The sequence below is a fragment of the Trichomycterus rosablanca genome, chromosome 7 (genome assembly GCF_030014385.1).
Source record: "Trichomycterus rosablanca isolate fTriRos1 chromosome 7, fTriRos1.hap1, whole genome shotgun sequence".
In the NCBI taxonomy this organism is placed as follows: domain Eukaryota; kingdom Metazoa; phylum Chordata; class Actinopteri; order Siluriformes; family Trichomycteridae; genus Trichomycterus; species Trichomycterus rosablanca.
In genome coordinates, this window is record NC_085994.1 from 570,001 (window position 1) to 692,500 (window position 122,500).

At 42.7% G+C, this 122,500-nt stretch overlaps 7 protein-coding genes and 2 long non-coding RNA genes across 12 annotated transcripts in view; 4 read left to right on the plus strand and 5 right to left on the minus strand.

Annotated features, from left to right (window-relative positions):
• nfic (nuclear factor I/C) overlaps nt 1–20,591 on the plus strand; it is a 161,249-nt gene extending 140,658 nt beyond the window's left edge. For both annotated transcript variants that reach the window (XM_062998785.1, XM_062998786.1), the window contains one exon: nt 7,434–20,591. In XM_062998785.1, coding sequence (XP_062854855.1) covers nt 7,434–7,454 — 21 coding nt within the window. In that variant the 3' untranslated portion in view covers nt 7,455–20,591. The remainder of the gene's footprint in view (nt 1–7,433) is intronic.
• Nucleotides 20,592–26,880: 6,289 nt separating this feature from the next.
• smim24 (small integral membrane protein 24) lies at nt 26,881–30,652 on the minus strand. 2 transcript variants are annotated; one of them, XR_010013249.1, is made up of 4 exons: nt 30,577–30,652; nt 29,011–29,143; nt 27,141–27,376; nt 26,881–27,045 (listed from the first exon to the last, which is right to left on the minus strand). XR_010013249.1 is itself a non-coding variant. In XM_062998221.1 (3 exons), exons 1-3 carry the CDS (start codon nt 30,644–30,646, stop codon nt 27,277–27,279), a joined length of 303 nt encoding a protein of 100 aa, XP_062854291.1. In that variant the 5' UTR covers nt 30,647–30,652; the 3' UTR covers nt 26,881–27,276. The 2 variants fall into 2 exon arrangements, 1 of the variants encoding a protein (XP_062854291.1); XM_062998221.1 differs by having other exon boundaries at nt 26,881–27,376.
• Nucleotides 30,653–31,454: 802 nt separating this feature from the next.
• LOC134317523 (uncharacterized) lies at nt 31,455–36,314 on the minus strand. Its single transcript, XR_010013250.1, has 2 exons — nt 36,196–36,314; nt 31,455–31,894 (listed from the first exon to the last, which is right to left on the minus strand). It is a non-coding gene; the product is annotated as an uncharacterized LOC134317523 (long non-coding RNA).
• A 3,895-nt stretch (nt 36,315–40,209) lies between these two features.
• Nucleotides 40,210–44,611, minus strand: dohh (deoxyhypusine hydroxylase/monooxygenase). The gene is made up of 5 exons (XM_062998222.1): nt 44,526–44,611; nt 43,039–43,363; nt 42,359–42,435; nt 41,976–42,231; nt 40,210–40,636 (listed from the first exon to the last, which is right to left on the minus strand). Exons 2-5 carry the CDS (start codon nt 43,310–43,312, stop codon nt 40,320–40,322), a joined length of 924 nt encoding a protein of 307 aa, XP_062854292.1. The 5' UTR covers nt 43,313–43,363; nt 44,526–44,611; the 3' UTR covers nt 40,210–40,319.
• Nucleotides 44,612–48,993: 4,382 nt separating this feature from the next.
• fzr1a (fizzy/cell division cycle 20 related 1a) lies at nt 48,994–70,521 on the plus strand. The gene is made up of 14 exons (XM_062998791.1): nt 48,994–49,142; nt 53,820–53,937; nt 57,047–57,175; nt 57,702–57,765; nt 57,916–58,046; nt 60,279–60,361; nt 60,552–60,735; nt 62,854–62,919; nt 64,027–64,129; nt 64,746–64,930; nt 65,045–65,278; nt 67,611–67,715; nt 68,204–68,296; nt 70,047–70,521. The coding sequence occupies exons 2-14, from the start codon at nt 53,869–53,871 to the stop codon at nt 70,086–70,088; spliced, it is 1,488 nt and encodes a 495-aa protein (XP_062854861.1). The 5' UTR covers nt 48,994–49,142; nt 53,820–53,868; the 3' UTR covers nt 70,089–70,521.
• An 11-nt stretch (nt 70,522–70,532) lies between these two features.
• Nucleotides 70,533–88,868, minus strand: haus5 (HAUS augmin-like complex, subunit 5). The gene is made up of 19 exons (XM_062998792.1): nt 88,658–88,868; nt 88,517–88,579; nt 87,395–87,427; nt 87,243–87,267; nt 85,321–85,453; nt 84,570–84,729; nt 82,077–82,146; nt 81,257–81,339; nt 80,506–80,560; nt 77,935–78,062; nt 77,393–77,477; nt 76,615–76,760; nt 76,352–76,514; nt 75,532–75,612; nt 75,270–75,415; nt 74,247–74,340; nt 74,035–74,173; nt 72,851–72,983; nt 70,533–70,726 (listed from the first exon to the last, which is right to left on the minus strand). Exons 1-19 carry the CDS (start codon nt 88,747–88,749, stop codon nt 70,624–70,626), a joined length of 1,932 nt encoding a protein of 643 aa, XP_062854862.1. The 5' UTR covers nt 88,750–88,868; the 3' UTR covers nt 70,533–70,623.
• A 1,746-nt stretch (nt 88,869–90,614) lies between these two features.
• wdr13 (WD repeat domain 13) lies at nt 90,615–101,683 on the minus strand. Of its 2 annotated transcripts, none has more exons than XM_062998794.1 (10): nt 101,619–101,683; nt 100,813–100,874; nt 97,676–97,907; nt 96,554–96,663; nt 95,818–95,948; nt 94,579–94,886; nt 93,817–93,997; nt 91,905–92,046; nt 91,624–91,742; nt 90,615–91,153 (listed from the first exon to the last, which is right to left on the minus strand). In XM_062998794.1, the coding sequence occupies exons 2-10, from the start codon at nt 100,851–100,853 to the stop codon at nt 90,969–90,971; spliced, it is 1,449 nt and encodes a 482-aa protein (XP_062854864.1). In that variant the 5' UTR covers nt 100,854–100,874; nt 101,619–101,683; the 3' UTR covers nt 90,615–90,968. The 2 variants fall into 2 exon arrangements, with proteins under 2 accessions (XP_062854864.1, XP_062854863.1); XM_062998793.1 differs by lacking the exon at nt 101,619–101,683 and adding an exon at nt 101,262–101,280.
• Nucleotides 92,466–93,657, plus strand: LOC134318053 (uncharacterized). Its single transcript, XR_010013328.1, has 3 exons — nt 92,466–92,603; nt 92,701–92,848; nt 93,354–93,657. It is a non-coding gene; the product is annotated as an uncharacterized LOC134318053 (long non-coding RNA).
• A 5,504-nt stretch (nt 101,684–107,187) lies between the features above and the next one.
• The window catches only part of asic1a (acid-sensing (proton-gated) ion channel 1a), a 31,148-nt gene continuing 15,835 nt past the window's right edge, over nt 107,188–122,500 (plus strand). Inside the window, exons 1-4 of the mRNA XM_062998795.1 lie at nt 107,188–107,240; nt 107,335–107,425; nt 111,831–112,352; nt 115,070–115,265. Coding sequence (XP_062854865.1) covers nt 111,913–112,352; nt 115,070–115,265 — 636 coding nt within the window. The 5' untranslated portion in view covers nt 107,188–107,240; nt 107,335–107,425; nt 111,831–111,912. The remainder of the gene's footprint in view (nt 107,241–107,334; nt 107,426–111,830; nt 112,353–115,069; nt 115,266–122,500) is intronic.

A 122,500-nucleotide genomic window follows, 5' to 3' on the forward strand; every position in this document is an offset into this window, starting at 1 on the left:
TGAGGACGCGGGAGGACGCGGGGGCGTGAGGACGCGGGGGCGTGAGGACGCGGGGGGACGGGAGGACGCGGGAGGATGCGGGACGGGAGGACGCGGGGACGGGAGGATGCGGGGCGTGAGGACGCGGGGGCGTGAGGACGCGTGGACGGGAGGACGCGGGGACGGGAGGATGTGGGGCGGGACGACGCGGGGGCGTGAGGACGCGGGAGGACGCGTGGACGGGAGGACGCGGGGGCGTGAGGACGCGGGAGGACGCGTGGACATGACGACGCGGGGCGTGAGGACGTGGGAGAACACGGGGGCGTGAGGACGCTGGAGCGGGAGGACGCGGGAGGACGCGTGGACAGTAGGACGCGGGAGGATGCGGGACGAGAGGGCGTGAGGACGCGGGGACGGGAGGATGCGGGGCGTGAGGACGCGGGGACGTGAGGACGCGGGAGGATGCGGGGCGTGAGGACACGGGGACGTGAGGACGCGTGAGGACGCGGGGGCGTGAGGACGCGGGAGGACGCGTGGACGGGAGGACGCGGGGACGGGACGACGCGGGACGGGACGACACGAGGGAGGTCGCGGGGGGACGTGAGGACGCGGGAGGATGCGGGGCGTGAGGACGCGGGGACGCGGGGGGACGTGAGGACGCGGGAGGATGCGGGGCGTGAGGACGCGGGGACGTGAGGACGCGTGAGGACGCGGGGGCGGGAGGACGCGTGGACGGGAGGACGCGGGGGCGGGACGACGCGAGGCGTGAGGACGTGGGAGAACAGGGGGGCGTGAGGACGCGTGGGCGTGAGGACGCGGGAGGACGCGGGGGGACGTGAGGACGCGGGAGGACGCGGGGGCGTGAGGACGCGGGGGCGTGAGGACGCGGGGGGACGTGAGGACGCGTGAGGACGCGGGAGGACGCGGGGCGTGAGGACGCGGGGGCGTGAGGACGCGGGGGGACGGGAGGACGTGGGAGGATGCGGGACGGGGGGGACGGGAGGATGCGGGGCGTGAGGACGCGGGAGGACGCGGGGGGACGTGAGGACGCGGGGGCGTGAGGACGCGGGGGCGTGAGGACGCGGGAGGATGCGGGACGGGAGGACGCGGGGACGGGAGGATGCGGGGCGTGAGGACGCGGGGGGACGTGAGGACGCGGGAGGACGCGGGGGCGTGAGGACGCGGGGGCGTGAGGACGCGGGGGGACGTGAGGACGCGGGAGGATGCGGGGCGTGAGGACGCGGGAGGACGCGGGGGCGTGAGGACGCGGGGGGACGGGAGGATGCGGGACGGGAGGACGCGGGGACGGGAGGATGCGGGGCGTGAGGACGCGGGGGCGTGAGGACGCGGGAGGACGCGGGAGGATGCGGGGCGGGAGGACGCGGGGCGTGGGGGGTCGGTGTTCACAAAAGTAACATTTCCTAATAATTTAGGTTGTGCAGTGTTCCAGTGTCCACGTAATAATGCACCAACAACCAGGAGGTCAGGAGTGAAGACCTGGAACCTGCCGATGTTCCCGGTGGCTTTTCCCGGTTCTTCCTGACATTCCTAGTGGCTCTTCCTGGTTCTTCCCAATGTTCCTAAGGAATTTTCCCGGTTCTGCCCGACATTCCTGGAGGATTTTCCCAGTTCTGCCTAATGTTCCTGGTGGCTCTTCCCGGTTCCTCTCGATGTTCCTCTTCCCGGTTCTTCAAAATGTTCCTGGTGGCTCTTCCCGGTTCTGCCTGATGTTCCTGGTGGCTTACCTCGGTGGTGCCTGATGTTCCTAGTGGCTCTTCCTGGTTCTTCCCAATGTTTCTGATGGCTTTTCTGGTTCTACCCGACATTCTTAGTGGCTCTTCCTGGTTCTGTCCGACGTTCCTGGTGGTGCCTGATTTTCCTGGTGGCTCTTCCCGGTTCTTCCCAATGTTCCTGATGACTTTTCCGGTTCTTCCCAATGTTACTGGTGGCTCTTTCCGGTTCTGCCCGACGTTCCTGGTGGCTTTTCCCAGTGGGGTCTGATGTTTATGGTGGCTCTTCCTGATTCTGGCTGACATTCTTGGTGGCACTTCCCGGTGGTGCCTGATGTTCCTGGTGGCTCTTCCCGGTTCTTCTTGATGTTCCTGGTGGCTCTTCCTGGTTCTTCCCGATGTTCCTAGTGGCTCTTCCCAGTTCTGCCTGATGTTCCTGGTGGCTCTTCCCGGTTCTTCTTGATGTTCCTGGTGGCTCTTCCTGGTTCTTCTTGATGTTCCTGGTGGCTCTTCCCGGTTCTGCCAGACGTTCCTGGTGACTTTTCTCGGTTCTGTCCAATGTTCATGGTGGCTCTTCCTGGTGGTGCCTGATGTTCCTAGATGATCTTCCCAGTTCTGCCTGATGTTCCTGGTGGCTCTTCCTGGTTCTTCTTGATGTTCCTAGTGGCTCTTCCCGGTTCTTCTTGATGTTCCTGGTGGCTCTTCCCGGTTCTGCCAGACGTTCCTGGTGACTTTTCTCGGTTCTGTCCAATGTTCATGGTGGCTCTTCCCGGTGGTGCCTGATGTTCCTAGATGATCTTCCCGGTTCTTCCTGATGTTCCTGGTGGCTCTTCCCGGTTCTTCTCGACCAATGTTCCTGGTGGCTGTTCTCTGTGGTGCCCAATGTTCCTTAAATCAGCATTGAATTCACTGCTGAGTGCTGTTACTCCCTCTGCTGGCTGATGGATGGTGCTGCACAGAGACGGGGGATAATGGAGATCAGTGCGCGACTCTCTGTGCCTGATAACACCTCTGTGTAAACCCTGCTGCAGGTGAAAAGAAGCGGTTGGTACTGCACACGTGTCGGACTGTCTTCGGTCAGGAGTGGAGGTCTGCAGCAGTAGAGGGGAATTGGATACGACTAAATTGGGAGGAAAATGCATTATAAAAAAGTAAATAAATAAAACTTAACCCAGGAAAACACACCTAACATAATGAAACACACACACACACACACACACACTGTTCTAAAGATTCAATCAAAGATAAACAGGTGCAGTAATTAATGTGGTTAATTAAAACCCTAAAATTAAAAAGTCAGAATTATGATCGATTTCCCAGCACGTGTGTTTATCCAGTAGCCAATCAGAACACAGCAGGAGTTTTGAAAGATGCACGTTCATAAACGCATTTGCTCAGAGCTTCAGCGCCCCCTGCTGGACTCATGCGGGAGTTCATCTACAGTCATGTACATGCAGATTTCTACACAACAAACTCATCATAATTCTAAACACTGAGGTGTTATAGCTGACTGGTTCCCAAATATTCCCACCCCTGCATTTATAAACCACATTTCCAGAAAAGTTGGGACGTTTAGTGAAAGTCAGTAAAAAGAGGAATGTGTGACGTGTTTCATTCTCTTCAGTCTTTACTTAATTTCTAATGTTTCACTGATCAACTTCATTGTAATTTGATGCTGTAACAGACAAAAAGTTGGGACAGAGGCAGAATAAGAGTGTAAAGTTGATGGAATGTTGAAGTTCCAGTGTTTGGAGGGTTCCACAGTGAGCAGGTGAGTTGGTACCAGGTGGATCAGGATCAGTCTGTACAAGCAATGATGGGGCGTGGCTCACCACCGTGTTCCAAACTTCATCAGAGAATCAATCAGTTCAAAAAGAACATTTCTCACTGCAGGATTAAAAATAATTTAGTCTTTTACCATCTACTGTCCATAATATTGTGAACAGATTCAGGACATATGGAAGGATTGAAAACCACTACTGAATGTTCTCTCAGACGGCGCTGCATGAGAAACCGTCATGCTACTGTGATAAATATAAATGCAGCCTCATGGGTTCAGGAGTGCTTCAGAAAACCGTTGTCACTTAATACAGTCCACCGCTGCATCAAGAAATGTAACCTGAAACTCTATTACACACAGAGACATCTGTACATAAATTCTTTACATAAACACCTCAGAGTTCTCTGGGCCCGAGCTCATCTCTGATGGACCGAAAGACATTGGACACGTGTCTATGCTTCAGCTTGTCGAGTTCTTCATGACAAAGACAAAAAGAACCATCCGGACTGTTATCAGCAAGATGATGCCGCACCTTATTTTGTACACACTGTAAACACAGAGTGTGTGTGCTTGACCAGCCTGCCTGCAGTCCAGATCTGTCTCCATGAAGAGGAGAATCAGACGACGGCGAGCACGGACTGTTGAGCAGCTGAAGTCTCGTATGGTCTCGGGTCCGGGGTGTACTGGAGCACGGCCTCCTGGGTTTTAACACCCCGAATAATTTCCCCCTTTTGTATTTACTGAATGAGAGCAGTCGGGTGGAGTCGGAGACGTCTGTTTGGTAAATTACTCGGCGCTCGGTGGAACGTGGTGACCTCTGAGCCGCCGCTGCTGTTTTTACAGGCTCAGTCACATTTTTAAAAAAAACACGTCAGCAGCGCTCGAGCCAAAACTGTATTATGTTTTTTAAGAGGTCTGGGTTTGGTCCCGCCGGGCTCCCTCGCGCTGGCGCCCCTCAGCTCTTTAGCTAGCATTACGTTTAATAGCCGCGCGGCGCTCCAGACTTTGACGGCTATCCGAGTTCGGAGCCCACTGGGGCAGGACAGGCTGGCTGCCGAGCGCCTGGAAAAAGTGCAAGTCATTAGCATGCGTTCTGGCGGCGGGAGCGCTGCGGTTTCGCATTATTCCGAGCCGTAATTTCCATCCAGCCGCTCTTCATCAGCGCCTCATGATCGTCTGTAGTGCTTTATTTACGGATTGGTGCAGACAGGAAGTGAGAGAGCTGAAGATTACCGGGCGAATGAAGAAATTCCTGAGCAATTGCTGGCTGAAACTGAGAATACTAGCAGATCTGGAGGGGTCAGAACCGTCCCTGGGGCCCAACTGGGGCTTCTTAGAAATATAAACAGAAGCATCAGGGTTTTTTTCTAGTTTATTTTTTTCTGCCTAGAGGAAGCTTTTCAGGATTCCACTGTTGTTAGTGCACATTTGTACACTAGGCGGCGCTGTTACACTAATCATTCTATCACTTTTTTTAAACCTGGATTTCACGATGCTTGAAATAGGTGGCCTAACAGTGGCAACCTGGCTGAGGTGGGGCTTGAACCAGCGGCCTTTCAGTTACTAGTCCAGTACCTTAACCACTTGGCTACACCTGTCCTTATATTGTGTTCGTCCCCCTTTTTGCTGCCAAAACAGCCCTGACCCGTTGAGGCATGGAGTCTGACACCTTTCTATCAGAACCAGCATGAACTTCTTCAGCAGTTTGAGCTACAGGAGCTCGTCTGTTGGATCGAACCACACGGGCATCGATGACCCTGTCGCCGGTTTATCATTGTTCCTTCCGATACTGACCACAGCAGACCGGGACACACCCCACAAGAGCTGCAGTTTTGGAGATGCTCTGACCCGGTCGTCTAGCCATCACACTTTGGTCCTCGTCAGACTCGCTCAGATCCTCACGCTCGCCCATTTTTCCTGCTTCTAACATCAACTTTGAGGATAAAATGTTCACCTGCTGCCTAATATACCCCCCCCCCCCACCCCCACCCCCACACACACACACACACACACACACACACACACACACACTAACAGGTGCCGTGATGAAGAGATAATCAGTGTTATTCACTTCACCTCTCAGTGCTCAGAATGTTCTACCTGCTCGGGGTATATTGTACCTGCATGTGGATTTGGTTGTTGAGGTTTGAATCCGGTGTTGTGTTAGTGTACATGTTTATGTTGTGTTAGTGTACATGTTTATGTTGTGTTATTGTACATGTTTATGTTGTGTTATTGTACATGTTTATGTTGTGTTAGTGTACATGTTTATGTTGTGTTAGTGTACATGTTTATGTTGTGTTATTGTACATGTTTATGTTGTGTTATTGTACATGTTTATGTTGTGTTATTGTACATGTTTATGTTGTGTTAGTGTACATGTTTATGTTGTGTTAGTGTACATGTTTATGTTGTGTTATTGTACATGTTTATGTTGTGTTATTGTACATGTTTATGTTGTGTTATTGTACATGTTTATGTTGTGTGTTATTGTACATGTTTATGTTGTGTTATTGTACATGTTTATGTTGTGTTAGTGTACATGTTTATGTTGTGTTAGTGTACATGTTTATGTTGTGTTATTGTACATGTTTATGTTGTGTTAGTGTACATGTTTATGTTGTGTTAGTGTACATGTTTATGTTGTGTTATTGTACATGTTTATGTTGTGTTAGTGTACATGTTTATGTTGTGTTAGTGTACATGTTTATGTTGTGTTATTGTACATGTTTATGTTGTGTTATTGTACATGTTTATGTTGTGTTATTGTACATGTTTATGTTGTGTGTTATTGTACATGTTTATGTTGTGTTATTGTACATGTTTATGTTGTGTTATTGTACATGTTTATGTTGTGTTAGTGTACATGTTTATGTTGTGTTAGTGTACATGTTTATGTTGTGTTATTGTACATGTTTATGTTGTGTTAGTGTACATGTTTATGTTGTGTTAGTGTACATGTTTATGTTGTGTTATTGTACATGTTTATGTTGTGTTATTGTACATGTTTATGTTGTGTTATTGTACATGTTTATGTTGTGTTATTGTACATGTTTATGTTGTGTGTTATTGTACATGTTTATGTTGTGTTATTGTACATGTTTATGTTGTGTTAGTGTACATGTTTATGTTGTGTTAGTGTACATGTTTATGTTGTGTTATTGTACATGTTTATGTTGTGTTAGTGTACATGTTTATGTTGTGTTAGTGTACATGTTTATGTTGTGTTATTGTACATGTTTATGTTGTGTTAGTGTACATGTTTATGTTGTGTTATTGTACATGTTTATGTTGTGTTATTGTACATGTTTATGTTGTGTGTTATTGTACATGTTTATGTTGTGTTATTGTACATGTTTATGTTGTGTTATTGTACATGTTTATGTTGTGTGTTATTGTACATGTTTATGTTGTGTTATTGTACATGTTTATGTTGTGTTAGTGTACATGTTTATGTTGTGTTATTGTACATGTTTATGTTGTGTGTTATTGTACATGTTTATGTTGTGTTATTGTACATGTTTATGTTGTGTGTTATTGTACATGTTTATGTTGTGTTATTGTACATGTTTATGTTGTGTTATTGTACATGTTTATGTTGTGTTAGTGTACATGTTTATGTTGTGTTATTGTACATGTTTATGTTGTGTTAGTGTACATGTTTATGTTGTGTTATTGTACATGTTTATGTTGTGTTAGTGTACATGTTTATGTTGTGTTATTGTACATGTTTATGTTGTGTTATTGTACATGTTTATGTTGTGTTAGTGTACATGTTTATGTTGTGTTATTGTACATGTTTATGTTGTGTTATTGTACATGTTTATGTTGTGTTAGTGTACATGTTTATGTTGTGTTAGTGTACATGTTTATGTTGTGTTATTGTACGTGTTACAGAAGTCGTGTTATTAATTTGAAATCGTTTTGCTCTCTGTATGTTGCAGTCCTGGTATCTGGGGAACTGAGCGTGACGGCGGGAGCACCTGAGGCGAGCGGACGCGGATCTGAGATTCGACCTTTTTTTTCTTTCTTTCTTTTTTTGTGGAATAATGACGAGAAGATGCAAGAGGGAACGCGACATATATGCAGTATTTGTACATATACAGTACATGTGTGTACGTACGGACACGCGTGCACACGTACACACGTACACACACACGTATCTGAAAAGCCTGGGTGAACGTGGAGAGGACGAGCTTGAACAGACTTGAATGTGGATGCATGAGAAGAGGAGACGACTGGACTGTGTGGGGGGTGCGGAGGGGCAGCCTAACCGAACTGACCTGAATTGAAGCGCAGCCCTCCCCAACGTACCCGCCGGCCCCCGGAGCGCCCCCTCCTGGCCTCCCTTCGCTACAGGTGCTGCTTCCTTATATATGCAAAATGACCCGGCTTCGATTTCTCAGCAGGGACGAGGAGCCCTGACGACGGGACGATGGGAATTAAGCGCTCGGAAACCCTCCCGAAACGTCCCTTTTAATCCTCGTTAAATATTTTGAATGTTGGCCGACGGTTTCGGGGCGACATGAAGGGTCGGGACTTCAACACGACTTCACGCTAGGTTCCTTTACGCCGCTCACACAGGACGGCTGATTTTATTGAGTTTTATCGACAATCATGGTATTAGTTTTCCTGATCTTTTCTATCTCGCGTTCTCCGCCGTTTGTAAAGGAATCCCGCTTTTCGATACGTGGCTTTTTTACTTTGAGGAACGTTGTGGTACCACGTATACACACGGCACGTAAACACACACACACACATACATGTACATGCCCACACACCCAGTCTTCAGCATTCAACTGGCGTGTACTGTTAACCGATACGCTAAACGTTGGGCCGACGACTTTGCACGATAGTTTGAGGTGATTGAGCACCTTCCTCTTTTTATTTTGTGTGTGTGTTTGTGTACTCGTGACTGTGTGTGTGTTTCCGATTGCGTTCGGGTCATTCAAACACACACGGAGATCCGTAACCGTTCTGATTCACGTAGATGAAACGTTTTCCGAGATCATGACAGTATTGGCTGTTAAAACAGAACCTTTTCCTTATTTTTCTCTTCTTTACTTCATAATATTTCGATTTGCGTTGGAAATTCCTGCTGTTGCACTACGACGATGTTCTGACTTTGTTTTATTGATGTAAATGCTGCAAGCCTGACTTCTCAGACCAGGACGTTTCATGGGAACGTGTTTTAGTTCCAGCGTTTTGTTACGTAGCACGATTAGGAGACGTCGAATCTGATCGGGATGATCCAACACGACCTTCTACGCTTGACTCGTGCGTCCTGACGTAGAAGCTTCGGAGTTTATGTGAAAACCTTTGAAGGAATTGAAATCCATTTGCTTTTCCGTTATTTTCTGGATCCCGCATTTAACACCAGGCTTACACTGGACAGTTTCTGCACTATTGTACCATAGCTGATGCATTACTTGCAAATTTGATGCATTTGTGGCTCCGATTTTGATCTCTAGAACCTTCTTGATTGGCTGGTGACACCATGTGATTTTGAATAAATCCGGGTTCGAATCTCGGCTGTGCTATCATCCGGCCGGGTCTCTATGCAGAAATGATTGGCTGAATATCTGAAGCCCTGTGATGATTTGTCGCCCTGTGCAAGTAAATAATAATAATAATAAACATGACTTGCATATCGTACCAGCTACGTTCATAAACTATAAACACTTAAGCAATACAAAAGCTAAATGGTGCTTTCACTCATCTCAAAGGGTGCAGAAAGTGCATCAAACCTCCTTACATTTACATTTCCAGCATTTAGCAGATGCTTTTATCCAAAGTGACTTACAATTATGACTGAATACAACTTGAGCAATTGAGGGTTCAGGGCCTTGCTCAGGGGCCCAACAGTGACAACTTGGCAGTGGTGGGGTTTGAACCAGCAACTTTCTAATTACTAGTTCAGCACCTTATCCACTAAGCTACCACTGTCCCTGCTTCTCCTGTTAATTATAACTGCTGCAGTTACGCCCTCTGCTGGCTGATCGATAGTGCTGCACAGAGACGGGGGATAATGGAGATCAGTGTGTGCCTCTCCGTGTGTGATTCAGATCTCCATATTAACCCATCTGGTGCAGGTGAAAAGAAGCAATCGGTACTGCACACATGTCGGAGGGGGTGTGTGTTAGTCACAACCCTACTCGGTCAGCAGTGGAGGTCTGCAGCAGTAGAGGGGAAATACCATCGAGGAATTAAATACGACTAAATTAGGAGAAAAAATCATTTTGTATCTCGACGGCACAGCTGATGTCTTTTATGGTTGTGCTTTTGATTATTTACGAAGGCAAGGTTTGTACTTATTATTGTACGTGTAGGACATGATGCTTCCCCTATATCGATTTCAGGAAGCTGAATTACTTTTAAGAAGCAGTTAAAAGCTACAGAAATTCCCAAACTTGGGAATAATTTTAAGGTTATTCCCAAGATGACCACGCCCGCTTCATAAAAACGTTTTTGATGAAACTGAATAGATTATTTAGCTTGTAATGTGACTTTAATCAGACCTGTGTTTTGGTTATGGGATCTTACATCGGCCTTTTTAAGACTCGCGCCTCCAACCTGTTCCCCAAAATTTCCTGACAAAATTTGCTGCATGTCTAAAAATTTAATCACCTCGTTTAGTAGTTGCTGACAAAAACTTTTAGTCGTCCGGTGTAAGCCTGGTTTTAAAGCGCTTTCTTTAAAACACACACACACACACACATCTAGATATATATACACAAACACACACACTGACACACGTTCTGCAATACTATTATTTTGCTTTTATTTTTATAAATTTGCCATTCGCCTCTCGGTTTACCCAAAATTCTTTGGGTAATAAGCGGTAAGTGGTTAGCGTCTGTATTGTTTTTAAGGAAGCGTGCGTGTTTGCTGTGTGGTGTAAATATTAGAACATCAGGGCTTCAGAATCTGCTACCAAACCCAAATAATCCCAGAGCCATAAAAAGTGCCTACAACGCGAGTCATAGTTCATTTCATTCAGGGTTTTACGCCCTTCTCGGCATAATTATTATGAAATTATTATTACTTTGCTATAGTGAAGCCCGAGAGGGCGACAGAAGGCGATAAAACACTTTGCTATCCGTTCTAACGTGACGAGTTCATCGTATACAGTATAAAGCAGAATAGATCGTGTTCCTCACTTCCCCAATCCTTTCTGGTTACGCCGCTAGCCTTTAACGAAGCTTTGCACACCCGTCCCGTTCAGTACGAGACCCGAAATGCGTACGTGATTGTGTTCAAGGTGCTGACATGAGAATCTCTATATATATCGATAATATATATAACTGCATGGTGCTTATTAAGGAAAAATAAATGCTCCAAAGGCCACCGTATTGTTGACATGGGCGCATGGCAGATAATCTTAGGAGAAGCTAAACTGAATCTAAAGCTACACTTTTAATCCCTAAACTATTTAAACCCTAACCTCCCCAGGACCGAGAGCGCGGCGTAGGACACAGACACGGGTTTGACCTTTGTGCGTCATTGGTTTTTGAATTTTTCCCCTCCCTGACATCCCTCTTTGGACTTTGCACGACGTTTTATATACACATTATGTGCCTTGCCTTTAGTTATCGATAATACATGATTGAAAATTGTAAAGGATTTTTTATGTAACCAGTCTTCGCTGAGAAACGATGTACAAACGATGCTGCATGTTTGCTTGTGATAGCGGACGAGGACTAGTAGTGTACAGCCGACCGAGACGGGCGACAATGGCTTCCTTTCTCCCCTTGATGAGCCTGGTGGTTGTTTTTTCTAATGCATGGGATTCGTTTCTTTATTGGTTTTATATCTTTACACTTGGAGTTTTATTAATGTGGTTCATTAACTTTTCAACCTGCTTTCAGTGCACTGGAATGACTGGTACGATGATTTAGCTAGACGGCTTACATTGAGGGATAAAATACGATGATTTATTCCTGGCATGGCAACCCGTTTTCTCTATAGCATTGTTAGCCTCTTTTCAATCGAATAATTATCGTATTTGTGCTCAGAATTTTCGAAATTTGGCTTCTGGAGTAGTTTGAAATTAACTTTTAAATACATTTGGCGATTTATTTTACTTAAAAAAACACACTTTAATGCCGCACTGTTAGGAATTATTTCTGAGGAGATGTTACATGTCGCTTGCAGTTACACATTTCTGCCTGAGGGGTCTCCAAATCTCACGCTGCAGCTTTGAGGCAGTAGTTTTACATCCTCTCATTAATCGCATTTCTTTTATTAATCATTAAAATATATAAAATAAATCAGCCACGTTTTTGTAGTTAATAGAATTAAAGATAAAAGTATAAACAGCACACATGCTTGTTTTTAACTGGACTGCATTTTCAGTTAAAATTGCAAATTTACTCAAAGTTCTAGTTGAGGATGAAACAAAACCCACAAGAACCACCAGTCCTCGTATTTTGAAGTAAAACGCTTTTTAATAAACACAAAAATGTAAGCTAAACCCATATAAAACCTCATGTGGGTTTCGTTTGGATTTATTTTCAGCCCACGCTGCCCACAGTTAGCTTGTAGTTGCCCATTATCTTCTAAATACCTGGCTATGAACGCTGGCTAACATAAAGTCGTCATCTTTTCTATACTTATTTACACATTTTGCTTTTACTCTTTTAGTTGAATGATCGGTGCACTCTTTAGATTAGCCATTAGCCAATAACTAAGTTAACAATAAGTTAAATGCCAAGATTTTATAGATTTTATATCGAAGTGCTTTTTAATAGCATGCCATTGCTAGCATTCTTTAAGTACTTCAGCTTTTCTAATGAGCCATTACTAGATAACAAACATAAAAACGTATCACCGAGACTAAATAGAACAAACTAAACCCCAAACCTTTACACTTTCTGCTCAACAGTTCATTTTAGCCTTTAGTAGTGGTTAGCATAGTTAGCATCTTTAAATGAATTATTTCTTTAAAGACACAACAGTTATTAATTTAATTGAGTAGTAATTCATTCAAAACTAATATTGTGCTTGAATATTGTCCTTTTTCGAACACTCTGAGTTTGTATTCTTTTTCACGCTACTAACTACTGTAGTTGTGAATAGGTGATTAGCATGTTCCCTGTGTAAAATGCTAACCGGCTAATTTAAAGAGTTAATCTGATAAAGCAATAACAAACAGACTTGGGTAAGATCAGACTGTTTAGCTTTGTTAGACAAACTACTCAACTCATTTTTTTAGATTTGCCGTGGCTAAATAGTTAGCATGTGTGTTTTCCGTCATGCTAGCTTACTAAAATGAAGTCTGAATATGATTCATTTGTTCTGTTGTGTGATAGCAACACGTTTCTGTCACTGGTTCAGTTCTATTTTCATTGCTTATTTGTTTATTTAGAAAATAATTAAGGCTAGTATTGCACAGATCTTAATGCAAATGAAATATAGTTAGTAGTCTGTATCAATCACTTTTGCACAACCCAAACTTTTCAGGTTAGCCATGATAACGTAGCTAGTGTTGATATCAAAACCAAGTTTGATTAGAATCTGTTAGTTTTATGATCCCAGTTTTTCTGATCCCAGTTTTCAGTAGCAGGTTCATTATACATCATCATCATGCTAACTGACCATTTTAGCAACTTAGCAGTTTAGCAATTTAATCCCTAGTTATAAGAGTTGCTCTTGATTATGTCTCGCGTATGTCTGTACACTCCAGTGTTTAAGATTCCTTTCAATAATCTTTATTTGCTGTAGATTAGCCATTAGCTGGCAGTTAGCCCGTTAGCACTGCTTGAATGATTAGCCTATGCATAGATAAGGAGTGTCATATTATTTACATTTCTTTTCCTTTTGTCTAGCGTGTAGATTTTACTTGTGGACTGACTGAAGTGGTAAAAGCGATAATGTGGTGTGTGTGTGTACACTACGACTCTGATAGGTGTTAGCCACGTTCGGCTAACCGTCTTCCTGAACTATCGCTCGAACGCCCGTCGATTGAGTCACGTTTTAGAAGGGTTTCTTCATTCGCTTGGAGCGAAGCGGTTCAGATTAGCACCTTGACAGACCAGGAACCCCTACTTGACATTTTAAAGAATGTTTTATTTAATTTAGTTTGGTTTTTATCAGCTTAGCAGCTAGTTAGCAGCTTAGAATAGATAATTGAGTTATGTACTGCGTAGTGTAAGTGAGGTGTGTTGAATAAGGAAAAAGATTGTGTTGGGGTTTTTTGGGGTGTTTTATCTGGCACAGGGTCAGTAATGGTCATGTTTGGTGTACGTGTAGTTTGGGATGAGGTGTAAAGGAATGTTTTTGCGATGCACATTGCCGATTCGGTAGCTTTTTAGATAGCTGGTAGCTAGTTGATGAAATAAAATAAGAAAAAATAAATAAACAGGTTGAATCTGCAGAACAAAAAGCTTTTGTTTACATAGTGCACGTGGGGTTAAGATCTTAGCTGTGATGGGTTCGAGGCTCGGACCGCGCCCTGGCTGGAGAGCAGCGCTATAACTGGACTCATTCCGTTACACACAATTGAACAAAAACAAACATAGCAAAGATGCTGTCAGTATTCAGCGAGAAACCTTCTTTTATTTAACAGAGCAGGTGATGGGACGAAGCTTAATAAATAATAATAAAGTTAATAAGATATGCATTATTTTCCTATTATTTTAATCCATCATGGCTTGGATAGCATGCGTAACAGTGCGTTAATCCTAGCTTTAAAGTTTTAGTCAGTCGTTTCTATAGATTTTAATCTCAAAATCCAAACTAATTTGCGTTGCCTAGACTAGAGGGGCAAAATGTTAATATATCAATCAACCAACAACACACTGAATTCTTTTACTGTTACCTTGTTGGAAGCACCTAAAAATCCAAGATTTATGCAGTTTTGTCCTTGTTGCCTAGACCAGCGGTTCTCAACCTTCAAAAAATATTCTAGGACCCCCCCTTGACACAGGTTATGATCTTCTTCTGCTCTTTGCAAGGATAACAAAAGCTTTTGTGTTCTAGCTCATGAGAAATTTGATGAATCCATGATGAATAAATTTTCTGACTTTGCTTGATGTCGCGTGGCCTGTTACCATTTTAGAAACGGCTCGCAAAGTATTTTAGAAAGTTGTGCCGAACTGTTTGACCTCTGGGTGGCGCTCTCACATAAAACCAATCTAAAACTCTCCCCGTCTTCTCTTCCCCGACTCAAAACATTAACGTCACACCTACATTAACGTTCCCCAGTTTTTGGATAAACGCGGTGGCTCCAGAGAAACGAAAACTAGATGCAGAACGCAGAAGATTTCAGACGTGCTGGGAGTTCAGAGGGAAGTGGGTATGTTTAATTTAAGAATTATAATGTGAGTGAAATCACCACACTGGACGATAGATCATGAATCATGATCATGAAGTGGAATTGTTAGTAATCAGGACCTCTTTTATAGTTTTATTTCTTTTATTACTGAAGAGTCTGTGGCCCCGTGGTTGTGTATTTTTTACTTCACCTGGCCCCCAACAAGAAAGGTTTGGGCACCCCTGATGTAGTGGGTGTGTCGACCTTTGCACTTTTGAGGTGGGTGAATCAAATTCTTGTCCATTCTCAAAGACCCAACGTGGACTATCAGTAGTTTAAAATATTATGACATCACAAAAGATATGATCTGCATATGCTAATTCCTTATGCCTGTCATGATTTACTGTTCTTAATTAAATGCCATGCTCGCCGAGGCCCCCTAGTGGGTGACGGCCCCCTGGTTGAGAACCACTCGCCTGGACCACTTGAATACTAGTTCTACTAGTGTATATCTAAAATGATTTAATTGGTTGATTGGTGTTGTCTATAATCATTTGTTTTTGTTTTGTTTAACCACAATTTTGTTCGAGCATATTTTTATTTATACCTTAAAGAACTGACTGCACCTTTAATGAAGCTTTTCCCTCGTCTAAATGATCTGTCTGGAAGCAAACGTTACCCATCACCTGTCCTGTGAAGATTTGCACTGTTCCACAATCACCTACCAAGTCTCCAGCCAGGCGGTAAAAATCCGAAACGAAACGAAGGAGCGTGTCGAGGGTCCCGGGCGAACGTCGTACGCTTCTTTTTCTTTTTGTACTTCTTTTCTGATCTGAGTGGACGATAGTGGATAGTTAAAGCTCACGATACCAAGTCGATCATGTATTATCCTTTTGCTGCATGTTTATGTCGAGACCCTTCACTAATATTCTTACGGGACAGAATGATTGAACCGTTCTGCATTTTGGAAACATTATCTCGCGTATGAAAGCTTGGCGTATATATCTATAACAATAAGGAATGAGGCTAAATGTACAGATTTTTTTTGTATAAGAAACTACGTGTGTGTGTGTGGGTGGGTTTAGTTTTCATAAGCTGGTGGCAAAGCCACAGATGAAAAAAAAGATAAAAAGAATGAAAGAAAGCGTTCCTTTTAAAGGATCTGCCCTTGACCGTGCGTGCTTGGCACCATGATAATCCTATAAGGGTACCTGGTTTAGGCGTTCGGCCTGTCATGAAGCTGCGCCTCTGCTCAGACGGATGCGATTCGCAAAAATTCCATCGTCTGTTTCGTCTCCACAGTTGATTACGGTCGTTCTGCACTTCTGTCATGATTCTGTTTTCATGCCGCAGTGAAACACTTTTTTAGTTTCTTTCCTTTTTTCCCTTTGAGAAATTGCACTAGATTATCTGCTTTTAATATTTTTTTATCTTGTTTAAAGTTTGTTTCTCTAGAAATATATCAGCCTGGCTGGTGAATGTCAGTACAGCAGTGTATTAGGGCCACTTTAAAGTTTTGATTTGGAGATTAAAGTGGGAATATTATGACCACAGTGACCTCCTGGTGTTAGATGTTCATGATCTGGTAAAGTTATACTTTCATATCGTTTTCACAAATAAAGAAACCCTCGATCTCCTGCACATCAGCACCAGCATGTTATTAGTGTAAGGACGCTGAAATGGCTTTGCGATAAACTGGGTTTATTTAGAAGAACGTGCACTCGGCGTCTGCGTCGTCGCCGGTACTTCATCCGAGGCCCCAATGCCTTATGGACTCGTACGATAAACTAAAGCCATACAGCATCACTATAAACGGTTGCATTGACGGGTTTAGTCGTCATGTCATGTGGATGGAAGCGAATAATACAATCAACCACCCAAAAATCACGGGTTACTGGATAACCACAGTAACACACAGTGGAGGCCGATCGAGGTACTGAGACCCGAGCTTCTCTGAACTGACAAACCTACGACATCTGCTCACTCCATAATACTTCCACTTTATTCTCATAATCATTTTGACTTTATTCTCGAAATCAAAGCTTAAAAATATTTTTTACAGTGGCCCTGATACACTGTCGTACGTTAGTGATTGTTGTTGGTTGTAGAAACGTATTGTGAAAGAGAGAGAGATTTAATAGCTGTTTTATCGGCACCGTTTGTTTTTATGCGAGCTTAGATGTGCACAGTCTTACAGCAAGAAGGGGTTCGTTTCTCTGTACTGAGTAATACATAAAACGAATTACCGCTTCAATAAAATTAATTTAATGTAGTTTTATTTAACTGTATAATATCAGAGCAGCCCAATAAATGGGACATTCGTTATTATAGATGCAAAGCACACTGAACTCTACATGAATTCATTATTCTACAAGTGAATTACAAGCCCAATAAACTCGATGTAGGTGGAATTACACCCTGGATAGGAGTCCTAATTCATCTCAGAGACACCTAGGGACAATTTTAGTCCCTGTCTTGCCACTTCCGGTCAGATTTTGGGATGTTTGACCGGGGAAACCCACATGAAAACGACCAGCACAAGTAGAACAACATTTTGCTCATTAAGACGTGTGGCATGAATGTTGACTGTTTGTAAAGCTTAAAATTAATGAAAGCTGCCTTAATTCATTTAAAATTTAGTTTGTAGAGAATTAAGTTGCAGAAATAACTCTGCACTGTCTGTGAACCACGCCCTCTTGTTTATTTATGATTACTTATACCTGCATGGGAAGCATCAGATGAAATTCGGTGTTCAAAACCCAAACCAAGCTGATCCATGAACAGCCGGTCGGGTGCCTAGACAGACAACAATTGGCCGGGATTCCTCATAACTGCTGCAGTTACGCCCTCTGCTGGCTGGTCGAAGGTGCTGCATAGAGAGGATCATCTAAGGATGTGAGGATACATTGAAAGTATAAACAATATGTAAGTCTGGTATTTACGTTTCTGTACGGGCGGACGGGGATTCGCTCTCTCAGCCTGTCGCTCAGTATTGAATGTTGATGACTGTCTGGATGTGGGACGGATGTACGAGGGTTCGACGCTGCGTGTGTTATCCGATGGGTAACGTGTCAGTATATGAAGCGTAACATCAGTTCTGTATTATATTAATACAGTACGCAGAATTATGCACAGTGGTTGTGGGGGGGTCAGAAGTGTTGGCACTTTTAAAGTTTTGTGGTAAAAGCATGCTAGGTGTTTTAGCCATTGATTACCACGTGTGTGTGATAGTATTTCCTGGATAGATTGGTTCTTGGCAGCACGGTTGAAGGCGCTGAGTCCCGGCTGTAACTTCTGCGCTCTTCGTTTTACTTTGCTTCCTCTCCTCATCTGTAAGGGCTGGACATTTTATTCAGGACAGAACCTCCTTCTGCAGTTTGGTCTCTACTTTTCTTTCTGTTTTGGTTTGGTTTTTCTCCACCATGATTTGACGGCTGTGTTCCAAATGCCATTCAGACAATTTATAGTGTGTACTGCGTTCTACCCTTCATACATTATATGGACAGAAGTATCAGGACGCCCCTTCAAATGTATGAATTTATGTGTTTCAGCTACAACATTTGCAAACAGGTGTAATAAATCAGCAACATTTTAGGGAAGGTCCTTTCCAGTTGCAGCATGAGCGAGCTCTATAAAGACTTGATTTAAAAGCTCCAGCGTCCTGCACAGAACCCTGAGCTTAACCCCACCATTCAACAGCTCTGGGATGAACCGGAACATCGACTGACGCTTTCTTGACCAACATGGGCACAAATTCCCATACACAGACACACTTCAAAGTCTTGTGAGAAGCTTCTCAGAAGAGCGGCTGCTGTTCTGGCTGAAAAGATTTTTGAAACGGGACGTCCAACAAGCTCATGGTGGGGTGTCCGAATACTTTTGGCCATATAATGTATATATATTTATACAATGCTGTTTTGCATGTAGCCTCACACAGCTCCTCTCAGCTCTATTTGTGGATCATTTCTGCCTAAGAGAACCTGTTTAAACTAAGTGTTTATTAGAAGTCATTTTTTAGTGGAGCTTCAGTAAAATGAAATCCTTTTTTAAAGTGTAGATCCTAATAATGCCACAAACATCCGTGACTGAGAATTAATGAGAGCATAATTGGCATGGAAAACCTTTCTCTGTTTCCTTTTGATCAATGAAATTTCATTTTGGACATTTATGAGCTTATTATTTGCATAAAAGTAAAAAAAAAATTAGAAATGAGTTGCAGTATGAATTATTTTATTAAGGAACTTGATAAAACGGCCGGCTGAGCACCTACATGCGGGAACAGTTGGCTAACGCGTGCTGGGTGGAAGTGCCAGATTGATTGTGCATAACTGCTGCAGTTACGACCTCTGCTGGTTGATCGATGAAACTGCATGGAAATGGTGAATAATAGAGATTGGTGTGTGACTCTCTGAATATGATACAGTGCAGGTAGAAAGAAGGGTGGAGGTCTACAGCAGTAGAGGTGAAATACCATCAGGGAATCGGATATGATTATTTCTTCAGGATCCAGTTGAGATAAGGTACTATCATTTAAAGCAGGTCAAGTAACCGTTTTTATCTGCAGACGTTTCCGAACCGGTTTTATTTTGTACGATCTGTTTCTTTTTCCTTCTCGATATGTTTGTTAAGAAACCAGCAGCTTTACGCAAAAGTCTTTATGTGAATAAAAGTAGATACCAAAAATAGAACACAGGAACATCCTCAACAAGCAGTGCCTGATCGATACCCGCTCCGATTTGCCCCTTTTACGTTTCCGCAGGGCTTCATTACGTACTCGCTTAGGTTCATTCCTGCGCTGCAACAGTGCGGGATTTACTCAAGCCTCTAACAACACAGCGGCTGGTGCAATACTCAGACCTCGACCAGTCATGAATGTGTTTTTGGATGTTTGTCTTCTTCTTCTTCTTCTTGTAATTCTTCTTGCCAATGCGTTATGTGTTGGAAAGGGCTGCAGGCTGGCGTAAGCCTGGCATTCGAGGGGCTTTCGGGTGCCTGTTTGTCATCGTCTCCGTTCAAAGGGGTGAAAGCCATGCAAACGCTTTGCAAAATATGCAATCTTTTTTTTAATAGTAATAATAACAATAAGAATAGTGTCGATTCTGAAATGCCAAAACGCTCTGAAGTGCCGTCGCTCAGAGAAACTTCAACACATCGGTAGAAAACACATGCCGCCGGTTCATCGTACCTGCGCCCAGTGGTTTTGGTTCCTTTTTTTCTTGTTGTTTATTATCAGTTATTGTGTACTGGGATTCGTTTCCTGTGTATAACGGATTTTCTTGACGTTAGAGCGCGCTGTTCCTCTCTGTTCGGAGGTTTACCGGACGGCGAGGCGGAGATGAAATGTTTCTCAGAGAACATTCTAATGCAGTGTTAAATTTTAAGGGTTTTTATTAGTTGTTTTCGTTTTTTTTTGCTCGTTACTCTTTAGCAAATATTACCATGCTAGTTACGCATTAAACGCTTGCTTGCTGCACAGACACACACCTCACACCAGGCGACCAGCATGAGGACGCTGAGCTTCACGCCACCGCCGTTAAACCACACACGATACGATTTATTTGGTGCGTGTTCTTGTTTTGTGGTAAAATTGGGTTATTATTATTTTACTGGATGATTTCCTAAAATGTGTTTTCGTGCACAGGAACAGACTAGCTTCATCTCCCATGCTTTGGAAACTGGTGTGAGGGGGATTTTACAGCTTTTTGACAATATTTCATTATACTTGTATTCCGCCATCGCTGTTTGCAAAAAAATCGCTCATGAATACAGTACTGGAAGTGATTATGTTTCTCTATGCAAAAAAAATATATAAAAATGAATAAACAAAGCTATGCTACGACTCAGACAACCCAAGTCTCTCTGCTTTTCTTCATCTCTTGTGTCTTTTATTAAAAAAAAAATTTCCACTTACTGTTTTATTTGTCACGTGAGCGGCCAAAATGCTGTGATCCGAACCTTCTCGTCCAGCGGCAGTGTCTGAAATTACAGATGCTCTGATGACTGAACAAGGAACACGTTCTGGAGTTTGGGGGCAACAGATCTGAAAGATTTGCAATCCAGTCTGGCTGCAGAGATCCTGAACTTACTACAGTTTCAATTTTGTTAAGGGTTATGAAAGCATTATTGCTTATGAAAGCAATATTATAAAGGTTCACGGTGGTAAAGTATGCTAGCCCACTACTGCTAAGATCTGGGGATTCAGGGTTCAAATATCAGACACGATCTGGTAATGTCTAGGATACAATAAGAAGGGTTGCATCAGAAAGGAAGAAAATTATGATCTCCATACATCCAAAGTTCTGTGTCAGGTAGGTGGAAGATTGTTTATCGTAAGCTCGACCTGTGTATTGTCTGTGTGTCTGTTGGGGCTCAAAATTCTGAGACCTGCAGTGAAAATGAATTCATTAAATGATTTTTCATAGTAAATCATATCATTAGCAAAACAATCCTTTGTATGAAAGGTCAGATGTCCTTGATTCTGACCCTTTTATTTACAGCAAAGCTCAGAATTCGATCGACGCATCAAAAGCTTGTTTAAGCGAATACATTTGTGGACATTGTTCAACTATTATAAATATAAATAGTCATTCCAAACACTAGAAATTCTGAAGTTCATGCAAAGTTCACACAAATTAAAATGCTAAGTACTGGATTTTTAATATAAAAACATCGTATTAAATTTGGCAATAAAAATGGCAAAATAGAAGCATTTCACTAGTGGTCACAGACTTTTGGCCCCTTCAATAAGTGATACTAAAGACTATTTATAGGAATTATGGCCCCAAATGTGAGCATGTTTATAATAATCAGTAAGAACATTGGGTGAGTATGTAGTAAGTATATTGGATAAAATTTAAAGACAAGAAATAAGCCGCTAGCAGGCATTCAGGTGGTGCAGCGGTAAAACACTCTGGGCAGTTTTACAACTTTTGCTGTTGTTGCATTATGTCTAACTTTAATTCGGTCTCAGACAGCATACATATGAACCTTTTATATCGTGTTTATAATTTGAGAAACCGGCTAAAGAAGGAGAAAGTGTTTAGATGTTTAGACTTTGGCTGCAGAATGGAACGCACATGACCTGGTGGGATCCAACAACCTACAGATACAGTACGCTGGAGGTTATAATTAATAACTATAATTAATGCATTTCTTTAGTAAGAAAATAAAGTGTTGTTTCATTTTAAGCATTTTTCATTTGTTTTTCACATGGCATGCGTGAACGAGCGTTTTCCTTAAACTGTGACACCTCAGACTTTCAGCTGGATATTTTTCCTAGACCTGGCAACCCTGCTTTCCTAATATGGTCAAAGTTTCCTGCTTCATACTTTCTGTGGTAGGTAATTAGTCGCGATTATCGATCATTATCAGTATTGTGGCCTAGTTTTTAGTTTACTTTGATATTCTAAGCAGCTTTTTTGTGTTTTGTCTGTATTTTTTACCGTTACCGACCAGCTACAGCAGTTAAGCTAACCGTATTTAAACGCGCGGGCTCAAATTTAAGGGGTATTACGGTAGTGCGTATAAAATGCGTTTGCCAAGCATTACCGTAATACTCATAAAACATGAGCCTGCGCATCAGTGGATCCATGTGTGATCATCTAAACACAGAACAGTAAAGAAGGTAAGAAAGTGATTACAATGTTTTATTAATGTCAACTTTTAAAGCTTATAAATGAACTGTAAATAAATGTATAATTATGTGCTGTAATGGCAATCACATTACAATTACAATGAGAAATTGGGCTTTGAGACGAGAAGCTGAGAAATGAGAAGTTGCTTTGAGACAAAGTCTATTGTACAAAGCGCTATATAAATAAAGTTGACTTGACTTGAAACAACAAGCAAACATGTTCATGTTGGTGTTTACAATCATTTTAGTTTGCTGATGTTTGGTAAGTTAAAGGAATAATAGTTAGGTCAGGTAGTTTGCTGTATGTTTTTTTTTTCCAAATGTTTATTGCTATATGTTAGTTGGGATATTTCATTAAAAAAGTGTTTTTGTTGTCAAAATGATTGATTGCGTTAGGTTGCTCACAGAGGAGAGCAATATAGCCACAATTCTTTATCATGCTGTGTGTCATTTTATATTGTTGTGCTGTATGTTACAATATAAGACTTATAGTACTACTATAAACTACATTCATGTTCAGCTGGAGTCATGCTGTATCAGTAGCTTAAATAGAAATTGCTTACATAGAATTGCATAGATTTTGTATTCTATAAAAGGTATAAAAGCAAAATGTCTGTAGATTTCCAATGTTTCACTGATCAACCGTATTGTAGTTTGTAAATAGAAACACATTTAGAATTTGATGCTCTAACAGACTCCAAAAAAGTTGGGACGGAGGCAGAATAAGAGTGAAAAGTTGATGGAATGTTGGAGTTCCAGTGCTTGAAAGGTTTCACAGTTGGTATCAGGTGAGGGCATCATGATCGGGTATAAAAGGATCCACCAATGATCAGGATCAGTCTGTACAAGCAATGATGGCGTGTGGCTCACCACTGTGTTCCAAACTTCATGTATAAAAAAAAATAATAATAATTCTCAATGCGAGATTGCAAACATTCTCCACCATCTACTGTACATAATATTGTGAAAAGATTGAGGGACTCTGGAGAGATCTCAGTCTGTGTAGGTCATAGCTGGAAACCACTGCTGAATGTGCACTTCATGAGAAACCGTCATGCTACTGTGATAAATAAAGCTACATAAGCTTGGGAGTACTTCAGAAAATCGTTGGCGTTTAACACAGTCCACCTCTGCATCAAAAAATGCAACCTGAACCTCGAAGAGAAAGTGAAACATGGTGGTGTATGTGTGGTGCATTTGCAGCAATCATGCCATTAGTGCACCTTGAACCTTGTATGTTTGTAAACTTTAGCTGTATGGTTGTGGTAGGCAGTAGGAACATCCACAGGTGTCCAGTAAGTGTAGTTTATTATGGTGGTGTTTATGGACAGGATTTCACGCCCAAAAAACACTAATTGTCCACAGATTAGATTTTATAGCTCTGTGTTAGTACTACACTGAGTTTTACTGTGTAGCTGCATGTGGATTTGATCCCAATAAAAGTCTGAAGCAGAACTCCCTGGGGAAAAAGTGTGGCTTCACTGAGTTCAATTCACATTTCTGATTCGATTCCAGGTGGAATTAGAATAAAAACTCCAAATGTACAGCCTGTAGTTCATCATCTGTAGTGAGTTTACTCAGCGAGAGCAGCTCGTGGTTCATCTCAACCCCGATTTAGACGTTTAGGCTTCAGAAGGTTCAAAGAGACTTTATTATTACTCGCTTTCTCCTCCAGGTGCTCGGTTGGTTGCTGCTTTATGAATTTAATATCTGAGTTTATTGAAAGCGATGGAAACGTCTTGTAAAAACACACGGCATTAACACGTCTTGGACGTCTTAACCAAGGACTGCAATCCCCCAGGCACTCTTATACACCTCCCATCAGAACACACAGCCATACACAGCCTGGTGATCTCACCATTCCAACCAGTTCATCCAGTGAGCCTAACGTAACCTGGACACACTGGGATGCAGAGCAGAAGTGAACCTGGACAGAGAACTAGTCCATCAAAGAATAATGCACAATTAGCTATTCACTTACTTACTTACTTTCACCTAGTGGCAAGTTAAAGCAGCAAATCCACCTTCTGTACGTTTTTGGAAGGTGGGAAGAAACCGGAGTACCAAGGTGCAACCCATGTACACAGAGGGCAAAATGCAAAAGCCATCAAAGACAATGACTGTAGGTTAGGGAGGAACGTAGGAACCCAGGAAGCACGTGTCTGCCCAAAGCCTGGCTCACAATGTTTCAGTTAATCCTAAAGATCTACAGGTCGTGTCCAGTACATGATTGTAATTGTCCACTACAGCAGAGCCGCTGCCCTGACCAAAGAGAGTCACTGGTGGACTCTTAATCCTCAACTGCTCTAACTGTATTAGACTCCAAAAAGGAGGAACATCAGAACCCAGACTTTTGGGGTCTGTTTGCCCTTCTGTTTGGCATCTGATGTTCCTCCATTTTTATGGTCTGATGTTCCTCCCCTTTGGAGTTTGATGTTCCTCCTTTTTTGGGGTCTGATGTTCTTCTTTTTGGGGTCTGATGTTCCTCCTTTTGGGAGTCTGATGTTCCTCCTTTTGGGAGTCTGATGTTCCTCCTTTTTGGGGTCTGATGTTCCTCCTTTTGGGGTCTGATGTCCTCCTTTTTGGGGTCTGATGTTCCTCCTTTTGGGGTCTGATGTTCCTTTTTTGGGGGGTCTGATGTTCTCCTTTTGGGGTCTGATGTTCCTTTTTTTGGGGTCTGATGTTCTTCTTTTTGGGGTCTGATATCCCTCCTTTTGGGAGTCTGATGTTCTCCTTTTGGGAGTCTGATGTTCTCCTTTTTGGGGTCTGATGTTCTCCTTTTTGGGGTCTGATGTTCTCCTTTTGGGGTCTGATGTTCCTCCTTTTTGGGGTCTGATGTTCTCCTTTTTGGGGTCTGATGTTCTCCTTTTGGGGTCTGATGTTCCTCCTTTTTGGGGTCTGATGTTCCTCCTTTTTGGGGTCTGATGTTCTCCTTTTTGGGGTCTGATATTCTCCTTTTTGGGGTCTGATGTTCTCCTTTTTGGGGTCTGATGTTCTCCTTTTTGGGGTCTGATGTTCTTCTTTTTGGGGTCTGATGTTCCTCCTTTTGGGAGTCTGATGTTCTCCTTTTGGGAGTCTGATGTTCTCCTTTTTGGGGTCTGATGTTCTCCTTTTGGGGTCTGATGTTCCTCCTTTTTGGGGTCTGATGTTCTCCTTTTTGGGGTCTGATGTTCCTCCTTTTTGGGGTCTGATGTTCCTCCTTTTTGGGGTCTGATGTTCCTCCTTTTTGGGGTCTGATGTTCTCCTTTTTGGGGTCTGATGTTCCTCCTTTTTGGGGTCTGATGTTCTCCTTTTTGGGGTCTGATGTTCCTCCTTTTTGGGGTCTGATGTTCCTCCTTTTGGGGTCTGATGTTCCTCCTTTTTGGGGTCTGATATTCCTCCTTTTTGAAGTCTGATGTTCCTCCTTCTTGAGATTTGATGTCCTCCTTTTTGGGGTCTGATGTTCCTCCTTTTTGGGGTCTGATGTTCTCCTTTTTGGGGTCTGATGTTCCTCCTTTTGGGGTCTGATGTTCCTCCTTTTTGGGGTCTGATGTTCTCCTTTTTGGAGTCTGATGTTCCTTCTTTTGGGGTCTGATGTTCCTCTTTCTTGAGATTTGATGTCCTCCTTTTTGGGGTCTGATGTTCCCCCTTTTGGGGTCTGATGTTCCTCCTTTTTGGGGTCTGATGTTCCTTCTTTTGGGGTCTGATGTTCCTCCTTTTGTGGTCTGATGTTCCTCCTTTTTGGGGTCTGATGTTCCTCCTTTTTGGGGTCTGATGTTCCTTCTTTTGGGGTCTGATGTTCCTCCTTTTGGGATCTGATGTTCCTCCTTTTTGGGGTCTGATGTTCCTCCTTCTTGAGATTTGATGTCCTCTTTATTGGGGTCTGATGTTCTTCTTTTTGGGGTCTGATGTTCCTCCTTTTGGGAGTTTGATGTTCCTCCTTTTTTGGGGTCTGATGTTCCTCCTTTTGGGAGTCTGATGTTCCTCCTTTTGGGAGTCTGATGTTCCTCCTTTTGGGGTCTGATGTTCCTCCTTTTGGGGTCTGATGTTCCTCCTTTTTGGGGTCTGATGTTCCTCCTTCTTGAGATTTGATGTCCTCCTTATTGGGGTCTGATGTTCTTCTTTTTGGGGTCTGATGTTCCTCCTTTTGGGAGTTTGATGTTCCTCCTTTTTGGGGTCTGATGTTCCTCCTTTTTGGGGTCTGATGTTCCTCCTTTTTTGGAGTCTGATGATTAAACTTTGATTAAACCTAAGAATTCGTTATGTTTCTACTTTCATGAAACTTGATGAAGAAAGCTCGTTAAAGCAGTGAGGGAAATGTCTGTCGTCAGTGGGTTGCCTGTTATTACAGTTTAGTGCAAGTCTGAAGTGTTAAATATTACATTGAAATAAAACTCGTATCAATAACATGGTTTTATTTTACTCTAAAACATTACAAGTGGAATCGTGTGCTTTTGCCAGGAACAAACTTTAAATAAAAACAATAAAGTTTAATTTGTAGGTATTTTGTATAGTTGGGTCATTTTTACTTCATCAAAACATTTAGCTGCAGTTTGATTCATATTACCTGGAATAAACTAATAAAAAATAAACATAATTTATTAAAATTTATGGATTGTGATATATCTTTTTATTTTTGCAATTGGACTCTTCAAATGTTGCTCAGCTGCTCAAACATTCAGATTGGATTCTGTATGGAATAAAAATATACACAATAAATCTGTCATTCAGATCCTTATTTTCCAGTGTTTGTCTAGTCAGATTTATTTATATAGCGCTTTTTACCATGGACATTGTCTCAAAGCAACTTTACAGACTCCAGGACCAACAGACCAAAAACCTCCTGTTTGTAAAGTCCACAGAGGACCACAACGTGTCAGCATCACTGGCTCTTAAACTGAGTCTTCTCTTAGATTATAGATTATAGACTGGTGGTTTTATCGTTGGCCGTCTCTACGTCCACGTCTAGAGCTTTGTTTTCGTACACGGTGGGCTCAGGCTTCTCCTCGTCCTCTTCATCCCTGTCAGTGAAAACATCCCCAATTAGAAGAATGAATATATTATCTTTACACTTAATAAAGATAAAGTTAATCGTTGTGTTAATCATGGAGCTCTTGTTGATTTGGCGCCTGTCTGGGACGTTGGCCGAAGTGCAGAGATAGCACTGCATCATATCAGCTATAAAAGACTAAACCATTTACTCAGAACTGGCACCAGTGTCATAAACATCAGGGTTATTTATTATTTAGTTTAATATCTTTCAGTTTGGGGAGGCAATGTGGCTCGGTTGGTGGCACATTTGCCTCAGCAGGAAGGTCCTGGGTTTAATTCCTAGGTGGAGCAGTCCAGGTCCTTACTGTGTGGAGTTGTGCATGTTCTCCCCGTGTCTGTGTGGGTTTCCTTACATAGTACAAAGACGTGTGAGGTGAATTGGAAACACCGAGTTCATGGGACTCTCGTGTAACCTGTAACTACCTGAACCGAAGTGGAAAACGTCACCTTACAGTTCTTATAAATAAATTAATCTAAAGGTTTTTTCTTCACAGTTTTATTTACCTATTTAGTTGAAGGTCGTCTGTAGTTTATTTATTTTAGTCTTCTATTCTGGTTAGTTTTGGGTTTTATTGGTGTTTATTTTTAACATTTACATTTTTTGGCATTTATTGGACGCTTTTAACCAAAGCGACCTTATTGAATACAATTCAAGCAATTGAGGACTGAGAGCCTTGCTCAGGGGCCCAACAGTGGCACCTTGTTGGTGGTGGGGCTTGAACCTTAACCGCTGAGCTACCTCTACCCCCTGTAACAGTAATACCCCTGGTACAAACTTACTGGTGCAGCTCTGGTTTCAGTCTCGCCCCATCAAACAGAAAGATGCTCGAACCGGATTCTGCGTCACTCGTGAGAGGCTTTGAATAAAAGTGTCTGTCGAACAAATACAGACGAGCGCAGGGTTCATTCATTCATTCATTCATTCATTCATTCATGTCTGTTTTACCACCGTTTTATCCTGGTCAGGGTCACGGTGGGTCTGATTTACTGGCCAAAAGGTAGGAAACACCTGATATGTCTCCAGTCTATCACCAGTCAATTCTAGCAACTCAGTCTCCAGTTAACCTGCATGTATTTATACCCACACAGACACAGGGAGAACATGCACAACTCCACACAGTTAGGGAATTGAACCCAGGACCTTCTCGCTGTGAGGTGACACCTCTTTCTTTGTGTTGTGGGTATTTTTGCACCACAGTGATTTAACATGTTCAGAGATGCACAGTGTTATCGTGAACACTTTATTTACATTTGTTTATTTGATCGTTTTAAAACACGAGCCGTCCTAAAGTTCCTGACCGAGACAAAGTAAAATCAAGTAAAAGAATCCAGAAATAATAATAAAAATAACTACATATGACACTGAACGATCCATAAAGGACACAATCGTGTTTATAACATGGTGTAAAACTCAAATAAATACATAAGTACATTTAACTGTTTTACTATAAACCGTCAGTAGAGGTACAATACCATCAGGGAATTGGATACAACTAAATTGGGAGAAAAATGGGGGAAAGGTGTATTCAGAAGCTCAGGTGATGGTGAAGAGTCCTGCTCTCCCTGACAGGAACATAAACATTATTTAATCATGTATACTCACTCTTCTTTCTTGAAAAAGATCCTCTTGACCACAAGGATGAAAAAGACGATGAAGAGAAAGCCGACCACCGCTGCCAGTCCTACCAGCCAGTTGGGCAGGGCACCGTTCTGCTGTGTGGTGGCCCTCAGACTGCCTGTGTGGAGTCACGTACATGTTAAGGGTGGAGAACATGACAAACAGCTCAGTGTACCTTTTTCCAAATTCAACATTTCCCATCATTTCAATCGGAAATAAACGTGCAAGCGTGTGCATGAGCCGACACACATACACCGATCAGCCATAACATTAAAACCACCTCCTTGTTTCTACACTCACTGTCCATGTTATCAGCTCCACTTACCATATAGAAGCACTTTGTAGTTCTACAATTACTGACTGTAGTCCATCTGTTTCTCTACACGCTTTGTTACCCCCTTTCATGCCGTTCTTCAATGGTCAGGACCCCCACAGGACCCCCACAGAGCAGGTATTATTTAGGTGGTGGATGATTCTCAGCACTGCAGTGACACTGACATGGTGGTGGTGTGTTAGTGTGTGTTGTGCTGGTATGAGTGGATCAGACACAGCAGCGCTGCTGGAGTTTTTAAACACCTCACTGTCACTGCTGGACCGAGAATCGTCCACCAACCAAAAACATCCAGCCGACAGCGCCCCGTGGGCGGCGTCCTGTGACCACTGATGAAGGTCTAGAAGATGTCCGACTCAAACAGCAGCAATAGATGAGCGATCGTCTCTGACTTTACATCTACAAGGTGGACCGACTAGGTAGGAGTGTCTAATAGAGTGGACAGTGAGTGGACACGGTGTTTAAAAACTCCAGCAGCGCCGCTGTGTCTGATCCACTCATACCAGCACAACACACACTAACACACCACCACCATGTCAGTGTCACTGCAGTGCTGAGAATCATCCACCACCTAAATAATACCTGCTCTGTGGGGGTCCTGACCATTGAAGAACAGGGTGAAAGGAGCTAATAAAGCATTCAGTGGTGGTGTGTGTGTTTACAGAACCAGGGTACTGGGTTTAAACCTCACCTCCTGTCACTCTTTCATCTAAAGCATCTTAATACTGGTGCAAACCCAGTTCTGTCTAAAGCTTAAGGATCTTTCTCAATGACCCAAAAGTAAAATGTTAAATTAATTAATTTAATAACAAACGTGTCTCTTTATTTTCTAACTTCCATTAATGAGGTACGACAAGCAGTTAGCACTATGAGCTACGGCTTAAGTAAATGTAAACGCCAGAACTAGACGTGTGAATTGCTGTGCCATAAAAGCGCACTTTGCTTTCTGCCTCGCTTTCGCTTCCTTCATCCATCTCATTAAGTGTGTTTTGTTTACGTGGATCATCTTTGCTTTGTTGATCACATGAATTCACGGCAGAAAATCGTCTAGTTCGGTCTGTTAGCGGCGGGTTTATTATGCTAGCATCCGTCCAAAGTGCGTTCTCAATCGAAACTATTCAAAACTAACACGACAGACCACAAACGGTGCTAATTTAGGTCATAAAGCTAACAGAATATGTACGTTATAGCAAGCAGATACAGAAACTGATTCCGCTCACCGGTTTTGGCCTGGCAGACGGAGGCGGTGAGGAACAGGAGGACGAGGACGACGCCCTTGACGTGAGACATGTTGGCTTCTCTCTCAGGACTGACTGAGCCGTCTCCACCGAGCTATCAGTTCATCTGCTGTAAATGTTCCTCTAAAGAGCAAAGTGCAGGTAAAGCCAGAGACAGCGGCGCTCGTCTACGTCACCGACGCCCAGCCGCGCTAGCATAATCAGTCCTGCCGTAAAAATTAATGGTTAAACTTCCAGCACTTAAATATTAATACAAGTCCAGATATTTAAAGGCAGAAGACTCGTGTTTACTAGCACGTAACCTGAGATCAGTACCTCTTATACATTCTTAATTTTTCTCACAATGTCGTCATATCCAATTCCGAGATGGATTTGACCTCTACTGCTGGGTTCATACGGTGATCCCCCGTCTCTGTGCAGCACCATGGATCCGCCAGCAGGGGGAGTAACTGCAGCAGTTATGAGGAATCCCTCCCAAATTCTCATTAAACACTGGGTTTAAGGCAGGAATACAACCGGCTAGGGCGCCAATCCATCAGGGGGCTTTGGAAACACCCACCCACCCCGCCCATCTCAAGTTAAGTCAAGTCAAATTTATTTATATAGCGCTTTTTACAGTAGACGTCGTCTCAAAGCGACTTTACAGCATCCAGGACCGACAGATCCAGGGATCTGGAGTTTGAATCTCAGCGGTGCTATCGGCCCATCGGGCATCCGCACACAGGGGACACGATTGGCTAATGTCCTTTTGGGGGATCATGGTTTTGGAGTAAAACATCCATCAAGCGACGAGTTAATAATCAGAAGTTGATGTACGTTTGGACGTATAGTGTAATAAAGACAACAAACCAGGCGCTCAGTGTGGTGAAATGTTATTTATTTATTTATTTATCACTGAGGGAGACGTGCATTACAATAAACACATTTAAGTAAATTCAGACGGTACGAGGACGTCATGACCCGCTGACCCACAAGGACTTTACTGTAGGTCTCGCTGTGCCTGGACTCGACACTGACCGGTTTATTTGAAGACCATGTATAAAGAGAATTTGGGTTGTGTTCTCCACAGTAGCAGGTGACTGGTTTCTCTGGGGTTTCTCTGGGGTTTTACTGGTGCACCAGTACCGTCATTAGATCATTACGGAGAGTTTGATTCTGGTACGACTGGTAAGTCCTTTTTTCCTCTCAGGTGGTTCTTGGTTCTGTGATTTTCTTCATCGCTTTGGTTTCCTGATTCATCCTCCACTGTGGACGACTCCATCACTTCTGACTTCTGTGGAACGGGACGAAGATAAACAGTCTGTTAAGAAACACAAAAAAGAAATTAAAGAATTTACTTCCTTCAGTTCATCTTCACTTCCTTTTTGTTTCCTCTTTCTTCCCTCCCTTTTTTTGCTTCCCTTTCCTTTCCTTCCTTTTCCTTTCTGTCCATCTCCTTCCCTTTTCTTTCCTTCTATTTCCTTCCTTTTCTTCCTTTTCCTTTCTGTCCCTTTCCTTCCTTTCCTTCTATTTCCTTCTCGTTTTTTCCTTCCTGTTCTGTTCTTTCCTTCCCTTTCATTTCATTTCCTTTCCTTTTCTTTACATTTTATTTTAGTTTTTTAATCCAGTACCTGTGTACCGCAACATTTACACTACTCTACGGAAAAAGGAAATATAAACAAAGGAAATGCTGTACACATACGGACTCAGATTAACGAATCAGATTTATTATCGAGACATGTCATTCAGAGTGAAACAAAAGCAAAAAGAAGGAAAGAAATTAATCAATCCCTGGTGCTCAGCTGTGCTATCGACCTGCCGAACACCTATACGGACACAATCAGCTGTGCCTGTCGGGTTGGAGGGTCAGAGAGGTTCCTCATCACTGCTGCAGTTACGCCCTCTGCTGGCTGACTGTGCTTTTAATCAAGATATCTAATCGTAGGGAGTGAAGTCGTTAAGTTTTAAGGGAACTTCAGACTGTCCGGAGTCGGGAGTTATGCTACATGGCTAAAAAGTCTTGAGTCAAATTTACCCATCAGTCCCGGCGTGAGAGCGGTGACGGTATGAGTGGGATTCTGTCGCTCTGACGTTTCATTCATCTCCACTGAGAACTAGCGAGGACGTGAAAGTGACCAGCGAGCGTCCAGAAACGCTAAAATCCTCACCAAACACGTTTACACGGCTAATCAGGAGCGACACGCTAACATGCCGTGAACACGCCACCGAGCCGCCGTACGTCCATCAGATCCACTTTATTCCCCTATTACACACACGGTCTGATACACGGACCAGATTCATCAGTCTGGAGTCACTGCAGAGGGTCAAAGCTCAGAGATCACCATCAACGCCACGCCCGGACGTTTACCTGATGATGTCACAGGACGTCCCAAATGAAGGGATTCGACCCACTGATGTTCCCTTATAGTCAAGTGGGTGCAGATTAGGGACCCTTAGGATGGAATCCAGCTTTTGAGAGGAGTGAGCGCTGGTGAGATTTGTCATGTGTGCCACCACGCCGCCCTTGCTCTGCCCTTTCCTAATCCAGCTTTGAGAAGGACTTTGGATATCTCGCTGACGCCGATGTTCCATGGGGGGTGAATTCCGCCCGTCAGCGTCTCTGTAATCCTACAGAGAGAAGATCCAGATTAGAAGATCCGTTCACTGGTCAGAAGTAAAGACGATCTTCTTTCTTCTTGGTCCCAGGGGGTCAGGAGGGGGAAAGTGAGGAGGTTAAGAAGAGAGTTTATGTTGCCGACTTTAAAAGTCTGGGAATGTTTTGGGATGCGACCTTATCCTCTTGTTCTGTCTTTAATAAGTGGAGGTGAAGAACGTTCTCCTGAGTCCACCAACATTTCAAAGCGGGCAGTTGTAGCCATGCGGTTAAGGTACTGGAGTAGTAATCAAAAGCTTGTTGGTTCAAGCCCCACCACTGACAGGTTGCCACTGTTGGGCCCTTTAGCAAGGCCCTTAACCCTCAATTGCTTAGATAATATACTGTCACAGTACTGTAAGTGGCTTTGGATAAAAGCGTCTCCTAAATGCTGAAAATGTAAATGTAAATAAATCAGGAGTGTTTTAGGGACAGTAGGCAGGACGGGTCATTATTTACATTATTCAGAGCACGACTGGATCAGACTCAGGACAAATTAAAGGATCAAGTTTTGCTGATCATGCAGAGCTGATTGGTGTCACCACTCATATCGTCTTAGCTAGGGCCCTAGCTAATTCCTAATAACTGTTTGCAGTGTTTTTATATACACTTGTACCTTATAACTCAACGCCCCTAAACTCGAAATCTTTAGAACTTGACGCCCTTAGTAAAGAAATTTGTACCTTAAACTCGCTCAGCTTGAGCAGTAAAACCGTGTGAATCTGATCTGAATCTGTGTTTATCTGGATTATCCTCCCTGTTTCACTTTTAAACTTGTGTTACAGCTCCAGCTTCTGAGAAATGGTGAGAATCAGAATCAGCTTCTCCCAGAGTCTAAAACGCTTCTGGTTCAGAATAAAGCTTAACGTGGTTTAATGTAGTAAAAGAAGGAGACAGGAGCACTAAACTTCTCTTCATTATTACTGCTCATAAGTTCCTCCACTAATCACATTCCTCACTCACTGTTTTACTACAGTAAGTCACGCTAAGCTTTGTGCACCGCCGTCACACTTCACAGGAAATAACGGCACAGCGGCGCAAAAGCGGTTTTGTCACTTCTCATGTGAATGCGCCGGTGCTGAAGGGAATACGGTATTCCAACATCAAGCATCTCCACCATTAAGAAGCGTCAGGAAACAATAAAGAAGTAAAACTAAAGTGCAGCTTTTATTGTATTTTTATTGATGTGTAACTGTTAGTAATTGTATTTCAGTGTGTTTATATTATATTTGTGTTATTTTCAGTGTTTAAGAGTCAAAAACAACCTCATTATTTTACATGAGACTAAAATATCTGCAGCTCCACGGGACCATGGACGCATTAACAGGTTCTCCAAACATCCTTATGGGGAAAAATACCTCGAAACTCAACGTCTTTAAAACTGGACACTGGCATCCAGTTTTAAGGTACTGCTGTATATATTTTCTTTATTTAAAAGCACTCGGACCATAACAGAGCCAGTTCCACAGCGGTCGAAAGTCAAAAACTCTTACATTTACGTTAGTTCTGAAGAGTTTAGGGAGACCCTGTAAATTTAGTATGAGGTTTTGTTTTGAGAAACCCAGCCCTGTTTGACGGACTAGTAGCTTTATTCTTGTCCAACCATCACGCTACAGTGAAGCTCTGACCCAGTGTAAATCCTCTACACCTGTACGATGGGCAGATTTCCCTCTGATAGCTTCGTCTCTATAAAAACGTCTCTATAAAGTAAAACGAAGTGCTTACTCAGACCGGCACGTCCTCCACGGGTCTGGGTGCGTCCTTACTCTTCTTGCAGAAGACCTGGGACAGCAGGAAGTTCCACAGGATGACCGATAACGAGGTGTTGGTGGTTATGATGGCGACCATGAGAGGATGCATTTCAGGCTGGAGGATGGAGGCTCTTCCTCACTGACTGACCAGGCTGTCAGTGGAGCTCGGTGCTTATGAACGTCCGCTGAGGCTGGAGGGTGTCGCTCATCCTTTCAGACTCCACCTCGATCTGATCCAGCCTCAATCTGACCTTTCTGACCTTCTGGGTCTCTTAGGATAATCGGGTTTCACTTATCCGCAGTCGCACTTTCACCTGAGAGCTTTTTATCATGCACCGTACGGCTAAAAGTATCTGGACACCTGTGTTATTGAGTCGCATACAGTCACTACTGTAGTAACAATGACATGCTTCCAATTCGCACACAGAAAGGTCCTTCCCCAAGCCATTGACCCTGGATAAAGCTGTTTTAATGGTACCGTTTACCACTGAGCCAAAACATTAGACGTTTTTAACATCAGTCATGGATTATTTTCTTTCTTGTTTTTTCTCTTCGTGTCAGCACACAAATTATTGCGCATCATTATTGATTTAAATGATGAAGAAACCCTCTCATGTTTGGTATTTCATCTCCCCTTCATCACCTGTGTTTTCATGACAAAATGGAGACGGGAGACGGGACGGGTCTGTGATTCCTCCTGGTGATGGATGGTGTAGCGTACGCTCCTCTTATTGCTGATCGTGATCGTGTAAGTGATTGTAATGTCCAAACCGCTTCACGACTGAAGCCTTTACACACTACGTAGCACACAGGATGTGGTTTGGAATGTGGTCACTGCGGTCGACGTTAGAATGTGCCACTGAAAGCCAGCGAGTGATAAAAAATTTTAATTACAGAGATAAAAGTGAATAACGTTTAGGTACGTTGGAGTTGAACGATGTCCAGGTACCTGGTAGCAGGGTAGTACTGTCGCCTCACAGCAAGAAGGTCCTGGGTTCGATCCCCAGGCGTGGCGGTCCGGGTCCTTTCTGTGTGGAGTTTGCATGTTCTCCCCGTGTCTGCGTGGGTTTCCTCCGGGAGCTCCGGTTTCCTCCCACAGTCCAAAAGCGTGTAAGTGAGGTGAATGAATCCTGTGTAATGAGTAACTACCGTTCCTGTCATGAATGTAACCAAAGTGTAAAACATGACGTTAAAATCCTAATAAACAAACAAACAAACCTCCAGGTGCTGCTCTGCGTTTGGTTCAGCTGCCATCCGACGGGGGGAAATAACGGGATTCTGGAATCCGATCTGAGAGAACGAGGACAAAACGTAAAAGAAAAGCTGCACCGTGTGACCCAATGTGCTCCATTTAATGTAATCCTGGTCTCTGCCAGAACCCAGCGTAACACCGGGGTCGAACCCAGCTCTGTTTATTCCACTAAAGATAATAAGAAAACTGAGCACAACAATTCTACCTAAAAAACCTAAACCCTACAGAAGGATCTACTCTGAGCCCCTCGGTGGGGTTCCGTTACTCCGGGTTGTTCGGTTTGCTCTCCTCCTCTTTTTTCTTGCAGAAGACCTGGGTCAGGATGAAGATCCAGTAAATCACGGTGATGGAGGTGTTGATGGTCACGATGGCGATCATAATGGGGTGCAGCATGGTTCCTCCAGTCCGGGTTCCTGTGATGAGGTTCGGTAGATCTGCTCCCTTCTGGTTTTCTCCTGGGACTTAATTCCTGGCCGCCTCCATCCTGGTGATTATGGTAAGAGCTTCAGTTCCGGACCTGCTGAGTAGTGAGAAAAAACGTCAGGCTGTTTAGCTTTACGGAGAAAACGTGGCCTGCAACCTGAGCTGAGGGTTCGACTGAGGTGAGCAGCGCAAAATCCTATAAAAAATAAACAGCTAACAATAAAAAATAAATCCCTGCAGAGTTTATTCTGTTTGTTTTTATGTTTATTTGATGTTAGACAGGATGAACCTGAGATATTTCATCTTTTATCTGCTCAACTTTATTTCATTTATTAATAAACATCCATTCCTGCATTTCAGACCTGCAACACATTCCAAATAAAGTTGGGACGAGTAATGAGGTTAGGATTTGGAACGAAATCACATCCAGGAAAGGCTGAGAGTCTCTGATGAGTAAAGATGATCAGAGGATCCAGTTTGTCCACAAATGTGTGAGAAAATGATTGAAATGTTTAAAAACAATGAACCTCAAAGAAAGAGTGGAAGGGATTTGCATGTTCTCCCTCTACAGTGCAGAATATCATTAAACCATTCAAGGAATCAGGAGGAATTTGAGTGTGTAAAGGTGGAGGGTGCAGCTTAATCTGAACGCTCGTGATCTTCCATCCCTCAGACGGCGCCGCATCAAGAACCTCCACTCAACACTAGCTGATAGAACCACATGGGTGAGGGATTAGTTTATCAAACCTTTATCAGCTCTACAATACAGAGTTACTGCACTAATCATACTTAACACTTTACTGTGCAAAAAAGAAGCCTTATGTTAACCATGTCCAGAAGCGGCGTCCACTTCTCTGGGCTTGGAGGCATCTAGGATGGACCATCACACAGTGGAAACGTGTATTGTGCTCGGATGAATCAGCATTCCAGGAACCATCCAGACTGTTATCAGTGACAAGTCCAAAAGCCAGATTCTGTCATGGTATGGGGCGTGTCAGTTCATTTTCTTTCTTCATGACGACGTCTTTTCCAGGGACGTCCAGCATTTTTTAACCAGACGACGCAAACCCACCTGCTGCACATGTTACAAAGCCACGACTGTAGAAGAAGAGAGTATGGGTGCTGGAGCGCCTGCCTGCAGTCCTGCTCTGTCCCTGATTGAGGACGTGAGGAGAATCTTCAACCCTGAACTGTTTCACACATTAAGACGTGTCTGCAGGAAGAAACGGGACAAAATAACGGAAACACGTCATCGCTCGACGTCCTCGGTGCCCAAACGTCTTTTAAGTGTCGTGAGGAGGAACGGAGACGTTACAGAGCGGTAAATGCTTTACTGTCCCAACTTTTACTGGAATGTGTTGCAGGTCTGAAATGCAGGAATGGACGTTTATTAATAAATGAAATGAAGTCGAGCAGAGAGAAGATGAAATATCTCAGGTTCATCCAGGTCCATGTGACACAGCGCTGGCTGTTTAAGGGTTAATATGAGACGGGATTAGAAACATCACTGCAGGATTAGCCGCCGGTGCAGCGTTTTATCCTCCGGCTCATCAGGAACACGAGCGCCTTAAAACCCTGGAGCCGAGACTCTATCCCATCTTAAATAAAAGCTGCTTAAAGGCGTCAGCACAATTCAAATAAAACACAACGCCTCTGTCGTCATAGATACAGCGCTGTGAAAAAGTATAAGCACCCCTCACTTGTGTTTCAGATCATCAAACTACTTTTAATTTTTACCAAAACCAAAATAAACACAAAGTGCGCTTCTGAATGATTTTATTTAATGAAGGAAACGACTACTAAATTAACCAGTTAACCAAACTGGTTGGGTCGAATTTTACGAGCCAGACCCGGTCATGATCACTGCAGACCTGCTGAATCTAAACACCACTTTACTAGAAGCGGCACATGATGCCAAACGATAAAACGGCGTCGTCCGGATAAGTATACAAACCACTGCTGAGGCTCCGAGACTCCAGATTCTGATTCACACACGTAGGTTGATCATAATCATAATAATAATAATAATAATAAAAAGTTTCTTACTTTGACTTTGACGTTTATTTGATGTCAGACAGGATGAAGCTGAGATATTTCATCTTTTATCTGCTCAACTTCATTTCATTTATTAATAAACATCCATTCCTGCATTTCAGACCTGCAACACATTCCAAATAAAGTTGGGACAGTAAAGCATTTACCACTTTGTAATGTTGTCGTTCCTTTTCACCACTTAAAAGAGGTTTTGGCACCGAGGAGAGCGAGTGATTTAGTGTTTCAGCTTTTATTTTGTCTCGTTCCTCCTGCAAACACGTCTTAAGATGTGTAACAGTACGGGGGGTCGTCATCGTTTCACAATTCTCCACACGTTCTCTATTGGGGACAGGTCAGGACTGCAGGCAGGCCAGTCCAGTAACCGTACCCACTTCTTCCGGATCTGAGCACAATACACGTTTCCACTGTGTGATGGTCCATCCTAGATGCCTCCGAGCCCAGAGAAGTGGACGCCGCTTCTGGACATGGTTACCATAAGGCTTCTTTTTTGCACAGTAAAGTGTTAAGTATGATTAGTGCAGTAACTCTGTATTGTAGAGCTGATAAAGGTTTGATAAACTAATCCCTCACCCATGTGGTTATATCAGCTGGTGTTGAGTGGAGGTTCTTGATGGCGTCTGAGGGATGGAAGATCACGAGCGTTCAGATTAAGCTGCACCCTCCACCTTTACACACTCAAATTCCTCCTGATTCCTTGAATGGTTTAATGATATTCTGCACTGTAGAGGGAGAACATGCAAATCCCTTCCAATCTTTCTTTGAGGTTCATTGTTTTTCTCACACATTTGTGGACAAACTGGATCCTCTGATCATCTTTACTCATCAGAGACTCTCAGCCTTTCCTGGATGCTGCTTTTGTACCAAACCATGATTACAGTCACCTGTTCACATCACATCATTATTTAGATTTTTCACCTCATTACTAGCACTAAACTGCCCTATTTCAACTTTTTTTGGAATGTGTTGCAGGTCTGAAATGCAGGAATGGATGTTTATTAATAAATGAAATGAAGTTGAGCAGATAAAAGATGAAATATCTCAGCTTCATCCTGTCTGACATCAAATAAACGTCAAAGTCAATGTAAGAAACTCTGTGTTTTTATTATATTTACATTTTCCATACTGTCCCAACTTTTTCTGATTTGTGGTTGTATATTAGTTCATATTAAGTTCAGTAACAGAGCTGCATTATTAATGAATTTTGTCAAATAATTAAACCTTTATTTTATACACATTACTACAGTGCCACCAATTAACATGAATCCGTCTGCCCCCTGCTGCCATCCTGCCCGCTGCTGCCATCCTGCCCCAAGTGTCCTCATAACTTTATGAGCAGGCCGTGTGATCTGTGGCTCCAAATTAAAGTTGTTCCAGGTTTAATAGTTCCAAATCCAGACGCTTTTTAGATTTTTAAACCCATCTTTTTAATTCTGTATTTTATTAAGAGCTTTTTTCTCAGTTTACTCCATCAGTACCGCTGCTTTACTCAGGAACCAGGCGTATGATGTTTAAATATGTATTTATTAAGATCTGATGGATTTATTATACATTAATAAAGTTTTTATGAGACCGGGGGATGAAACGAAGGTCAGGATGAAGATGATGATGAGGGTCACTGAGCGGCGTTCACTCTGATGAGTCCGTCGGCGTAGTGGAACTGCCCGCTGTTCTCGTACTCCAGCATGTCCAGCGCCACCTCGCAGCTCTCCTTCACCACGCGCTCGCCGTCCCCTCTGTAGCGCTGCAGGACGCTCAGGCAGGCGTCCCGGCCGATGGACCCCAGCGCCTCGGCGCACTCGTGCCTCACCATGGCGTTCTCCGCCTGGTCCTCCAGAGCCGCTCGGAGGTGAGGGATCCCGGCCTCGTGCTGCATCTGACCCAGCACGTAACCGATCTCGTGCCGAAACAGAGCGCTGCTGCACTGGAGGCCTGGAGGAAAGAAGAAGGGGGGCGGGGTTCAAGGTTTAATAATGATCCGGCAAATTCAGTCGCCCCACCTCCCCCTACATTTGGAATTTAAAGTTTTCACCCTCTGCAACAGCAAAAATGTCAACTATTCTATTTTAAGTCATTTTCAGGAGACAACTGCATTCTGAACAGGGTTGCTGTGGGTCCAGTGCTTAGCATGGAGTTTTGCATGTGGGGGAACCCCACACTGACCGGTGATAAGAAGCGGTACAGATTGGACACATTTCGGAGGGGGCGTGTGGTGATCCGGCTCTCCTTGATCGGGCAGCGAATTCACAATTCACAGTCGGGAATTGGAAATGACTAAATTGGCATCCTAGAATAATGGAAGTCGCTGTTTGTTTATTTTAAACCAGCAGATCTGGTCATATTTAAAAAAAAAACTACAAACTTATGTTTTTATTACGATTTTGTTTTGTCATAGCCGGTTCCCCTTTTTATCCATTTTATCAGCTCCACTTACCATATAGAAGCACTTTGTAGTTCTACAATCACTGACTGTAGCCCATCTGTTTCTCTACATGCTTTGTTACCCCCTTTCATGCTGTTCTTCAATGGTCAGGACCCCCACAGGACCCCCACAGAGCAGGTATTATTTAGGTGGTGGATGATTCTCAGCACTGCAGTGACACTGACATGGTGGTGGTGTGTTAGTGTGTGTTGTGCTGGTACGAGTGGATCAGACACAGCAGCGCTGCTGGAGTTTTTAAACACCTCACTGTCACTGCTGGACTGAGAATCGTCCACCAACCAAAAATATCCAGCCAACAGCGCCCCGTGGGCAGCGTCCTGTGACCACTGATGAAGGTCTAGAAGATGAGCGACTCGAACAGCAGCAATAGATGAGCGATCGTCTCTGACTTTACATCTACAAGGTGGACCGACTAGGTAGGAGCGTCTAATAGAGTGGACAGTGAGTGGACACGGTGTTTAAAAACTCCAGCAGCGCTGCTGTGTCTGATCCACTCATACTAGCACAACACACACTAACACACCACCATCATGTCAGTGTCACTGCAGTGCTGAGAATGATCCACCACCTAAATAAACCTGCTCTGTGGGGGTCCTGATTATTGAAGAACAGGGTGAAACAGATGGACTACAGTCAGTCATTGTAGAACTACAAAGTGCTTCTATATGGTAAGTGGAGCTGATAAAATGGACAGTGAGTGTAGAAACAGGGAGGTGGTTTTAATGTTATGGCTGATCGGTGTATATATAATATTTATGGTCTCATAATTAAAGGTTGTGAATCGTGGCTCTTCTCTTTATAAGTCCCTGAAATCCGAGGTTCTCTCACCGTCTCCGAGCGCGAGCGCGGCCTCCTCGGTGCCCAGGTTCCTGAGAGCGAACATGGCTCTGTAGCGCTCGAACAGGGGCAGAGATTCATCCAGGAGCTGCTTCCTCAGCTCGGGCGCGCTCTTCCTCTGGGCTGGGGGCGCGGGGTCCACCGAGCGGTACGGGTTCCCGTCCGCACCCTCCGGATCCTCCTCGGCGTCGCCTCCGTTCTTCAGCCACTCCAACCTCCGGACGGCCAGCTGGCACGTCTCTGCCACCTGCGGGTTAAAGGTACGGGTCAAACGGGTCACGTGTGCGACATGGAGAGTTTGCTGTGGCCCCGCAGCAATTACGCCCTCTGCTGGCTGATCGACGACGCTGCACAGAGATGAAACCGGATCGTACCTCGACGACAGGATCCGTGGAATATTCCTTCAGCAGGTCCAACACTGTCGGGTTTCCGATGGCTCCCAAAGCTTCACCTACGTACAGCCAGAAAATACACACACACACACACACAATATAAACGCTGTAATTTGGTAAGATCATGTGATCATTCATGATAAAACACACCACGAGTACTCTATTGCTTTAACATATTAAGCATTTCATTTCCTTCATTCCCTTTAACCGTTTTATCCTGGTCAGGGTCTATTAACCAAGCTGTGAGACATCAATCGGAAGCTTGCGGGTTCGAATCCAGCCTCTGCTGGACTGTGAAACGAGGCTTTTAACCCTTTCAGCACCAGAGGGCGCCGTTTTGACGGCTGTACATACAGTATGAGCTTGCTGTACTTTGTATTCCAAACTCATGGGAATTCATATTAAATTGCTGCCCCCCTTGTGTCCAGAACAGTCTTCACTCACCTGGTAAGGCTAAAGGTTAAAGATTAAAGCATGTGGTGCACTAGGTGTGGCTGAAATACTAAAACTTAGTCAGGAGGGGTGTCCACATACTTTTGGCCACATGCTATTCTCAGACTTCTAACATCTAACTGGATCCGAAAGAGGAACGAGGATTCTCCCTAAAGCGTCCACATACTTTTGGCCACATAATGTAGGACGACACACATTATGGGCTCTACCTGCTTCATGTCTGACCATGGGCTCCTGTCTGGTGTCCCTCAGCACCCTCTCCAGGACCGGGATGGCCCGTTCGTCCTGCATCTGACCCAGGCAGTAGGCCAGCTCGTGCTTCAGGAGAGCCGACTCGTCTGAGAAAGCCTGGCTGATCCACCGGACCGCCTCGGCTCCTCCCAGGTTCCTCAGCGTGAACAGAGCCCGGAAACGTGCTGGGAGGTTCTGCTCACCATCCACCAGGATCTGACCCACCGCTGCTACGTCCTGATCGCTCGCCATGATGCTTAAAGTCCAGGTACGATGATGAGACGTGTCACCGATCCTAAGTACCTAAAACACAAAAATGCAAAATGTTTTGCCTTTTATTAATATTATTAATTATTATTATTATTATTATATAATTTTATTATTATCATCACTAATAATTATTACTAAATTATTATTATTATTTTATTATTATCACTATTCATTTTAATTATTATAATAATTATTTTTTATTATTATTATTATCACTAATAATAATAATAATTATTATTATTATTAATTTTTATTTATTATTATTATTGTTGTTAATATTATTATCATTATTATCACCATTAATTATTATTATGTAATTATTATTATTAACATTTATTGTTATTATAATTATTATTATATTATTTGTATTAATATTATATTATTATTATTCTATTATTTTAATTTTTATTATATTATTTATTATTATTATATTATTTTAATATTATTACCACTATTTAATATTATTATTACCATTAATTATTTTTACATGTCTTTGTACAGTGGGAGGAAACCCACGCAGACATGGGGCGAACATACCAAACTCCATACCGAAAGAGCCCAGATTGCTCCACCTGGGAATTGAACCCAGGACCTTCTCACTGTGAGGCGACTGTGCCACCCACCGAGCCACCACACACACACAGAACAGAAGTACACAAAGGAAAGTAAATTAGGAGCTACTTTTAATGATAGACCACCTATAGGGGTCGATTTAGACCTGTGTTTGCCAGATTAAGGTAGGAGATGGACACAGGTGTAGAAGGACTGGGAGTAATGTGGATTCCGACTGCGACATGAGAGGGAATATAAATCAAGTCCACAGGGCTTCTGGATCAGCTTGTGGATCTTTTATAATGAGGTTGTTTAGTTCTTTACTCTGTACTGCACATGCGCACAAGTGGTGCGACGGTCTGTCTTGGGTTCGAATCTCAGGGGTGCCCTGTCGCCGCGACCCTGACCACTTCAGTGTGAACCCTGACCTTAATATTTATTTTTCTTTTCTTTATTTGAGGAGGTTTGATGATGTGGAGAATCATCCAGCTGTAATAAACCCGGTTCACTTACAGCACTGTCACACATTTACACTCAATGTTGTTTTACTTCACATTCCGGCCTTTATCAGCATTATTATTCAACACTTAGAGCTTGTATTAAGCTGTTATGAATGCAGTATGAACTGTTATAAAATACTCACCTAATAATAATAGATATTAGTATTTTATCCACTCGGGCTTGTTAGCATCCGGCTCTCCATGCTGTTACCTCACTTAAGAGATTTTCCTCGTGATAATATTTAAACAGCATAAAACTCAACATCGCCTCCTACAGGCCCTGGAGAACATTCGTTTATTCATTCACTTATTTATTCATTTTATTTTTATGTTTTACCACCTGCTCAGGGTGGCGGTGGGTCCGTGCCGGGCCTCAGCTTCCTTCTCCTAGACACACCCAATCATGTCTGTATATATACTGTATGTAGCAGCACGACCGGCTGGCCGATAGCACCGCTAGGGATTCAATGTTAGGTCTGAATAAAACACCAATTTTTAAAAACCAATTTAACCAATTTTTGTAAGTTTAGTTAAATGTAATGTGTGTCACATGTGGCTTTTTAAATAGCAGAACAGACTGAATAATAGCAATATGTTTAATCAAATCAGTTTAGAAAATTACAAATACAAAACAAAACTGGATGAGAGATCTTCAGTCTGTTGGACGTACAGTCATGTGAAAAAGTTAGGACACCCCATGAGAACCTTTGTCTTTTTGAACATATTTAAACATGTGAACATTTGAGCTTCATGTGAACAGTACTGAGAGATGGAGCTTATAGAACTAAACAAATAAAACTGAATAATTTACTTTTAAAAACAAGATGTAAAATGTAATGAACAAAAATGGAAATTTATTGTGAGGAAAAAGTTAGGACACCCTGTGCTCTAATAGCTGGTATTCCCCGCTTTGTCTGAAATAACCTCAATTAGACGTTTCCTATAACCATCTACCATCTCTGACATCGACTGGAAGAAAGTTTTCCCCTCCTCCATGCAGAATTTCTTCAGCTGTGTGAGGTTTGAGGGGTTTCTTGCATGCACAGCCCGTTTCACCCCACAGCATCTTAATAAGATTAAGATCCGGGCTTTGACTTGGCACAATAAATTTCCATTTTTGTTCATTACATTTTACAACTTTTTGTTGTAGCCAGTTGTTGTAGCCTAGTGGTTAAGGTACTGGTCCAGTAATCAGAAGGTTGCCGGTTCAAGCCTCACCATTGCCAGGTTGCCACTGTTGGGCCCTTGAACAAGGCCCTTAACCCTAAATTGCTTAGACTGTATACTGTCACGTTACTGTAAGTCGCTTTGGATAAAAGCGTCCGCTAAATGCCGTAAAAGTAAAATGTTGTTTAGTTCTATAAGCTCCATCATATGTTTAAATATGTTCAAAAAAACAAAGGTTCTTATGGGGGTGTCCTAACTTTTTCACATGACTGTAAATGATATACAGTGTATCACAAAAGTAAGTACACCCCTCACATTTCTGCAAATATTTCATTATATCTTTTCATGGGACAACACTATAGACATGAAACTTGGATATAACTTAGAGTAGTCAGTGTACAACTTGTATAGCAGTGTAGATTTACTGTCTTCTGAAAATAACTCAACACACAGCCATTAATGTCTAAATAGCTGCAACATAAGTGAGTACACCCCACAGTGAACATGTCCAAATTGTGCCCAAAGTGTCAATATTTTGTGTGACCACCATTATTATCCAGCACTGCCTTAACCCTCCTGAGCATGGAATTCACCAGAGCTGCACAGGTTGCTACTGGAATCCTCTTCCACTCCTCCATGATGACATCACGGAGCTGGTGGATGTTAGACACCTTGAACTGCTCCACCTTCCACTTGAGGATGCGCCACAGGTGCTCAATTGGGTTTAGTCCATCACCTTTACCTTCAGCTTCCTCAGCAAGGCAGTTGTCATCTTGGAGGTTGTGTTTGGGGTCGTTATCCTGTTGGAAAACTGCCATGAGGCCCAGTTTTCGAAGGGAGGGGATCATGCTCTGTTTCAGAATGTCACAGTACATGTTGGAATTCATGTTTCCCTCAATGAACTGCAGCTCCCCAGTGCCAGCAACACTCATGCAGCCCAAGACCATGATGCTACCACCACCATGCTCGACTGTAGGCAAGATACAGTTGTCTTGGTACTTCTCACCAGGGCGCCGCCACACATGCTGGACACCATCTGAGCCAAACAAGTTTATCTTGGTCTCGTCAGACCACAGGGCATTCCAGTAATCCATGTTCTTGGACTGCTTGTTTTCAGCAAACTGTTTGCGGGCTTTCTTGTGCGTCAGCTTCCTTCTGGGATGACGACCATGCAGACCGAGTCGATGCAGTGTGCGGCGTATGGTCTGAGCACTGACAGGCTGACCTCCCACGTCTTCAACCTCTGCAGCAATGCTGGCAGCACTCATGTGTCTATTTTTTAAAGCCGACCTCTGGATATGACGCCGAACACGTGGACTCGACTTCTTTGGTCGACCCTGGCGAAGCCTGTTCCGAGTGGAACCTGTCCTGGAAAACTGCTGTATGACCTTGGCCACCATGCTGTAGCTCAGTTTCAGGGTGTTAGCAATCTTCTTATAGCCCAGGCCATCTTTGTGGAGAGCAACAATTCTATTTCTCACATCCTCAGAGAGTTCTTTGCCATTGTTCGTTGACTTTTGCATTTTTGTGGTGGGCAAATCAAATACGTGTCCATTCTCCAAAACCCATCATAGGCTATTGGCAGTTTAAAACAAATCTAAAGAACATCAGAAAAGATCCATTTCCATCCCAGCACTTGTGATTCTTTTTTACTCTTATCAATTAAATGCAACTGGACCCCTCTGTAGGCTCATTGAGGCCCCTTGGTTGAGAACTATTGGTTTCAGGCAGAATGTACAAGTACCAGGTGTACAAGGACTTTCTCTTGGTGCGGGTGTAGTAAATATGTAGTAGATGTAATGTATGTAGATGTGGTAAAATAATATAGAAAAAGGTGTATTATATAAACATATACATTTATCTAAACATAAATAGACAGCACATTAACAAACTAAGTTAAACATGCAATAGAATGGAAATATAAAAGTAAACTAACAAAACTTCAAGTAGAAAATCGTGCATTGGAGAAACTGAAGTGATTATTATTCTCAGTAGTTGGGTGAGGTGCAAATGTGTGCAGGAGAACTGTCTGCAACACATTCCAAAAAAAGTTGGGACCAGGACAATTTAGTGCTAGTAATGAGGTGAAAAATCTAAATAATGATGTGATGTGAACAGGTGATTGTAATCATGGTTCAGTACAAAAGCAGCATCCAGGAAAGGCTGAGAGTCTCTGATGAGTAAAGATGATCAGAGGATCCAGTTTGTCCACAAATGTGTGAGAAAATGATTGAAATGTTTAAAAACAATGAACCTCAAAGAAAGATGGGAAGGGATTTGCATGTTCTCCCTCTACAGTGCAGAATATCATTAAACCATTCAAGGAATCAGGAGGAATTTGAGTGTGTAAAGGTGGAGGGTGCAGCTTAATCTGAACGCTCGTGATCTTCCATCCCTCAGACGCATCAAGAACCTCCACTCAACACTAGCTGATATAACCACATGGGTGAGGGATTAGTTTATCAAACCTTTATCAGCTCTACAATACAGAGTTACTGCACTAATCATACTTAACACTTTACTGTGCAAACAAGAAGCCTCATGTAAACCATGTCCAGAAGCGGCGTCCACTTCTCTGGGCTCGGAGGCATCTAGGATGGCCCTTCACACAGTGGAAACGTGTGGTGCTTTGATTTGAGTTGAAAAGGAACGGCAACATTACAAAGTGGTAAATGCTTTACTGTCCCAACTTTTTTTGGAATGTGTTGTTAGAAACTCTGTGTTCTTATTGTTATTCACATTTTCCATACTGTCCCAACTTTTTCTGATTTGGGGTTGTAGAAATGCTCCCTGTTTAGGAGGGTGATGGCTGGGGGAAAGAAGCTGTGGAGGTGGCGGCTGGTCTGAGATGCTCTGAGATGGAATCCGCTGGAAGAGGGAGGGAAAATGGTACCTCATGAACCATTGTACCATCTATTCACCATCATGTACTAACACTTGTCTTTAGTCCTGTCTTCTAAGTACTTGTTTAGATTAGGGATAATTAGGAATATCTTTTGTAGTTATTTATTATAGGATTTTTTGTATTTATTGTTGTATTTGCACTGTTTTGTCTTGCACTTTTTGTACCGTGTTACACCGTGATCCTAGAGGAACGCTGTTTCGTTTCAATATGTACATGTATGTAGCTGAAATGACAATAAAACCTCTCTGACTCTCTGACTGACTCTGACCAGGGTGTGACCAGGGTGTGAGGGGTCAGCCGTAATCTTCCCTGTCTTTGGCCTTTCTCTCTTTAAAGGTTTTAAGGAGAAATAATGCAGCGTATTTTAATGCAATGTTCTTCATTTAAAACGTAGAATGAAACAGAATGAAACAGGTTTACTGTAAGTATTAAACAGTTCTGCATGGCATCGTTGCCAACGCGACCAGTTGTTTTGGTTCAAAAGTTGTGACGTCACGATTCAAAACCTGCCTACCCACAATCCTCCGCGGCGGAGTCAATAGAAAACACACAGAAGCAGCTTTAGCCGCAGAAGAAACAGAGCTGTAATCAAAATAAGCTTCAGATTTACTTTATAATTCTGGATCTGTTCTGATTCCGTCTGGGATTCGATCGTTTCAGCGGGTTCTGAGCGATTTGAGAGCGGAAGGTGAGTGATTTTAATGATTTGTGCAAAATAAGCGAGCGCTAGCACAACCAGCTAGCGTTAGCATTAGCATAAAAACGGTCGATTGTTCAACATAACCAAACAATCTGATTTGTTTATTATTTATAGATTCTATTGAAGTATAATATTTATTTTAATAATAATAAAGTGAGGTGTTCGGTTCGTATTAGCGGCTCATATGCAGTGTTGTTGATGTCCGGTCATTAATAGCACCGAGCTAACAGTGCTAACTCAGCTGATTATACCGATCGATCATTTTAAAAGAATAATAATCTCATGCACATCATGAACTTAACTTAAATATTAAGCAAACAACACAACCAAACAGTGGTGTGTTATTTAATAACTTTTATTTGGTCTTTGTTGGTATAATTTGATATTTTTGACCGGAAGCAGCTGCACACAAAGATCCAGTCGCTGACTGATTAGCTAACAGTGTTCCGCACAGCTGTCGTTTATCATCAGATTCATATAAAAACAGAGGAATCGTGCTCAGGAATCTTAAACTATTATTAACTGTTAGATCTCTGATATATTTACGCTGTTATTGGGTGATTTTGACAAATAGGCTGATAAATAAACCCGGACCTTTGTTATCATCGTGCTGGTTCTCCTCTCACATCAGATCAGATTTTATTCCATTTTGAAACCGTGCTGTTTATTTTAGATAAACACAAACTATTAAAGGTGTAAAAGTGTCCACGTTACATGATGTGGTTCTGTAGAGTTAGTTTCATTACATGAGAATGCTGGTATTAAATGAGTAATATTAGGATCAAACACAGAGCTCTAATACTGGGGTCAGGAATTTTATAATGTTTTATAATACATTTTTACTGTTATAATACAAAATACATCTAGGACAAGAGTATGGTGACGCCTAGACTTGAGCTTGATCTTGTTAGACCTCCCACTAAGACACAGTGAGCTCTGATACGAACCTTTAATATCATTAACATCTCTAATACTGACCCAGGTTCATATTATCACATTAACATTCCTGCTTTCTTCCTAAATCATCAACAAGAACCTGGACAGTTGACATCAAACTATTTATCTTTAATACTTATTTATCTATAATACTTATATACAGTGTATCACAAAAGTAAGTACACCCCTCACATTTCTGCAAATATTTCATTATATCTTTTCATGGGACAACACTATAGACATGAAACTTGGATATAACTTAGAGTAGTCAGTGTACAGCTTGTATAGCAGTGTAGATTTACTGTCTTCTGAAAATAACTCAACACACAGCCATTAATGTCTAAATAGCTGCAACATAAGTGAGTACACCCCACAGTGAACATGTCCAAATTGTGCCCAAAGTGTCAATATTTTGTGTGACCACCATTATTATCCAGCACTGCCTTAACCCTCCTGGGCATGGAATTCACCAGAGCTGCACAGGTTGCTACTGGAATCCTCTTCCACTCCTCCATGATGACATCACGGAGCTGGTGGATGTTAGACACCTTGAACTCCTCCACCTTCCACTTGAGGATGCGCCACAGGTGATCAATTGGGTTTAGTCCATCACCTTTACCTTCAGCTTCCTCAGCAAGGCAGTTGTCATCTTGGAGGTTGTGTTTGGGGTCGTTATCCTGTTGGAAAACTGCCATGAGGCCCAGTTTTCGAAGGGAGGGGATCATGCTCTGTTTCAGAATGTCACAGTACATGTTGGAATTCATGTTTCCCTCAATGAACCGCAGCTCCCCAGTGCCAGCAACACTCATGCAGCCCAAGACCATGATGCTACCACCACCATGCTTGACTGTAGGCAAGATACAGTTGTCTTGGTACTTCTCACCAGGGCGCCGCCACACATGCTGGACACCATCTGAGCCAAACGAGTTTATCTTGGTCTCGTCAGACCACAGGGCATTCCAGTAATCCATGTTCTTGGACTGCTTGTCTTCAGCAAACTGTTTGCGGGCTTTCTTGTGCGTCAGCTTCCTTCTGGGATGACGGCCATGCAGACCGAGTCGATGCAGTGTGCGGCGTATGGTCTGAGCACTGACAGGCTGACCTCCCACGTCTTCAACCTCTGCAGCAATGCTGGCAGCACTCATGTGTCTATTTTTTAAAGCCAACCTCTGGATATGACGCCGAACACGTGGACTCGACTTCTTCGGTCGACCCTGGCGAAGCCTGTTCCGAGTGGAACCTGTCCTGGAAAACCGCTGTATGACCTTGGCCACCATGCTGTAGCTCAGTTTCAGGGTGTTAGCAATCTTCTTATAGCCCAGGCCATCTTTGTGGAGAGCAACAATTCTATTTCTCACATCCTCAGAGAGTTCTTTGCCATGAGGTGCCATGTTGAATATCCAGTGGCCAGTATGAGAGAATTGTACCCAAAACACCAAATTTAACAGCCCTGCTCCCCATTTACACCTGGGACCTTGACACATGACACCAGGGAGGGACAACGACACATTTGGGCACAATTTGGACATGTTCACTGTGGGGTGTACTCACTTATGTTGCAGCTATTTAGACATTAATGGCTGTGTGTTGAGTTATTTTCAGAAGACAGTAAATCTACACTGCTATACAAGCTGTACACTGACTACTCTAAGTTATATCCAAGTTTCATGTCTATAGTGTTGTCCCATGAAAAGATATAATGAAATATTTGCAGAAATGTGAGGGGTGTACTCACTTTTGTGATACACTGTATATATATATATATATATATAATACTAATCTGTCTATCTATCAATCAATCTGTCTATGATTGTCTATCTGTCTATAATACTTAGCTATCTGTCTGCCTATCTATCTATATGTTGTCCATCTGTCTGTCTATCTGTTTATTACACGTATGTCTATCTGTCTGTCTATGTATCTATCTATAATACTTATCTGTCTATCTATTAATCAATCATTGTTTCTGTGTTCTTCTCGAAATATATTCAAATGCATTTTTAAACATAAATTTTCCCCCCTTTGTTCAGTAAACCTTTATCATACTGGAGGAGAACCAAGTTTCCTCAAATCTATTCCTGGATCACTTACAAATTCGTTGTACCCAGAGGTTTATGGTTTATCAGTACAAAGTAAATCTGGTAAATGTGGTGGACTAATTATAGGTTCTTGTTTGTTTGATTTAGTCATAGTCGTGTCACTTGCACCAGTTTTCTCTGGCTGTTTTTATTTCATTCGTTACTCATTTTTAATAAAAGCAGATTATTTAAAAAGCACATTAATTGTCTGATATTGGATAAACAGCCAAACCGTCTGAAATTCTTCACCCAAAACAATATACAAAACCTGCTTAGGACTACATCACCAGGGAAAATACTGAACTTTTAACACCGTTAAATCTAAACCATCTGTTATTATTTGTTTTAAAATGACATAGACTGGGGATGCAACCTATGTACAGCCGTATAAATAGCTTCGACGTGCTGATATGGCGTTAAACTCAAACAAACAAACAAACAAAACAGCCAAACAGTTTGTTTGTCGTTAGTAATACAGATCACAGATGTACTCCTGGAGTGTCTCCTCCACCTTTTTACCCCCAATACAAGAGAAACTATTCTTTACTGATATAAACCCTGATGAGAATGTTTGCTCATTGTGTGGTGTTGTGTTTTAGTTCTGGACTAATCTTGGTCTGTAAACTTGACCCTGTAAGTTCTACAGTAGGATGTGAGAATTGATCTTGACTCACACTTACACACCATTTCCTGCACACTGAATAGCTCTTAACACCAGCTCCTAATCCAATACTAGCTAATATATTAAGTTCAGCCATGATGTTAAGGCCTGTTTATGTGACCGACTCTTCTCCTTGTCTTAAAAAACATCATGTATTAGATTAATTATTACTATATAAATATAGGAAATGCTTTTCCTCAGTGCATTTCCTGTTTGATTTGAATCAGCATGTATGAACAGGCGTCTAGCACCCGTCTGTATCCTGACAGGGCAGGTGGTGTGTGAGTGTGTGTGTGTGCGTGTGTGTGAGTGTGTGAGTGAACAGCCTTTTGTTTAGGAGGTTATGAGGTTATGACCTTTCGCTTTGTCCCCGTGTTTAAGCGCAGCTCATAAACCTGAAGCCCCATTAGAGAGAGAAAAACTCAGCCAGTTGTTTTAAACTGTCCTGCACTGGTGTCACTGGTTATACCACACACAACTATTCAGGCTGGATCTGATCACCTCTTGGTCACGACATGATGGAATAACGAAGAGAGAGAACCAGATTAGAACCAGACCGGTCAGAATGATGTATTTTTAGCTGACAGTGGTTAATCTTTACTATGAGATGTCCTAGCAATCCTACAGCAATTCAGTTAGCAATCACTTAGTCAAAACGTCCAAAATGTGGAAGCATAAAGCAGCTAAAAACACGACTCGGGTAACTGAGTTTGGAAACTAACGACCAATTCTGTGGGTCAAAACACGGAGGAGAATTTTAATATTTTAGATGTAGCCTTTACATTCAACTATGTATATGTATAGATATATATCATTCTATTTATGAGTGTAATTTAATGACTGGTGTGAGATGTGGCTCTTTTCTTTAGAAATCTGTGAGGCCTGTAAAATTAAACACATTTTCCTGTAAATGTTATATAAAGTCGTTTTATCATTATCTTTAATAACACTGACCCAGCTTTAAAGTTTCTCTTCTCTGTGTGTGTGCAGTTTGGTACCACGTTGTTGGGGACCTTCTGTTTCCTTACCCACCTTCTTCATGGACCAGGACTATGAGCGCCGACTACTGCGGCAGATCAACGTCCAGAATGACAACGCCAGTCCCGTGGTGAGTGTCTCATCTCACACACATCTACAGGTTTATACTCGGCTCTGCCCCTCTGATCAGACCTGAGCTTCTGCTTTAGTTTGGTTATTCATCTTATATTTGAATGTTGTGTGTGTGTGTGTGTGTGTGTGTGTGTGTGTGTGTGTGTGTGTGTGTGTGTGTGTGTGTGTGTGTGTGTGTGTGTGTGTGTGTGTGTGTGTGTGTGTGTGTGTGTGTGTGTGTGTGTGTGTGTGTGTGTGTGTCTAAACCCGTTTCTGACTCCTCTTATTTTCATTTTTACACGTCATATTTAAATGTTTGTGATCCTGCCTACTGTTAGGTGCATAAAGGAACTTTAGAGCCGAGTGGAGTGCAGGTTTAAATAAATGTGTTAGCTGATGTGTTTTACTATAGTGTGAATAGATATAGTCTGTCTATAATCTTTCTGTCTGTCTTTCTATCTGTCTGTCTGTTTATATGTCTGTCTTTCTATCTGTCTATCTATCTGCCTGTATGTACAGTATATCTGTCTATAAATAATCTATCTATCTATCTATCTATCTATCTGTATGTATCTGTCTGTCTATATATATGTCTGTCTAACTGTCTGTCTATCTACATAGTTATTTGTCTGTCTATGTATCTATCTAACTATATCTATCTGTCTGTCTATACATCTGTATATCTGTATATCTGTCTATTTGTCTGTCTATAATACTATCTATCTGTCTTTGCTCTATCTCTATCTGGCTTTGTGTCTGTCTATCCATCTATTTATATCTATATATATATATACAGTGTATCACAAAAGTGAGTACACCCCTCACATTTCTGCAGATATTTCATTATATCTTTTCATGGGACAACACTATAGACATGAAACTTGGATATAACTTAGAGTAGTCAGTGTACAGCTTGTATAGCAGTGTAGATTTACTGTCTTCTGAAAATAACTCAACACACAGCCATTAATGTCTAAATAGCTGCAACATAAGTGAGTACACCCCACAGTGAACATGTCCAAATTGTGCCCAAATGTGTCGTTGTCCCTCCCTGGTGTCATGTGTCAAGGTCCCAGGTGTAAATGGGGAGCAGGGCTGTTAAATTTGGTGTTTTGGGTACAATTCTCTCATACTGGCCACTGGATATTCAACATGGCACCTCATGGCAAAGAACTCTCTGAGGATGTGAGAAATAGAATTGTTGCTCTCCACAAAGATGGCCTGGGCTATAAGAAGATTGCTAACACCCTGAAACTGAGCTACAGCATGGTGGCCAAGGTCATACAGCGGTTTTCCAGGACAGGTTCCACTCGGAACAGGCTTCGCCAGGGTCGACCAAAGAAGTCGAGTCCACGTGTTCGGCGTCATATCCAGAGGTTGGCTTTAAAAAATAGACACATGAGTGCTGCCAGCATTGCTGCAGAGGTTGAAGACGTGGGAGGTCAGCCTGTCAGTGCTCAGACCATACGCCGCACACTGCATCGACTCGGTCTGCATGGTCGTCATCCCAGAAGGAAGCTGACGCACAAGAAAGCCCGCAAACAGTTTGCTGAAGACAAGCAGTCCAAGAACATGGATTACTGGAATGCCCTGTGGTCTGACGAGACCAAGATAAACTTGTTTGGCTCAGATGGTGTCCAGCATGTGTGGCGGCGCCCTGGTGAGAAGTACCAAGACAACTGTATCTTGCCTACAGTCAAGCATGGTGGTGGTAGCATCATGGTCTTGGGCTGCATGAGTGTTGCTGGCACTGGGGAGCTGCGGTTCATTGAGGGAAACATGAATTCCAACATGTACTGTGACATTCTGAAACAGAGCATGATCCCCTCCCTTCGAAAACTGGGCCTCATGGCAGTTTTCCAACAGGATAACGACCTCAAACACAACCTCCAAGATGACAACTGCCTTGCTGAGGAAGCTGAAGGTAAAGGTGATGGACTAAACCCAATTGAGCACCTGTGGCGCATCCTCGAGTGGAAGGTGGAGGAGTTCAAGGTGTCTAACATCCACCAGCTCCGTGATGTCATCATGGAGGAGTGGAAGAGGATTCCAGTAGCAACCTGTGCAGCTCTGGTGAATTCCATGCCCAGGAGGGTTAAGGCAGTGCTGGATAATAATGGTGGTCACACAAAATATTGACACTTTGGGCACAATTTGGACATGTTCACTGTGGGGTGTACTCACTTATGTTGCAGCTATTTAGACATTAATGGCTGTGTGTTGAGTTATTTTCAGAAGACAGTAAATCTACACTGCTATACAAGTTGTATACTGACTACTCTAAGTTATATCCAAGTTTCATGTCTATAGTGTTGTCCCATGAAAAGATATAATAAAATATTTGCAGAAATGTGAGGGGTGTACTTACTTTTGTGATACACTGTATATATATATATATATGTCTGTTTAATTGTCTGTCTGTCTATCTTAGAAAGTCAGTAACACAGTGTTTAACATTGATCGGCCGTGCTGTAGTAGACGCACTGTTTATAAAAATGAACTTAAAAATATATAATATGTTTTTTTTTATTATTAATGAAATGATGATGTTAATAATATAAGTGAAGTGTGTTTGTTGTTATTTTCTGGACAGTCAGGATGCTGTAGATTAATTGTTAAATTAAAAGCTATGCAGGTGGAGGAGCGTATGTAAGAAACGTGCTGACGGTGTAAAACATTTAAAAAACATGCAAATACACACAGAAACGTTCAGTTTCCATAAAGAGCTCCGAGTGTTGAGCTGTGAGGAGTGTTCCAGATCATTAATGCATGTTATTAACTGTGGAAAACTGTAGGATTCAGTTTCTAACAGAGTTTAATAAATGCTTCTGTTATCTATAACTGCTGTAACTCATGAGCAGATTTCCTGAGAGAAACGCCGCGCTACATGTTTTTATTGGCTGTTGGTGGTTCAGGTGGTTTTATTGTAATGTGAAAGCTTGGATAATAATTTCAGTGATGTAAAGGGGAAAGAAATAGTGTTTTTAGATAAATGGATTCACTTTTCTCCCTCATGTCCTCAGCATCTGCATTATAAAGGAATGTAGATGATTTAAAAACATGTAAAAGATGAACATCATGCACACGGACTTACATTCAGAACTTGTCTGTGTCTCCCCCGTACACAGAAAGTCACAGACGTGATCCGCCACCTGACCCCCACCAAGTCGCCCATGTCCTCACCCAGCAAACACGGCGACCGCTTCATACCATCACGAGCAGGAGCCAACTGGAGCATCAACTTCCACAGGATCAACGTAAACGTCTTTACCTTTACACCTCACGCACTAACCTGTCTGTGTTAAGTAGGGATGTAACGATACACTCTACCCACGGTGCCATACGATTCACGATACTGGGTTCACCATACGATTTCCCCCCGATTTTTAGTTTTCAATAAAATTGAAGACAAATTATGACAAAGTTTCTTTTTATTATTTGTCTTTAAAAAATATCTGAGGTCGATACAAACTATGCCAAATAATAAAAATAAAGAAAGTATCCTCACATAAATACATTTGAATGGAAAATCCCAAACCTGGCAACTTTGTGAAGCCGTCAACAAGGCGAGGTGAATAGCGCCAGCGCCCTCTGCTGTTTACAGTGAATATCGATTCATCTTCATTGAATAACCGATTCGAATCGTGGCACATGTGCACCGATTTTTAACTGTCTTGTGGTGCATCGTTACATCCCCAGTGTTAATACAGCGGTCTCCAGCTCCATGTGGACGGGAGGCGCCTCTCTTACTGGTTTAACTGGTTTGTACTTTGCTCTCCGTAGGAAAACGAGAAGTTACCAAGCCAGAATAAGAAGACCAAGGATGCTACCTCAGATACAGGCAAAGGTGAGGTCCTGGTGCCCCGCCCTGCTCCCCACTACCCACCTGATCAGCTCCTCAGTAGAGAGGATTCTAATCAGACTTGGAGCTCATAATCAGATTATTTAGACATGGAGCTCTGAGCTGAACTCACATTGAGAGTGTGTGTTTGTGCAGCTGATGGTTTGGCGTACTCGGCGCTGCTGAAGAACGAGCTTCTCGGAGCTGGAATCGAAAAGGTGCAGGACCCACAGACTGAAGACAGGAGGCTCCAACCCTCAACTCCAGAGAAACGAAGTCTGTTTAACGTAAGTCTGCTCAAAATATCATGCGAGGGTAAACCAAAACATCAGGATCAACCTTCCAAAATGCACATAGCAATGCTCATCCGTTCCAGGTCAGGGCTTCTTCATGTCGAGCTCCTCCACTCGGATATATACCTGTTTCTATTAACGTATACATATAGCTGAATGTCCTAAATACTCACAGCAACGATAATCTATTGCAATACCAGAGACCAGAAACTCGAGTCATTCGATTACTAAAAATCATCGAGGCGTCGTTCAATCCACACAGCCATATACAGCTCACGGTGTTTCACACTTTAGCACGAGTTCACGCTGTGGGCAGGTGACGTGAAGAAGCCGAGGGCTGCGTCCCAAATCTCATCCTTAAACAGAACTTAACAGGACTTAATCATACCCCTTTTCCACCGACGCGCTACGGAGCCCGTTCCGGTTCCCGAACTTGACTTTGAACCGGTTCCGCGTGTTTCCACCGGAAAAAAGAGGTTCCAGACAGAGAACCAGCGGGCCGATCTGGCACCACAGGATACTGGGTTATTCAGGCCGAACCGTGACGTCACCTGTGGGCGTGTCATGTCGTACAGCATAGCGCGTTAGCAACAACGGCGTCCGCTGGGGTCTCGTATGGAGCTTAATGCTGCATTTTTATCTTTTAATCTTCACCTGATCACATTTTGCTCCAGTTTGCCGCTGATATTTTCAAAGCGCCTTTAAAAAGATGAACTGTGTGATGTGACGAGATGAAAGTGACCCGGACAGAACGGAACTCGCTTAACGGGATAAATAAAGCGTGAAGCTTTTTCATCTCCCCGAGCTGCATAAACACACGTGAAGTAAATCCAGTTACACACAGATACACGTGGTATTTTAGACTGGATCTGATGTTTATTTCACACAGATGTTTGTTCGTGTTGTGGAACTTTAATGATGTTTTATCTCTCGAGTCGAGCGCTGAGCAAATCGGTTATCTGTGCCGAGAGTCGCGGTGAAACCGAAGCGCAAAACTCCTCTCACGTTAATGAACTAAATAAAACAACAACTGAGACAAACACGTCACGTCTTCTTATCACCGATAGTTAGATCGATGCTTTTTACATAAAAGCAAACATCTGTAACAGCAGCACAAACGCTCGCACATAATCCACACACTCCACCATGATATTACTGCTCTTAACTTTTAGTATGTAACGCCCACCGCTGATGATGCTGCTTGGTTCTCAAAAACTGGTGGAAACGCGCGTCGGTTCTCTACAGAACACCAAGGTTCAGAGAAACCTGAACAGAACCGGTTCTAGAACCAGGGTTTCTTTGGCCGCGCCTGCGTACTACTGTTCAGTATAGAAGTGTGATTTAGGACGCAGCCGAGATTTGATCGCGTGGAGAGAGAGAGAACCACAGAAAGTTTGACATCATTTTAAGCTGGAAAAAATTAATGACTAAATATTAAAGCTTTATGTTCTGCGTGAGCTGGAGCTGAAACCTTTAGTTCTGAAAGTTGCACAATTAGAGGCTCATGTTTATGTATTATTGTTTATTATTATTTATGCTTTTGTTTTAGGTGCCTGTTGACATTTTAAAATAATTAGATTTATTTTTGATGTATTTGTTTTTGCATTTCAGTAATGTTCTCTTTAAACTGTCCTGTATGCAGGAATAAAAAATATAGTTTGTATTAAGAGACGTGTCTTATTTGATCTTATATGTATTTATTTTTGCTATTTATTAAAGCAGAAGTATTTCTTACCCGATTACTCGATTAATCGCTGGAATAATCGATAGAATACTCGATTACAAAATGAATCGATAGTCGCAGCCCCACCAGAGACTATAATTGAGGCCCTAACTAATGCACGGCCATGAAATGAGCAGTTTCCTATGTAATATGCAATGTGCTGTAGAATTCAAGCTTTAAGGTTTGTGTTTATTGATTTAATGCAATAGAATAGGACGCTTTTATATGTTAAATATACACATACGTGTGTACAGTACAATGACATTCTTTCTTCGTGTATCTCAGCTTGTTTGGAAGCTGGGGTCAGAGCGCAGGGTCAGCCATTGTACTGTGTCCCTGGAGCAGACAGGGTTAAGGGCCTTGCTCAAGGGCCCAGCAGTGGCTGCATGGTAGAGCTGGGATTCGAACTCTCAACCTTTCAATTGAAAGCCCAAAGCTTCTGACGACCTCTGTATCATGTATTTAAAGCATTAATGGTGTTTCCTTATATTTGTTTGTTTTAGTATTCCCTCAGCACCAAGAGAGCCACGCCCGACGATGGGAACAACGTCTCGCCCTACTCTCTGTCCCCCGTCAGCAGCAAAAGGTAAATAACCACTAAACTTCCTGCTCCTCAGCAGACGTTCCCACAGGTCAGGCACGCTAACGTTCACAACTATAAACCAAGTGTAGGCTGGAGTTCCGTGAAAGCCCAGGAGCCCTGACCACCCTGAACGCAGAGCAATGAAATCTCACACGCTTCAGACCTTTTAATCGTCTCGTTCGTCCGTTTCCAGTCAGAAGCTGCTTCGCTCGCCACGGAAACCAACTCGCAAGATCTCCAAGATCCCCTTCAAGGTTCTGGACGCTCCCGAGCTACAGGACGATTTCTACCTCAACCTGGTGGACTGGTCGTCCCTGAACGTGCTCAGCGTGGGACTGGGTACCTGCGTCTACCTCTGGAGCGCCTGCACCAGCCAGGTACGTGTTTATATAGGATCTGGAACTGTTGTTTTCTTTACGATACAAAATGCTTTTTCTAAAAGAAACGGGACAAGAATCTTATTTCTGGTTAGTGTCCTAAATCAGGGTGTCCAAACTGCAGCCTGTTACCTTTTCTGAAATGGCCTGTGAGGTACATTTACATTTTCTGCATTTAGCGGACACTTTTATCCAAAGCGACTTACAATCGTGTGACGGTATACAGTCTTAGCAATTGAGAGTTAAGGGCCTTGCTTAAGGGCCCAACAGTGGCAACCCAGCAGTGGTGGCGCTTGAACCGGCAACTAGTCCAGTACTTTAACCACTAGGCTACACCTGCCCTATTGATCATTTAAACATGTCTCAATTTTATATACAGTAATCCCTCCTCGATTGCGGGGGTTGCGTTCCAGAACCCTCCGCGAAAGGTGAAAATCCGCGAAGTAAAAACCATGTGTTTATATGGTTATTTTTATAACCCGATTCCATCGACTTTAGTATTTAGCATCTTGTCATTAAAACCAATGGATTGAGGTAGCACAGCACGCTAACATGTCAATATAACATCTCTCTTCATGTACCGATAACGGTTACATTTCCTGACGAGCCCGAACTTGCAAATAAAAACACTCGGTACAAGTTTATACAGGTTAAAAATCAGTAATATTTTATTTACGTTTGAAAATAACTCCATTCGTTTGTCCGCACCGTCAGCCATGTTTGAACAGCCTCCTTATCGGGAGCGCGCACAGGATGACGTAAAACGCGTCTATGTAGAGAGAGAGCTAGCTTTTCCAACACACCCCCCTTGTCTGCAGAACTTTATCAAGTTCTCTCTCCTGTTCGTGTGCACGCCACTACGCAACTTGACCAATCACGTGTGGCTTTAACAGAAAAAAAGGGAAAAAAAACACGAATCTGGTCCCAACCAGGAGCCGAATCCCATCGTTCACTTTAAAGAGCCGGATCGTTCACGACCGACCCATCACTAGCAGAAATCCGCGGTTTATATTTAGACATGCTTGCAAATAAAATCCGCAATAGAGTGAAGCCGCAAAAGTCGAAGCGCGATATAGCGAGGGATTACTGTACTTATGCAGCGTATATAAATTAAAGCGTAAATTAGAAAGGGGTGTCCGCATGGAGTACATTTTATTTCAATTGTTGTTGTACAACTACACCTACCTAGAACTGTTAAAGAAACCCTCAACCAAGACAACACAAGAACAATCCTGAACTTCCTGGCAGAAACAAAAATAAAAATATAAATGGACAAATAGAAATAAAAAAAAAAGACTTAAACATAACATAAGATCATGCCATATATAACACAATCAAGTGTATAAAGTGGTGTAAAAATAAGTCGAATAAATAAATAAAATAAATTTCAATTGTAAGTTATTGAGCTAAAATGAAAATTGTCCCACTATTAATCGTGTTTTTAAAGGATGTAATTCCTGGTGTGAACACTGAGTGTCGCTATAAACACGTGTAAAAGCTCCCATAACTCCAAACATTCAGGACGTTTCTCGTACATTATTGTTCCTGAACTTCTGGATAGAGGTGGAGGCGAATTTTTCTCTGCTTTCAGAGGGAAGTGGATATGTTTAATTTGTCCGAAATCAGATCATTAGTCACTTAAATAAAAAGGACGTGAATTTCTTAGTAATCAAGTATGCTTATTGTTCGTTCTATTTGTTCGGTCACGCTCTCTGTGGCCCCGCGTTTGCTTATCCTTTCTACATTTGGCCCCCAACCAGAAAAATGTGGACACCCCCGTTCTAGATCTTCCTACACAGAGAGTCTGTGCCTGCCATCGTACATCGTTTAATCCTGGGTTAAGGGCCGCAAGCCAAAAAAGGGTCACAGGAGAAATAATAATAATGAAGTAAACTAATTTTAACAGCACAAAATGAACTTGTAGGCTTTATGATACATCTTGTAACCCACAGTGGGATCAGATTGTACATATTGTCGCTTGAAAAAAAGGTTTAAAAACCCCTGATCTGATCAACTAAAGTCCAAAACCGTTACAGATTCTAATCAGTGGATTTTAATAGTGAATGCTCATGTTTATCTGTGCATCGTTAAATACTGTTGTTGTTTATTTGTGTGCAGGTGACGCGTCTGTGTGACCTGTCTGTGGAAGGGGATTCGGTCACGTCCGTCGGCTGGTCAGAAAGAGTGAGCGAACCTTTTAGTGTATTTTGTTAACATGTGGACGTTTCATACAGCTACATGACCGAAATGACACCAGGCTCCCTAGAACAGGGGGTCTGCAAACTGTGGGGGCTGCGAGCCAAAAAATGGGTAAAATAATAATGAAATAAATTAATTTGAACAAATACGTGAGCAGGAAATGAACCTGTACACGATTTTACACCTTGTAAACTACAGTATTTTGTTTGTGTTTTGTTTTAATTCATCGTTTGTGTTGCCTGGGCCACAGTGAAAATCATAGAACATCAAAACAACAAGATCCTGAGAGATCTGGTGCCATAGTGGCTTCATGTTTTCTAAAGCTCAACTAGACACCAGGAACAATAAACAAACACACCGGGAGGCGTTCGGTTGGCACAGCGGTACGATACCCTAACCCACTCTGGTGCCAGGGACCGGTCGAGCATCTATCAGACATAATTAGCTATGTCTTAATGCCTCATGTACTGTCTATGCACCAGTTACCTTAAACACCTGCTGCCTTTTTCTGCTGCTATACTTTGAATCGTGCACTTTAGATCCACGTAAAGCTGCTGTAGTTCCTGTGCAATAATACTTGTGCAATACTTGAATGTATATGTAAATATTTAAAATTCCTATCTTAGTTATTTCTTCTAGTTTTTTAAGTCTGTTTTATTTTTACTTAACATAGTTTTTTTTTTTGCTATTTATATTTTATTATGTTTACACACACCGAGACCTGAGTAACTGCATTTCGTTCTAATCATGTACATGGTTTTGAATGACAATAAAGCTGAGTCTGAGTCTTCAGTCGGTGCACTCTCAATGCCTGTCCCAATGCCGAGTACAGGTACGGAGGGGCGTGTCAGGATGGGAGTGTGGTGTAAAAGCTGTGCCAGATCAGATCTGCAGACTGGACTGATCCACTATAACGACTCCTGAATACAGGAGCAGCCAGAGTGGACAGGGAGACACTATGTGCATGCTTATTACAATCAATAACAATACGTTTATGATCTTTATGTGCATAGAGTCCAGATCTTTACATTTCTATGCTTTAATTACTGTTTTAAATGGATTAAAACGTCTAATGTTGTTGTTTCTATCCAGGGGAATCACGTGGCGGTGGGGACACACAAAGGATTTGTACAGATCTGGGACGCAGCGGCCGGCAAGAAACTGCTCTCACTGGAAGGACACACAGCCCGAGTCGGTACGATGCGCCCGCCGTGCGTTTACATTCAGACCATTTAATCCACGTCAGCTTACAATCGAGGTTTACAGGCCCTGAGGCTTGCTCGAACCCTCAGCCTTCAACCAAGTCAAGTCAGATTTATTTACATAGCGCTTTTTACAATAGACGTCGTCTTAAAGCAACTTTACAGAATCCAGGACCAACAGATACAAAAACCTTCTGTTGAGCAAGCCGAGGGCGACAGTGGCAGGAAAAAAAACCCTTAAAATGACAGGAAGGAACCTTGAGAGGAACCAGACTCATCAGGGACCTCCATCCTGCTTTAGGTGGCCTGGAGGAAACTTTAATAAATAAGATTTAAGCAAATCATACAAACACAAATTACATTGAACTGAAAATTATAACTAGCAAAAATTAATGTGAGTTCGTCATTGTTCAGTCCAGTCTGTGATGAAGTCCGTAGTAAGTTCTGGACATTTTTGGTGCAAACACGCCAGGTCTCCGTCACATCTAGTAGGAGCAGCATTGTTGGCACGGCAGTCTGGACTTGCAGTCTTTAACCTCAACAGGTTTCGGTCAGAACCACCTCGGGGGTTAAACAACCCATCTGACGCGCTGGTACTTGCTCTTTCAGGCGCGTTGGCGTGGAATGCGGATCAGCTCTCCTCCGGCAGCAGAGACCGGATGATCCTGCAGAGGGACATCAGGACGCCGCCGCTGCAGTCCGAGCGCAAACTCCAGGGCCACAGACAGGAGGTGTGCGGCCTCAAGTGGAGCACGGATCACCAACTGCTCGCCTCGGGAGGGAACGATAACAAGGTGACAGTGAGAAATAGATGAAGGCAGCGTCCTCAGACTTCAACGTTTGTACAGCAGGTCTGCCAGCACTTCAGTGTTGAATCCTCAGTTTCATGTTTTCTTCTTCTCTGTTAGTTGCTGGTGTGGAATCACTCGAGCGTGACTCCGGTGCAGCAGTACACCGAGCATTTAGCAGCGGTGAAGGCCATCGCCTGGTCCCCTCACCAGCACGGCCTGCTGGCGTCCGGAGGAGGCACGGCCGACCGCTGCATCCGCTTCTGGAACACGCTCACGGCGCAGCCGCTGCAGTGTATCGACACGGGCTCGCAGGTCTGCAACCTGGCCTGGTCCAAACACACCAACGAACTGGTAAGAGCACCAGCCGTCCCAGTAAGACGTACCCACCGAGGCCGTGTCACATGACGCGCTGCAGAGATGTCTGGGTCGTTAAAATGGTCCGATTCGTGGCTGAACTGGCTCCAGACAGTCTTGTTCAGCCTGAAATATCACTGGAATCGATCGTTAAAGCTCTAAAGCTCAGTTTAGGAGTGTTTCATAAATCTAAGGGCCACTTCAAAGTTTTAAAACCCCACAGAGTTAGAAGCCAAGTTAGTGCTGCAGTTCCATCTTTAACATCTCTAACCCTGATCGACCGGGTTATGCCCGGTTCACACTACACGATTTCTGCCCTGATTTTCGCTCGGCGACTGGTCGGTGCTAGATTTTCCGGGTCGGGAGCAACTCGGCGACTGGTTTCAATTTTCTAGCAAGCCAGATATCTGATCCGGGATGTACGACTGGGAATGAGTGACATGTCGAACAGCCAGTGAGAACGCAGGATACGGCGTGAGGGGAAACGCAGGAGAGGAGTGTAAACACTGGGACAGGGGCTTAATTAATATAGTTTATATCAGAATACACCGACACACACACGTTTTACAGTATTTCTGATTTGATCGTCCTCTACAAAACATAACACCCACGCTGCATTGCAAAAGTATTAATTAACTTGCACAGTCCATACTGTTCGTGTTGCCAGATCCACTCAGATTCTTCATTTATTCCTCCCCCCCTTGATTTTACGCTGCACATCAGCGCACAAACTTTGATCACTCGCTACTTGTTGACGTGCATTTTTGGACGTGGTATCATTTCTTTTTTTAAAAAGGGAGACCAGAGAAGCTCGCCTGTGATTCCAGTTGGTGATAGATGGTGTAGTGTGAAACCCCCCGATCACCGATCAGTCGTGTAGTGTGAGATACACACCGACTTAAAGACTCCCGAGTGCAAAAGATTCAGTCGTGTAGTGTGAACTGTACAGCGACCCGACGACTTGGAAAGTCGTGTAAACTTGGCATAACTCTCAGGTGGAGAAATGAGGAACTTTTAGGCCTGTTGTGGTGGAAAAACCCCTAATGAAACACCTCAGACTGGATTATGAGTATGAAGAGTGTGATGATAAGAGAAGAAAAGAAAAGAATCACCCTTTATACTCCCATCTGAGCTTGTAGGACAGAGGAAGATTCCACCAGTAACAGAGATTTCTGAGTTAGAACGGGAACTGGTCTGAATCGGCTTGAACTGGGATTTGGACGTCTTATCACGTACACCATGTACACATCCAGTAACATTCCATTGAAGCAGTATTCTTAGAATATTGGAATATCACTACTGGCAATTATGCTCTAAATATACACTGAATAGGCATAACATTATGACCACCTTCCTAATACTGTGTTGGTCCCCCTTTTGCTACTAAAACAGCCCTGTGACTGTGCTGCTCTGTGTATTCTGACACCTTCCTATCAGAACCAGCATGAACTTCTTCAGCAGTTTGAGCTACAGGAGCTCGTCTGTTGTCTGTTGGATCGGACCACACGGGCATCGATGAGCCTCGGCCGCCCATGACCCTGTCGCCGGTTTACCACCGTTTCTAATAGATACTGACCACTGCAGACCGGGACACGCCCCACAAGAGCTGCAGTTTTGGAGACGCTCTGACCCGATCGTCTAGCCGTCACACCTTGGTCCTCGTCAGAATCAGTCCTCAGTTTGGTCCTCAGTGCTCAGAATGTTCTACCTGCTCGGTCTATACTACTAAGTATCACACTTGTAAATTATTAAGAAGTATTATTATTAAAAATTAGGCGGCACGGTGGCTCGGTGGGTAGCACCGTCGCCTCACAGCAAGAAGGTCCTGGGTTCCATCCCCAGGCGGGGCGGTCCGGGTCCTTTCTGTGTGGAGTTTGCATGTTCTCCCCGTGTCCGAGTGGGTTTCCTCCCACGGTCCAAAGACGTGAAAGTGAGGTGAACAGGAGATACTAGAAACTGTCCATGACTGATGAATCGTGTGTACGCAGTATAACTACCTGTCCTGTCATGAATGGAACCAAAGTGTGTGATGATCCTGTGATGCCTGAGCAGCTGTTTTAGATCCTGGTCCTAATTCTAACTCCCAGACGTTCTCATTCCTTCCAAATCCAATCATGTGAACCACATCAGTGACCTCAGTCTGCCCAGGCCCGAGGAACTACAGTTAGATGAGTCTAAATAACGATCATAACCACTTATGTTATGATCTCAACCCTTCAGATTGTCTTTGGTCAATGAATAATTAGGCTGTAAATATAAACCTGTGTCTGTACCTTCCAGATAAGTGATCATGGGTGTTTCTAACCCTGTACGGTGTGATTATTTGCAGGTGAGCACGCACGGTTATTCTCAGAACCAGATCCTGGTGTGGAAGTACCCGTCTCTCACTCAGATCGCCAAACTGACCGGCCACTCCTACAGGGTGCTTTATCTGGTGAGTGTGTTCTGTTTCTTTTAATGGGTTTGTCTCTCTGTGCTGATTTTAAAAGGTGTCAGTCATAGTCAGCACTTTTCCACTGGCACGGTTCTGGTTCTGGAACTGGAACTGGTTCCAAAATCCGGAACGGTTCTGCGCTTTTCCACCTCAGAATCACAGCTTCTCGTCCAGATACGTAGGTGTGGTTCTGACCTCATATGAACTCGCCTCATGCAGGTGAAAAGTGCTGCACACGTGTCGGAGGGGACGCGTGTCGGTCTCGTTCTCCTCAGTCAGGCTTCCACATACGGAACGGTCGGGCTCTCGGACCAGCAGAATCACGGCTCTGAAGGAACTGGAACCAGCACCAGAACTTGTGGTGGAAAAGAGATCTGAGATTGATCTAACCGCTGATGTATTAAATTTAACGTACCCATAAACCAACCTGGTAACGAGCGTAACGCGGTAAAATAAACCTCTAACGTTTCTTCTCTTGCCGGTCGTAGGCGATGTCCCCGGATGGAGAGGCCATCGTTACAGGAGCAGGTGATGAGACGCTACGCTTCTGGAACGTGTTCAGCAAAACTCGGTCAACGAAGGTCAGTGTGATATTAACACGTAACATCTGTATAGAAGAATTCATCCATCACACGAGCAAAACCGGAGCTTTTATTACCCACCTCTCTCTCTCTCCCTCTCTCTCTCTCTCTCTCTCTCTCTCTCTCGGCTTTCTGCTCCTCATTCCTGATTTGGTGCCGTTTTTTAAGCCTGATGGAACCTTCTTTATGTTTCCTGGGCGTGGCACCTGCACTGCCCCACACCTGCTGAGATTCGAACGCAGGGTCTCAGCGGTGGTGTTGGAGGAGTCACGCTGCTTAGATTCTTCGCCATTTATATGATGCAGTGAGTCTAAACACGTGGATCTGAGCTGATCCCAGGTCACGTTTCATCTTTATTCAGTCAGGCACAGTGGAGCAACTGCTGGACCCTTGAGCAAGAACCCTCCCGGCTCCAGGGGCGTGGTACAGTGGCTAGGATGCGGGTCGTTCCATTAGTGTGCAGTAACCGGACGAAATGAAACTCGATTCTTTTTTCTTTCACTTCACTACTCAGAATGTGTTTGGTTGAATCTCGGGCACTTTTGTTTCATTTTTACAAGGTTGGAAGATGAGTAACAGGACTAATAGTTCTAATTTTAACCTAGAATTAGTAAATACATGACATGTAGCAGCATGGAGAACATGCCAAAGCACCAGAACACCAAGCACAGTGTAGTGATTTATCACAAAATGTTCTTTATATATTAAAATGTAGAATAATTGTGGGTAACAGGAATGAACGTGGAGACGAATCTTCTCATGTCAAAGTTACAATATGATTAAACATACCGGGGAATAAGGACAAGGAGAACATACTAATGCTCCTCCTGTGAGCTTCAGTAGATACAGATGATGAACATTTCTGTTCATGATGTGACTTCAGGAGGATGGATATGTGAGGGTAACAGGACTGAGGGGATTTTAACCACATTATTCTACATTTCTGATGGAAAATAAAGATTAAAAACACGGATGTGATCTGGAGTCACCGAACGCTGCAGGATAAAAGCATTAATGATAGATTTTACTCTGATATTTCATGAGTGGGGACGTGAACTAATACCATTCTTCAATGGGGGTTTTGAACGTTTAAATTATAGATCCTAAATTTGCAGTTAGATGAATGTGCAGAACACTTTTCTCAATTAAAAATGCATTTAAAAGTTCATTTAATTTGATTCGGCGGTGTGACCTGTATGCAGAAAAAAAATGCAGATCAGGCACAACATTATGACCACCTTCCTAATATTGTGTTGGTCCCCCTTTTGCTGCCAAAACAGCCCTGCGACTGTGATGCTCTGTGTATCCTGTCCTGACCCTGTCGCCGGTTTACCACTGTTCCTGATAGATACTGACCACTGCAGACCGGTACACACCCCACAAGAGCTGCAGTTTTGGAGATGCTCTGACCCAGTCGTCTAGCCATCACAATCCTCACGCTCGCCCATTTTTCCTGCTTCTAACATCAACTGTGAGGATAAAATGTCACCTGCTGCCTGATATACACCCCCCCCGCCCCCCCCACACTAACAGGTGCCGTGATGAAGAGATAATCAGTGTTATTCACTTCACCTCTCAGTGCTCAGAATGTTCTACCTGGGAAATAAAACTGGGTTCCAATTTAGAATCGAATACTAAACAGCTAGTACTGGGTACTAAAGTCTGTTCATATTATTTATGACTCTGTAAGATTTTATTATTATTACTGAGACCTGAAGCTCATCACACTTCTCTCTTCCTCGTGTTGCAGGAGTCTGTATCGGTCCTGAACCTCTTCACCAGGATACGATGAGGATCCACCTCCTACTGCAGATGTTTGGAACGTTACGAGCGCTCATTACGGACCCGTTCACTCAAAACGATCTGTGAACACCTCACACCTTCTGTTGTACAGTTCTGGACTTCTTCTTGCCGCCGCCGCCGCACTGCCTTCAGTGTCGTTCAGCGTGTTTATTTTTATGTTTGTACAGTTTGGGTCGTGTTTTTATGTTAGCAGTCAGTGTCTGATCATCCAGCGCAGAGACACAGCAGGCCTTAATGAGTCAGGAAAGGGTGAAAAAGAGTTAAAGATTGTGGAACCAATGGGTTAGGAATCTAATTTATCGTTTATTTGGGGGGGAGGGGGGGGGGGGTGTATTTAAAAAGTAAAATCATGACTCTACATGGCAACAAGAGTGTCGTTTTAAAACGGAGTTGCTGATGATTATTATGGTTATAAAACACCCTGAAAGCAACACGTTCTCTGTGAGTTTATTTATTTATTGATATTTTTTATTAATACAGAAAGTAAACATGAAGATACGTTCAGAAACGCCGCGTGTTCGGGTTTAAAGTCCTCTCGTAGCCAGTTTCCATCTCTGCAGCCACTGCTGGAACGTCCGTCCATCCTGCTGCAGCTCCGGGAGAGCGAACTGAGCCGGCTGCTCCCACCTACACACACACACACACACACACACACACACACACACACACACACACACACACACACACACACACGCAGGTTCATGCACTGAAAACCAAACACCAACCTAAATTCATAGGAAAATGTGTTTAATTTCACATCAGTCATTACATTTCACTCATAAATGAAATAATTAAATGAATAAATGAAGCTACGATACACAGCACAGCTACATTAAGTCAAATATAAACCTAAAACATCCAGCAAAGGTGCGTGTTTTTACCCTGGACATTTTGACTTATGCCTGGTTAACACAACATGATTTTCGCTCGGCGGCCGGTCGGCGCTAGATTTGTCGGCTCGGGAGCAACTCGGTGTTCGCTCGGCGATCGAAACTCGGCTCTCAATCGCTGTGTGTGAACTCAACAACTCGATGAGAACGCAGGATACGGTGTGAGGGGAAGCGCAGGAGAGGAGTGTAAACAGGTGGTACAGGGGCGTAATATAGTTTATATCAGAATACATCAGCACACACACACACACGTTTTACAGTATTTCTGACCTGATCGTTCTCTACAGAACACCCACGCTGCATTGCAAACAATATTTATTAACCTCCAACTCACTATAGAACAATCCCTGCTGGTCACGTTGCCAAATCCACTCAGATTCATTTATTTTCCTCTTTGATTTTACGCTGCACATCAGCGCACAAACTTTGATCTCTCGCTACTTAATGGACGTGGTATCATTAAACCCCTCGTCACTTCTCACGTGTGTCTTCGTGACGGAACGTAGTTTGTGAGAGCAGAGAAGCTCGCCTATGATTCCAGTCGGGGATAGATGGTGTAGCGTGTGACCCCCCATCACCCATCAGTCAGTGATTGTAGTGTGAAATACACACCGACCTGAAAGACTCCCGATTACAAGAGATCCAGTCGTGTAGTGAGAACTGTACAGCGACCCGACCGCTTGGAAAGTCGTGTAGTGTGAACTTCACATGAACGATTGCTAACTGAATTGCCGTAGGATGTATAAGGTGTATAAAAATTCCACATTTTTTCCTCAGGGTTCCTTTGGAGCCACGTTTATGTACGTGGTTCATTTTACATCTTACGCAAATGAGCTGAAGATTTAAGTGGGTGGAGCTACATGGTTCTCGAGGCTTTTTTTTGTAGGGCGTGAGACGAATAATTGGGGACAAATATTTCCATCTCCGTCATACAGGGTCGGAGACGCGAGGTTCGAGGCTACACTTTAGCATCACCGTCAGGCCAATCAGGCTGAGCTCGAGTGCATGAGTGGCAGGAGTGAGGGAGACGGGAGGACTACCTGTTGACCAAGTCTCATATCTGTACGACTTAAAATCGTAACAAAAATAACAGGGTTCCGGTACCTTTGGCGCTTGCACATCTAATACCCACCCGCTTACCTTCACAGACGTAGCCACTGGTCAGTAGCACAGCTGAGATTTGAACCCTGAAGAGGGGACACCCCTGTCCATCCGTTTAATAAGTCAGGGGAACTAGCAAGTCCTTCCGAGTCCTACTTTTAATGTACCGTTTTATCCTGGTCAGGGTTTTATTGATGGGTCCGGAATCACTGGACATGATGTAGTTTCACACCCTGCATACCCTGGTTTTAAAATTACTTATCATGACAACCAGCAGATGCCAAATTTACCTGGACGGCGTTTAACAGCTGCTTTTAAACCGAGCGGCTTACAACTGTGACTGTATACAGTCCAAGCAATGGACAGTTATGGGCCTTGCTCAAGGGCCAAACATTGGCAACCTGGATGATATAGGGGTCGAACCAGCGACCTTCTGTTTGCTAATCCACTACCTTAAACACAGCCATAATGCCCCTATTAACCCCTCAATGGTGTACCAAAATAGTAATGTTTCTTTACATTTCTTTGTTTCTTGGGATGAAACCAACAACAAACTACTAATATTTATTTACTAGTGTACAGAATAGTTTTAATAAGCCTCTACCAACCAGCTGAGTATTTTTAGTTTAACACACGTCCCAAACAAGATTATTTTACCCAAGACTCAAAGTAAACCCAACCAAACGGTTAAACAGACCATTACAGGGGTAACGGCAGGCAAGTCAGCCTGGCCAGACTGGTGTAAAGCACACCCACTCACCAGTGCGTGATGGCAGTGTTGACTTGGTCTGCGAAGGTCAGACCCTTGGAACATCTCTGTGTGAGCGCCTGCACACGGGGCAACAGAGTCTGCAGCAACTCGGCATCTTCTGCTTTCACACACTGCAGCAGAGCTGAAACACACACACACACACACACACACACACACACACACACACACACACACACACACACTTAAAATCACAGAAACAGGAACCACACACCGATTCTGAGAGAGTCACTGCCTGAGATTTTGAGATTGTTCTAGTTCGTAATTTAGTACAGCGGTACCCCGTAACTCGAACTCTTCAAAACCTCATCAGTGTGTGAATCTGATCTGAACCTGCATCAGTGTGGAATAAGGTTCAGATCCAGGGTTACAGCTCCACATGTTTCTGTGTTTATCTGGATTCTCCTCCCTGTTTCACTTTTAAACTTGTGTTACAGCTCCAGCTTCTGAGAAACGGTGAGAATCAGAATCAGCTTCTCCCAGAGTCTAAAACGCTTCTGGTTCAGAATAAAGCTTAACGTGGTTTAATGTAGTAAAAGAAGGAGACAGGAGCACTAAACTTCTCTTCATTATTACTGCTCATAAGTTCCTCCACTAATCACATTCCTCACTCGCTGTTTTACTACAATAAGTCACGCTAAGCTTTGTGCACCCGCCGTCACACTTCATAGGAAATAACGGCACAGCAGAGCGTGTGAATGCGCCGGTGCTGAAGGGAATACGATATTCCAACATCGAGCATCTCCACCACTAAGAAGCGTCAGGAAACAATAAAGAAGTAAAACTAAAGTGCAGCTTTTATTGTATTTTTATTGATGTGTAACTGTTAGTAATTGTATTTCAGTGTGTTTATATTAGATTTGTGTTATTTTCAGTGTTTAAGTGTCAAAAACAACCTCATTATTTTACATGAGACTAAAATATCTGCAGCTCCACGGGACCATGGACGCATTAACAGGTTCTCCAAACATCCTTATGGGGGAAAAAACACTCCCAGCACCGGCTGACGTCGAGTTTGATGGTACCGCTGTACTTGTGTCTGTCGTGTACTAAACATGGACCCCGCTACCCCACCAAAAGGCCAGTCAGGCCTCTACAAAGACATTATAGGGCCTTTGGCCATCCCTGCTCAGACATAGCCAACGGTGACCAGGATAAAATGATTTTCGGGTTACCTTGCCGACTGGGCGCTGGGAGCCGTGCTGTTCGTCTCTGCACGTGGGTTAAAGACTCAGAATGAAGCTGAAGGAGGCGCCGGAGGAAACGCAGCTGCAACCTCTGAGACGCCGTCCGAGAGAGCAGCTCCTCTGGAGCCTGAAGCACACGAACGCTCGCAGAGTTACACATGAACCGTAACCGCACCAAACATGAACTGGGTGCTTCTTACCAGGTACAGGGGGGCACAGAGACCCTGACGGATCACCTGCAGGGCTGGAGAGTTCAGCCGATACAGGGAGAGCTGATCCACCGGCACTCGCTCACTGGAACACGGAGAGGAAAGAAAGTCAACGACTGCATGAACCGTCGTCGCTCAATATACACCGCGTTTCATTACAGTACGACTAATATTAAAAATATTAATAATATTAGCATATTTACAGGTTTACATACGTCTTCTACTCAGCCAGAATGTAGTCCATTATATACCAGGGTCTTCAAAAAGTTTCCACACTCATACCAGTCATTCATGTTGAGAATGATTCGTTTCAACAGAGTCTTTCATGTCAAAAATGATTCGTTTGAACAGTCATTCTTGTTGAGAATGATTCGTTTGAACAGTCAAATATGTCAAAAATGATTCGTTTCAACAGAGTCATTCTTGTTGAGAAAGAGTCATTCAGGTCAGGAATGATTCGTTTGAACAGTCATTCATGTTGAGAACGATTCATTTCAACAGAGTCATTCATGTCAAAAATGATTCGTTTCAACAGAGTCATTCTTGTTGAGAATGATTTGTTTCAACAGAGTCATTTATGTCGAGAAAGATTCATTTCAGAGTCATTCAGGTCAGGAATGATTCGTTTGAACAGTCATTCATGTTGAGAACGATTCATTTCAACAGAGTCATTCTTGTTGAGAATGATTCGTCTGAACAGAGTTAACAATGTTGAGACTGATTGTTTAAACGTTAATGACTCTGTTCAAACGAGTCATAAAGGTCATGAATGATTCATTTGCCTAATGGGTAGAGCTTTTGGTCTATCATTCAGAAGCTTGTAGGTTCAAATCTCAGGCCGTGACCCTCTCTACTCCAGGGATGCAGTTCAATAACTGTTCCTGCACTCCTAACCCAGCTTCCAAGTACTTATACTACACACGTAGATGTATTTATGACACAGAGGCGCTTGATTTAAAGAAAATATCTCATTATTAACGGCTGTTTGATGATAACTGGGTGTGTGTAGCTCACCTGTCTATAACCCTACGGTCCAGAGCGGCGAGAAACACGGCGCTGAACAGTTTAGCCTCCTGGGACACAGAGTTACGGAGTCCATTAGAAGCTTTTATCACACCGCCGAAGTGTGGGCTGAGTTTCTCCTGCACGAACTGCTTCAACTGGGAAACAAGAGCAGACATCAGCACTGAAAACAACAGGGCGTTCAAATAAAACCACTTCCTCAGGGTTCATGCTGTGAGAGAGCAGAAGATGGAAGGATGCAGGCTGTCCGTACCTCAGAATGAAGACGAGTGAGCTCAGTCTTAAGTGTGGAGTTTCCTTTAATCAGACTCCGGATCTGTTCCTGCCTGATATCCTGCAACACACACACACACACACACCCACACACACACACCCACACACACACACACCCACACACACACACACACACACACACACCCACACACACCCACACACACACACACCCACACACACACACAGTTCTAGTAGCTCTGATTAACCTGACTAAATTAAACCGAAGTGTTTACAGCAGCAGCCACGTGTCTGATACATGACGAAGGCCTTGCTCAAGGGTCCAACAGTGGTAACCTGGCAGCAAACAAGCATCTTTCTAATGCGCTAGCCCACCTCCACCAGGATCCAAGTTCAAACCTCAGCTGTGCTATTGACCGGCCAGGCAACTATACCATCGGGTGAATCTTCTGATTCATTTGAACAGAGTCATTCACGACAACAATTATTCGTTTCAACAGTCAATGATGTCAAGAATGATTCGTTTGAAAAGAGTCATTTATGACAATAATGTTATTTATAAAAAGAACAAATCATTTAAACAGAGTCATTCATACCAAGAATGATTCGTTTGAACTGAGTCATTTATGTTGTTTTTATGTGCAGTTCATAAGTTTGGATTTATTCACATTTACAAAATAATGGATTTTATTCCTGATGGAACGACACACTGATATAAATCTGGATGATTTTAAAGAACAGAAGCTAAGGTGAGTACGATGGACATCGTGTATTTGTGACGCTAACATCATCTGGTGTTTCCTGTGCGTTGTACTGCAGGTCTCTGTGACGGGCGTACGTACCACCAGCTGTCTGAAGTCCATGATGCTCTGCCACTGCGACTGAAGGCTGCGCAGCGCCTCGCGTCTCTCTCGGTTCTGCTGCTGGAGCCGAGCGCACCGGTCCCGAACGCCGTCCCTCACCGCGGCCCGCCTCACCGCCCGCACCTCCAGCTCGAAAACACTTCTGATCCACGCGGGACACGGAGAAACAACGAGAGCGTCACTCACACGCCCACATACAGGCACGAGCTCACCAAAAAGCTGGATTCATACTGCAAACTCACCTGCTGAGGGGGTCGGCGGGATCCTGTCCTAAAAGTTTCAACTGAACCTCCTTTAGGAGGTCGCTCTGATCAGCCTGTAGCTGGCAGGATCTTTTGCGCACCTCTGCCAGCTGCATGTAACACTGCTCCACATCGTCCCAGGCGGACTAAACACACACACACACACACACACACACAGATTATTAATTCTAATGCATTATATTTAGTTGTTAAACACTGTAGATCATGTATTGTGTGTACAGGGTACATAGTCGGACTTAGTACATAGTAGAACACTAACGAAAAGCAGAAGTTGCTCATTCAGTGGTCAGTCTGGGTGTGTGCGTCAATCAAAAGTGGGAGCGGAGCTAAACACCAACATGCCTTGTGGTTCCTTTAGCATTACAGACGTTTAGATTTCTGTTTCTAGCTCCGGTAGAAAAATAACGCAGTGGCGCAGCGGTAAAACACGCTAGCACACCGGAACTGGGATCTTTAACTGGAGAGTTGTAATTTAATCTCTGCTAGCGGAGGGGATTCCTCATCACTGCTGCAGTTACGCCCTCTGCTGGCAGATCGATGGTGCTGCATTGATGTCCACATGAAACCTGGTACAGGTGAAAAGAAGCGGTCGGTGCTGCACACGTGACAGAAGGGGTGTGTGTTAGTCACGACCCTCCTTGGTCAGGAGTGGACATATGGAGCCCAATTAACCTGGACAGCTAGGGTCCATCAGGGGCCCCTGCCTAAGATAATCATGACAACAACAGACACTTCCGGTCTCAACATTTCCAGTCACCTGTAACAGAGTGCGAACCGGTGGCAGATCGTCCCTCCCGTCATCCACAGACACATCCAGCAGGTGATTACTGTCATAACGGAATCTACGAGAGACAGACAGACAGGATATATCCATTTCTATACAATAATGCGCACACACACGCGCGCACACAGAGTTAAGAGCTTATATTACAGCATTTTGCAGACAACTGAGGCAATTGAGGGTTAAGGGTCTTACTCAGGGGCCCAATAGTGGCAACTGTGGGGCAGTGATGGGGCTCCCTAGTCAAGGGTCTTAACCACTAAGCTGCGATGTCCTTTACTTTACTGAACTCAAACCTCAGAGGTCAACAAACCATCAGATAATTCTACACCAGGATCGTTTCTTCCAGGATCCTCTGCACATTCACACAATGCCCAAAAGTTACATACTGAGATAATAATGAGAGCAGCGTTAGGATCCGTACCGAATTTAGTATTCAGACCAGATACTGTAAATAATGTTGAGCAAAGTTTACATCATTTAACTCTCAACACCTTTTTAATTTAATATCTTGTTACCCGAGTGAAGATACGTCCTGTTCCACATCGAGAGCAGCCGTCTTCTCCTCCAGCGCCACCTGCTGTTTGTTGGCCAGAGTCTGCAGAGCTAAAAGGACCTGATTTGGTGGGTGAACATGCAAAACATCCTGAAAGAAACAAGAAATTAAAATAGTCACTGCCAGAACATGAAACAGACCAGAGCACATAATCACACAATCATCAGGTTAAAAGCTGAAGCTAAATTCTCTGATAAGAATGATTCACGCCACTGCCAGTCCTGGATGGAGTATAAAATATTGATTATTTACTCTTGATCTGTTTGTTTGTTTGTGTTTAACGCCGTATCAGCACGTTCAGGCTATTTATACGGCAGAACACAGGTTGTATCTTAAGTGTAACTCTTGATCTGCTCTCGATATAAAACGATGTCAAAGAAAACACGGGGGGTCTCATAACTGTTACAGCATCAACAGCATACAGATTCCAACGTAAATACTAAACGTGTAAAATAAATAATATATCAGTTTTAACATCAGTGGTACAAAGGTCAGCAACAAACGCTCACACTGGTGTCCAATTTAACGGAAACTGCAGCAGTTCAAGGTAAAACAGAACCACTGATCCACAAGCGAACAGCTCATCATCTGTAAGCAGCTCAACTAACCCTGCAATTCAAAACTGACACCTTAAAATGGAGAGTAATCATAATAATCATAATAACAAAATTATATTGTTTAGATTATTAATAATAATAATAACATAACAATAAGGTTAATACCAATAATAATAGTAGTAATAATATTAATAATAATTAACAATAATACTAACATAATAATAATGATAATAATAATTAAACAGATGATAATAGTAATATTAATAACAATAATCATAATAAAATTATATATATATATATATACAGTGTATCACAAAAGTGAGTACACCCCTCACATTTCTGCAAATATTTTATTATATCTTTTCATGGGACAACACTATAGACATGAAACTTGGATATAACTTAGAGTAGTCAGTGTACAGCTTGTATAGCAGTGTAGATTTACTGTCTTCTGAAAATAACTCAACACACAGCCATTAATGTCTAAATAGCTGCAACATAAGTGAGTACACCCCACAGTGAACATGTCCAAATTGTGCCCAAAGTGTCAATATTTTGTGTGACCACCATTATTATCCAGCACTGCCTTAACCCTCCTGGGCATGGAATTCACCAGAGCTGCACAGGTTGCTACTGGAATCCTCTTCCACTCCTCCATGATGACAGTTTTCGAAGGGAGGGGATCATGCTCTGTTTCAGAATGTCACAGTACATGTTGGAATTCATGTTTCCCTCAATGAACTGCAGCTCCCCAGTGCCAGCAACACTCATGCAGCCCAAGACCATGATGCTACCACCACCATGCTTGACTGTAGGCAAGATACAGTTGTCTTGGTACTTCTCACCAGGGCGCCGCCACACATGCTGGACACCATCTGAGCCAAACAAGTTTATCTTGGTCTCGTCAGACCACAGGGCATTCCAGTAATCCATGTTCTTGGACTGCTTGTCTTCAGCAAACTGTTTGCGGGCTTTCTTGTGCGTCAGCTTCCTTCTGGGATGACGCCCATGCAGACCGAGTCGATGCAGTGTGCGGCGTATGGTCTGAGCACTGACAGGCTGACCTCCCACGTCTTCAACCTCTGCAGCAATGCTGGCAGCACTCATGTGTCTATTTTTTAAAGCCAACCTCTGGATATGACGCCGAACACGTGGACTCGACTTCTTCGGTCGACCCTGGCGAAGCCTGTTCCGAGTGGAACCTGTCCTGGAAAACCGCTGTATGACCTTGGCCACCATGCTGTAGCTCAGTTTCAGGGTGTTAGCAATCTTCTTATAGCCCAGGCCATCTTTGTGGAGAGCAACAATTCTATTTCTCACATCCTCAGAGAGTTCTTTGCCATGAGGTGCCATGTTGAATATCCAGTGGCCAGTATGAGAGAATTGTACCCAAAACACCAAATTTAACAGCCCTGCTCCCCATTTACACCTGGGACCTTGACACACGACACCAGGGAGGGACAACGACACATTTGGGCACAATTTGGACATGTTCACTGTGGGGTGTACTCACTTATGTTGCAGCTATTTAGACATTAATGGCTGTGTGTTGAGTTATTTTCAGAAGACAGTAAATCTACACTGCTATACAAGCTGTACACTGACTACTCTAAGTTATATCCAAGTTTCATGTCTATAGTGTTGTCCCATGAAAAGATATAATGAAATATTTGCAGAAATGTGAGGGGTGTACTCACTTTTGTGATACACTGTATATAATTATCAATAATAACAATAATATATAAAAATATAATAATTGTAATGTAACTAATAATTATAATAAAAAATTATCAATAAAAATAAAATAATAATAATAATAATAATGACAACAAATATAAAATCATAAAAATAATTGTTTTTTTGGGGTTTTTTTAAAAAGTAAAAATACCTAAACAAAGCAAAGGAAGAGAAACAAACAAAAACTTTAAAAAAAAAACATTAGTCTGGAACACACACACACACACACACACACCTACCTGAACTGCACTGAGCCAGTGCTGATACACTGAATTCCTCTGATCAGGAGTAAATCTGCAGAAAGAGAAAAGAATCAATACCTTTAAGTTAAATAAGAAGCAAAAGTAAAAGATTTAGTTCGTCTATCTTTTCTTTATTTAAAGTATTGGTAATACCAAGTCCAATTTAGTCATACTACAGATCTGTTAAGTTTTTTATATGACACTACGTTTTTTTACTTTATTTTATTCTATTCAATTACATACTGTGTACAACATCACTTGTGTACTTTAATACTTTTTGCTTTAATGTACCTGGAGCTGCTGTAATCTATCTATCTATCTATCTATCTATCTATCTATCTATCTATCTATCTATCTATCTATCTATCTATCTATCTATCTATCTATCTATCTATCTATCTATCTATCTATCTATCTATCTATCTATCTATCTATCTATCTATCTATCTATCTATCTATCTATCTATCTATCTATCTATCTCCCATTGCAATTCCTCTGCCACCACATGACACCCCCTGATAATGGAGATCAGTGCATGGCACTCCGTGCACTATACGAATCTCTGTATGAACCCTGGTGCAGGTGAATAGAAGTGGTAAGTACTGCACACGTGTCGGAGGGGGCGTGTGTTAGACACACCCCTCCTCGGTCAGGAGTGGAGGTGAAATACCATCGGGGAACTGGATATGACTACATCTGATATAAAGAATCAGTAATTTTGCAGTACTGGTGGTAACAGCTACTCACTCGGAGGGGCCGGATTTTAAGGTGCTTTCCTGCAGAGACTTGAAGAACAGAACTCGCTCCCTACACAGCTCCCGAACGTCCCTCTGAGGAGATGAAATAAAACAGACACATTTCCCATCATCCTACACTCCCGAGAAGAGGGCGTGTCTAAATGCTCAGCTCCATTAAAATGCTCCTACTGAGGCGCCTTAATTCTGAGTGATGATCTGACTGAATGACGAGGGAGCGTCCGACGCCTCCTCAGCGCCGAAGATCAATCCCAGCATTCAGTGCGGCACGACTTTACTCACAAAAACTACAAACATGCTGGACGGATCAATGCGGAGCAACCAACAGAGTTCCTTTCACATGTAAATAAATTCTGGTTGATGTGTAATCTGTATAAAGGTGTGATTATACCAGTGTGGGTTTATCTGTAAATTGGGGCGTCAGGGAGAGTTGAAGCGTTTTTGTATAATCAGTGTAATCTCTGTATAAGTAGAGCGTCTAAATAATCTGAATCCTCTCTACTGAGGAGCTGATCAGGTAGGTAGGGGGAGCAGGGAGGGTCACCAGGTCCTCACACAGACCCACAGCACCACAGCACCGTCATTTCAGCCGCACCAACACACACCTCATTGAAAGCATCCTTATGAGGGCAGCGGTAGCTTAATGGTTAAGGTTCTAGACAAGTAATAATTAGGATACCGGTTCAAGTCCCACCATCACCAGGTTCCCCCCTGTTGTTACCTCTCAGTCATAACTGAGTCGCTTTGGATAAAAGCTATGAACGTAAACGTAAGTATGCAGCTGCTCCACAATGGAACAGAGCAGAAAGTACCAGAACCAGGGGCTCTGCAGCTGGGCCACTCTCCTCACCACTCCCGAACACCAGCTTCACCTCTGCTTTCCTGCAAAGAAACAAAAGGCTGCGTTTAAACAAAGCCATCACACACGCGTCATGTTTTTACATACAGCAAAGCCATTTAACATTACAACTAACCAACGATGTGGAAAAATCAATTCTATTTTATTTCTATTTAGCACGAGGGGGAAAATTGGTTCATTCTGCTTCCAAAATGTTAATCACTATTTATTATTATAATGTGAACACAAAGTGCTGATCCTGCATTCAAGTCTTCATCGTCTATTTAATTTAAATTAAATTTTTCCTTTTGCATAGAGTTTCTGCAGAGATATTTTTTATACAGTGGTGAACCATGACTCTTAAAGCTCGGCCCTCTCAAAAACAAGCTCTATCATTCCAGCCTAAACGCTGCCACATCACCCCACTGCTGCGTTCTTTCACTGGCTTCCTGTAGCTGCACGCATTCTACCTTCGAGGTCTAATAAAACCCTGCACTGTCTCGCTCGACTTGATCCTCCATCCAGAACTCGAGGCAGACGAGCATCAAGGCTCTTCTCTGTACTGGCACCCAAGTGGTGGAACGAGCTTCCTCTGTCTGTCCGAACTTCTGAACGATTAAAAACCTTCATCATTTCTTTACTAAACACTTAAGCTGACCTGCACTTACTTACTAACTAAATCTTATTCATTAATCAAAAATTCTAACAGGGTTTCAGCAGATTTATATTCTTTGACTGGTGTCTACTTAAACTAGAGGATGGTGATGTTCACTATGGAAGCACTTCTGTAAGTCGCTCTGGATAAGAGCGTCTGCTAAATGCAGACAATGTAAATCTATTATCAAGCCCTCTTAGAACGTAAAGACGGCCTGACGTTATCTCTAATGCCAACACAGGTTGAATTATGCCGAAGTGTGTTTGGATTTTAATGCCACGTTTATGGCATGATGGGTATCATGTTCGAGTCTGCTTATTGTGTCTTGTCTTTACATTTTGGGTCCATTTTATATTTTCATTTTTATGGCTGTGAGGAAGGTTGGACTCGATCTTTGCGTCATCCTTGGTGTGTCCTTGGATTAAAGTTGATATTTGGGTGTATTTGATGTAGTTTGTGGTCTGCGTGTGCCATTCAGTTTGCCATCGTTCCTTGATGTAGGTATTTATCGGTGTTTTTTTATCTGCCGGAGGGAATTTTGATGTTTGTTGTATTTATTCTTGTCTTTTACTCTGGCTAGCGAACCCACTATGTCCTGGAATCCAGCACATCCTTATGACGTAGTTCAGGTCTGTTAGTTTGTTAATAGTTGTAATAGTTGTAATAGTTGTATACTACTGATTAGAGATGGACCGATCTGGGTTTTTGGCACCGATTCCGATCTCCGATCTCCTTTCAGGGTTGCAAATTTAGCAGTAAATAAAGTACATCAAACAATTATTTTTTTACCCACAGGAGACATATTTCATTAGTCTAACTGACCACACACACACACGCAGGTTTAATGTTATCCAGTTCAGTCTGAAAAAACCTTAAAAAGAGCCTCACAGTGAAGATAAACCGGAGCAGCGTGCGTGTGTGTGTGTGTGTGTGTGTGTGTGTGTGTGTGTGCCTTTAAGAGAAATTATCTGTTCACTGTATCGCTTAAAGTGATTCACGAGTCGATTCATTTTCAAGTTTCTCTTCTCAGTTATCTCTCTTGCCTCTGATTGGCTCTGTAACGTTTTCTGTTCTCATCTACATCACAAGTAAGAACCGCTCACGATTTACCAAAGTGAACCAGGAGTTTATATAACGTGCTGATAGAATCCACTCAGATGTGACCGGGTCGAATTATCTTTTTAAAGTAAATATTACAATCAGCAAAATTGCATCGTATGTATGATGCACAACGTTAATGATGTTATTTTAGGTCATGAAGAGCTTTCACGATGGTTTCTGTACGATTGTTGATGAATGGTGATGTGATGGTTGGTGCTTCGTAGCTCAAAGTCTGGATCAATCCACTGAGCTGTTAACTTAACGTGATCTTTATATATCACACCATCGGATCGGCTACTTTTAGGAAATATCGACCGATCGCCGATAGCATATTTTGATTAAAAATCGGCGATACCGATTCATAGCCGATCGATCGTCCCATCTCTACTACTGATGACTGGGTGGTCTGGCGTGCATGGGCTTCTATGGTGTGTGAAATATAATTAGAAATGATCCATATCTCGGATTAATATCAGTACTTTGAATATCTTAGACCTTGTCTGAGGGTCTTAGAGGGCCCTGAAGGTTTTTGCTCATGACTCTCCTCGGTCAGGAGTGGAAGTCGGCAGAAATACCATCAGATTTCAAATGGATAAAAATGCAAAGAACTTTGACTATATGATCAGCTCGATGTGTGTGTCCAGACAACTGGATCATTGTGTTTTTATGACCCTTGTGTGTGTGTGTGTGTGTGTGTGTGTGTGTATGTACTTAGCCAGCTGTTCTAGCACATGCCGCTGGTTGCTGGTGGTGTGTGTGTAGCGTGTGAGAGCTTCTCTCTCTTCTGCACTGCGCAGCCTGAATGATTCCAGCAGCAGCACCCTCAGCCGGCTCTCCTCATACTGAACACACTGCCTGTTCACGTTCTGCTCTAAATCACACACACACACACACACACACACACACACACACACACACAGAACAAATACAGTCAGTTCAGATGCTGGGGGTGTGTTTGTTTCTCTGTCCAATGCATGTAAACGTATCATAGAAAACGATTTACAGTCTGATAGCACAAGTGGTTCAATAAGTTTCTGCACTTCAACTCTATTTATTAAGAATTATAAAAACAAACTGTCACTCTTCTGATGCATTTTTCCAGCGTCGTACCGACTTTTTAATACCATCAGCAATAAATAATGTTTTTGGTTGAGCTCGTGATGCGCCGCTGCTTTCACATCATCATCACATGAAAATCTTCTTCCCCTTAAAGCTTCTATTAGCCTCCAAACAGGTGGAAATCAGATGGAGCTAAATGAGGACTATAAGCGTCTCTCAGTCTCTCACACACGAGCAATTATTACTCCTCCCTCCTACCCTCACCCCTTTGTCTATCTATCTATCTGTCTGTCTGTCTGGCTATCTGTCTGGCTATCTGTCTGTCTATCTATCTATCTAAAGTGTCTGTCTATCTGTCTGTCTATGTATCTGTATCTATCTGTCTGTCTACCTAAATCCTTACCTTTGTTGGCGAGCTGCTCCTCCGCTGTGCTGATTTTCTGGTCTATGTGACTGAGCTCAGTCTGCAGCTCTGCGATCTCCCGCTGTAACTCCACACGCTGAGCATCTTTGTTCTGACCCTCCACCTGCTTCAGCTTCACACAAAACACACCACCAGCAGCCTGGATTAACCCAACACTGTCCATCGCTTTAAAAAAATCCCAAAAGTGTATACTCTATATACATATATACAGTGTATCACAAAAGTGAGTACACCCCTCACATTTCTGCAGATATTTAAGTATATCTTTTCATGGGACAACACTGACAAAATGACACTTTGACACAATGAAAAGTAGTCTGTGTGCAGCTTATATAACAGTGTAAATTTATTCTTCCCTCAAAATAACTCAATATGCAGCCATTAATGTCTAAACCACCGGCAACAAAAGTGAGTACACCCCTTAGTGAAAGTTCCTGAAGTGTCAATATTTTTTGTGGCCACCATTATTTCCCAGAACTGCCTTAACTCTCCTGGGCATGGAGTTTACCAGAGCTTCACAGGTTGCCACTGGAATGCTTTTCCACTCCTCCATGACGACATCACGGAGCTGGCGGATATTCGAGACTTTGCGCTCCTCCACCTTCCGCTTGAGGATGCGCCAAAGATGTTCTATTGGGTTTAGGTCTGGAGACATGCTTGGCCAGTCCATCACCTTTACCCTCAGCCTCTTCAATAAAGCAGTGGTCGTCTTAGAGGTGTGTTTGGGGTCATTATCATGCTGGAACACTGCCCTGCGACCCAGTTTCCGGAGGGAGGGGATCATGCTCTGCTTCAGTATTTCACAGTACATATTGGAGTTCATGTGTCCCTCAATGAAATGTAACTCCCCAACACCTGCTGCACTCATGCAGCCCCAGACCATGGCATTCCCACCACCATGCTTGACTGTAGGCATGACGCACTTATCTTTGTACTCCTCACCTGATTGCCGCCACACATGCTTGAGACCATCTGAACCAAACAAATTAATCTTGGTCTCATCAGACCATAGGACATGGTTCCAGTAATCCATGTCCTTTGTTGACATGTCTTCAGCTAACTGTTTGCGGGCTTTCTTGTGTAGAGACTTCAGAAGAGGCTTCCTTCTGGGGTGACAGCCATGCAGACCAATTTGATGTAGTGTGCGGCGTATGGTCTGAGCACTGACAGGCTGACCCCCCACCTTTTCAATCTCTGCAGCAATGCTGACAGCACTCCTGCGCCTATCTTTCAAAGACAGCAGTTGGATGTGACGCTGAGCACGTGCACTCAGCTTCTTTGGACGACCAACGCGAGGTCTGTTCTGAGTGGACCCTGCTCTTTTAAAACGCTGGATGATCTTGGCCACTGTGCTGCAGCTTAGTTTCAGGGTGTTGGCAATCTTCTTGTAGCCTTGGCCATCTTCATGTAGCGCAACAATTCGTCTTTTAAGATCCTCAGAGAGTTCTTTGCCATGAGGTGCCATGTTGGAACTTTCAGTGACCAGTATGAGAGAGTGTGAGAGCTGTACTACTAAATTGAACACACCTGCTCCCTATGCACACCTGAGACCTAGTAACACTAACAAATCACATGACATTTTGGAGGGAAAATGACAAGCAGTGCTCAATTTGGACATTTAGGGGTGTAGTCTCTTAGGGGTGTACTCACTTTTGTTGCCGGTGGTTTAGACATGAATGGCTGTATATTGAGTTATTTTGAGGGAAGAATAAATTGACACTGTTATATAAGCTGCACACAGACTACTTTTCATTGTGTCAAAGTGTCATTTTGTCAGTGTTGTCCCATGAAAAGATATACTTAAATATCTGCAGAAATGTGAGGGGTGTACTCACTTTTGTGATACACTGTATATATATATATATATATATACACGGTATATATATATTTTCCACACTTACCTCCTTATCCTGTAGGATTTTGTACCTTGAGAGTAAAAAGGTGAAGGAAATACTAATACACATTTTGTTTTGGTTATCACAAAAGCACATCGTCAAGGTGCAAATTAGATTCTGTGACACTTTCTGTACACAGACTAAAAGCAAAAGGATACCACTGGAGATTCCCACGCATCACTCGCACATTCCTGTACAGAAAAAGACATCACAAGTTTATACATTTGTAAAATTAAGGCATGGTACATGCTTCTGAATCGCCTCAAATATGTAGACAAGCTCGTAAAGCTCGTGGGATGTGCTATATTCGCCCTGAACACCTTAACATCCTAAAATTTCATTAACCATCATTGTTGTGAAACAGAAAACTGAGAAAGGCCATCATCATCATCATCATCATCATCATCATCTCAGATCCCACACACCCACCAGATCATGAGTATCTTACTCTGGTTTACTACAGCCTTACCCTATTCCCCCAAAAATATTCCAGCACCCAACAAACATATAAAACAGGGAAATTATACCATGTTTTAAAAGAAACACAATGGTGTAAAGAGTGCCATATCTAGACCCCTGAGCAGTGGGGAAATAACATGCTCTGACCATATTTCATTTGTTTGGAAGAAGCTACAAGGATTTATAATTGCATGTGCATCAGTATGATGGAAGTAAATTTTAAGTACAATTTTAGTCAGTCATCTGAAGAGTACGAACTTAAATATTTGTCTTTGGACTCTCGGAGGAAACCGGAGCTCCCGGTGGAAATCCACACAGACACGGGGAGAACATGCAAACTCCACACAGAAAGGACCCAGACTATTCCACCTGGGAATCGAACCCAGGACCTTCTCGCTGTGAGGCGACAGTGCTACCCACCGAGCCAAACAAACACTAACTGTGATCAGAATGTGAAGATTTTTGTGAGTGGTAGCTCAGTGGTTAAGGTACTGGACTAGTAACCTAAAGGTTGCTGGTTCAAGCCCCACTACTAGCAGGTTGCCACTGTTGGGCCCCTGAGCAAGGCCCTTAACTCTTAAAAAATGTAAATGTCAGGACATTTGACCAGGAGTGTTCAACCTTTATTATTAACTACGTAGTCCATTTTCTCTGGTGTTTTCCACCTCATACATTTAGAGGGAATTCAACAGAGTTTATTTAAATATATGCCATTACAATTATTGAGTCTTTTCTGCTATAAATGATTCATATGTCAGTACTGTTATGAGTTTCCGATATTTTGTCCACCTCCTATAGTGCATCAGTGATTGTAGACTTACTTCTCATGGTAAATATGCTGTATGACATATTTCCAAATAGAGGCTCCTGCACCAACACATAACCTATTAAAAAACATATATTTTAGAAAGAATACTTAGTAAATCTCGTGTTTATTTATTAATTTAAGCGATTTTACTCACGTTTTGATGTAGCTGTCGTGTGGGAGTTTGTGAGCAGGCAGATCCAGCTCTTCTGTCGCCCAACGCTTTACCTCATGAAGCAAACTGCCCATTTTCTTTTACAGAATTAACTTAATAAATAATAGAATTGTTAGTGTGTGTTTTGTTCTGTGTAACCATTTAAGATCAAAACGCTGCGGATAGTAAACAATCCAGAATGAGTTCATGCACGACGCCTTTTCCCTACCTCTATTAAGTCTAATCCCGCCTCCTGCTCCGAAATACAAGCCTTTTAGCCAATCATATAACAGAACGCGCCCATCTTAACCAATCATAAATAACTATGTCTGAAAATGGGTAGGAAAAACTCACTGATACATGCTAACCAAGCTAACCTTTGTAATAGCTCATATTAGTCAATATTTTTCACAAAATTCAGAAATTGTATCGTATTTCTTTAAAAAAAAGCATGTTTATTGAATATGTGACATAATGTAAAGAAGCGAAAATTTACTTTTAGATTTTGTCCGTTTGTCTAGTTTAAATTTTGCCTCCTTTTCCAGGGTTACCGTATAATTTGTAAAAATGCGCACAGCAAACTCACTACGCCTTTGCATTCCATCCTCGCAAACGAAGTTACATTAATGTAATTCATTTAAGTTTGTGAATTAGGTGAGTTTATTTCTACTTTAAATTTCGATTTTTTTTTTTCCCCCCAATAAAATAATTTAACATCCTACTATTGAGCGATTCACCTTTTAAACGGAGACTGCGTTGATAATACGTACATTACGGTAGCTCTCACACCCCATCACAGCGACCTTTATAGTTTCACTGGAACTTTTTACTATTTTGACAACTAATGTTAAATCAAATTTCATTTATTCATTTCGATTAACCACTTTATTAAGATCAGGGTCGCAGTTAGTACTGGCGCCACCTATAATAACTCAAAACCAGGAATACACCATGAACAGGGCGCCTTCACAAAGCAATACAAACTGCATGCACCATTACTCAGTCACATCAATGAGCAGTTTAGAGAAGCAAATCCCCCTACTGCATGACTTTAGGAGGTGATATAAAACTGGAATTCTCAAAGAAAACATGCTGATACGTGGAGAACATGTCAAACTTCTCAGACATCAACCAAATACAAGATTTAACATTCAAACCCATGTCCTAGTGTTGTTGTACGTTACCCTCTGTGGATCTTAATTGAGTTTTTTGACATTTAGTGAGTCCTGGTTCTTTTCCCCCAATTTAATTTTTATGTTTTACCACTGTTTTATTCTGGTCGGGGTCGCAGTGGGTTTGGTTTCCCCGGAATCACTGGACAGGGCGCTGGACCATCGCAGGCCTCACCCATCCTACTTTCCTCGATCACGCCAACCAGCCGATAGCAACGCTGCAGATTCGAACCCTACGACCCACAACTTTACTCCACGCCACCCACAACTATGATAGGAAAACTGATGAGAAACACTGACAGATCCTAACAAAGCCAGTGAGTGGAAAGTGTGTATTTATCATTTTGACATCAGTATACTGGGGGGCATTTTGAGCATCTGAATACGTTTGTATATTGTGATTACGGCCCTGTACCTACAAATATGGCACCCTGACGTCGTCGTCGTCGTCTAAACACGCTGACATGAGTCTTTGTAAGAATTCGCCGCCGACGGGTGTAAAGGTGCAGTCAGTGGGGGAAAGGGTGGGCACACAACCCCGTTCAGAATATTCATATCAGTTCATACCAGCGAGGGAGAAGAAAGAAGAATTTGCTGCCTTTTTTTAATCAAACTGGTAATCAAATGTAATTGATAACTAAGTTTAATTAGACACGACACTCGAGACCCTTTCCAGCAATGTGATTTAGGCTAAAAGGGGGTTAAACACTTTTACTTAAACACTGCAGGTTCCTGAAACGTGTGTGACGTCACCGTGCACGTCAACAAATAAGCAGATACTACAAAAAGAGTGTGTGATGAACTTTATTACTTTCTAATGTTCATAAATACAGTAGTGTTATTTTATAAGCCAACATCATCTCATCACCATTAAACATTGAGGTCGTTCACTTACATGCGCACACACACACACACACACACACAGCATAAAATTTCTCTCTCTCTTACTGAGGCAATAATTTATATAAGACATTTGTGCCGAGCATCAAGCATCACAATCAGAACTGATAAATGAATTAGGAACAGCGCACAGGAACGTCAGGAGAGCGGAACATCAGACAGATGTGCGAGGGGTCGTTACGGCGGGGTCGGACTTGAGCTGCTGATTGAGTGGAAGTTTAGCATTAACAGCATTTTCGTTATTACTTCTGCTCGCGTCTCCAGACGATGACCATGCCCGTGGCGTCGGAGGAGGCCAGTAAACTCTCGTCGCAGTTGAAGCTGACGTCCAGGACGGGGCCGCTGTGCCCCTGCAGCTTGTTCACGATCGCTTTAGTGTTGCGCTCCACATCGAAAAAGTAAACGCACGCGTCTTCGGCGCCGGTCACTGCGAGCGGGAGAGTGATACCGACACGTTAGAAGCAACGGAGACCAAAGTCAGGGACTTGTCATTTTATTTTTATTTTCTATCACCCACTTTATCCTGGTCAGGGTCACGGCGGGTCTGGTTTCATGGGAAAATACTGGACGTAGGGCAGGAATACCCTGAACAGGGCACTTAACCATCAAACCAGTCTCAGACAACAGCCAATCATGTCTGTATAGACACACGAGCGAGGCCCTTAACCCTTAATTGCTCTGACTGTATGCTGTTACAGTACTGTAAGTCACTTTGGATAATGACCATGGCAGCACGAGGTCAATGCTAATAACAAGCAGGCCTGTCAGAATTATTCCATAATCACCTAATTATAGCATATATACTATACATAGTATTATACGTACATATACAGTATATCTGTCAATATGAACAAAACAGCCATTCCTAGTACAGCCGTTTATACACTTTATCCTTACCAACACAGGCGCCTTGTCTGAACGACATCAGTGGGCAGAAGATGCTGTGGATGAGCTGAGAGCTGTGCTGGATTGGGAAGCTTCTCTTCAGCTGCAGGGTTCCTTCATTATCCACAACCCTGCAGAGCCAGAAACATCAACCGTTTATCACCACGCCCAAGCTCTGGTACCAATCTCTTAGAAATAAGGGTGCACCTTCTTTATGCACACATTCTTGCATATATATATACTGTATATACTGTATGTGTGTGTGTGTGTGTGTGTGTGGTTGTTGTTCTGACCTGTAGAGCAGCAGTTTATTGACGCAGGCATTGATGAGGAGTGACGGGTCCCGAGCCTCTCGGCTGATCCACGACCGGGCCGAGATGCTGGAAATCGGGCTTCCCTCGCTCACCACCAGTCTCTTAGCTTTGGTCAGCTTCCCTGCACAGCAAACCCAAACTCAAACTGAGACGCACGTTCGTACCACCATATCCAGGCTTTTTTAAAATGTATTTATTTAATTTTAAATTAACCCTGATCAGCGTGTGAATCTGATCTGAACCTGCATCAGTGTGGAATAAGGTGCAGATCCAGGGTTACAGCTCCACATGTATCTGTGTTTATCTGGATTCTCCTCCCTGTTTCACTTTTAAACTTGTGTTACAGCTCCAGCTTCTGAGAAATGCTGAGAATCAGAATCAGCTTCTCCCAGAGTCTAAAACGCTTCTGGTTGAAAATAAAGCTTAACGTGGTTTAATGTAGTAAAAGAAGGAGACAGGAGCACTAAACTTCTCTTCATTATTACTGCTCATAAGTTCCTCCACTAATCACATTCCTCACTCGCTGTTTTACTACAGTAAGTCACGCTGAGTTTTGTGCACCGCCGTCACACTTCATAGGAAATAACGGCACAAAAAAATGCGCCGGTGCTGAAGGGAATACGATATTCCAACATCGAGCATCTCCAGCATTAAGAAGCGTCAGGAAACAATAAAGAAGTAAAACTAAAGTGCAGCTTTTATTGTATTTTTATTGATGTGTAACTGTTAGTAATTGTATTTCAGTGTGTTTATATTATATTTGTGTTATTTTCAGTGTTTAAGTGTCAAAAACAACCTCATTATTTGACATGAGACTAAAATATCTGCAGCTCCACGGGACCATGGACGCATTAACAGGTTCTCCAAACAACGTCTTTAAAACTCAACACCACTCCCAGAACCCACTGACGTCCAGTTACAAGGTACCGCTGTATACCTATAACGATATCTTTAACATTGCATAATGTATATTGTACATTCACTACACCCTACTTACCTTATTTGTATTTGTATTAGTTCTTCTACTGGAGGCCAAAAATCTTCCTCAGGATTAATAAAGTATCTAAACCCAGAGTTGCTCCATAGTTCCTGTATGAACCTATAAAACTACTAAAACTTCTCATTGATATGAAATCTGAAAATCCTGCTCAGTTATTTGGTCGTTTATAAGATTTTATCTCACTGCAGACTCCAGAATTTAATTGCGAAGTTGAAAAGTTTGGCCTTAAGAACATTAAGAGGAACTTTTAGAAACTTTAGGGCATCTTAATTGACAGTTTTGAGTTATTACAGACCTCCACTGTCCCTATTTTCGCACACTCACTTAAATGCAGTCTGTTTATCTTCATGCACGGGCCAACACCAGGTCTTCTAAATACATGTACAGCATTTAGCATATACAGTATTACTATTATTGTTCCCTTTCAGCTGCTCCCATATATAAGGGTCGCCAGAGCAGATCTGGTCCTCATACCAGACTTGGAACTGTTTTAGGGCCGGATGCCCTCCCTGACGGAACGCTCCTATTTCTTTCCGGGCACTGAGGATTGTTTCAGCCACCTAGTCATGTTTGTGCTGATGCCAAACCGGCTGATAGCACAGTTCAGACTCGAACACTGGATCCCCAGGACGCCTGAGCGCCACCCAAGTGCCGTAACTTTATTAATACAGTGTAATTACTGTACCATCAGATTAATCACTAAAATTAATCATTAAATAAACTATGTATCATCTGTGCACATCAGTATTTTTTCATTCTTAGAGGTGCTACCAGCCTGGCTGCGCTCTCAACCAGACAAAACTGGCCGTGTCCGAGAGGGGGGAGGTCAAACAGGGTTTCTTTCTGATTTGGCCCTACTGGTCAAATTAAATCTGCAGTTCGGGTTCCTACCTGTAGCCATGTCAAAGAGGAAGGAGAAGATGCTCCCTCGGTCATCGCCAGCCCACAGGATCCTCCCCGGGGCGTCGAACGATAGCGACAGCACCCGGCCGGTCAGTTTGCTGGAGCCCCCTTTGACCTTCTTCCCGGTGGAGATGTTCACCACTTGAAGCAGGTGTTTACTGTTCCCAACCTGCACACAGGAGCAGAATGGACTGACCACATGGACTGGTTATCTCGAGAACCTCCTGGTCCTGGGTTATCTGGGCTTGGAGCGAAAGATTAGGTTTGATCTGGTCCAGGATCTGCACTATATGGCCAAAAGTATTTGGACACATGGCCATGAGCATATTGGATCCCATAGAACATTTACATGTTGGGCATTTAGCAGGTGCTTTTATCCAAAGCGAATTACAATCAACACTGAATGCAACCTGGCGGTGATTGGGCTTGAACTGGCAACCTTCTGATTTCTAATCAAGTACCTTAATCACCGAGCTACCACAGAGAGACCCAGGTGTGACCATTTCAGCTAGAACAACAAGCCGCTTATCTGAGAAGAAAAAGACTTTGAGGTGTGTCTGTGTGTGGGAATTTGTGCCCATTCAGTAGCACACAAGAGGACAGCATTTATTTGTATAGCTGGGCACTGATTAATCAGTCGGCGTTCCGCTTCATCCCAGAGCTGTTGAGCTGGGCTGAGCTCAGGGCTCATGCTGGAACAGGAAAGAGCCTTCCCTAAACTGCTGCTGCAGTCAATGAACCCGGACTCACCACGGTGAGGTTGTTGTTCATGGGCTGGAAGGTGCAGCACAGGAGCTCGCTGGATTCGGGGTCGCTGACCTCGCGGATGCACCGGCCGTCCTCCGTGTTCCAGATGCGCAGCGTCCCGTCCAGCGAGGTGGACACGATGACGTCGTTGCTGAGCGACCAGGCGAAGTCGGTCACCGGACCCGCGTGGCCTTCCAGGGCGACCTTGACGGTCGGGGGGAGCGGGGACAGCGCCATGATGGACAGGGTCCCGTCCAGCGAGCAGCAGGCCAGGAGGTGCTTGTCGTCGTTGGCGAACTGCAGTCGAGGAACTGGAGAGAGGAAACAACCACAAAGAGGGAAGAAGACATTAAAACAGCACTTACTGCCTCCTAAACGTTATAATACAGCGGTTACTTAAAACTGGACGTCAGTGGGTTCTGGGAGTGGTGTTGAGTTTTAAAGACGTTGAGTTTCGAGGTATTTTTCCACATAAGGATGTTTGGGGAAACCTGTTAATGCGTCCATGGTCCCGTGGAGCTGCAGATATTTTAGTCTCATGTAAAATAATGAGGTTGTTTTTGACACTTAAACACTGAAAATAACACAAATATAATATAAACACACTGAAATACAATTACTAACAGTTACACATCAATAAAAATACAATAAAAGCTGCACTTTAGTTTTACTTCTTTATTGTTTCCTGACGCTTCTTAATGCTGGAGATGCTCGATTCCCTTCAGCACCGGCGCATTCACACGAGAAGTGACAAAACCGCTCTTGCACACAAAACTCAGCGTGACTTACTGTAGTAAAACAGCGAGTGAGGAATGTGATTAGTGGAGGAACTTATGAGCAGTAATAATGAAGAGAAGTTTAGTGCTCCTGTCTCCTTCTTTTACTACATTAAACCACGTTAAGCTTTATTTTCAACCAGAAGCGTTTTAGACTCTGGGAGAAGCTGATTCTGATTCTCACCATTTCTCAGAAGCTGGAGCTGTAACACAAGTTTAAAAGTGAAACAGGGAGGAGAATCCAGATAAACACAGATACATGTGGAGCTGTAACCCTGGATCTGAACCTTATTCCACACTGATGCAGGTTCACACACTGATCAAGCCGAGCGTTGAACAAAGCGACGGTCACACACACGTCGAGTTTAAGGTACAAATTTCTCCACGAAGGGCGTCGAGTTTTAAAGATTTCAAGTTTATGGGACGTCGAGTTACAAGGTACCGCTGTATCTGATAAAGTTTTCACCTGCAGAGTCGACGTGCTGGTCGAAGATGTGATGCATGCCGGCGAAGGCGTAGTTTTCGCTCAGTGTGGTGTCGCCTGCCATGGCACGACTCGCCTCTGCCACAGAGGTGGGTACCAAGCTGCCCGGGGGCCTGAAAATTTAGCAACGATTCACCAATTACAGGTAGACAAGTATAGGGTTAAAGCTACATCATGCTTCCTCAAAAGTGGAGCTTTCATTATTCGTCTCAACAGTACAAAGTTCGGGGGCCGTCGTCAAGCTGTGCGCCTATACAGACGATGCTCGGCTTCCTCATAGCTGCTGCGGTTACGCCCTCTGCTGGCGGATCGATGGTGCTGCACAGAGACGGGGGATACTGTGACTCTCCGTGCGCTATACGGATCTCCGTATGAATATGCCCGGTGCGGGTGAAAAGAAGCGGTGGGTGCTGCACACGTGTCGGAGGGGGCGTGTGTAAGCCATGACCCTCCTCGGTCAGGAGTGGAGGTCTGCAGCGCCATCGATGAGGAATCCTTATGGCACTCCCACCCTCAGACGAGCCCATCGCTATCTGTATAGGCGTCCGGCCGATCTGAGCACCCCTAAACTTTCTGCTGTTAAATAATAACGAATAATAAAAGCAAATGCCGAAAATTTACATGTAGAGGGGAGTCGGATATGACTAAATTGGGAGGAAAAGTGGGGGGAAATGCAAATAGGGACGCACACACAAAACATGGTCTAAGACGCACCTACCTTTCTTCATACACCGCCCGGTTCATCTGGGCCTGCAGCTGATAGGAACCACGACTTACTGAGCGACGGTGACCTCGAGCACCCTGAGCCCTGGGGTCCTCGTCAAAGTCCTGGTACGAACAGGGGGGGAACGAAAGGAAGGCGGGAAAATACAAACATAGGAAAAGAGAAAGAAACAGACGGACATGAGAGAATCAAAAGAAAACATAAGAGAGAGAGAGAGAGAGAGAGAGAGAGTAGGGGTGAGTAGGTGGAAATAAGCTTCATTCTTCGTACATAATAATACAGAGATTCGAAAAGTGACAGAACGTTTCATTTGATTCGATTTTCATTAACCACTTTATCTGGTCAGGGTCCAAGCAGGTCCAGGTCCACTGGGAAACACTGGGCTTAAGGCAGGAGCACCCTGGAAAGCTCTGCTAACGGCAGGCCAGGCGCCTATACAGACAACGATCGGCTCGTTTGAGGGAGGGAATGCAGCAGGGCATTCCTCATAGCTGCTGCGATCACGCCCTCTGCTGGCTGATGGATGGTGCTGCACAGAGACGGGGGATAATAGGGATCAGTGCTTGTAAAATACTCCAAATGGCGTCTCTAGGTACGTGCAAGGTTTTTCACCCATTTGCTATTTTGGTGTAATAGAATCCACTCTCTCAGCTTCTGTGAGCAGCTCCTTTGTTTACAGCATGGCTGCAACACACCTTGTACACTTGAATCTCTGAGTAGTGTCTATATAACACATCACAGCTTCAAGTCTCAGGGTTTAATCATGTTGGAACCCAGATTTAGGTTACTTAGACTAGCAGTAAGTATAAGATCAGTAATATTCTATAGTGGGTGAATAAAATCTCCTGCTGCTTTAAAATGCCACATCATTAATTGTATTTCTTCATTTGCTGCATCGTTAGACTGATATAAGTGTTGTTTAAAAGAAAATCCAGCTCTGCAGAAATGCATACAGGTATAAATCTGTATTTTCTCCTCTCCTGGGGGGGGGGTTGAATATTTACAAATGTGACAGTATACAAAATTTTAGGACACAGTAACATATATGTGTTGCTAAATAACAACGTCCTCTGGTTCTCAGGGTGCCCATCACTCCCGGGAACCGGGGTATCTAACCTCCATGCGGTCCAGTGTAGTGCGTGAGCTGCGCACACTGCTGGCCCTGAAGCTGCTCTGCTCGGACAGCGGCCCGTAGCGCAGGGCGAGCAGCTGGCTGCGCAGGCGCAGGTACTGTTTGCGCAGGACCGGCTCGAAACCACACTTGGCGTTCTCTCTGAGCAGCTGGCTACGCCGGCGGATGTACTGGGTGCGGAACTGGGGGAACGTGGGCGTCCGGTAAGCATTGTACCTGCGGCAGAGAGAGAGGCACAAAAACAGTGATATGTTACATAAATACAGCAAATCAGACTCACTGTACAATTATACACATCCTGTAGGTTAGAGAAATGCAAAATTATGAGCATTTTTACTAAGAATGAGGTACAACAGTGCCTCTAGTGGTTACAAGGTGAAATAGCAGCTGTGCATGTTTTTAACCATGATCACAGCAGTGCTATCGACCGGTCGGGTGTCTACACAGACATGACCGGCTTGTTTTATTACGTAGGGTCCTGTGGAATATAAATGTTCCCAGACTGTGTTTTAATGTAAACCTGAAGTCGTGTCGTCATTTTGTAGGCCACACCATGTTGTTATGCCCATATTTGGTAACCCGGGTCTAACAGAAATTGTGAATAGGAGAAATGAACGGAGATTTCGCAAATCGCCTCTCTCGCATCCTGTAGTCATAAAAAATGTCCCAGAGCTGTTAGGTTTTGTTTCATGGAGATTCTTCTGTCTATTATCACTGGATCCTCCGAATTATGAAGCTGTTAAAGAGTCAAAATATGAATATTGCTGCATGTAAGCTAACGCTACTGCGCACTGAATTGACGTCACTAGACTGGAAGCCTCTTAATTTTTTCTTTTATAAGCCTCTTAAATAGCCGCACGAAGCAGCACGATTCGCCGGCGTAACAAGTTTTGGTTGATATTTTTAGTAGCTAGCTACATTAAAGTAGAAAGCGAGGACGGTCGGGTGTTACGCCTTCGGTTGCACTCACCAAAAGCGAGCCGCTCGTTCCGTCGTTTTGATCGGTGCAGTTCAGTGACGTGTAATTAACGCGCAGTAGCGTTAGCTTTCGTGTAGCGTTATTAGTATTACGACCTTTTAACAACCTCGTAATTCAGAGGATCCGGTGATGTACAGGAGAGAAATGTACACAGGACGAAACGTACAGGGTTCTGAACGTGTTTATTCAGCACAGGATAAGTTAGAGACGATTCTTTGAAAACCCCGTTCATTATTCCTATAGGAAATCTGAGTTAGACCCGGGTCTCCAAATATGGGCATAACGAGGACTACACAGTCAGTAGTACAAAAGATTTTTGTATGGCTGGGTGCTGATTGACCAGAGCTGTTGAGGTCAGGGATCTGTGTAGAACGCTGGAGCGTGCTTTGTGCACAGGGGCGAGGTCATGCTGGAACAAAAATGGGTCTTAGGGGCAAGCCGTCGCCTAGTGGTTAAGGTACTGGACTAGTAATCAGAAGGTTGCTGATTCAAGCCCTACCACTGCTAGGTTGCAGTTGTTGGGCCCTTGACCAAGGCCCTTAACCCTCAATTGCTTGTATACTGTAACTGTAGTGTAAGTCGCTTTGGATAAAAGCGTGAATGTAAATGTAAGTCAGAAGCGTATATATACTTTTATTTTAGATATTTGATTTATTAAACCTGTTGTGGCTGTAACACATGAATTTAAAAATTAGAAGGAGGTCCCAATACTTTTGTCCATCAAGTGTAGCTGACATGAGCAAATTTGGGGTTACAGTGTGTGAATGTCCTCACATTTTAAGCACAAAAAAAGCAATAAAGTTTTGGTCCCCCGCGATGACCACTGCTTTATTGAAGAGGCTGAGGGTAAAGGTGATGGACTGGCCAAGCATGTCTCCAGACCTAAACCCAATAGAACATCTTTGGGGCATCCTCAAGCGGAAGGTGGAGGAGCGCAAAGTCTCGAATATCTGCCAGCTCCGTGATGTCGTCATGGAGGAGTGGAAAAGCATTCCAGTGGCAACCTGTGAAGCTCTGGTAAACTCCATGCCCAGGAGAGTTAAGGCAGTTCTGGGAAATAATGGTGGCCACACAAAATATTGACACTTCATGAACTTTCACTTAGGGGTGTACTCACTTTTGTTGCCGGTGGTTTAGACATTAATGGCTGTATATTGAGTTATTTTGAGGGAAGAATAAATTTACACTGTTATATAAGCTGCACACAGACTACTTTTCATTGTGTCAAAGTGTCATTTTGTCAGTGTTGTCCCATGAAAAGATATACTTAAATATCTGCAGAAATGTGAGGGGTGTACTCACTTTTGTGATACACTGTATATATATATTTTTTTATATATATATATACAGTATATATACACAGTGAGCGAACATTCGGAGAGCGGACGGTGTTTTCTTTATATTTTGTAAAATTCTATATTAAAATGTCCCAGAGAATGTGCAGAGGAAGCGCAGTGCTGTGAAAATGAATCTATTACTATTCGGTGTTGTATAATTACTCCTGCCAGTAGGTGTCATTGTGTATCAGACAGAGGGGACAGTGAGTAAGAGAGAAGAAGGAATTCGGCTTAGTAAAGTATTCTTTCCTACAAAATACAACACTACTGAAATAAAGAAGGAAATAATAGAGAAATATGAGAGTTATTGTTGTTTCTGGTAGATACACTTTATATAATAAAGAAGGAAATGTATTATGGTGTTTGGTGCAGCACACGTACTGTACTGAAATGTGATGTGTGTTTATGTACAGTACTACTGTGTATTGTTGTTTATTATTGTTTATTACAGTATTATCTATTCTATAATTTAAGATTAAGGGAAAATATACGTGTATTTATAATAAAAAAGAGCATTTAAGACATTAGAGAGGTTAGGGGTAAGGGGGGGTTTGGGAGGTCTGGCACGGATTAATTCTTTTTACATTATTTCTTATGTAGAAAACAGGTTTAACTAACGAACATTCTGACTTAAGAACAGCCCTTCAGAACCAGTTACATTCATAAGTCAAGGGTCCACTGTATTAACATTTAGCCCAAAGATAATATGCACCACAGCTTTGATATAAGTGCATGAATCGGTGTTTTTATTATTTAATAACATTGCATTAAATGAAGTGAATGAAATGAAATGACTGGCACTCACCTTGCATCCACTGCCAGCACCTGCTGCCACACTGCAGCCATGCCACACACACTGAGGGCTGCCTAGTGGGCAAAAAGACACAAAAATGGCTTATATGAATGACATTTTACAACAAAATTCAATAGAAGAGTAGCTGCAAATGCTTAAATATGCTTAAATAACAGGTCTGAGTTATGGGAGCATTATTTCCATCACTGGCCTCCCATTATAACCACAGTAACAGTATTCCGTACAGTTAGCTGTTGTCTTAGTAATTATAAACATTATAAATTATAAATATCACATACATTACAAATTGCGCCTACTTAAATGCATCTGCTAGACACATATTCACCCTGATTGATTAAAAGTAAACTGTAAAATGATAAACATGAACTGCACGGAACACTGTTAAGCAGCTGAAGAGAAAAGGGCAGGGCAGCTACAAACCACTCAAACCGTATTCCTACATTTTGCATGACTGGTGAGGCACTCATTTCATGTCGAAAACAGTCTGTCTGATAAAAAACAAAACAATTAAGACTCGTGTTTGCCATAAACACCAAATAAATACAAATCATTCCTCTCAGAACCGGAGAGTCAGTGCTGCTGAGCGGTTCGCATTAGCATTATGCTAAGGAAACCAAGCAGTGAAGCTAACCAGCTAACCTGCTAACCAGAGAGACGCAACCTGCCGACGTAAGCAACCCAGCTATACAATGTCAGTCATCTCAAGCACTCACAACAAGTCTTTTTTACTTCATCTTTTCATTCTGACTGAATTATATAAGGATCAAATGTATTATTCGCGGTTAATGAAGATTTACCTGGAATTCCTCACAGCGACATTTTCCCTACACAGACCGCATCACATGACCGAGCTGACAGATCCCTACGCCTGGAATGACGCATGTCACCATGGCAACCAGACCTCGCATACTTCTGTACTAAAGAGTATCTTAGATAGGTGGAGTACGCTGTGCTGACAGAGTGGTTAGTACGTACTACTCAGTATGTTAGAATAGTAGTATTAACAATACTGCACATACAATGACAAGTAGCTGAATCGGTAATGTTAACTCAACGTCCCCTAAACTCGAAATCTTTGAAATTCGATGTTTGTGTGACCGCCGCTTTGTTCAGCGCTCATCAGCGTGTGAATCTGATCTGAATCTGCATCAGTGTGGAATAAGGTGCAGATCCAGGGTTACAGCTCCACATGTATCTGTGTTTATCTGGATTCTCCTCCCTGTTTCACTTTTAAACTTGTGTTACAGCTCCAGCTTCTGAGAAATGCTGAGAATCAGAATCAGCTTCTCCCAGAGTCTAAAACGCTTCTGGTTGAAAATAAAGCTTAACGTGGTTTAATGTAGTAAAAGAAGGAGGCAGGAGCACTAAACTTCTCTTCATTATTACTGCTCATAAGTTCCTCCACTAATCACATTCCTCACTCGCTGTTTTACTACAGTAAGTCACGCTAAGTTTTGCGCACCGCCGTCACACTTCATAGGAAATACCGGCACAGCGGCGCAGAAGCGGTTTTGTCACTTCTCATGTGAATGCGCCGGTGCTGAAGGGAATCAAGCATCTCCAGCATTAAGAAGCGTAATGAAACAATAAAGAAGTAAAACTAAAGTGCAGCTTTTATTGTATTTTTATTGATGTGTAACTGTTAGTAATTGTATTTCAGTGTGTTTATATTATATTTGTGTTATTTTCAGTGTTTAAGTGTCAAAAACAACCTCATTATTTTACATGAGACTAAAATATCTGCAGCTCCACGGGACCATGGACGCATTAACAGGTTTCCCAAACATCCTTATGGAGAAAAATACCTCGAAACTCAACATCTTTAAAACTCAACACCACTCCCAGAACCATCTGACGTCCACCTAATTTCAGTGGTAATTTCACCACTGATGGTTTCATCTAAATTATTAAATTAACCTGTAATATTATTATAGTCATGTTATGATTTGAAAGGTTAATTTAACCTTAATGTCCGATATGTTAGTTAAATAATTGCTAATAGTATTTCAATGAAACTATGACCGTTTAAAGGTCACTGTGTAACACAAAGAGCATTAAAACGTACATTTCTAAAAGAATATCTTATTAAAACATGTACAGTATATTTTACACGTATGTTGCTCTGTACAGCGTAATAAAGACTCATCATGTTGAAAACAATGCAGTGGATTAAACCGTACAATAGTTGTTTAGGCATGCATGCTTTTTCCTGAGCTCAGCAGGCGTGCCCTGAGTGCAGTGCAGTGCCACAGCTGACCGAGCTCTTTGCTTTTTCCCTGCACTTTTTCCCGAAGAGGCCCCGGGCCCCGGGCTATTCACCATCCAGTGCAATAAATAAGCAGGGCAGATCGAGCCGACCATTACACTGTCAAAAAAGGACGTTTACAGCCTACAGCCGAAATGCCCGGAAAAGGTATGCTTATAAATCCGTGCACGTTTTGGTTGATGTGTTCTGTGGTCGTTCATTAATTATTAATGTTTACTATCATTCTGTTAAATTACCAGAGCTGTATTAGATGTTTTCAGGGTTGATCTGACTTCATATGTTCATCTACAGGTAACAAGTCGGACAAGAAATCCAACACCAAGGTAAATATAAACTCTTAAAATGCTTCATCACTGCCAGCATGTCATATTTAATGCATTTACCCCTGCTGTGAAATGAGTTCTACCAGTTCTAAGCTATTCCCCTCAGAACACTTAGAAACCCTCAGTTTATCTTAACCAGCAGTAAAGAACATTCTGTGCCCATACGAAAAAGGAACAAAACACTATTTCAACAAAATAAATGCTCGTTTGTGCCGGTTTTTGTTTCTGCACAGCCGCCTCAGAGTCCCAAAGAGCAGCCGAAGAAAGGTGATCAGAAAGATGACGGCAACAAGAAGCAGGGAGGTGAGCGCCAACAGCACCGCACTGCAACGACATTAAATTAAAACACATGGGTGCCCAGCTGGCCATTTAGCGGGCATAATTTGCAGGGAGGGATGACCGGAATATGAGGACGGGGTTTTTTTCAAATTGTAATTCGTCCACGTTCTCAAACCCTGACATTTATTATAAAACAATTACCAAACATACTGAACAATTACATTTTAAACTTTAATTATGTTCAGGCATACATTTAAAATCTATGGAGCCCTAAAAATGTGTTTCTCTTGTTTAGGATGCAAGCACACTTTAGGGACATTACCTGTACATAACTATCCTAAAGCTGTTTTCTTAGTCTATACTGAATTGTAGTTAACTGATATTGCATGAGGACGATGTTGCCATAACGCACATTAAATGTAGGTAAGATCGAATAAGATCCAGTAAGGATCTGTTTTAATTTTAACATAGCAAACAGTACTGCGTGCATTTCTCTATTACTAAAGAGCGATGATATTGATTATGTGATATGATAAAGTGCAAAAAATATCATATCACACCTTTGGGGCTCTGTTAAAATAACATAATGTTACTAGCTGCTTTAAAGGGGGTTTTATTGTACGTGGGAGATCGTGAGAGTGCAGGTAGTGTAATTTTCTTGCTGTTTATAGTGAAGATATCTGTCTGTGTGTTTATCTCCTGCAGGACAGCCGAAGGGAGAGAAGCAATAACTTCCAAGCCTTCATGAAGCTGGTTTTAAAGACCCTGCTGAGTTCTTGCTTCCATTAGCAGAGACCCACAGGGCAGACAAGGCTGACCAGGTCCCAAACCACCTTTACTGGCAAAATTCAGCCTTCATCCACTTTTTATCCAGGTCACTTTAATAATGCAGGAGAAAAAATTTAAGTTTCTATCCAAAGACTGGTGATCTAGCTTAAAACTCCTCTGTACAGTTTTCTAAACCCTATTAACTGCATCTCTTCTTTTTATTTAACTGTTTAATAATGTAATAAACTATACTTACTTGTATGCCAAGCTTGTGCATTACATTAAAACTTAAGTCAATTAATACACGTAGAAATGACAAATTGGAGCAATGGAAAATGCTATATGATGTAAAAATGACTAAATATATAAATCCTGCCTATATAACCGCAGTGCTGCAGGTTCAGGCTATGTTTACAAGGTTTGCACACATCAACCCAAACCTACCCTACAAATATTATATTTATTGCAATTTCTAAATGCTTTACAAAAATTTATACTTGGACTGGCATGTTTACATTATTGTCATCTATACAGTACTGCACATATTCCAGCTTCCTCAGATTGTGTGTGTGTGTGTGTGTGTGTGTGTGTGTGTGTGTGTGTGTGTATCTTCCATTTATCCAGCATGCTTGTGATGCAGAACCGTTCCACATTTTGCATTTAACAGCAATAATGAGTTAATTATGCATGAAATGCTTCATGAGGTTAAATGGAAGCATGCCGCATGTTAAATCTGTATACTGCTTGTGTGCAGAGACCTTTATTATTAAATTAACTCACAGTTATTACGTCTGGCTTTAGGAAATGGAAATAAAATGTAATAACTGTGTCTAAAGTCTGCACACAGGCATAATGGCTCATTGCTTGGTTGGTGCTTACCTTGTAGATAATTAATGATTTCATGAAGAATGTACAGTAGATCACTTTATTGCTTTGTATGTAAATAATTTGTGTAGATTGCTGTAGTGTCTGTTGATGTTTAAATGAGCCGTGGGTTCGTTAATATTATTGTGGTGTTTATGCTTAAAGAATAAAACACCTTTCTTTGTCATATATTCGTCTACATGTGTACAGTACTATGAAAACTCTGGCTGCATGGCAGAACCGAGATTTAAACCCACAACCTTTTGATTTATAGCCCAAAGCTCTACCCACTGCTACCCAATGTGTTTAATCTTCATTTAAACCATTTTAAACGTATCCTCTTTGGAGTGTGAACAGGTCAGCTAGATTTGTAAAGCAGGCACATTTTTATTTAGTCTTAAGATAATAGGACAGTTTCCATCTCTTGTATTTGGAATGGTTTAGCCATCTTTAAAAATTCTGCGAGGGTTTTTTCTCCTGACAGTACACACAACCATCACCCAGTGTTCTTCTGTAATGTTCTAACCTACATACAGTTGAGCAGTATTGATGGAGGGAGCGAAAGAGGAAAATCTAGCAGAAGCTCAGCGATATAGGGAGCAGGAAAGAGATATTAAATATAGATAGAGAAGTATAAATAAAAAGAAAGGAAAATATGTAAAGATGCATACAAGGTGAGGACTATGAACGAGAGATACAAAGATACATAGAGCTAAAGTAAAGTAGAGTAAAAAGTTCACATATATTTGTCATGGCAGTCTTACTATGCCATAATGCTGGTTGCACCGTTGGGTCAGCATTTGTCAAGTGACCTGTAACAACACAGTGCAGAGATTTGTATAGTTTCATCAATTACTCTTTAAAAATGCTGGGAAATGTTAGTTTATTGTGAGTTTTCTCTGCTGGTTAAAAATATACATATTAAAGTTTGGTTATATGGTCCTCAAGTAATTTTAGATGGATGGATAGAAGATAGATAGATAGATAGATAGATAGATAGATAGATAGATAGATAGATAGATAGATAGATAGATAGATAGATAGATGATGGACGGGCGGGTGGACGGACGGACGGACGGACGGACAGACAGACAGATAGATGATGGATGGATGGATAAATGATAGAAGGATGGATAGATAGATAGATAGATAGATAGATAGATAGATAGATAGATAGATAGATAGATAGATAGATAGATGGATGGATGGATGGATGGATGGATGGATGGATGGATGGATGGATGGATGGATGGATGGATGGATGGATGGATGGATCTTTTAATTGTTTTACCTTCATGAGTTGCATTTGATGGTCAACAAGCCTCTAGTTTATCCACATATTCTTGATGTAATGAATTTCAGGATTTTTGTACTAAAGTATCACAAGTTGAGTCTAAATGTGGTGAGAAGAACCTTCATTACTGTTCTGATATACAGTATACTGAGTTTAGTTTAATTACAATTACATCAATTAAGCTTTTGATTTTTTGGGATCTGTTGTTCCTCATTTTGGGGTTATGGAAGTGGTCACCCTAACTCCTCAACTAACCACTCATATGGTCACAGAGAAGTCACCAGTCAATTGTGGCCATGTCACAAACATAAATGACATTATCAGTAATGTAACACCATCACATTAGTGATGTAAATAAGCTGTGTGGAGGTTTTGAAGCATCAGGGCAAAAAATATTAATGTTAGTAATTCAGTCACAGAAAAGAGCGTTATCAGAGGTAATTACAACCCCAGAACTGATATATAACAGGAAAATAATGAAATAAAATGATGATAAAGTGATACCGTGTGTGTGTGTGTGTTGTTTGTTTGTGAGTGTGTGTGAGTGTGAGAGAGAGATTCCGAGCTCGTGCACGCGCACACGAGTCGGCCATCACGACATTCCTCCGCTCCTACACTAAAGCAGGTAAAACTCTATTTTAACCGCATTATTTACGAGGATGTGATGAAGGAACATTTAAACAGACGATGAGATCGGATTATTTTCATTTTTATTCCAGAATCTTCACACTTGTTTGTCAGCGGCTGACAGGAACCGTTAAATCTGTCAGAAGTGGCGCGAGGAGGCTGCGCGCGCGCGCTCTGCCTGTGGTAAAGAGCAACAACCTCATGACGGTTACTCTGTTTATATTATAGTAGAGCTGGGCGGTATGACCGAACATTTAGTATCGCGGTATTTTTTAGGATTCTGACTGTTTATCACGGTATATCACGGTATGTTTTGTGTGGCTTATTCTACTGTCATAAGTACATGGAATATAAAAAGTTGTAATTTCAGCGTGTATATAATGAAGGTTTTTGATACTATAAGCTTTGCTCGGTCTCACAAAATATGATGGAGTCAGTACGAGTGAAACTGGTGCAATAAATACAATTTTTATTGTGTATTTAATATGTAAGTATTATATAATCACCCTCAGCTCTCCCTTTAACTAATAAAACCAGGTTTAAAAAGTGGACGACTTTAAATCTCTCCGCTTCAGGTCACTTATAACGTTGGTTTAGTGACTGACCTGAAGTATTTTCACCCTGTAACACAGACCTGGAATCCAGAGTTGTAATTATGGCTCTGAAAGTTTCTCTCTCGACCGTCTATAGAGGAATCGTGTCCTTGTGTATGTGGATCGTTACTGCGTTCGTAATGTCGTTGTTTGTAACAGTCGCGGCTCGACAGACCTGCAGTATAACGTGTTTTATTCTGTTCTAAACTGCACACACGCCTCATTTCTTTGGCAGGTTCTTCCCGTGCATATGTGGTCTTCCTCTCTTCATCCTCCATCTGTTTTTGTTTATTTATTATATAGCGCTTTTAGCAGTGAACAATATATTGGTGCCTACTGAAGCTACAGCTGTTAAAATGAACTATATATGGTATGGTGGTATATGAAAAGTCCATACCGTATAAGGAATCTAAGGCGGTATACCGAATGTACCGTCATACCGCCCAGCACTACGTTATTCTTTTCATTTTTTTGAAAGTATTTACATATATGCTCGTCAGTTTGGGGATTTTGTTGCTTTTTGAGATTCTAACAAGCCTTAATCATTATTAAAATTCTCACTTTTTAGTGGCGCCAAAATGACCAAACCTAATTACTGGTCAGTGCTCGACTTCTCTCCACACATACCTCAGGATTGCTGTGGTGTTTCTGATGGTTGGGCTTATTCACACTTGATTTTAACAAATCACTTTAGATTTGGGTGTTCTGAAGAGCAAGACCTGGGTTCAATCCCTGCGTTTGGTCGGTCACTGCTTATGAGGAGTTTTACATGTTCTTTCTGGGTCTGTATGGGAAAGCAGGTATTTGAGGTTGACAGCGATGTAGAACAGCAATTTAATCGTAAACACTGAGCAGAACCAGTTTAGCGATCATATTATAGTGTATATTTAATACAACAGCTAGTTATATCAAAGCCGTTCCTCACACCATTGGTGTAATTATTATTGGACGATAAGCAGAGTTTTATCATTATATTGGGACATAAATATTTGTAGATCATTATTGACTTATTGAGATCTGCATGCACAGAGCTTAACATGCAGTCGGGCGCTTTAATGTTTAATACACACGTGTCAAACTCGAGGCCTGCGAGCCAGATCCGGCCCGCCACGTCATTTCATGTGGCCCGCGAGAGCTTAAAAGACGTACGATTGTCTTAAACCTACACTGTAAATCCTACATAAACTGCATCTCCCACAATGCATGCCCATTCTGTGACCTGCAAAGTGACCGCATCCCGCCACTAGATGTCAGTGTTTCCACATCAGCGTTTAACTGAGGCGGTTTTCCAACAAGTGATGCTGAGAAATATTTACAAATAATCCCAAAATGTACAAGAAGAGAAAATTGAAGCTGAAGGAGGAAATTTAATGAAAGTTTGTGCTTCAGGAAGAGAAAGCGGTGCGTCTCTTGTGTTATGAGGCGTGTCTGTGGTAAAGGAGGACAATATAAATGTAGATATATGTTATAAATATACAGAATAAATTTGGCATTTAGACACCAAACACAGAATTTAGCCTCCAAGAAAAACAACAAACTGTCCTAGACTGCAATCACAGCAGGATACGGTACAATCGGCCCTTTGAGGGCCACCATGATACAGACGTGGCCCTCAGGGACAATGAGTTTGACACCCCTGGTTTAACAGTTCTACCATTTGGTAATTAAATAATATAAAAGCATAAAATGTGTTTTAGTTTGGATTAGAACAGCAGCGCTTCCTCTGATTTTGTAAACAAAGCTGGCGCATGCACACTGAGGATGGGTTGAGTCTCAAATCTGCAGTTCAAGGGTGAGATGTTGGAAATGAAATGAACTTTTTAATCAACAGCATTAATCGAATAATAAATTCTCTGTCGGTTATCTGTTAACCGAAGACAAAAGACGTCAGATTATAATAGCCGGCTGTTTAATACTCACTAGTCAACTAGTTAGACTCACATTCACAGCCATCACTTTGGTCTTTACCGTCTTTTAAGATGCTAGTGAGATGATGATGGTATATTAATACTGTCCTAACGACATGACTATAATTCTAACCTAATTTGGAAGCTTTATAAAATAAATTATGATGATTTGCATATTCTGAGACATCTTCAGACTTGGTGTTGGTGGGTTGGTGGGTTGGGATGATTGGTCTCTGTGGGTTTTTTTTGGATTCTTACTGCTGTTGATGGTTTTCAGGTCACGTTAAGGAAACTTAAAATGAAACAAAACCAACCTAAAACATTTTTGCTATAATTTTCTTGTTTTATTAAAATAGGTCCACACTAGTGCTGATTTGATATACCGCCTTTGATTCCTTATACGGTATGGACTTTTCATATACCACTATACCGTATATAGTTAATTTTAACAGCTGTAGCTTCAGTAGACACCAATATATTGTTCACTGCTAAAAGCGCTATATAATAAATAAACAAAAACAGATGGAGGATGAAGAGAGGAAGACCACATATGCACGGGAAGAACCTGCCAAAGAAATGAGGCGTGTGTGCAGTTTAGAACAGGATAAAACACGTTATACTGCAGGTCTGTCGAGCCGCGACTGTTACAAACAACGACATTACGAACGCAGTAACGATCCACATACACAAGAACACGATTCCTCTATAGACGGTCGAGAGAGAAACTTTCAGAGCCATAATTACAACTCTGGATTCCAGGTCTGTGTTACAGGGTGAAAATACTTCAGGTCAGTCACTAAACCAGCGTTATAAGTGACCTGAAGCGGAGAGATTTAAAGTCGTCCACTTTTCAAACGTGGTTTTATTAGTTAAAGGGAGAGCTGAGGGTGATTATATAATACTTACATATTAAATACACAATAAAAATTTTATTTATTGCACCAGTTTCATCATATATTGTGTGATTTTATGGGGCCGAGCAGCTTATAGTATCAAAACCTTCATTATATACACGCTGAAATTATAACTGCTCATATTCTATATAAATAATACACACAGGTGATATATCGCCCAGCCCTAGTCCACACTATTGTATTCTGTTGTACTAAAATCATCCTATTTTATTTTATTTTAATTTAATAAACCCGACAGCATCCGTCTGATTCAGTTAGATCTTGAACGCAGCTCAGTAATCATTACAGCTTCAGAAGTGGTTATCAGGTGCAGTCGTTATAATTACGTCGTTATCAGCTACATAAATTCAGGATAATTAAATAATAGCATTAATTCTCCTCCTGAATGAGCTCATCCATGAATTACCCACGAGACTCAGATGAATGACTTTTCATGTGGGCCGGAAACCTGAGCGGAACCAGAGTGAGTGTTGAACCAGACGACCGGGGGCGTCGAGTGACTTTAATAGTCGAGTGACTTTAATAGTCGAGTGGCTTTAATAGTCGAGTGGCTTTAATAGTCGAGTGGCTTTAATAGTCGAGTGGCTTTAATAGTCGAGTGCGTCCACAAATTTAAGACGCTTTAATTAATGATCCTACAGACGACAGAGTGAGAGTCAAAATTACAACCTCAGGTCCAGATAAGATATTAGTAAGCCACTTGATCAATCAATTGATTGATTGATGAGAATATTCTCACATGTTTATGATCAGGAGGATGGATATGTGAGGGTAACAGGACTGAGGGGATTTTAACCACATTATTCTACATTTCTGATGGAAAATAAAGATTAAAAACACAGATGTGATCTGAGTCACTGCAGGAACAAAGGATTAATGATAGATTTTACTCTGATATTTTATTCTAAAGTGTCGGGTTAGAGAGTGGGGACGTGAACTAATACTATTCTTCAGTGTTATAGGGGGTTTTATGAACGTTTTAAATTATATATCATAAATGTGCAGGTAGATGAATGTGCAGAACACTTTACTCCATTAAAAATGCATTTAAAGGTAATTTTTATTTACATTTATACATATATAACATCCTGGGGACGGGTATGGCTCGTATATTGTGTGTTAGTGGTGTAATATGAGCGGTAGGTAGAACGTTCTGATCTCTCTCTCACTACAGATGAACCAGCGATGGATCCACGCGAGACTGAAGGTATGAGGACGTTCCTGTCAGGATGTGAGTGGTTTAGGGATTTGAACACATGTACACCTCAGGAACATTGAAAGAGGACGCCGATCCACCGGGAACCTCCGTCTCTATGAAGTCTGCTCTGAGGATGGACCTGAAGGCTGAGGCTGCAGATGAAGGCTGTGATCATCACCCTCCTCCTCTCCAGGTCTTCGCCCACACCTCCACCCTGCACGGCATCGCCCACATCTTCTCCCAGCAGCGGCTGACGGTGCGCTGCCTGCTCTGGCTGCTCTTCTTCCTGGCGGCTCTGGCGTTCCTCATGTACGTGTGTGTGGACCGGGTGCAGTTCTACCTGGAGTACCCGTACGTCACCAGGGTGGACGAGATCGCCACGCCCGTCATGCTCTTCCCTGCCGTCACCATCTGCAACCTCAACGCCTTCCGATTCAGCAGGGTCTCCCGCAACGACCTGTACCACGCCGGGGAGATGCTGGAAATGCTCAACTCCAGGTGCAACTCTATTCTAATTCTATTCTCTTCTGTTACAGTGCTCTTTTACTCTAATCCAACTCTATTCTACTCTAAAACAGCTCTGTTCCATTCCACTTTATAGCAGCTCTATTCTAATCCAACTCTATTCTACACTGAAACGGTTCTACTCTATTACAGCTCTATTCTAATACAGCTCTATTCTTATACAGCTCTATTTTATTTTTAATTAATACAGCTTTATTCTATTCTACTCTATAGCAGCTCTATTCCAATACAGCTCTATTCTACTGTGAAACAACTTTATTTTAATACAGCTCTATTCTAATACAACTCTATTCTATTCTACTTTATAGCAGCTCTATTCTAATTTAACTCTATTCCACTCTAAAACAGCTCTATTTGAATACAGCTCTGTTCCATCCCAGCTCTATACTAATACAACTATTCTATTCCACTTTATAGCAGCTCTATTCTAATCCAACTCTATTCTACACTGAAACGGTTCTACTCTATTACAGCTCTATTCTAATACAGCTCTATTCTTATATAGCTCTATTTTATTTTTAATTAATACAGCTTTATTCTATTCTACTCTATAGCAGCTCTATTCCAATACAGCTCTATTCTACTGTGAAACAACTTTATTTTAATACAGCTCTATTCTAATACAACTCTATTCTATTCTACTTTATAGCAGCTCTATTCTAATTTAACTCTATTCCACTCTAAAACAGCTCTATTTGAATACAGCTCTGTTCCATCCCAGCTCTATACTAATACAACTATTCTATTCTACTTTATAGCAGCTCTATTCTATTACAACTATATTCTATTCCACTTTATAGCAGCTCTATTCTAATACATACATAATACATGTCTCTATATTCTATTTTACTTTAAAGCAGCTATATTCTATTACAGCTCTTCTGTTTTATACAATTCTAATCAAACCCTATTCTATTTTAATTCAGCCCAATTCTATTCTAATCCATCTGACCTATACTGTAATACATCTATACCAGATCCTATTCTATTCTATTCTACTCTATTTTATTCTATTCTAACACAGCTTTTTGGAGCACTACCCATTCTACCTATTCTATTTCTATATTTAAATTCAGCCATATTCTATTGTAATCCAGGTCTATTCTATTTTTTCTCTGTTGTATGGTACAGCTTACTTTTTTATTGTAATATGGCTCTATTTTATGCTTTATTATTATATTGTATTTCGTGTATTTGTTTTGTTGAAGCTATATATATATTTAGTTTTTTTTTTATTTCAGTTCACTAATTCCGCCTCCTTCTTGGAACATTTTCATAAATTCCACTAATGACAGTAATTTCATGAATATTTAAACGAGTGCTCGGTGTTATTGCGAGACCCCCCGGTATCACTGTGAGCGTTTTTTGAAGCACTCGCCGAGCGAGACGTGAACCTGGAGTCCTGGGAGCCGTCGCCAGAACCCGAGCCCAGCCGAGCGCTACGGCGGGTGAATGAGAAGCAGCTCGTCTCGGCCCGCAGACCCAGCGGGGTGTTCCGGTACTGACGCCGGCGTGCTCCGCGGGGGGTCCGTCCTGTCGTTGATTGTTCTGAGGATGGGTTGCCAGAGAGAGCGGTCTGGCTCGGTGTGGGTGGTCAAGGTCTCCAGACTATTAAAGTAAAGCTCGTGAGATTAGATGCCACATCTGGCGGTGCTCTGGACGTCAGCTGCCACTCGGCAGTAAAGCATGAAGAGGAATGTCAGCGCTGCGGCGGTGCGCTCCACACCGGGGATGGGATGTGACCGGGGTTCAGATTTGATTCTGGTCGTGACTGGAGCTCCAGTTCAGTCCTAAATTATTCATTAATACCAACAGCGACGTGTAAACTCCATCACCCCCGTTCTGTTATATACACTAATCATCAGGGCTGTAATAACATGCATATATATATACATATATACACCCATCAGCCATAACATTAAAACCACCTCCTTGTTTCTACACTCACTGTCCATTTTATCAGCTCCACTTACCATATAGAAGCACTTTGTAGTTCTACAATTACTGACTGTAGCCCATATGTTTCTCTACATGCTTTGTTACCCCCTTTCATGCTGTTCTTCAATGGTCAGGACCACCACAGAGCAGGTATTATTTAGGTGGTGGATGATTCTCAGCACTGCAGTGACACTGACATGGTGGTGGTGTGTTAGTGTGTGTTGTGCTGGTATGAGTGGATCAGAGTTTTTAAACACCTCACTGTCACTGCTGGACTGAGAATCGTCCACCAACCAATCGTCCAGCCAACAGCGCCCCGTGGGCAGCGTCCTGTGAGCACTGATGAAGGTCTAGAAGATGAGCGACTCAAACAGCAGCAATAGATGAGCGATCGTCTCTGACTTTACATCTACAAGGTGGACCGACTAGGTAGGAGCGTCTAATAGAGTGGACAGTGAGTGGACACGGTGTTTAAAAACTCCTGCAGCGCTGCTGTGTCTGATCCACTCATACCAGCACAACACACACTAACACACCACCACCATGTCAGTGTCACTGCAGTGCTGAGAATCATCCACCACCTAAATAATACCTGCTCTGTGGGGGTCCTGACCATTGAAGAACAGCATGAAAGGGGGTAACAAAGCATGCAGAGAAACAGATGGACTAGATAGGTAGAACGTTTGGAGCATGTAAGGGTCTGTGTGTGTTTGTGAGCTTCTTTTTAATCCTCTCTCTCTTTGCTGGTTCAGGTACGAGATCCGAGACGTTCACCTGGTGGAGGAGAGCGTCCTGGAGGCTCTGAAGGTCAAAGCCGATTTCCAGAGCTTCAAACCTCGTCCCTTCAACATGCTGGAGTTCTACAACCGGACGGGACACGACCTCAGAGACATGCTGCTCTCCTGCCACTTCAGAGGGAAAACCTGCCAGCCTGAGGATTTCCAAGTGGTGAGAGTGTGTCCTCGTCCTCTTTTTATTCAAATCTAACAGAGACTAACATTTTACACTGTTCTGTACCTGTTGGAGATCCGTATCGCGCACGGAGAGCCAGGCATCGATCTCTGTTATGTCCTGTTTCTGTGCAGTACCATCCATCCACCAGCAGGGGTCATCATTTCAGCAGTCGTGAGGAATCCCTACAACCCTCCCTCCCTCCCTCGGACGAGCCAGTCATTGCCTATCATTAGAACTAGCAAGTAAATCATAAGGTTGCCGGTTCAAGCCCCACCACCTCCATGTTGCCCCTGTTGGGCCCCTAAACAAGGCCCTTAACCCTCACATGCTTAGACTGTATACTGTAAGTACATACGCTTTGTAAATGTAAATGCAGTACATCTTACAGAGAGCCGTATCGCGCACGGAGACGCAGTTGCCCCGACCGGCCAGCAGAGGCCGCAGTTACAGTAGTTCTGAGGAATCCCTACGACCCTCCCTCCCTCAGACGCGCCTATCGTTGTACGAATAGATGCCCAGCCTGTCAGTGACAGTTGAGATTAGAACTGCAAATTAGAACTTACAGAGAGACGTATCGCGCACGGAGACGCAGTTGCCCCGACCGGCCAGCAGAGGGTGCAATCGCACCAGCAGAGCCAGTTGAACCTGTCGAACCACACTTCCTCTCCCAGTCTGTGACGTGTTCATCTCCGGATCGATGCGCTTAAATTCCTAAGACATGGGCGTCGGCCGGGACCGGGGCCAGGACCATCAGCGGCGCCGAATTACAGAGTAACGGGACACGACAGGACATCATTCATGTTCTCCCACGCTGAGGCGCCGCGCTCTCCTCGGGTCCTGCGCTCCGTCCGATAGGCCAGCGCGTCGTTAAACGCTCGATCGCGGTTTAAACCCCACCTGAGCGCTCGGGGAGGATCTACGCTCCTGCAGGACGCCGGTTGTGATTATAAGTCGTCGCAGTCGCACTAAAACAGCTTTTATGCGTATTTACTGCGGTGTGAAAGATTAAACCGCTCGTTTTCTCCTCACGCTGTTATTTTACGCTCGGCGGTAAATTATCTTCGGGTCGTTAAACCAGGCGTTACCGGTGTACACAAAAGAAATGAGTCCACGAGGACGTGAGTCGTCTACAAGGTTCTCCAACACCTATATCACCCCTACCAAGTGTAACCTGTTTTAACAGTTTATTAAATTAAGCCTAGAAATCACTGCTAATGAAGAGAATCAGAGGTGCAGTGAGTAGCGCCGTCACCTCACAGAGGGAAGGGTCTGGGGTCGATTCTCAAGGGTTCTGTCTGTGTGGGGTTTCCTTCCACAGTACAAAGACCTGGAGATACTAGAAATTGCTCTTGAGTTGTGCGCCCCATTAAATCAGACCCACTGCGACCCTGACCAGGATAAAGCGGCGGTAACACAAACAATGAATAAACGTTGGCAAATAAGAGTCTGTATGATCGCCAACGCCACACCTTTACCAGCAGAGACTTATTGTGGAATGTTTTCATTTCATTACCCCCCTCAGACACAGCCAATCATTCCTGTATGGAGATGCCCGACCGGTCGATAGCACCACTGCACCCTGGTGTTCACCAGGTTTCCTGTGTTACAGGCATAACATTTAAAATATTTGTTGTATTTACAAATTGAAAGTCTTTTTTTGTACTTTTGTCAGTTAAACGAAGGTTCGGGTGGCGCAGTGGAAAAAAATATGAAATTAAATAAATAAAAAACAAATTTTTATTTTATAAAAAATAAAATACAATAAATAACATAAATACATTTTAAGAAATAATAATAAGTCTTTTATGTTTTTGTCAGTTAAACGAAGGTTCACGAGCGTTCGGGTGGTGCAGGGGAAAAATAAAAATAAATATAAAAATATAAAAATAAATTTAAAAAACAAAAAAAGAAAATAAATAATAAATAAATAAAAAATTTAAAAATTAAAAAAAAGAAATAATATGTCTTTTTTGTCAGTTAAACGAAGGTTCACGAGCGTTCGGATGGGGCAGTGGAAAAATAAAAAAATTAAAATACATTTAAATATAAAAATATATATATAAATAAATAAATAAATTATATAAATAAATTTTAAAAAATTCAAAAAATAATAAAAAAATAAAAAATAAAAAATGAAGGTTTGGGTGGGGCAGCGAAAAAAAAAAAAAAATATATATATATATATATATACAGTGTATCACAAAAGTGAGTACACCCCTCACATTTCTGCAGATATTTAAGTATATCTTTTCATGGGACAACACTGACAAAATGACACTTTGACACAATGAAAAGTAGTCTGTGTGCAGCTTATATAACAGTGTAAATTTATTCTTCCCTCAAAATAACTCAATATACAGCCATTAATGTCTAAACCACCGGCAACAAAAGTGAGTACACCCCTTAGTGAAAGTTCCTGAAGTGTCAATATTTTGTGTGGCCACCATTATTTCCCAGAACTGCCTTAACTCTCCTGGGCATGGAGTTTACCAGAGCTTCACAGGTTGCCACTGGAATGCTTTTCCACTCTTCCATGACGACATCACGGAGCTGGCGGATATTCGAGACTTTGCGCTCCTCCACCTTCCGCTTGAGGATGCCCCAAAGATGTTCTATTGGGTTTAGGTCTGGAGACATGCTTGGCCAGTCCATCACCTTTACCCTCAGCCTCTTCAATAAAGCAGTGGTCGTCTTAGAGGTGTGTTTGGGGTCATTATCATGCTGGAACACTGCCCTGCGACCCAGTTTCCGGAGGGAGGGGATCATGCTCTGCTTCAGTATTTCACAGTACATATTGGAGTTCATGTGTCCCTCAATGAAATGTAACTCCCCAACACCTGCTGCACTCATGCAGCCCCAGACCATGGCATTCCCACCACCATGCTTGACTGTAGGCATGACACACTTATCTTTGTACTCCTCCTGATTGCCGCCACACATGCTTGAGACCATCTGAACCAAACAAATGAATCTTGGTCTCATCAGACCATAGGACATGGTTCCAGTAATCCATGTCCTTTGTTGACATGTCTTCAGCAAACTGTTTGCGGGCTTTCTTGTGTAGAGACTTCAGAAGAGGCTTCCTTCTGGGGTGACAGCCATGCAGACCAATTTGATGTAGTGTGCGGCGTATGGTCTGAGCACTGACAGGCTGACCCCCCACCTTTTCAATCTCTGCAGCAATGCTGACAGCACTCCTGCGCCTATCTTTCAAAGACAGCAGTTGGATGTGACGCTGAGCACGTGCACTCAGCTTCTTTGGACGACCAACGCGAGGTCTTTTCTGAGTGGACCCTGCTCTTTAAAAACGCTGGATGATCTTGGCCACTGTGCTGCAGCTCAGTTTCAGGGTGTTGGCAATCTTCTTGTAGCCTTGGCCATCTTCATGTAGCGCAACAATTCGTCTTTTAAGATCCTCAGAGAGTTCTTTGCCATGAGGTGCCATGTTGGAACTTTCAGTGACCAGTATGAGAGAGTGTGAGAGCTGTACTACTAAATTGAACACACCTGCTCCCTATGCACACCTGAGACCTAGTAACACTAACAAATCACATGACATTTTGGAGGGAAAATGACAAGCAGTGCTCAATTTGGACATTTAGGGGTGTAGTCTCTTAGGGGTGTACTCACTTTTGTTGCCGGTGGTTTAGACATTAATGGCTGTATATTGAGTTATTTTGAGGGAAGAATAAATTTACACTGTTATATAAGCTGCACACAGACTACTTTTCATTGTGTCAAAGTGTCATTTTGTCAGTGTTGTCCCATGAAAAGATATACTTAAATATCTGCAGAAATGTGAGGGGTGTACTCACTTTTGTGATACACTGTATATATATTAGGGCTGTCGAAGTTAACGCGATAATAACGCATTAACGCATTCTCAATTTAACGCGATTATAAAAAATAGTGCCGTTAACGCAAATTCTAGTTCATGTTGAGACTTGACAACAAACGTTTTAATGTCGGACTTGCCACATAATGTAACCGAGCGTGGTAGTGTCGTAGTAATGCACTTGCATAATAAAGAAGCTGCCAGTCCTCCATTCACGTAACGCTAGGACGGACACTTAAAAATCCTCCTTTTGGAGTGAACTGGTTTCATTTTTGATCAATATTATTTACCATTGGCTCAGGTACATGTCAAAACAAATGCTTTGTATTTCATTGGTTTAACAGCCTCATTTCACTGCTTACAGCGCTACCACTGGCCAATCGGAGAAGGTCCGCCCTCTAAATGCTAGTCTGTGATTGGGTGGTTGAATTTCGCCCGCCCTCTCTGTTTTGTAAACACTCAGCTCTCATGATCAGGAACGCGGTGAAAATGCCAAAAAGTAAACTTTTGAGGCAGTGATTAACGGACCTAAATATGAAAAGACACAACATTTAGTGAGTAAAACAGTCATTTGTTATATAATTCTTGCTTAAATTGGTCAAAAACTCTGTTATATGGGTTCTGGATTCATTCTGTGTGTTGCAGTAGCATGTCCCCCTGTTCCTAATAAGATGTCCGGCTTTTTGGGGTGTAATGTCCTCCTTTTTGTTACTATGAATCTGGCCACCCTAGTCAAAACACACTCAGTTCGTGTAGAAACGTCCATTAAACCACTGGATAGTATTACTGCCTAGTATGTGAGTGAATAAAACAGTTTTCTCTTGTCCCAGCAGTTTTTAACATCAGTACATTTAGCATAAAATGTGTTCACCATTTTAACTGTAACATTTCACTTAAAAATCCTTGTTTTCTATAACATTTACACAGATTTTTTTTTATGCGATTAATCGCGATTAACTATATGAAATTCTGAGATTAATCGCGATTAAAAAATTTAATCGTTTGACAGCCCTAATATATATATAAATATATATATATATATAAAAATTAAAATAAAATAAATTAATAAAAAATTAATAAAAAATAAAATAAAATAAATGAAAATAAATAAATAAAATAAATACACTATCTCACTACTGCTGGGATCCAGGGTTCAAATCCCAAGCGGTGCTGTCAGCAGGGGAAGGAATTTCTGAGGCCCCTTGCTGTATTGGCATGAATTGGAATGTACTGCAAACCCGGCCTGTTAGTGCCTGCTGATAAATGCTCTTCTGACTAAATGATGTCTGAAGCCTTTTCCAAAGAGTGCTGCAGTTACGCCCTCTGCTGGCTGATGGATGGTACTGCACTGCACAGAGACGGGGGATAATGGAGATCAGTGTGTGTGACTCTCCGTGCGTGATACGGATCTCCGTATGAATATGGCTGGTGCAGGTGAAAAGAAGCGGTCGGTGCTGCACACGTGTGGGAGAGGACGCGTGTTAGTCACGACCCTCCTCGATCTGCAGCAGTAGAGGGGAACTGGATACGACTAGATTGTCTATAGTTTTGATCTGGTATGATCAGCACACTTATAAGCAAGTGTCCACATATTTTTGGCCATAATATAGTGCTCGTACTAAGTAATTCGAGGGTATGAAAGCCTCAGGCGGTGTAGAGACTGAGGTTCGGTGTTGGGCGCCGAACGTTGTTTATTGCTCAGCGGCACAATTATACAGCGCTCTGATGTTGCCATGGCGATGTGCCATTTTCTCCAGGCGATACTGGAACATCCCTCACTGTACACACATGCACTATAGGGTCAAAAGTATTGGGACGCCCCTTCTAATGGCTGAATTCATGTGTTTCAGCCACAAACTTGTAAAGGAAATGAAATGCTTTCATCTGTGCAGCAACAGTTTAGGGAAGGACCTTTCCTGTTCCAGCATGAGCTCTATAAAGACGTGCAGAAAAGCGTCCTGCACAGAGCCCTGAGCTCAGCCCCACTCAACAGCTCTGGGATGAACCGGAACACCGACTGATCACTCATCGCCCGGCCGTACAACTGAGCGGGCACAAATTCCCACACACAGACACACTTCAATGTCTCGTAAGTGTGCAGCGCCGACCGCTTCTTTTCACCTGCACCAGGTTTCATACGGAGATCCGTATCACACACAGAGTCACACACTGATCTCCATTATCCCCCGTCTCTGTGCAGTGCAGTACCATCCATCAGCCAGCAGAGGGCGTAACTGCAGCACTCTTTGGAAAAGGCTTCAGACATCATTTAGTCAGAGGAGCATTTATCAGCAGGCACTAACAGGCCGGGTTTGCAGTACATTCCAATTCATGACAATACAGCAAGGGGCCTCAGAAATTCCTTCCCCTGCTGACAGCACCGCTTGGGATTTGAACCCTGGATCCCAGCAGTAGTGAGATAGTGTATTTATTTATTTTTTCATTTATTTTATTTTATTTTTATTTGTTAATTTTTTTAATTTATTTTTATATTTTTATTTTTTCACTGCCCCACCTGAATCTTCGTTTAAGTGACAAAAATACAAAAGGCTTATTTTTAAATTTATTTCTTTATTTTATCTTTTTATTTTTGTTAGTTTTCTTTATTTTATTTTTATTCTTTTTTTATTTATTTTTATATTTGTTTTTATTTTTTTATTTTGCCGCTGCCCCACCCGAATCTTCGTTTAAGTGACAAAAATACAAAAGGCTTATTTTTAAATGTATTTATTTATTTTATCTTTTTATTTTTGTTAGTTTTTTTAATTTTATTTTTTATTCATTTTTTTAAATATTTATTTTCATTTTTTTTATTTTGCCGCTGCCCCACCCGAAAGCTTGTGAACCTTCGTTTAACTGACAAAAATACAAAAGACTTATTATTATTATTTTTTAATTCATTAATTGTATTTTCTTTTTTATTGTCTCATACTTTTATCTATACAGTGCATGTGTGTACAGTGAGGGATGTTCCACGAAGACCCTCGTTATTCAGTCAGATCATCACTCAGAATTAAGGCGCCTCAGTAGGAGCGTTATTAGAAATCTAAGAATTTAGACACGCCCTGTTCTCGGGTGTGTAGGATCACGTTTGCGTCCCTGGTTGGGTTCGTTTGCGCGCTCTCAGCCTCGCCTCGTCTCTGTGAGCTATATTAGGCGCCGTACCGCACGGCTTAGAAAGTGGGTCAGTGTTTGATATTCAGTTTGGCGAGAGGCGTGCAGGGGGGTGCTGGGATATTCGGAGCTTCCTCAGACTCCTGATATAACACCCCTGAGTCACTGCTAAATTACCTGCTGCAGGTAAATGGCTGATTATTTTTGGGACACGGATGTACTGCTGTGTTAGGATGTGTCCTGTGGCTTCACTCCTGTCTGAAGAGGCTCTGCAGAGTGC

Coding starts and splice junctions, on each gene's coding strand:
- haus5 (XM_062998792.1), bottom strand. CDS start 88,749: ATGGGCAGTTTGCTTCATGAGGTAAAGCGTTGGGCGACAGAAGAGCTG. Junction 87,268..87,394: donor ATGCGTGGGAATCTCCAGTG/GTATCCTTTTGC, acceptor TTTACTCTCAAG/GTACAAAATCCTACAGGATA. Junction 75,416..75,531: donor TCACTCGTCTTCATTCTGAG/GTACGGACAGCC, acceptor CTTGTTTCCCAG/TTGAAGCAGTTCGTGCAGGA.
- dohh (XM_062998222.1), bottom strand. CDS start 43,312: ATGGCGAGCGATCAGGACGTAGCAGCGGTGGGTCAGATCCTGGTGGAT. Junction 42,436..43,038: donor CATGGTCAGACATGAAGCAG/GTAGAGCCCATA, acceptor GGCTGTACGTAG/GTGAAGCTTTGGGAGCCATC. Junction 42,232..42,358: donor CCACGGATCCTGTCGTCGAG/GTACGATCCGGT, acceptor TTTAACCCGCAG/GTGGCAGAGACGTGCCAGCT.
- smim24 (XM_062998221.1), bottom strand. CDS start 30,646: ATGTCTCACGTCAAGGGCGTCGTCCTCGTCCTCCTGTTCCTCACCGCC. Junction 29,144..30,576: donor CGTCTGCCAGGCCAAAACCG/GTGAGCGGAATC, acceptor GACTCCACACAG/GCAGTCTGAGGGCCACCACA. Junction 27,377..29,010: donor ATCTTTTTCAAGAAAGAAGA/GTGAGTATACAT, acceptor TTTCACTGACAG/GGATGAAGAGGACGAGGAGA.
- fzr1a (XM_062998791.1), top strand. CDS start 53,869: ATGGACCAGGACTATGAGCGCCGACTACTGCGGCAGATCAACGTCCAG. Junction 57,176..57,701: donor TCAACTTCCACAGGATCAAC/GTAAACGTCTTT, acceptor TGCTCTCCGTAG/GAAAACGAGAAGTTACCAAG. Junction 58,047..60,278: donor AGAAACGAAGTCTGTTTAAC/GTAAGTCTGCTC, acceptor TGTTTGTTTTAG/TATTCCCTCAGCACCAAGAG.
- wdr13 (XM_062998793.1), bottom strand. Junction 97,908..100,812: donor GTGCTGGCAGTGGATGCAAG/GTGAGTGCCAGT, acceptor TCTCTGCCGCAG/GTACAATGCTTACCGGACGC. Junction 94,887..95,817: donor CCAGCACGTCGACTCTGCAG/GTGAAAACTTTA, acceptor TCCTCTCTCCAG/TTCCTCGACTGCAGTTCGCC.